Source organism: Carassius carassius, chromosome 6 (genome assembly GCF_963082965.1).
Source record: "Carassius carassius chromosome 6, fCarCar2.1, whole genome shotgun sequence".
Lineage (NCBI taxonomy): Eukaryota > Metazoa > Chordata > Actinopteri > Cypriniformes > Cyprinidae > Carassius > Carassius carassius.
This window is the reverse complement of record NC_081760.1, coordinates 38,893,407-39,016,756: the sequence shown is the minus strand read 5'-3', so window position 1 is coordinate 39,016,756 and position 123,350 is coordinate 38,893,407. Positions and strand designations below refer to the sequence as shown.

Genomic DNA, 123,350 nt, shown 5'->3' with positions numbered 1-123,350 from the left:
TTTTGTTGTGTGAATGAGAACTTAGTTTAGTACACACAAGATGTGACAGCCGCTTTCTGTCTGTGCTGTCAGACACCCTAAATCAGAAGCTTAAACTCATATGGTTTAAAACGCATGATTTCAGCACGATAAAGATGAGAATCAGAACCAAAACAGATGTTTTTAGCAGGTCCGAGCTGTAATGATGCAACTCTATTCTGGAAAAGGGGGCGGGGAGCAACAGCTCATTTGCATTTAAAGACACAGGCCCGAAAAACAGTGTGTTTTTGCTTCCACTCAAAATAGGCATTTTCAAAATGATATAATATATGATCTGTGGAGCAGGCCTGGGGTGTGTAATCAGGAGAACATTTGTCACATTAGTAAGTCTATCTTCTCTTAAATAACACTACACACCTTCCACATTCTGACACCGCAGTGTGCAGCATCTGCATGGGTTGTACCATGAGAATGAGTTCTCCCCTCCCATAGAGTTAGTTGGGTCCATAGCCCGTCTTTCCAAAACGTTTTCTCAGGTAGGCTAATGCTGGCGCCTGCCGATAGCTGGGCCGGCCCTACCATAACGGTCAGGGAGGATGGATGGGAGGAAGAGGACAGGAGGGGCTGAAAAGGCCAGGTTGAAGAAAAAAAAGGCATTGGAGGAGCTAGCTGCCAAATGTGCCAAGCTTACCGAATTATTTTCAAGAGGACAGACACAAGTGTCAACTGGTAAAGAGAGATAGGCCTAGTAATGATTAGCATTAGCAACATAATTATTCGGCTAATACCGTTGTCAACCTATTCACATGCAACATATACAATTTTATTAAAATATTATCCTTCTGTGTATCACCCAATACATGGCGATTTATAAACTTTGCAAATATTATGCAATTTAATATTGATAACAAAACTCAAGCTTGATCTATGAATGCAGTAAAAGTACTTTTTATTATTATTTTATTTTAATTACTAATTATTTTGTGTAGCTTCTGAACAGCAGATAAGCCAGTCCCTTGCTGAAAATGAGGACATGATGACTACAGGGACAGATAGAGAGGATACCAGAGTAAACTATATTAACTAAAGTTATTTAACCCTCAGGTTGTGTTCAAAACCATAAACCAACTTTTGTTTTCCCGGTCAAAAATGACCGGTCTACAAAAAGTGGCTTATAAATCACTTGTTATGCTATATAATCCCCCAATATTGGATTCAATCTTTTTGTCAACTTGTTTTCTTTCAATAAGGACTGGTTTTATATTTCTATATGCATCTGATTAATCATAGTCCTCATTTATCTGAGAGTAGGTATCACATGTTTTGAGTATAAAAGTATTATTTTTGAATATTTTTTAATAAATTGGAAAAAGTGGGCCGGCCTTGGGCCTGAAACTCCCGGGCTGAATAGTGGAGTATCTTGAGCTGAAACTTTACAGACACATTCAGGGACACCATTAATTGTATTACATGATGTAAAAGGGGGATAATATGTCACCTTTAAGGAACAAAATATTTCATTGTATTCTAAGCAGTGATAATGGCTATGTCGATTAGCATTTCATTATAGACATACTTTATTATTATGAAAATTATAAAAATAAAACTCATAATAAACCATATATTGTCATAGTCGTGTGTGATTAGTCATGTTGAATTAAAGTTAAATCTTCTGTTTATGCAGCATCAGATTTCCTAGGTTTCTTCTTCGGGGGATATTAGGATTATCAGCGTGAGAGCGCCCTCTGGCCCCTGGATGGAGATTTACTAGTGATCACAGAACTGTGCTTCACTGAACGATACACATGACAATCACAGACACAGCCTAATCACGGTTTATTACCTTTGGGATTTAATTTTGATTAATTGTGCAGCCCTATTACACACATTTAATGTAATTTAAAGTTATATTGAAACATCTCATTCAAATTCAAGACATAAGCATGCAGAGCGACAGACAGATGACCTGACCTTCTGAAGAGTTGTGCTGATCTGGGATTGTTTCTTTTCTTTCAGTGATTGTGATGCTGCTGGATTGTGGATATGGTTCTGTTGTGCTGAAATATGACGGTGTTGATGTAAAAGGGCTGGTGGATGAAACCTCAGTGGTCTTATCATCTATAAGGTGACAGGAAAGATAAAAATATCAGTTATCCCGACAGACAGACCATACAATTAATATAAAAATGCACAGTATCATCCATTTAATCTGTTTTTAGTACTGTTTTGTGTCGTGTGAATAGAATCCATTGACTGTGGTAACATCATTGTGATGCACAGACACACTAGTGGATTATCGCAGTATTTTATACTCAACACATTCATATGTAAGCAAACTTTAAGATTTAATGACCAATCGGTCACTCTATTTTTTTACAACAGATAATAACTTGAATCACTTACCATGTTTAACCAGCAACATAATCTCTGAATAGACATCTTTAATTACACTCCTCTCCACTCCACACCAGTATTGTCCTGCATCTGCTGATCTCAGGTCAGTGATGGTGACGGTGAAAACTCTGGCCGTCGTGTCGTCTCTCAGAGAGAATCTCTGGTCTTCAGCTGAAGATCCTGATTTAACTATGATGTTTCTGTCTCTACACTCGCCGTTACACAAATACTTTACATATGATTCATATCCAGATTCATAAGGGCATCTGATGTCAGCTCTCTCTCCTCTGTATCCTGTGACTGTAACTGGAGCACCAACAACAACTGAAAACAGAAATATCATTAGACAGATCTGTTATGTGTGAGCAAGAGATATTATCAGACCAGACAAATATAATAATATAAAATCTTCTTTCAATAGCAATACAATCAAGAGAACATGTCAACTTCTGTACAAAATCCCTCAGAGTCTCAAACTCACCTGTGCAGATGCTGGACAAGACGAGCAGAACGACACACATTCTGGACATCTTACATGCGTTTTGCTTAAATATAAGACAAAAACTCTGCGTCTGCGATTGTCTTTCTCTTCCGTACTGAGTGAAAAAGCATGCTGCGTCTGCAAATATATTTAACATTTCCTTCCCCTTTCCATATCTCTGACCACATCAGCTCTACAGGAAATCTTCAGAGAGCACATTACTGACTGACAAACAGCACATGCTCCGTTTATGTTACTAATCTAATCAGATTCATAACAAATGAGTGTTTGTTTGATGAAAATCAAGATCTTAAGTCATCATTTTAATATATTTTACAGATGATTTCAGTTAAACAGTCATTTTGTGTGGAGAGTTAACACCAGAGTGACAGGAGCGTGCTGAAGCTCAGTTCAGTGTTTGAGTCACTTGTGGAGAGTGCAGCACTGCACAGATCGCTCAACTGCAGTCAGAGCCGGGTTGCCAAGTCCCTGGTTTTTACACAGAACTCCTACTTTTATACTGTTGGAGTGGTTTTTTACATAATACATAAATTCTATCAGACAGAAATTATGCTATTGAAATATTTTACAAATGTAATATTTCACCTGTAATAAAACTATGCTAGATGATGAGAAAAAGTGAAGGGTATATTTGTGGGGAAGAGGAAAGTGGTAGGAAGCTCCTTTATGAAATCAGGCTGTGTTTATGTTTATTACTACCCTATAATTTAGTTTTTTAATTAGAAATTATGTACAATGCATAGCCGTGACTGAACAATGTCTATTTTAGGGATGAGAGTTACACGTTTTGTGTCAGATCTGGCAACCCTGACTCACATCACATCAGCTAGAGGAGAGGAACTAAGCTAAACAGGCTAAAGAGAACAGTAATATACCTTTTTATTGGCTTCATTTAACTGTAGATGAGGTGCAGTATTACAAAGATAACTGAAGTTCACGTAATTCTTTCTTATTTGCATTTATTTAACTTTTCATGTTATAAACATTAGTTTACCCTATTAACTTTATACATTATACAATTTAGTTACACTCTGTTATGCACAGAAATGTTTTTTTTTTATTTATGTTTGATGACTGAGTATATCGAGCCATCGTTTGTCTTGACATCTTGAGGATGTGGTGTGATGCTTTGTGGATGTGTCGCTGTTGTGTAGATCAGTTCTGTTCTGTTGTCTGTTGTTGGTTCAGGAAACGTAATATTGGCATAATAATCCCAGTCTGTATCCGTCACCTGATTGGTCGAGTGGGTGTGACGGACATTTGAACCAGGCTGCTGATTGGTTACTGTGGCATAAACAATAGAGACTTGTGATCGGGTTTTGAGATGTGATGCAGGCGTCTGATTGGACGAAGATGCTGCAGCGATGACATCAGAGGGTCCAGGGTCACTGTTTGCAATATTATACATGTGGACACTCTGAAAAACAACATATATGTCAAAAATGTACTCTTTTTCTGAACCTGTACAGGTAAGGATTTGATCACCCACCTCTGTGTTGTGTGGCACATTTTGCTGAAATAAAGCTGAATGGAGCGAGAAAAGAGAAAATCAAATCAAGTCAAATGCTAAATGATTACTCTCTAATCACACATAAACTGTTACCTGTCCCAGATTTCCTTTTCCTCTTTTTCAGGATGAGGAACGTTCCAGAACACAGAACCAGAACCAGCAGAACCGAACCCAGACCGCCAGCAACAGAAGCCAGATCTGTATTACATAATATTGTAAATGAAAGTGAAAGTGAAAGTGAAAGTGAAGTGACATTCGGCCAAGTATGGTGACCCATACTCAGAATTTGTGCTCTGCATTTAACCCATCCGAAGTGCACACACACAGAGCAGTGAACACACACACACACACTGTGAACACACACCCGGAGCAGTGGGCAGCCATTTATGCTGCGGCGCCCGGGGAGCAGTTGGGGGTTCGATGCCTTGCTCAAGGGCACCTAAGTCGTGGTATTGAAGGTGGAGAGAGAACTGTACATGCACTCCCCCCACCCACAATTCCTGCCAGCCCGGGACTCGAACCCACAACCCTTCGATTGGGAGTCCGATTCTCTAACCACCAGGCCACGACTTCCCGTGTCGTTATATTGTGTAACCGAAGTGAAACCTCAACGGTAAACCTCAGTCCTCAGAGGAAAGCGCTTCTGTGAAAGCAGCTTAACCGCAGGAAATCTGATGTGTGCTTCACTTTAATCATCTTCATCGAGAGCCACAAGAGTTCAGATGTGTCTCTACAAGTGTTCAAACCAATCACTTTTCTCCAGAATATCTTAATTCTATTTCATGGGTGTCGGAGGCAAACAAAAATAAATAAATAAATAAATAATAAAATAAAATAAAATATGTGGGTGGGTGGGTCCTCCACTTGAAAAAATAACAAATAAATGACTGGAGTAGATGCCATTCCTGTATTCTGGTGCCTTTTAATTAATCAATTCCTTTTAAAACCTAAAACAGATACCACATACCAGATACCAATTAACACAGCAACAAAAGTCTAATAAGTTGTTTTGAACAACGTCATCGTTATAACTACATAGTGTAACTGTAATTCACTACTGCAACAAAGACTACATGATGCGTTTAAAAGCCACAGGCGAACAGATGATGACCATTCAGCTAAACAGCAGCTTGTTAGTGACAGAATGTGAACCTTCAGAGATGAAGGATGAAGAGTTTAATTAATATAGACTCTTAATGAGCCAAGCGGAATGGATTCGAGAAAGCTGCAGTGTGGATGGATTTCAATTTATTAGGGCATTTATCAAGTGGAATGGGTTTGACTGAGGGAGTGGACAAACATACGCTGAATTAGAGATGATAAAAAGAAGATTTGTCCAATATTATTGGTCTTAAAGAGGAAGTGAATCAGTCAGTCAAGTTTACATTATTTAGTAAACTGATTGCCACTTTAAATAACAACAAAAACATAGAACAAACACTATTAATGCAGCCGTTTTAAAGAACAATGGTTGTTTTATTATCGCTTTTGGAGAAAGGGTGCCACCATCGTGCAATAATAAATAACTCAACAAATAACTCAAATTGATACTTGTATGTATATGCTGTCCGAGCTGCGACTTTTTGCGTTCGTTCATGCGCACATAACTGCGCAAGTACTGCACTGAAATCTCTTTAGTACTGTCTTGTGCTTGAATGCCTTAAAACACTTTAATATTTAAGCTGGCAAGGCTGGGACAATGATAAACTTGAGGAAGTAAACATATTGTATTCGCAGGTGAACATAAGCTATCTTTCATAACCATTACTGGTGAACGAGACCGTGTAATGCAAATATGTCAGAAAAGTCTGCCATATCAATAAAGAAGCCACATGATTGATATTATATGAAGATATTATATTAAACGAAACCAACTCCGTGACGTCACACGCTGTGGAATTGCACGATCGTGCAACAAATATCCTTTTTTCTTTAAAACGGTTACAATAATCATACTTGTTATAAGGTTTTTTATTTTTATTAAAGTGGAAGTGACTTTACTAAATAATGTAAATTTGTCTGGCTGCTTCACTTCTCCTTTAAGAAGTGGGAGGGTCTTGTTCCAAAAACAGTGGTTTTCTATGTAATCAGTCAATGCACCGGTGCATCATGGGTAGTGTAGTCTGTGTGCTTACTGATGTTTGGCTGATCTAGTTGAACTGAAGTATTTCCTGTTATTTTTGTTTCACTCTCTTTTTGATGATAGAGTGACAGACAGATGAACTGACCTGGTGATTTGTGCTGATCTGTGATTGAGATGCTGCTGGGTTGTGGATTTGTTTCTGTTGTGCTGAAATATGACGGTTTTGCTGAAGAAGGGCTGATAGTTGAAACCTCAGTCGTCTTATTACCTGATGGATGACAAGTAAGATCAACTTAAAGTCATTTATTCAGATGAATTCACAGCGATTTTCTTTTAAAACACATCTGATCTTTCACGTAATCTCTGACGTGAAGATGTATTTTATACTGCACACACTAAAGTCTAAACACACAATCAACTCAACAGTACAATATGAGTCAACTTACAAGATTCAATGATTCACTCACATTTGTATTACCATCTAATACAATTAATCACTTACCCTGTTTAACCAGCAACAGAATCTCTGAATAGACATCTTTAATTACACTCCTCTCCACTCCACACCAGTATTGTCCTGCATCTGCTGATCTCAGGTCAGTGATGGTGACGGTGAAAACTCTGGTCGTCCTGTTGTCTCTCAGAGAGAATCTCTGGTCTTTAGCTCGAGATCCTGATTTAACTATGACGTGTCTGTCTCTACACTCGCCTTTACACAAATACTTTGGATTTGATTCATATCCAGATTCATAAGGGCATCTGATGTCAGCTCTCTCTCCTCTGAGACCTCTGACTGTAACTAGAGCATCAACAACAACTGAAAACAGAAATATCATTAGACAGATCTGTTATGTGTGAGCAAGAGATATTATTAAAGATAAATAATTTACAAGTATTATCCATTTGAGGCTGAAGGTCATGTAAAAACAGAGTTAAAACAAGGGAACATGTCAAACTCTGCACAGAGTCTTATACTCACCTGTACAGATGCTGGAAAAGACGAGCAGAACGACACACATTCTGAACATTTTACTTAAATATGAGTCCAAGCTCTGTGTGAGAACCGTTACAGTCTTTCTCTTCCGCTCTGAGAGAATAATTTCCTTCCCCTTTCTTTCTCTCTAACCTCATCCAGCTCTAGATGACATGATCACAGCGTCAACGGTGTTGTATAATTTTCGGTTCCTCTGAAGAACTGTTCCAGTGGCTGGAGTTTTGACTCGAAAACGAGGCTGTGAAGCCGCCTTTGCACTGCACACGACATTCGGACACGATTCTGTCGCATTTCTCCCTCTAGTGTCAATCGCGCAGAACTCTCAAACTGGTCTGGGAGAGAAGGGTCTGTCTGCAGACCGTAAGACAGGAGCGTAACTTGAAGTTGTCCAAATCATACAGAACCACGCGAGATGACAAAACGAGATTTTTTTGATTGCGTTCGAAACAGCATACCCTTTAATTAGGCACTTAATTTCAATAAGTACTAAATTAACGAGCACTAAAAGAGTACATCCTCTACAGCCTAATGAGTGTGTATGTATGAAGCATGAATGTGATTTGGATATCATCTTCTGCTGTGTTGATCATGTGACCTACAAAGTTAAAACAAGGCAAAAACAACAACAACAAAAAATTAATAAAAAGATATGAGTGACAGATGGAATTTATGTATTTGTATCTTGATAATGATTAAACTTGTCCATGTTGTCTGCCTTTTTATTTTGTGATTGTAGGCTGTAGTCAATAGGCTACTGTTACACTGTAAAACCCAACAAGTTAACTTAACTCAAACCGTTTGAGTAAACAGATTGCCTTGATTTAAACCATGTAAGTTTTAAAACTTTGCAATTAAGTGATTAATTGAGTGATAATTGTGAATTAGTGATGAACAGCTGCTGTTAACAAACAGAATCACTGAAGAAAAGAGAAATACAAGAACTACTACAACTGACTTCAGACACAGTCTTAGATGAAATCAACTGAAATAAAATACATGAAATCTCTCAAGATCTGATTAAACAACCCCACAAACAGCATCACCAGCTCCACTTATTAATAACCAGACTGACTTTATTTCTGTCAGACGTCTACAGAAGATCTTATTGAGAATAAACTAAGGTTTAGATGTTGATTTATTGTTTCATTTGAAGTAACCATGTTAGAGATCAGTGTTTGCTTTAGTTGGGCTCTTGAACCTTGTCTTCAGTCTTTGTGTTTTCTCCAGCTCGTATAAAAAAGTGTTTCTAAAACATGTTTGTCATAACTCAAAAGCCCAGAGAAAATATTATCAGGTATGTGTTGTTATGCAGCTTACTGGTGACAATCATCAATTATGGAGCTGATCAGAGATCAAAATCTGATTAAATAGGCGCTGAACAATTAGTTCAGTTGATTATAACGGAAATCCCTCAAAGAGCCAGTGGTTCCGTCGTAATCAGTTTACTTAAAGTTAGGGATGGGCGGATCGATCCTTAAGTATCGATATTTTCGATACTGCCTTTGTATCAAAAGGATCGATTCTCAAAAACAAGTATCGATTCTATTTTTTTTTTTTTTTTTTCATTTTTAAAATTAGTAGTAGCCTACGCCATATTGAATATAAATACACTTTAATCATAACGTCAATGTGAACTATATCTTCTTCCGCTGTATCACCGCGTTCGCTCACTCAGTTACGTCTCCTTTCGCTGTATCACCGCACTCACACTCACTCACAGTCCAGCAGGACAGCAGGCAGCAGCACACTCTGATGAAGCCTTGTGTGACGTTTGTAAAAAAAAAAAATACGCCACTGTGGTAATACCACAAATTTGACAAAACATCTTAAAGCAAAACACCCTACAGAGCACGACGAAGTGCAGCTGAAGCGAGCAGAGGAGGTAACACAGCCACGACCCCCATCTTCTGGCTCGAGGCAGAGTTCATTAGCAGAATGCTTTCAGAGAGGTCAACATTACCCAGGTATTAAGTGGTGGTTAGATTATTTGAATTCAAAAAGTCAAGTCACATTATTTTTTAGCTATAAGCTACTTTGTACAATACAGACTGTATCAGATATGAAGATACAGTATTTTATGTAGAGCAGAATATTAAACTGGATATTTTGCTTTAAACATTTTTCATTAGCTATATCTATTTATGTTACCTGATAGGCTATTTGGTGGATATTCTTTAATTAAATCATTTATAATAATTAATTATCATTTAATTTTTTTTTTATTAAACAAATGACAGTTTAAGTGTCAAGTAATACGGGAGAGATTTACTATAATTATAAATTCTTAATGCCTGTAACACAGCTTCAAGAACATAATATATGTATTATATTTTATAGATGACTCGCAGAGAGCATCTGAAATTACAAGACGCATTGGAGAGATGATTGTAAGGGACCTCCAGCCAATCTCAGTTGTAGAAGACAAAGGTTTTATTGCTCTTGTCAAGATTCTTGATCCACGTTACCAAATCCCTTCCCGGAAAAAGCTGATGGACTGTACAATTAACAATATGTATGCTGAATGTAAAGCCAAAGTAATGACAACATTACAACATGCAAACCATGTCATTCTCACAACAGATATGTGGACCTCAAGGTCCACAGAGGCATATTTAACTGTGACCTGTCATTTTATTGACAACAGCTGGCAAATGCATGATTTTGTGCTAGAAACCTGCCATTTCAGTGTACAGCACACAGGTGACAATATTAGTGCAGAGCTGAAAAGAATAGCTGAAGAATGGGGCGTTACTCAAAAGGTGCTTGCAGTTGTCACAGACAACGGTGCAAACATGGTTGCTGCAGTGCATAAGGCTGGGTGGATGCATTACCCATGTTTTGCCCACACATTGAACTTGGTGGTCAAAGATGCAATAAAGGCATCTCCGGAGACCGTTCATCTGCTGGAAAAATGCAGAAGCATTGTATTCTTTTTCCACCATAGCACAAAAGCCACAGAGAAACTTAAACAGATACAAAATCAACTGAAAGTGGCAGAACATAAACTGATTATTTCAGTTGAAACCAGGTGGAATTCAGCTTTTTACATGTTGGAGAGGCTACATAAACAAATAGATCCAGTTACTGTGACGCTAACAATGGAGGACAGGAGGCAGATGCAAGTAAAGGTTGTTTATTGACAGGAGTTGTGATGGATGAATGCTGGTGAGTGACGCAGGAACCACGATGGCAGCACAGACAGGTGGGTAGGTGATTTGAGTGCGTTGGTAGAGATGACGGTGGTGGTAGATCGGTGATCCGTGGTGATGATCCGTGAGTGACTGTGATAATCCAAAGTAGACCGAACAGGAAACAGGGCAAGGACAGGAACACAGGAGCACGAACAGACATCAATACATGGACCTCAAACAACGATCTGACAAACAGGAGACGAAAGACAGGGCGTTATATAGGCGGTTGGAATGAGATGCACCTGCCGCTGATCAGGCGATCAGTGGCCACACCCACATGAACCAATCAACATGACATAACATGACTACAGCTGGAGACGGTGCGTTCACGAACCGTGACAGTACCCCTCCTCCTAAGGACGCCTCCTGGCGTCCCCAGAATCTCTTACCTGTCGATTGTAATCATCGATAAGGGAGTGATCCAGGATGTCCCTGGCAGGTACCCAACTTCTCTCCTCCGGACCGTAACCCTCCCAGTCCACCAAGTACTGAAATCCGCGTCCCCTCCTTCTAGAGTCCAGAATACGATTTACCAAATAGGTGGTCTCCCCATCTACGAGACGCGGCGGGGGAGGGACCGGGGTAGGCGGATTAATGGGAGAATGAAATACGGGCTTAATTTTGGACACATGAAGGGCGGGATGAATTCTCCTGTACGTAGGAGGGAGTTTGAGGCGGACTGCCACCGGACTAATGATTTTGGTGACAGTAAACGGGCCAATAAATTTGGGAGCCAATTTATTAGATACGGACCGGAGAGGAATATTCTTGGTTGAAAGCCACACCTTTTGACCCACGACGTATACGGGAGGCCTAGACCGGTGGCGATCGGCCTTGGCCTTGGTGCGCGCCCCCGCTTGGAGTAGAGTCTCACGGGCTCTGGTCCAAGTGCAGTGGCACCTCTGGACGAAGGCGTGAGCGGAGGGGACCGCAACTTCGGATTCCATACTGGGAAAAATAGGTGGCTGGTAACCTACACTACACTCAAAGGGTGATAGGCCCGTAGCTGATACTGGTAAGGTATTGTGGGCGTACTCCACCATAGACAATTGTTGGCTCCAGGAGGAAGGATTCTTGGAGACCAAACATCGCAACACCCTTTCCAAATCTTGGTTGGCTCTCTCGGTTTGACCATTGCTCTGGGGGTGAAACCCTGAGGACAGACTTACAGTCGCTCCCAGTAGTCTACAGAATTCTTGCCAAAATTTAGCCACAAATTGGGGTCCCCTGTCGGAAACCACGTCTATCGGGAGGCCATGTAAACGAAAGACGTGGTCTACGACGGTCAACGCTGTCTCCTTGGCTGAGGGTAATTTGGGCAAGGGAATAAAGTGGGCCGCCTTCGAGAACCGGTCCACCACGGTTAAAACTACCGTGTTTCCCTGGGAGGGTGGGAGGGCGGTAATAAAATCTAGAGCGATGTGGGACCAGGGTCTCGAAGGAACCGGCAGCGGTTGGAGTAACCCATCAGGGGGCCGATTGGAAGTCTTACCAGTGGCACAAACCGAGCAAGCCAAAACAAAACTGTGAATGTCGCGAGCCATAAGTGGCCACCAGAATCGTTGCTTGACTAAAAATCTAGTACGGTTAACCCCTGGATGGCAAGCTACATTCGAGCAATGTCCCCACTGGATAACGTTGGACCTTAATCCCTCCGGCACAAATAAAAGGTTCGGTGTGCACCCGGGCGGAGGCGTTACCCCTTCTAAGGCCGTTCTGACCTTCGATTCGATCTCCCATGTGAGAGTGGAGACCACTAATGTCTCAGGAAAAATACACTCGGGAGTGGACGGGCGTTCGGAATGGTCAAAAATACGCGACAAAGAATCGGGTTTGATATTTTTGGAACCCGGGCGGTACGAGATAGTAAAGTCAAAACGTCCGAAAAAAAGTGCCCACCGAGCCTGCCTGGAGTTCAACCTCTTGGCGGTGCTAATGTACTCTAAATTCTTGTGGTCAGTCCATACTATAAAAGGAACCCCCGATCCCTCTAACCAGTGTCGCCATTCCTCTAATGCCATCTTAACTGCCAACAATTCTCGGTTACCAATATCATAATTTCGTTCTGCCGGAGATAAACGATATGAAAAATACGCGCAAGGGTGGACCTTGTCGTCTAAGGGAGAACGTTGAGATAACACCGCTCCTACCCCCACCTCTGCCTCCCTCTCTGGAACAGAAAGTGAATAGAGTTTGCCCTTAGGCGGAGACTTACCTGATAGTAAATCTATGGCACAGTCGTAAGGACGATGCGGAGGAAGAGAAGCAGCCCGAGACTTACTGAACACTTCCTTCAGATGGAGGTACTCAGCGGGCACGTTAGACAAATCCACCGCCTCCTCCTGCAACACAGACACAGACACAGACGGACAGGCAGACACTAGACAAGACTCATGACATCTTTTACACCAAGACAAAACGGAGTTAGAGAGCCAGTCAATGCTAGGGTTGTGAAGGAGGAGCCAAGGGTGTCCGAGGACAATGGGTGCCAGGGGAGAGTCAAGGATGTGAAAAGAGATGGTTTCGGAGTGATTGCCAGAGGTGATGAGTGTAATGTCTTCAGTGATGTATGATATGGTGGGAAGTTGCTGACCAGTGAGGGCGTGAACCGTGATGTGGTGCGGAAGAGGTCTGAGGGGGATGTGGAGCTTGTGGGCTAATGTGCTGTCCATGAAGTTACCTTCTGCCCCGGAATCCAGTAGTGCCTGACAGTGATGTGTCTGTGCTGACCACCGCAGCCATACCGGGAGGAGCGTAGAAGATGATGGTGATGATAATGATGATGATGAGGTCTTCTCGGCGGAGATCCCACCCGATAGTAGCCTCATACGTACTACCGGGCCTGGCCTTTTACCGGACAGGCGTGGGCTTGATGTCCGGCTCCCCCGCAGTAAAGGCAAAGGCCCAGGGACCTCCGCCTCTCCTTCTCCTCCCGGGAAAGCCGAGCTCGCCCTACCTGCATGGGCTCGTGATCGTAGACGGGGCTGGCCACGTCCCCGCCGCTGAACCGCACGTCTGCCGGTCCCCTGGATGGGGTGTTGAGTAGCCCTCTGTTTACTTGGAAAGAGTGACCTGTGCTTTACAACTGAAGAGCGGTCTGTTATCCACCTGACCATTGAGGCCCTGAAACCTTTTGAGGAGGCAACACATGAAGTATCAGCAGAAAAATACACTTCTGTCTCAAAGGTCATTCCCCTAGTATCACTGCTGCTTAGAGCATCTGCTGCCACTGAGCGTCAAGGAAGCTCTTTTGCCACAGAACTAGCCAACCAATGTCAGCGGAGATTCCGTGGACTTGAAACCATACACAGTCTTGGTGCCAGCACCTTTCTTGACATAAGGTTTAAGCACCTGGCATTTCGTGACAAAGATCATGTAGAAGCTGTAAAAAAGCGACTCCTATCTGAAATGCGGGATGTCCACTTGGCTGCTGCACCAGAAGCTACCTCAACATCTGACCTAAGGTCTGTGTCAGTACCTACAGCAAGCTCTGCATCATCAGTGACTCCTTCAGTGACCCCATGTACTGCATCATCTACAGATAAAGGAGGCATATGGGGGGATTTTGACTCGCAGGTTCTATCAGCACAACAACAACAATCAGGAAGCAGCGATTCCATAATTGAAATGCGTCGCTATGCTGACCATTAGTTTGGTGGAGAAATCATGAACAGACCTTTCCAGCTCTCAGCAAACTGGCAAAGAAATATCTTGGGATCACTGCATCATCTGTCCCTTCTGAGAGATTTTTTTCCAAAACAGGGGAGTTGATCAGTCAAAGAAGGAACAGACTAAAGGGGAAAAATGTCAACATTCTCTTGTTCCTTAACAAAAACCTATAAATCCGACTCATGCTGGCTGCGTATATCAGTACACATATGAACATTCCAACTTAAAATTCAGCCTGAAGTTCAAGTTTGACATTTAAATAACATAATATGACACTGTTCTCAGCCTAACAGTCATCCCTGGTTTTATTTTAAGTGCATTCCAGTCTTTTATCAGGGATTTGTTTTATTTTATTATTAAGCTGGAGAGTTTATCAGTCATAGAAAAAACAGGCTCAAGAGGAAAATGTTAATTTCAACTTGTTTCATTTAAAAAATCTATAAAGGGAAGAAATGTGGTAAAAGTGTTCAGTGTTTAATAATAAACGTAAGCAAAACGTTTTCATGTCCATTTTATTTAATATTAATAATGTTGCTATCAAAAGACTCTATAAAATCACTTACATAAAAATTTTTCACAGAAGTATTGGTATCACCGATACTTGTCTTGCAAGTACTTTGTATCGGATCGAAAAGAAAATAACTGGTATTGCCCATCCCTACTTAAAGTTACCAAATAATATATGCACATACATATTTCTTCTATGGCAGCAATTAGTCACACACAGACATCAATAATCAGAATATGAACCTCAACAATGGTGACAAAAATAAAACATGCTGCAATGCATGCTGGGTATTGTTATAGTCCAACCTAATCCATGGCTCCCAGCATGCTCTGCAGCATTTTATTTTTATCATGGTAACCATTGTTGAGGTTCATATTCTGATTATTGATTTCTGTGTGTGACTGTTTAACACCAGAGAAGATCAAACCGTTTGGACAGTTCTTTATATTAACTGATTATCACTGAACTACTTGCTCTTAGAATCACTTTCACTATTTAATCTAACTAATTACACAACACTTATTTAATCAGAGGTTACACTCCGAACAGTTCATTAATTTTCAATAATTGACGATTGTCGTCAATGGGTTAAGTAAAAAATGCCAATGGCATTTCTTCTGGGCTTTTGAATTACAACAAATGTGTTTTAGAAACACACAGTTATAACAGCCAGAAAAAAGACTAAGACAGAAATCAAGGGACAAAAGCCCAACTAAAGCAAACGCTGATCTCTAACATGGTTAAATCAACATCTAAACCTTAGTTCATTCTCAATAAGATCTTCTGTAGACGTCTGACAGAAATAAAGTCAGTCTGGTTATTAATAAGTGGAGCTGGTGATGCTGTTTGTGGGGTTGTTTAATCAGATCTTGAGAGATTTCATATATTTTATTTCAGTTGATTTCATCTAAGGCTGTGTCTGAAGTCAGTTGTAGTAGTTCTTGTGTTTCTCTTTTCTTCAGTGATTCTGTTTGTTAACAGCAGCTGTTCATCACTAATTCACAATTATCACTCAATTAATCACTTCTTTATTTAATTGCAATGTAAATCTTCTTTCAGTGAACTCAACTGAATTAAGTTCAGAGTACTTAAATGGTTTAAGGCAATCTGTTTACTCAAACGGTTTGAGTTAAGTTACTTGTCGGGTTTTACAGTGTAATGTAAGTTTTTATATTTTTAACTCCACTAATGTGATCAAGTTTTATCCTTCAATCATTTTTTTATTAAGAAAACCCAAAATCGTTATCTCTTGAATATTCTTTCAATTACTTTATGTGCAAAATCCTCATTTTTTTTCTTGTATAGTATCTCACACTATGATGAACACATGACATTTTTATTTACCGTTTTATGGCATTATGATTGTTCATTGTTAGATACAACCGTCTTACCCTGATTTTTTTTAAGTAATAAGTTTGTAATAATAATAATAAAAAAGAGAGAGGTGCACTAACACCTCACAGCATCACTAACTCAACAGTCCAGTACAGTTTCTCTCAGCGACACTGCAGTGTCTGCACAAAGGAGATGTTGATCAGCTGCTCGAAGATCTCACCTTTGAAGAAGACTGGGGATTTTATACTCTAATAATCAGAGGTGGGTAATCCAGGGGCCAAAGAGTAAAAGTCCTGCCATATTTTTGTTCCACCCATGAACTCAGCAGCTGATTTCATCAGAGGAGGAATCAAGTCTTTCAGTCCAAGTCACAAACTAGTTTCGAGTCAAATCCCAAGTCCTCAAAGAGGTAAAGTTAATGAGATAATTAAGGGACTAATTAAATGAAGATGCATTAGTGATGAACACCTGCTGTAAACAATCAACATCACTGAAGGAAAGAGAAACACAAGCACTACAACTGACTTTAACCACAGCCTTGGATGAAATCAACTGGAAGAAAAAAAACTGTGCCACCATAATTGTGGTGAGTATTTGCTTCAATTGAGCTCTTGAGCCTTTAAGCAGTTTCTATAAATTTGCTCCTAAGCAATTACATTATTGCTTTACAGCAATCATTTGTGCAATGCTAATGCAAGCCTTGATATAGTAAATAACTTATGCTTTTAATGACTGTATGGTCTCAATTTAAGTTTCTTGATTATAATTTTGATTAAAAGTATTTGTTTCTTAGTGGTTAGAGAGGAGTGCTGTCTGTTCCTCCCTGTTGTTTGGGTCACCATGCATACAAAAAAAAAAAACGAGAGAAATGTCATTACGTAAATGCCACCATAATGCTTCAATATTAAGGAATTAAAAATAAATAAAAAAAACAGTTTGGGATTAGGCATTTAGCCATAACCATTTATTATATGATCCTCAACAGTGGTGAAAATAATTATTCACACTGCAGTGCATTATGGGAGTCTTTCATGTATTGCAACATGAAGCATTTTGTAAATATTATCAAGCTGCAGACTCGGAGCCTGCTGCATCTACAGTCCCGCACCCAGAGTCCCGCATTCTCAGACCCCTCGTTTTTCGAGACAGTGCCTCCTGCTGTTCGGAAGATCGTATAACACCCTTATCCAAATGCCATTGAAAACATCAGAATGCAATATTACGGTCTCTTTTTATTTAAAGTTATCCAAATAAATATTTGCATTTCCTGCTTAATGCATGTGAACAATAATGCAATAATGAACAATTCTGTACTTTATTTAACGATCACCTTAATCTCTGTCATCTTGCTGTAAACAGGACAAAGCAAAGAAAAAGGGAAGAAAGAATTGTGTTAGTGACTTTATTTTCTTCTTCAATTGCAATTAAAAAAAACTCCTCATTTATAAGTTGCTTTGGATAAAAGCGTCGGCTAAATGAATAAATGTAAAATGTAATGTAAATGCATAAGGTAAAATAATTACTTTCTGGGAGGCAAATGTTGCTTCTTTTCTCATTCTTTTTGCAATCACCCGGTCAAATTCCTCAACTTCACTAAAATAAAAGATGAATGCCATTGCCAAAATATTGTGTAATAATAATATTTTTTTTGCATATGCAAATTACAAGTGGTAGCACAATGTCTCCTCAGGAATTAGGTGCCGTGGAAATTCCTTATCCACTGAAGAAAGTCTCAAATGGTTGGGAATAGTAGAAGGTATCTTTTTGTTCATTAAAATGTATTGTACCATGCCTTGTATTGCTGGAGCATCCTTTGGTGGGTAGGTGTTTTTTTCACCCACATGAGTTCCATCACTTTCCTCCATTGCTGTCACCTGAAACTCCTCACCGCTCCTTTCAGTGCTCCGGACCTTCTGAAAGAGTTCTGCATTGGTTTGGAAAAAGTGCCATTTTGCGATGTATTTATGCGTGCATGATCTCTGTGTTTTTGCACAAGGACAGTGCCATGAATTTTTTTTTGTATCATAAGACACCATGACTCTGCCTAGTCTGCTGTAATATGAAATAGTTGGCTAATGAACCGATATAAATTTTTTAGATGGAGGGGCTCCAATCTTTGACAGAACTGAAAGTGGTACATTATTTTCTTTGGCTAGGGTTTGACGATCAACACACAGTTTAATTTTGTCCTTCCCAAACCACTTTTTCACCGCTTTTCACCATTTCTTTAAGACTATCTTCTCTGAGTGAGGGTGAGGTTAAAAAGGTTTTGCAGTATGAAACTGACCGGAGGTGTACACACTGGTATGACTGCAGTCCACTTCTCCATGCCAGCTCCATATTAGCTTGGTACTCACTAAATTCACAAGAAACATGATGTTGTTCCCCCCATATTTTAATTTGAACATGGAGTGGAGTAGAAGCCCCATGAATACTTTTGTGGACTGCATACAGTCCATTCTGGGGATCTATGCATTCACTTTTGAGATGGGATGAGGATGAAATGTCCATCATTTTTGCTGTGTGTCTTCGTTCAATGTGCCTTTTTAAATTTTTTTTGTAAAATGTCAAATTACATTTGGGGCATTTCTGCAATACTTTTGGACCCACACGGATGCCAGTTTTTGTGACTGGCCTGACAATGGCAGCGGTGGTTGGCACAGAGGTGGCAGCGATGGCTGTGGTGGATGGCGCAGCAGTAGGAGGCACAGAGATGGCAGCAGAGGGCGGCATAACAGTAGGTGGCACAATGATAGATGGCACAGAGGTGGCAGCGATGGCTGTGGTAGCTGGAACAGCAATGGCAGTAGCTTGTGCAACACCAGTTGCCACAGCAGTGGGTGTGCTGTTACAGGCATCAGTGGCACTTTCTCTCTTAACATGCTTGTGTTTGCAGGATCCTAAATGTGTGATAAAATCTGGCTTTCTTAAAATTGAGAGCCCACAGAGCCCATACAGTCAAATTTCAGTCAAAACAAATTAAAACAAGGAACCCCCAAAAAAGGCCAAATGACACATTCTAACTCACATGTTAATACCATATTAACCTGGTTAATACATAGTGAAGGCATAGCAAATTTGATTATTAGGCAACTGTAGCCTATGAGTTGTAAATGGCTGGCAACAACTTCATATCACATTAAAATTAATATTGATCCATTTTAATACTTACGTTTAAGAACTAAAGTTACTTAATTATCTCATTAACTTTAACTCTTTGATGACTTGGGATTTGACTCAAGACTAGTTTGTGACTTGGAATGAATGACTGTTCTTCCTCCTCTGGTGAAATCAGCTGCTGATTTTATGGGTGGAAAAAAAAATATGGCAGGACTTTTACTCTTTGGCCCCTGGATTACCCACCTCTGCTAATAATATAAGTATTACTACTCAAAAATTAACATTACCCCATAATAAATGTTTTGCCCACCCCAACACTTACATGTAATAATAACGATAAATGCCAAACAATAATTATATTAAAAAAAAAAATCTTAATATGACTTTATTGTAAAAGAAGCAAAATGTATTTTCTGTTCTGACATACATGGATATACACTAGCTGAGCAAATGCAGTCAATGTGAATACATCAATTTTCAATCAAGCAATTAATATATGGATACAATATTTATATTTTATTTACTGACAACAAGAAACATGTCTAAATGATTAAAAGAATGTTTAAAGTTAGCATCCCAATTAATGCATACATGTAAAAGTCAACAAAACATGAAATAAAGCTTAATTCAAACTCTCCATGAGCACCACTACCTGGAAAACATTTACACAGAGTTTACAAGTACATGTATTGATTTATTTATTTTGTAGTGTGCTAAACCACTAAAGTGGTTCAATAATAAGAGCACTGTCAATCACTTCAGATAAAAGCTCCATCACATTTTTACCTAAATCAAATTCTAAGCGTCTTTTGGTCTTTTTCTAGATGTCCTCGCTGCTCTGGGGTCACTGATGATGAAGAGACCACAGCAGCATCTGGTCCTGATGAGACATTAAAGGGCAGGTGGAGTGATGGAGCATCTCATCCGTGTCTCTGGACCATTTCCAGGATGATGCTGTGGTCTTCTCCATCCTCAGTGCACACACCAGTCTGCAGACATTTCATATCCTACACACATACACACACACAATACAAAAAGTAATTGCTTTATTCTTTTGTTTCAGGTCTTCCCTTTTTTCACCTTTCCTTGCAGGTCCTGCTCCACCACAAAAGATCGCAGCAAATGCACAGAAATCAAGAATATGAAAAGTGCTGTAATAGTTGTTTAAATTACATTAATTACAATAAACTACAACTTAAGATTTAAAATGTTTCATTTGTTTTTTTACTGTACTTACACAAACGCTGTGATGGCAGCATTCCTTCAGTGTCTCTCTTCAGCAGATAAACACACGTGTGTCTCATCTGTCCCTGTAACATCCAGACAAGAGTCAGTCTCCTCTGTCATTTATCTGTGACATACTACATTACATGTTGAGTTAGTAACTGATGTAACTTGGTTTTATCAATATTGCAAATGGACAAATAAAATAGATAACATATGTTTAGTTACTTTATGTAGGTTTGTTTGTTTACATGACTTACACTCATCTTAAAACTTCCTGGTATACGGCTGCGTTGACCTTGGACCTCAGAAAACACAGTGGACCAACACCAGCAGATGACATGGCACCACAAACCATCACTGGCTGTGGAAACTTTACACTGGACCTCAAGCAACGTACATTGTGTGTCTCTCCTCTCTTCATACAGACTCTGGTATCCTGATTTCCAAAGGAAATGAAAAATTTACTTTTATCAGAGAACATAACTGTGGACCACTCAGCAGCAGTCCAGTCCAGAAGCGAGACTCTTCTGACGCTGTCTGTTGTTCAAGAGTGGCTTGACACAAGGAATGCGACGGCTGAAACCCATGTCTTGCATACGTCTGTGTGTAGTGGTTCTTGAAGCACTGACTCCAGCTGCAGTCCACTCTTTGTGAATCTCCCCCACATTTATGAATGGGTTTTGTTTCACAATCCTCTCCAGGGTGTGGTTATACCTATTGCTTGTACACTTTTTTCTACCACATCTTTTCCTTTCCTTCGCCTCTCTATTAATGTGCTTGGACACAGAGCTCTGTGGACAGCCAGCCTCTTTTGCAATGACCTTTTGTGTCTTGCCCTCCTTTTGCAAGGTGTCAATGGTCATCTTTTGGACAACTGTCAAGTCAGCAGTCTTCCCCATGATTGTGTAGCCTACAGAACTAGGCTGCATCCGAAAACTGAAAAATGTTGCTTTCGGAGGTTGCATTCCAAGGTAGGAAGGCATCAAGGCGCGTCCGAAATCAATGTCAGCTTCACTTCCTGTCTCCTGAGTCTGTGTGTAATGAATGAATATAATATATATGTTTCACCTTTTGAATGGAATTAGTGAAATAAATCAACTTTTTGATGATATTCTAATTATATGACCAGCACTTGTATATATTCTAAGTTGTAAACCAAGTGGATTCACGTGAGAAGACTGTAAGAAGTGTTAAACGATTGATGTTGAAAATAAAGAAAACAAAATTCTCTTCTGTCTGCTGAAAATGAATCAACCAGAAGTCATTAATTTGGCATTCAGAACTGTATGGGTAATCCAAAACTCATTCAGTATTACACTGGGTTCCCTGAATATGACACTTTAAGAGCCATTTTCTTGGGTCTACAGCCCACAGCGCAGAGCATGGCTTCATGGGGTCAAGGGCAAATAATTAATAAAACCAACCAACACACACTGAGAGTTGGATTCCAGGCACAACATCTCTCCCTGTTTAATCAGTTTTTCTTGTTTCTTTGCCAGATTAGACTGGACCTTCTTGAATAAGACCTTGCTCTGTGTTTCTGTGTTTCACAAAGTACAGTCAGTCGAATTTGTGTAACCTGGGCAAATTATTTGTAATTCATGCTGGGAGTCTACCTATATGGTCAAGTAGATGCCAGAGTATTTTAAAGCTCTCTACCCCAAAACCACCGAGTCATCCTGGATTGTACTGAAGTTCGAGTCCAAACTGCCAGCTCTAAGGTACTGAAGGTGACTTACTCACACTACAAAGGCACAACTACACTTAAATCTCTGGTCGGAATTTCCCCGGATGGGAGCATGACGTTTGTGAGCAGTCTTTACACAGGTAGCATCTCTGATAGAGATCACCTAGTCATCTGGCATTTTGAATCTTCTTGAAGAGGGTGATGCTGTGATGGTAGACAAAGGCATTTAATCAAAGACCTACTTGATGAAATTCATCAAGTCACAGTAGTTATTCCACCTTTTCTCGGCCCAAGTGGACAGTTCAGCCATGAGGAGCTCGCGCACACACACATAACATTGCTTGTTTGAGGATTCGCATTGAAGGGGCCATTCGTCGAATCAAGGAATATCACATTTTTGATCGGGTGATTCCTTTGTCATAGGCTGGTTCTGTAAATCAGCTCTGGACTGTGTGTGGTATCCTCGCAAATTTACATGGTCCACTGTTTTGAGTGAACGTATAAATGTTCCAAAAAAAGTGCACATGGATTCACAAAAGTGAAATTTGTATATTTATTATATATAGTTTCTATATTGGATTACAATTTATATTTAAGAAAATGTAATACACACAAATGTATTGTTTTTTTTAAAAATAATGCTAACATTTTTATAATACTGAATTTTTACATATCTTATTGTAATTCTTACCACATTCTTGTAACAAAAATGCAACAGACATTTCAATATAAAAATTTACCTTTTAATTAGTTTCTCTTTGTAATAAAATTTGTAATATTAATATTTTTTAGACATGTCTGAAGTTTGAGAGAATTAAAAAAAAAAAAAATTGGAATCCAGTTTCATTTGTCATATTTACAGTTTATAAAGATGGTAAATTAAATCAATAGGTTTTTTTTACAGGTTGCTTTCCATAAATTTGTTCCAAACCTGTGTGGATTTCTTTCTCCTAATGAACATAGAAAATACTTTGAGGAATGCAAGTAACCAAACAGTTAATCGTTGACTTTTTTTCTTCCATACTATGGAAAGTCAGTGCCTATTGCCAAATGTTTTGTTACCTACATTCCTCAAACTATCTAATGTGTCCAGCATACAAAAATTTATTTATGCAGGTTTGGCACAACTCAATAAGCAAGTGATGACCAAATTTATTTTTGGATGAGCTATCCCTTTAAGAATTCTGCAAAAGGTAATTTGAGCTTTTGTTTCTGTTTACACTCTTGTTGCAAAGAACAGGTAAGAAACAGCTTGTAAAAGAAAAAAAATCAAGCTTACACTTCAGCTCCTCCCATTCATTTTTGTTGAAATGGATACATTCCAGGTGGTAATCACAGTTACATTTTAAATGTTAGTGGCCCTAACACTACAGCCTGCTTTGTTTCTCTTCACTGTAAACCACAGGTATCATGGACATCAACCACTACAGTTCAACACTTTGAATTGGCTAAAAGGCTAATGTTAGCAGCACATACAATCAGTATGTAATCCCAGCCGGCATTTCAACATTGATTGAAGGTTGAAACAACGTTGGCACCATGGTTGAATCAACGTTGAATTACCTTTCGATTTTGCAAATTGGATCAACGTTGATATTGTAACGTTGATTCACTGTTGTATCAACGTTGTTTCAGCGTTAAAACAACAACTGACCTTATTTCAAACATATTTCAACGTTGAAAGTTGGTCATGGGCAGACTGTTTTTCAACCGTTCAGCTTTAAACGTTGTATCAACGTTGTTTCAGCGTTAAAACAACAACTGACCTTATTTCAAACATATTTCAACGTTGAAGGTTGGTCATTTGCCGGCTGGGTTAGGTCATTCAGTAACATTAGCTCTATTGTGATCTTCTATGCAGTATGCTAAGCTAAAGCTAACCTCACAAGAAAGTCGAAAAAGTAACTGTTTACCTTCAACATCATGGATATAACCCTCAATCTAGTTGCTATAACCCTTCAGGAGGATAGACCTGGGAATTAGTTCCTCTGTTGTGGATGTGTCATTGAAACAACGCTCAAACAATTAGAACTGAAAGTTCACGCTCCTTAAATCACTACTTGTTTAATGGATTATTTTAAACAGGTAATGAAGTGACAACAGTGTCAAAACAATGCAGTTTGTGTTTTTTTCTCTATGACTTGAGACTGGTCTTGAGCTCCAGGCTCACATTTGGGTTTCATTGTACTGTGTGTAATAGTTGTATGGTCCAGAAACTGTCCAAACTGAATTTAAAATGATATTACAGTATTTTGTTCAAGTCTTGACTAATACAGTATTTGACATTAAATTCATATCAAGGTCCCCACTGGAGGTGTACTGATTATAAAGAATACTTCAGTTCACACAGTATTTTATTTTTAGTAACTTTTATTGTTAGTAATATGATACAGTTTACAAAATACTGCTAAAAATATTGATAATTAAAAATAAGATTGTACGGTTAAATTTCCTTCATGTCTTGTAACATCAGAGCAAGTGTCTGTGGAAGAAGTTTTGACAGTCTTTTTTAATTATGTTTGATCACTGAATATTTTTGTCTTGATGTTTTGCGGATGTGTTGCTGTTGTGTAGATCAGTTCTGTTCTTCTGTCTGTTGCTGGCACAGGAAACTTAATATTGGCATAATAATCCCAGTCTGTATTCGTCACCTGATTGGTCGAGTGGGTGTGACGGGGATTTGGCTGCTGATTGGTTACTGTGGCATAAACAGTACAGACTTGTGGGCGGGTGCTATGATGTGATGCAGGCGTCTGATTGGACGAAGATGCTGTGGTGATGTCATCACTGTTTGGAATCTCCTCATACATACGCGCAATCTAAAAACAACACATAAGAATATTTACTCGTCTGATGGTATTCACAACATATTTCTGAACCTGTACAGGTAAATATTTGATCACACACCTCTGTGTTGTGTGGCACATTTTGCTGAAATAAAGCTGAATGGAGCGAGAAAAGAGAGAAAAGAGAAAATAAAATCAAGACAAATACTAAATACTAAATAATTACTTTATAATCACACATAAACTGTTACCTGTCCCAGATTTCCTTTTCCTCTTTTTCAGGATGAGGAACGTTCCAGAACACAGAACCAGAACCAGCAGAACCGAACCCAGACCAACAGCAACAGAAGCCAGATCTGTATTACATAATATTAGAAATGTGTCGTTATATTGTGTAACCGAAGTGAAACCTCAACGGTAAACCTCAGTCCTCAGAGGAAAGCGCTTCTGTGAAAGCAGCTTAACCGCAGGAAATCTGATGTGTGCTTCACTTTAATCATCTTCATCGAGAGCCACAAGAATTCAGATGTGTCTCTACAAGTGTTCAAACCAATCACCTTTCTCCAGAATACATTACATAATCAAACAGGGGAAAGTTGCATTGTGGGTATTGTAGTTTGTGTGCTTACTAGTGTTTGGCTGATTGAGATTAACTGCTGTGTTTCCTGTCGTTGTTCTTGTCGTTTCACCTTCTGTTTGATGAGTCACTGACAGAGAGAGAGAGAGAGAGAGAGAGAGAAATGTGAATGTGCTGCTCACAAGCAAAAATAAACTGATGCTTTGGATAAAAGAGTCTGTCAGCTGCATGAATGCAAATGTTAAGACATCCTGGAAAACCCATGTAAAGGAATGCTGCATTCATGTTGAAATTAATTAGTTACAAATAATTTTACTGTGAGCCCTTCACACGCAGTCTCATCAACTGTAGAAACAAGAGATGGCTTCAGGAAAGCAATACAATTAAATGTTTAACTTTCAGTTATTTGAGATTTGAGGCCACCAGCCAGTTTGGTTTATTTTTTTTTACAGATGCTGAGGTGTTGATGAAACTAAAGTTTCCAGGTTTGTGCAAGTTTGAGACATGAACTGTTTAGTCAGAACTAGTTGAAAACTCTTAATTAGGTTAATTGCACCACTATCATGAATGTTGCATTGAAAATGTGTTCAGAAGCTGAGGAGAATCAGGCAAACTATCAATATAAACCCAGTGACTTCACATTAGCAGTAGTTTTACAGTAATGCATGTGTGTGAAGGTGTCTGAGGGTGGAGTCAGTGATGGTGTGTTCAGGAACCTGTGCTGCTGTGGTCAGTGCTGGTGTTTGTATACGGGCGAAGGGTGCTGGTTGAGATCTGGACCGGTATTGCTTTCTGTGGAGCTGAGAAACAAGCTCACATTGTTTAAATCAAGCAAATACATACATACAACAGCTATTACCTACAGTATGAAACATGAACACCATGGATGAAAGATTGTTGTTCAGTATTGAATATGAATCACCTCTGATCACATGCAGCTTGATTAGTTTATATTCTCCCCATCCAGCTCTACAGCCGTACAGTCCAGCATCTGCCAAACTCAGGTTTCTGATGATCACTGTAAATGTTCTCATCCGATGATCATCACGCAGCCAGAATCTGCCGTCAAACACTGACGACACTCCTCCATTAGACTGTATTAAAATGATGTTCTGTTTGTAAGTTCCTTTCTGGAAGTATTTGTAGGATTTTTCATATCCTTTAGCATAAGGACACTTAATAATTGCTTGTTCTCCTTCTGTTCCCGTCACTGTAATGTCCACACACTCTGAACTGCTCACTGTACACACACACACACACACACACACACACACACACACACACACACACACACACACACACACACACACACACACACTGATTTACTCACATACATTGATAAAATAAGCCATATTTATAGACAATAAACACTTGTATTATCTTTGAGCACGTACCCATCATCAGAAACACAGAAACTGTTCGTAGGAGCTTCATTTCTTCTCGGGTTGAGTTCAGAAAATCAGTGTGATACTCTGCAGTTCCTCAAAAGACTTTCTTAAACTCAAATCTCCAGTAATACTGCTAATGCTGCTCTCTTCTATTGGTGTAGAGTTAAACACTAAGTTCATTGCTCATCTCACGGTGAGAGTCAAAGACTAGCGCTGATGGACTGTGTGTCTGTTTTCATGTGATGTTGAGGCGTTACGTGTGAAAAAATGACGAGGAAATGAACCGTGATCTCACAAACCACAGCCTGTTTCCTCTCTGTTTCTGTTCTGCATCGAATACAGTCAAGTGCTTTTCTGTTGCCCTTCTGCTATTTTCCTGCTACAACCCCATATAGGAAACAATTAAGGAAATAAAGAAATACTTTTTTTTGCAAGTTTATTTTGTAATATTTTTCAAATATATATTACCTCATACTGTATATTTCAATCAAAGAAAATTTCACTTTTGAAGAAAAAATTGTGAACATAACACATTTTAATAAACTTCTGCAAGAGAACAATAAAAAGCAATAAAATAAAATAAAAAAAATATATTAAAACATTATTAAATATGAAACATTCAAATTTCACTTTAAATATTTTCTTATTCTCTAGTAGGCCATGCACATTTATATTTAGTCTGAATGTAGGTTACTAAAATTTATTGTCTTGCCCCTGAAATACATATATAAATATATTATGGTATATGAAGGTTGAAACTAAATATATATTTTCTATTTAAAAACATATAATTGAGCTTCGCTGTTTAAATTGTGGTATATTTACGTTATTAGTATTTCAAAACATGTTAATTACAAGTCAAATATTTCAAAGAAAATAATAATTTCCATAATCACAGGAAAAAATGGTAACTATCAAAATGATTTGTAACATCACAGAAATAATTTCAGCTCATTATTCTCATTAAAAAAAAAAAAAAACAAGCATTGAGGCGTATGAAACATGTTTGCTGGTTATTTTCTTTGGTAATTTGGCAGCATGTCAAAGACTGTAAATAACCAGAGTATTACTAAAACATTAAAGTAACACGTTCTGCATCACATCAGCCCTGGGAGCAGAGTTGCATTGTGGGAAGTGTCGTGTGTGTTTAGCTGAAGCCTCTTCCTGTGTTTCTGGTTGAACTTCTTGTTTGGTAAGTTGCTACTGAAGACATCTGATGCAAAATGGCCTTCTAGTTATATTTTCATGAAGCTAACCATAAGTATTAGCATCTCAATGACAGCTGCTTTTAGGAGCCTCCATTAAATGTTGCTTGCATGAGTTTATCAGAATATAAACTGTATTTTAAATAGTCATCAGTGGAGAAAGATGCTCTTTAGCAGCAGATCGGTGCAATTCCAGCATCTACCAGCAGTGAACAGATGAAACTAACCAGATCGACAAACCTTGAGCCTAACATCTGATGAGAAAATGATTGATACAACACACATTAACTCACATACAACAATAAAATAAAATAAATATACAAATGCACTAGCAATCCAGAATTGGACAAAGTGGACAAACATAAGCACTCAATTAGAGATGGTAAAAGTAAGGGTGTCTGAGATTATTGGTCTTAAAGAGGAAGTGAATCTGTCAGTCAACATTATTAAGTAAACTGATTATCACTTCAAAAAACAAAACAAACATGTTTGCCCCGCCCCGCCCCCCTTAGTTACTGTTGCTACTTCCGACAAACAAATGGTCAAACACGACCAGCGCGACATATTGCCATGACGGGACGAGGTATACCCGTGCGTGTCAGTGACCTTTTTTGGAGTAATACCTCCACGATATCCTCCAGATCGAGGCAAAAGGGGTTAAAGTATGCCGTGGAGGGAAAAAAAAGCGAAATCTGAGAAACACCATGACCTGTACCTCAAATGAGCTAAATGAGTCTATACCTAGGGCTATTTAGAGTTCTGAGATGTTACGATGTCACAGAGGACTTATTTTATTTCTTTGTTCAAACTTAAAAAAAAAAAAAAAAAAAGTGACGTGACATTCAGCCAAGTATGGTGACCCATACTCAGAATTTGTGCTCTGCATTTAACCCATCCGAAGTGCACACACACAGAGCAGTGAACACACACAAACACACTGTGAACAAAAAAGTTTGACACCATGGTATAAAAAAGTTTGACACCATGGTATAATGAGCATACTCGCACCCTAAAGAGAGCAGCCCGAAAAATGGAGCGCAGCTGGAGGAAAACAAAACTAGAGGTATTTTGTATTGCTTGGCGGGAAAGTAACATATCCTACAGAAAAGCATTAAAAACTGCTAGATCTGATTACTTTTCTTCTCAAACATAACCCCAGGTATTTATTCAATACAGTGGCTAAATTAATGAAAAATAAAGCCTCAACAAGTGTTGACATTTCCCAACATCACAGCAGTAATGACTTTATGAACTACTTTACTTCTAAAATCGATACTATTAGAGATACAATTGCAACCATTCAGATGTCAGATACAGTATCACATCAGACAGTGCACTTTAGACCCCCTGAGGAACAGTTCCACTCATTCTCTACTATAGGAGAGGAAGAATTGTATAAACTTGTTAAATCATCTAAACCAACAACATGTATGTTAGACCCTATACCATCTAAGCTCCTAAAAGAGGTGCTTCCAGAAGTCATAGATCCTCTTCTGACTATTATTAATTCCTTATTGTCATTGGGATATGTCCCCAAAACCTTCAAACTGGCTGTTATTAAGCCTCTCATCAAAAAACCACAGCTTGACCCCAAAGAACTAGTTAATTATAGACCAATCTCGAATCACCCTTTTCTGTCCAAGATACTAGAAAAGGTGGTATCCTCACACTTATATTCCTTCTTAGAGAAAAATGGTATATGTGAGGATTTCCAGTCAGGATTTAGACCGTATCATAGTACTGAGACTGCTCTCCTTAGAGTTACAAATGATCTGCTCTTATCATCTGATCGTGGGTGTATCTCTCTATTAGTTTTATTGGATCTTAGTGCTGCGTTTGACACAATTGACCACAACATTCTTTTGCATAGACTTGAACACTTTGTTGGCATCAGTGGAAGTGCATTAGCATGGTTTAAATCGTACTTATAAGACCGCCATCAGTTCGTAGCAGTGAATGAAGATGTATCCTATCGATCACAAGTGCAGTATGGAGTACCTCAAGGCTCAGTACTAGGGCCGCTACTCTTCACGCTTTATATGTTACCCTTGGGAGATATCATCAGGAAACATGGTGTTAGCTTTCACTGTTATGCTGATGATACTCAACTCTATATTTCTTTGCAGCCCGGTGAAACACACCAATTTGAAAAACTAATGGATTGCATAGTCAATATAAAAAACTGGATGACAAGTAATTTCTTACGGCTAAATTCTGAAAAAACAGAGGTGTTAATTATAGGACCTAAAAACTCTGCTTGTAATAACCTAGAACACTGTCTAAGACTTGATGGTTGCTCTGTCAATCCTTCGTCATCAGTTAGGAACCTAGGTGTGCTATTTGATCGCAATCTTTCCTTAGAAAGCCACGTTTCTAGCATTTGTAAAACTGCATTTTTCCATCTCAAAAATATATCTAAATTACGGCCTATGCTCTCAATGTCAAATGCAGAAATGTTAATCCATGCTTTTATGACCTCAAGGTTAGATTATTGTAATGCTTTATTGGGTGGTTGTTCTGCACGCTTAGTAAACAAACTACAGCTAGTCCAAAATGCAGCAGCAAAAGTTCTTACTAGAACCAGGAAGTATAACCATATTAGCCCGGTCCTGTCAACACTGCACTGGCTCCCTATCAAGCATCGTATATATTTTAAAATATTGCTTATTACTTATAAAGCCCTGAATGGTTTAGCACCTCAGTATTTGAATGAGCTCCTTTTACATTATAATCCTCTACGTCCGCTACGTTCTCAAAACTCAGGCAATTTGATAATACCTAGAATATCAAAATCAACTGCGGGCGGCAGATCCTTTTCCTATTTGGCGCCTAAACTCTGGAATAACCTACCTAACATTGTTCGGGAGGCAGACACACTCTTGCAGTTTAAATCTAGATTAAAGACCCATCTCTTTAACCTGGCATACACATAACATACTAATATGCTTTTATTATCCAAATCCGTTAAAGGATTTTTAGGCTGCATTAATTAGGTAAACCGGAACCGGAAACACTTCCCATAACACCCTATGTACTTGCTACATCATTAGAAGAATGGCATTTACGCTAATATTTGTCTGTTTCTCTCTTGTTCCGAGGTCACCAGATCCAGTCTGTGTCCAGATCAGAGGGTCACTGCAGTCACCCGGATCCAGTACGTATCCAGACCAGATGCTGGATCAGCACCTAGAATGGACCTCTACTGCCCTGAAAGACAGCGGAGACCAGAACAACTAGAGCCCCAGATACAGATCCCCTGTAAAGACCTTGTCTCAGAGGAGCACCAGGACAAGACCACAGGAAACAGATGATTCTTCTGCACAGTCTGACTTTGCTGCAGCCTGGAATTGAACTACTGGTTTCGTCTGGTCAGAGGAGAACTGGCCCCCCAACTGAGCCTGGTTTCTCCTAAAGTTTTTTTCTCCATTCTGTCACCGATGGAGTTTCGGTTCCTTGCCGCTGTGCTCAAGGGCACCTAAGTCGTGGTATTGAAGGTGGAGAGAGAACTGTACATGCACTCCCCCCCACCCACAATTCCTGCCGGCCCGGGACTCGAACTCACAACCTTTCAATTGGGAGTCCGACTCGATAACCATTAGGCCACGACTTCCCTCCTTCCAAGTGGACTATTACGTTAGTCATGTATAAATTATGTTAAAACATGTATAAATGACTCATTCTTGACAAAAGGCAAAAGAGCTGTGTGCGTGCGTACATTTGAATAATGTCGGGCTGTAAACGGGTTCGGGCTTTTAAAAAGCTGTCAATCAAAATGTACTTGTCTGGCTCGGGCCGAACTCTGTTGGGCTCAGGTCCTGTCGGGCCTAACTTTTAAGGCCCGATTACAGCTCTATTCTAGTGTCCGATTTACAAACGCCGTGGGCGCACCGCTTCACCATCTTGCTTGGAGTCAAAGTTTGTCGGAACTGCCTCACATAGTAACGGTTGCTATGATGTGTGATTGGACAATGGCCATTTTGGGGGAGGGGCCGGCGAAAGGCTAATTCCAGTGTGTGACGTCACAGGGTTCACTCCATTGGCCAGAGAATTAATAAAAGCATTTATTTACTTTTTGAACGCATGTTTGCTTTGAAATTGAGAAAGATAAACTTAAAAGGTCTGTTAAACCCATAATAAGTGCAATAAGCAGTGCTAACGTTACGGGTGGAAGAAGTTGTTTGGGATGAAGATGGGTCAGAAGCAATGCTTTCCATGGAGACTCGTCAAGATGGTCAATCTGACATAATTTTGCATGCATTTGCTCAAGAACACAAGAAAAAAAAACTCGAATTGCTACTCGCATATGCTGTCCGAGCTGCAGCTTTTAGCGTGCGTTCATACACACATAACCAGTCTGTCACAGCGCGCGAGTACTGCATTGAAATCTCTTTAGTACTCTCTTGTGCTTGAATGCCTTAAAACACTTTAATATTTAAGTTTTCAAGGCTGGGAAGAATGATAAACTTGAGGAAGTAAGCACATTGTATTCGCAGGTCAACATAAGCTATCTTTCCATATATCTTTCATACCATTACTGGTGAACGAGCCAGTGTTATGCAAATATGTCTGAAAAGTCTGCCATATCAGTGATTTTATATGAAGCACCTTTATATGTTGCACCTCACTTTAGAAAACAATGTTTGGCAAACCATGATCAAAACATCATGATTTAGACAGCTTAGTGTTCGATATTCATATGGTGAAAACCAATCACATTTTTTTTTTTTTTAAAGTAAAGAAATGCTTTTATTAATTCTGTGGCTAATGGAGTGAAACCAACCGCACATACTGATTTTGCTGAGTTAAATGTGTTCCTAGGTCAACAACATTTTACTCCAAAAATGTATTCTTGACCATATCCCTACACCTAAACCTAACCTTAACCATGAGTAATCCCTAAAGTCAGAGGAAATCATAGATGAATGACACTGATGTACAAGCACCTAACAGTGATGTTAAGCGTAAACTTCACAAAATCTATAAATTTGTTCTTCAAATCTGATTGGTTACTCACAATGTTGTTCCAGGGTCAACAAAGATGTTGTCCCAGGAACATGTCTCACTTGGTAAAATCAGGTTCTGTGAAACCAACCCTGTGACGTCACACACTGTTGAATTGCACAATGGTGGTGCCCTTTCACTAAAAGCGATAACAAAACATAAATTGTTATTTAAAACACTTACATTAATCATGTTTGTTATATGTTTTTTTATTAAAGTGGAAGTGACTTTAGTAAATAACGTAAACTTGTATTACTGCTTCACTTCTCCTTTAAGAAGTGGGAGGGTCTTGATCCACATACAGTGGTTTTCTATGTAATCAGTCAGGGCACCGGTGCATCATGGGTAGTGTAGTCTGTGTGCTTACTGATGTTGGGCTGATCAAGTTGAACTGTAGTATTTCCTGTTCTCCTTGATTCACTCTCTTTTATTTAGTCAAGGACAGAGAAAAGCACCATGAAATGTGAGCGTGCTGCTTATGTGGTAAGAACATGAACACATAAAAGGAGCACTACATGATGTTTTACAGTGCTAAATTCCCTACACCTTCTACCTTATTTTATTTATTTTCAGGTTAGGTAAAGAAAATCAAGTCGGTCCTATCCCATAAGCATATAAATTTTTATGCTCGCAAAATAGGTCACAGAAGACTTCCCTGTGGTCTGTTCTGCTCAAATCTATAAATCAGAGTCTTCAGACAGGCAAGCTTCTTAGTTATAATTTAGTATATTTTTATTATTGTATATGTAAAGCCCTCCATTTTCTCATTCTTCATCTTCAAGACTTTCTTCTTAGATGCCTCCTTCGCTGCGTCTGCAACACAGCATTCAACCTTCCTTTCTAATACATGTTTCATTCCTAGATATACATCTATCGATATATGCTATAACATTTTCTTAATAAATGCTTAATACAATACGTTGTGTCTTTCTTAATAAACTGTTTTCAATATAATCAATAAAATAGTTTGTGTGGTATCTTTCTAATAAACCAACACGTATAATAAGCTTCTAGGTACAATGAAAAGGTATTAAAGAAATAAAAATGGCAAACTTGCAAAAAGACAATTGCTTATTTTCCTTAATGTACAAACAGAAATAATTTTATGAACATGAACATTTTCAATTCGTATTTTCAATTGAAGACACTTTCTTATCCAAAGCACCTTAAAGCACATTATAACAAAGAAGCAAATATCTGGAGACTGAAGCTTCAGTCTTTAACACAGAGATGGATTTCAGACACTGCATCTGCAGAAAGACATTAACACATGAAGCAATCATCATGAAATAAGAGTTATATAGAGTGACAGACAGATGAACTGACCTGGTGATTTGTGCTGATCTGTGATTGAGATGCTGCTGGATTGTGGATGTGTTTCTGTTGTGCTGAAATATGATGATGTTACTGTAAAAGGGCTGATAGTTGAAACCTCAGTCGTCTTATTATCTGATGGATGACAAGAAAGATCAACTTAAAGTCATTTATTCAGATGAATTCACAGCGATTTTCTTTTAAAACACATATGATCTTTCACGTAATCTCTGACGTGAAGATGTATTTTATACTGCACACACTAAAGTCTAAACACACAATCAACTCAACAGTACAATATGAGTCAACTTACAAGATTCAATGATTCACTCACATTTGTATTACCATCTAATACAATTAATCACTTACCCTGTTTAACCAGCAACAGAATCTCTGAATAGACATCTTTAATTACACTCCTCTCCACTCCACACCAGTATTGTCCCTCATCCTCTGATCTCAGGTCAGTGATGGTGACGGTGAAAACTCTGGTCGTCCTGTTGTCTCTCAGAGAGAATCTCTGGTCTTTAGCTCGAGATCCTGATTTAACTATGATGTTTCTGTCTCTACACTCGCCGTTACACAAATACTTTGAATTTGATTCATATCCAGATTCATAAGGGCATCTGATGTTAAATCTCTCTCCTCTGAGTCCTCTGACTGTAACTGGAGCACCAACAACAACTGAAAACAGAAATATCATTAGACAGATCAGTTATGTGTGAGCAAGAGATATTATCAGACCAGAATAATAATTTACAAGTATCATCTACTTGAGGCTGAAAGTCATGTAAAACCACAGTAAAAACAACACTGTAAAACCCGACAAGTTAACTTAACTCAAACCGTTTGAGTAAACAGATTGCCTTGATTTAAACCATGTAAGTTTTAAAACTTTGCATTCAAGTAATTAAGTGATTAACTAAGTGCTGATTGAGAATTAGTGATGAACAGCTGCTGTTAACAAACAGAATCACTGAAGAAAAGAGAAACACAAGAACTACTACAACTGACTTCAGACACAGTCTTAGATGAAATCAACTGAAATAAAATACATGAAATCTCTCAAGATCTGATTAAACAAACCCACAAACAGCATCACCAGCTCCACTTATTAATAACCAGACTGACTTTATTTCTGTCAGACGTCTACAGAAGATCTTATTGAGAATGAACTAAGGTTTAGATGTTGATTTATTGTTTCATTTGAAGTAACCATGTTAGAGATCAGAGTTTGCTTTAGTTGGGCTCTTGACCTTTGATTTTTGTTTTAGTGTTTTCGCTGGCTGTTATAACTGTGTGTTTCTGAAGCATGTTTGATATAACTCAAAATCCCAGAGAAAATATTAAAAGGTATTGGGTGTTATGCAACTTACTAATGATGACAATCATCAATTATGTTGCTGTACAAAGTTCTGAATTTGACTAAACAGATACTGTATAATTACTTCAGTTGATTATAATGGAAGATATTCAAAGAGCCGGTTGTTTTGTTGTAATCAGTATACATAAAGTCACCAAACAATATAAGCTCATGCATATTTCTTCAATGGCAGCAATTAGTCACACACAGAGATCAATAATCAGAATATGAACCTCAACAATGGTGACAAAAAAAAACCTTCCTGCAATGCATGCTGGGTATTATTATAGTACAAAACTCATAGACATATAAATACCTAGACGCCTCATTGGCCGCTGGACCGCACGTCAACGTCGCCGCCATATTGGAGCGGGCAACTCTCATAACTCTCACATCAGGACAGAAGAAAACAGACCTGACTCATCGACAGATTGGACACCTACAAACCGTCACACGATAATAAAAACAGATCTCGGGGTGTTATCTTTAATAGGTAACGCTCAACCGTTATTTCTCGATGTTTTTGGTCATTTTTAACATTATGTTGACAGCTTAATTAGCCACTAGTGTCAGACTATTAATAATAGCTAGCGATATCGCTAACGTAGTTAGCAGTGAAAGCTGAGACTTTATAATAATTCAAAGTTTAAATGAATTCTTATTTACGTTTATTTCATAAACTAAATGGTTTTATGAGCACAATATTTACAGTGAGCACTTTGACTGTCTAGATTAGTGATGGAGCTAAAGCATCACTACCGTTAACGTTACTTATTTATAAAGATTAAGTGGTAACACTTTAGAATCATGGTCCATTAATGTTAGTTAATCCATTAATTAACATGAACAAACAATGAACAGTACATTTATTACTGTATTTATTCATCTTTGTTAATGTTAGTTAATGAAAATACAGTTATTCATTGTTAGTTCATGCTAATTCACACTGCATTAACTCATGTTAACAAGCACAACTTTTGATTTAAATAATGCATTAGTAAATGTGGAAATTAACATCAACTAAGATTAATAAATGCTGTAGAAGGATTGTTCTTGCTTAGAGACGAGACAGGACTCTACCTCCACAGACTAATGTTGTGTTTGTACTAAACCCAGAGCAGTCCTGAATGAATCGACAGAATGACCCTGCTCATATTCCAACCCCCCCCCCCCCCCATATATATATATGTGTGTGTGTGTATGTGTGTGTACATGTATATATTATACTTAAGGAGCTCATTAATTAAACACAATTTGTAATTCATGTCCACAATTTTTTGTGTTCTGTCATTAGTTGTGTCTTAATTTGTTTAATAGTTATTACACAAATAGTATTTTAAAATTACATTTCACAATTATTTATTTTACTCTATAATTAACTATTAATTTATTCTTCATTTTGTCTATTCTGTATTATTCCACCCTTGATATTACATATTCTTCTTGCTATTATTAATCTATTGTTGTTCTGTTATTTATTATGGTATTATTCATATTATATGAATTATTTCAAAGGGAATGAGCTGTGTTTTGACCTGAGACAAGAAAAAAAAATGTTGGGATTAAACAAAGAGAAAGCAATAAAAATACTACATTTAATTGAATGTACATTCAAATTACATTACATGCATATGTCACAGTTATACTAAACCTGAAATCGGTTGATAAATGTGAACGTTATCATGTTTTTATTCAGAAAAAACCGCAGCTCCCCGTTTACTTCCATGTATTTTTAAGGCAGTCTTGCCCTCACTGACATGGCGGACGCATTGACGTATCGCAGCAACGGCTGAGAGCTGCCAATGAGGCGTCTAGGTATTATATGTCTATGACAAAACTAATCTATGGCTCCCAGCATGCTCTGCTGCATTTTATTCTTATTTTGGTAACCATTGTTGAGGTTCATATTCTGATTATTGATGTCTGTGTGTGACTAATAGTGATGGGAAGTTCGGATCTTTTAACAGACTCTGACTTTAGAGTCTCGTTCAGCAATATGAACGAATCTTTTTTCGAGTCATTTCGTTCATTTTAGCAAAATGTTACGTGTTACTTGTCCAACACATCTAGTACTTACGCAAATGTTGATCACAGTAAAAACAATATAAAATTAAAATGCTATAAGATATAGAAATAAAAAAAATCATTCTTTACCTGGGTCTTTAGTCTGTGATTAGCTCACCTCACCTCTCATCTGACAAGAAGTCCTAGGGTTTAAGTCATTCTTTAATCACGTGACAGCCCCATACGCAAAACTAACGCAGTCTTGAGTCGGAAAGAGAATTGATTAGTTCATCTCATGAGTCTTTCGGGTCTCGGGTCGAGTTTGACTCGTTCCTTAATCACGTGACAGACCCATACGCTATTTCTGACATTTCTGTCACTGTGTTTTTGTTACTGTTTGTTGAGGATCTGTGGTTTGTTATTATTTTATAAATAAATAAAACCCTGTTATAAATAAAATATTGATTAATTTGTCTTTTTGACTGTTTATCGTTAAATAAACACTAGACTATATAATAATATAATAATTCAAGCTTACAATAAAAAGTATTTATACTAGTTTGTTCATTTTTACTCCAATTTTGAGTTTGCTGGTATAATAATTGCTTTTCCTAGGCAGACTTGACATATTGGTGTAAGATATGTATAAGAAGATTGCTCAAAAAAGGACATAATGACATATACATTAAAAGCAAATAAAATTTTGAATTTGAATTATTAATGTTAGTTTAAAACATTAAGGTTATGATAACTTCAGCTTTAACAGTTTTAACCCAGCTCAGAGTGAGGAGGATACTTCAGATCCAGTGCAGGGGCCATGTTTTGGGAAGACTTTGACGAGAGGGTAGCAAGCTTGAGGCCTTCTGCTACCTCTTCTAAGACCTCAGATGCTATAAAGGTGCAGGCCTACCTTGCAGAGCCACTCTTACCCCGCACATCAGACCCTCTGGCCTGGTGGAGGAGATGTTCACCAGTATACAAAAGCCTTTCTGAAGTCACAAAGACAAGACTTTGCATTGTGGCCACATCTGTGCCATCTGAAAGATTTTTTTCTAAAACTGGGCAGATTATCTCAGATAGAAGAAACAGACTCAGCCCATCCAAGGCCAGGGAGCTTATTTTTTTTTAATGCAAACATGCCTTAAAGCAAGTCCTAAAAATATAGCCACAGTGTGTTATTTATTTTAAAGCTTATTTATTTGTATTTATTTAGAAAAAGACTAGCTTGTTGTGCAATATTTTTGTTGTTCTTGTGATTTTAAAGGTAATTTGTTATTGTTATAAGGCTCCGTAGCTTTAGTATCTCTTCATTTTCATTTATTTTTATTTAAATGGTTTGAAATTATTTGGGGAATAGTTATCCTCTTTGATATAAAGTTTTTATTTTAGCACAAAAGTGTTATTTATTTTAAAACGTATTCATTTTAAATTATTATATATAGAAAAAGCAAAGCTTGTGCAATATTTCGTTTTTCTTTTTTTTTCTTTTTTTATATTGTACTTTTAAAGTTAATTTGTCCTCTTTGTTACAAAGCTTTAATGGCACAAAAATAAACAATAAACAACAATTCAAAAGTATGTACACGGTGTTTTTTTTAATGTTTATAAAGTGTCATATGTTACAAAAGTATGGTTTATACAGACAATCTGATTTAAGAATTACTCTAGCCAATGTTGTCACATCACGGGACAAAAGAACGAACAACTCGAAGAACCGAAAGATTAACTAATCAATTCTCTCTCAGACTCAATACGGGGGAGTTAGGGGGAGTCGTGGCCTAATGGTTAGAGAGTCGGACTCCCAATCGAAAGGTTGTGAGTTCGAGTCCCGGGCCGGCAGGAATTGTGGGTGGGGGGAGTGCATGTACAGTTCTCTCTCCACCTTCAATACCATGACTTAGGTGCCCTTGAGCAAGGCATCGAACCCCCAACTGCTCCCCGGGCGCCGCAGCATAAATGGCTGCCCACTGCTCCGGGTGTGTGCTCACAGTGTGTGTGTGTGTGTTCACTGCTCTGTGTGTGTGCACTTCGGATGGGTTAAATGCAGAGCACAAATTCTGAGTATGGGTCACCATACTTGGCTGAATGTCACTTCACTTCTTCACTTCTTCTACTGCATTCTTTTACTGTCTATGGTTTTAGCGTACGGGGCTGTCACGTGATTAAGGAATGACTCGACCCGACCCGAAGACTCATGAGATGAACTAATCAATTCTCTTTCCGGCTCAAGACTGCATTGACTGACAGGTGAATCACTACTACTAGAACAGAACCTATAGAATAATGCGCATGCGCGACTGAACGAATCACTCCCCGAGACGACTCGTTCTTCCCGAGTCACATTAAAGATTCGTTCAAAATGAACGAATCGTTCAAGAACGACACATCACTAGTGACTAATTGACACCATAGAAGACCAAACTGTTAGGAAAGTCCTTTATATTAACTGATAATCACAGAACCACTGGCTTCTAGAATTACTTTTACTATATTATCTAACTAATTACACAACACTTATTTCATCAGAGGTTACACTCCAAACAGTTCAATATAACAGTTACTTCAAATGAAACAATAAATCAACATCTAAACCTTAGTTCATTCTCAATAAGATCTTCTGTAGACGTCTGACAGAAATAAAGTCAGTCTGGTTATTAATAAGTGGAGCTGGTGATGCTGTTTGTGGGGTTGTTTAATCAGATCTTGAGAGATTTCATGTATTTTATTTCAGTTGATTTCATCTAAGACTGTGTCTGAAGTCAGTTGTAGTAGTTCTTGTGTTTCTCTTTTCTTCAGTGATTCTGTTTGTTAACAGCAGCTGTTCATCACTAATTCTCAATTATCACTCAGTTAATCACTTAATTACTTAAATGCAATGTACATCTTCTTTTTCTGAACTCAACTGAATTAAGTTCAGAGTAGCCTACTCATAACTGTTAGTTTTAAAACTTAAATGGTTTAAGGCAATCAGTTTCCTCAAACGGTTTGAGTTAAGTTACTTGTCGGGTTTTACAGTGAAAGGAACATGTCAAACTCTGCACAAAAGCCCTGAGTCCTAAACTCACCTGTACAGATGCTGGAAAAGACGAGCAGAATGACACACATTCTGGACATCTTACTTAAATATGAGTCCAAGCTCTGTGTGAGAACCGTTACAGTCTTTCTCTTCCGCTCTGAGAGAATAATTTCCTTCCCCTTTCTTTCTCTCTAACATCACCCAGCTCTACTACACACTGAAAAAAAAAATGTGTAGTAGGATTTTACGTACTTGAAAAAGCTTGGAACAATTCTCTCAGAGAATGCTAGGTAATTTACAAAAAATTGATAAGTAAAAGCCTAAACAGTAGCTTTCAGTAGAAATATTTAAGTTAAGTTTACTTGGGATCTCCCAGTAAATTTGATTAACCCTTTGTTTTTAAATTTTACTTAACCTTTTCAGTGGTGAGTTTAAAATATTCCAGCGGTCCCCCCAGAGTGAGTTTTTCTTAAGACGACCTTTAGAACGTTCCCCTTACTGTTTCCATGGCGACACGTCAGGTTTGTCACGTGACACACCGCGCCTGCTATAACATTGTATGACAGATGGATTGCTTTTATTTCGTTTTTCCTTTTTTATTTAAAACATTCTTAACTTGCGTACCATGTCATGAAGAATCTGATATTCCAATTCATAAATATGTGTAAACTATTGTGTCTTGTTGTTTAAAAACCTTTCTAAATGACCTTGATCTTGATTTGTAATGTGAGATGGGCGCCGCCATGTTTGTTTACACTGCAGTTCGGTGAGTCCCTTCACTCGGATTTACAGCACGTGAACTCATCAATCTGTCCCGAAATACAAGTAATAAGTGGCGGATGAACTGGGTGAAGAGTAGAGTGAACTTTATATTTACTTACACTATGTGTATCTGATATTAATAAAGCACATCTGCAGATTAAATTTTAATGGATTGTTATTGTTGCTTCCATAGACATATTTTTCAAACTCTAAATGTATTGTTTTACTAGTATTTATGTGTATTTAAACGTCTGAAACCTAAAATATGCATTATGTGGTTAAGAACACTGCATAGTTGTGACAATATGACAAGAGTAGTGCACGTCTCTCTCTGACGAATCGTTTGATTTAACCGGTTCTTCTTAGTGAACCGGTTAAACCAGTTCACCAAATCGAACTGAATCGTTTTAAACGGTTCGCGTCTCCAATATGCATGAATCCACAAATGACTTAAACTGTTAACTTTTTTAATGTGACTGTCACTCCCTCTGAGTTAAAATCAATATCCCGGAGTAATTCATTTACTCAAACAGTACACTGACTGAACTGCTGTGAAGAGAGAACTGAAGATGAACACCGAGCCGAGACAGATAACGAACGGACACGCCCACTGCTGAAACTCATCCTTATTTTCCAGACTTTCTTGCTTTGTCACCATTTTAATATCCCAACCAAAACACAGTAAACTTGAAGGTACAGTTTGTGGCCCCTTTTCTACATCTGACTTGCTTTTCCAAAAGCTTTTTGGGTTTTCCAAAACATAATCATTTTTATCTGGCACCACACACACACACACACACACACACAAACACACAACGATCATTGAAGAGCCTGTGTTCACCTCATGCTGCAGGAGTGTGGTGGGGTGCGAGGTCTGTATTTGACCAAGCGCCAACCTCCCGCTCTCTCTCGTGAGGCTGCGGTCCTGAATCTGCAGCCTCCGGTTGTGCAGGAACATACTATTGTAAGAAAGTGACTAAAACTGCAATTCATCGACTGGCCGCTTGAGGCTGGCTGCAAAAGGGAGTCAGTCCCATATACTCCCCATGTTAAAATGCCCAACTTTACAGCAGGAAAAAAACATGTTTACAGCCTGGTGCAAAAAATTATTTTGGTCTAAATAGCTAATTTTGCCCTTAATGACAACTGTGAGGGGGGTGATTTTTTTTTATAACTCATCCGTTTAAATTATATTAAGACTTAAAGTTCTGCATAGTTAAGGGCGTGGCCCCTTGAGTGACAGGTGGATTGCCGCTTCTGACACTGCCGTCATGCTAGGTTGGTGTGGCTTCAGCAACTAGCTCCAGCCTTTTTGCCCATTTTTGATTGTCCGGGAGAGAAATCAAGATGGCGACGGCCCACTCTACACACTTTAGGCTTCAAAAACACACTTCAGGAGTCTACGGGTGACGTCACGGACTCTACGTCCATGTTTTTATACAGTCTATGGTATTGACCAATGGATGGAGACCTCAAGGGACATTCTACCAGAAATGTATATCTCCACTTGCAAAAATCTTGGGTGAAAAAAAAATATTGTAACCCAGTGGTAATACAGGGTTAAAATTACTTTAAAATTGTATTAAAATAGTGTAATATCTCTTTAGAAAAAAATCTGCCAAAATAGCTTAATATCCCTTTAAGGAAAAAACAGCCAATGTAATATCCCTTAGGAAGAAATCAGCCAATCAGGAGTGATAGTTCCTTCCCTAGCTGAACCTGATTGACAGGACATGAGGCCAATTTTGCTTGATTCAACCATGTCCGCGAGTATGCGAGAGAAAGAGAGAAGACGAACACGATTGATGGCGACGGGAAACGAGAGGAAATTTACAGATATAAAGTTAACAGAGTGATAAAAGTGAGTGTATTAGTAAGCTAAAGAACCAACACAGAAGACAGAATAAGGAGGAGCAACCGAGAGTTTGGAAAACTCTGTTTTCCACCTGTATTTGTCTCGGTAAGCTAGTGAACAGCATGAGGTTAATATTGCTTGCTAACTGTGATACAAAGCTTACAAAGAGTACAGAAATAGTAAGCTGATATTTAAGTTACCTGAACACAGCTGTTTTTATGTCCATTTGTTTTGTTTTAAGGAATAGCTGGGTGAATTACACAGCATTTCTATTGAAGAGAATGTTATAAAAAATACTATATGGTTTCTATGATGATTTTATTTTAATGTTGTGAGTGGAAATTTTAAACTTTAATGTTTAAATTCTGCTTTGAGTAGATAAAACATTTTGTTTTAAAAAGGGTACTCAAATTAGAGTATTAATATTGCAACTACAGCTATGTGTTGCAACTTAATTTATGTAGAGCCTGTATTGTTTACAGTTTTTCTCTAATCCAGGGATATAACAGTATGCCATTTTTGTTGATTTATTATCAGCTGTTATTAATTAAGTATAAGGTTGTGTATGTAATATTCTAGAAATTGAGTTGAGATTTGAAGTTGAACTAAAGTATGATAAATAGGCCTGAACATGTGATAATTTAGTATTATGCAGCATGTGATTCTTAATGTTACATGGTTGTTATGCTTTAGTATGACTGTTGTACAACATATATAGAACATTATTTTAAATTTCCTGTTTGAACAGATTTCCTGTTTGAAAACAGGTCAGGTCTTGTGCACAGAGTGAAAACTACTTGGAAGATCCTTCTCTATCGATGGCGAGCCTCCCAGTGTGATCGTGAAGAGACGCAGACCAACTCATCGAACGTTTCCCCTGGTGGTAGGACAGTATCAGTCACCTGAGCTGGTACCCACTTTCATCCAAATGCAAACTTCCTTTTAAAAGGAGGAACTGTCACAGAACTGGTGACACACACTTTTGACACCCAACTATTGACAGGATTGATTAATACAGAAAGTGATCACAAAACAGACTTTAACGACTACAAAAGGACAAAATCAGAGACTCATGCCGCGTTTCCACCGAAATTACCCGGAACATTTGTACCAGGAACTTTTTTTCCCAGGAACTTTTTTCCCCCCAGACCTGTTGCTTTCTGCGTTTCCACCGCGGTGTAAAGTACCGGGAAGATGAGGCAAATAGACTGGTGACGTAGCTCTGGGCGCATTTCTTAATACAAAGTACGCTGATTTTGGATGTGCATCCTCCTCGGTAGTTCAGACTTTGTGCATTCGTCTCGGGAGTGTGATGTCCGCGACGAGCAAGTCCAGTAAATCTGCAAACAGCAGCGTACTTGATAACTTCAGTCAGCTGACCATGGCTACTGCAATTTTCCTCTCTGTTAGTGATGGGATTTATGGCTCTTTGAGGGGATCCGGATCTTCGCGATCCGTTCCTTTCAAAGAGCCGTTCAAAAGAACGGCTCTTTTGGCTCTTTTTAAATATTTAGTCAGTTTTAAGAAGCCAGCTTGGGGGCATCTCAGTTTATCCTGGAAATAATCACTGGGAAGAATGATGAGGTGAGATTTGTAGTCAAATAATTAAAACTCAGATATCACACACCAATATCTGAGTTTGAATTATTCTGAAATATTGATTATTACCTCATTTGTCATGTGTGGACTATATTCCATAGGGTTGCACAAATCCCTCTGCTTAGACAGTGACATCACTATTTTGGATTTACCTTTAGTACAAAGTGTGTGTGTGTGTAAAGCTACGTTGACTTATGTTATCCATACAATACCTACTCAAATAAACATCAAAAACAAAGCCAGCTGCAATGAATTTCTGTGCAAAACAGCTTTTACTACAAACACTTCCACACAAGAACATTGTTATCACACAAGAACATTTTGATAGAAAACAAAAAATATTTAAAGTTAGAATAAATAAAATGGAAATGTCTACATACTACATACAATTACTACTGTAAACTTTGCAAACATCAGCCCCTTCAAGTCAATGAACAATAACAAAGTGGGCTGCAATAAATGTCTGTGCAAAACAGCTTTTTTTCAACGCTCCTACCCAATGACAGAGGCACGCAGGATGTGAAGGACGTGAAGGATGCGTGCACAACTAATAACTAATATCATCACGCTATAAAGGGTTGGCCTGCGCTGGGTGCGCCCCTCCCCCTATAACTGTTCTGTCTCGCGGAGGAGCTCATTTGTGTGCATCTGTGTGAAACACGCATATGAAAAAAGAACGACAGAAAGAACGGCTCCCCTCCAGCCGCGACTCGGCTCCCATCGTTCATGTTTATGAGCCGTTCAAAAGAATCGGTTCGTTCGCGAACGTCACAACTCTACTCTCTGTATATTTACAATAAAAAGAAATAGGATATAAAATACCACTGCCTCCTTTCGTTTTCATTTTAACATAAGAACAGCTGCAGAAATGTACTTAGTTCAGGGATATGTGTATATATACAGCCATTACAATGAAACGAAATATTATATAAATTTGCCTTTTTTTATTTTCATTTTAACATATAGATAAATTGAATACAGACCAAAGAAAACCTGTTAGATTTTCATAATCACATTTCAAAACACATTTTTAAATAGGCGCTGTCTTCATAAATAAACCACAGATTTGAGTTTTAAACAACTACATTCTCGCCTGAAATACTTATAAAATTACATTTCATGACACAATAACAGTAATATTTTGAAAATGTTGATCCGAATAAATGGTGGTTGAACTCAACCAATCAGGATGTTTAGCGCCCTAGTCCCGCCCCCGAAAGTTCCGGAACTTTGAAAAAGTACTACCTCGCCAGCAGGGACTTTCTGAGGGGCATTTTTTTACCCGGAAATTCATTTAGTTCCTGGTTCCTGCGGTGGAAACACACCGAGTACCAGGCCAAAGTCCCTAGTTCCTGGGTTAAGTTCCTGCGGTGGAAACACGGCATCATTTATTTTAAAGGGCCCATTTTTTTTATTTTTATTTTTTCATATACACGTTATGCAATTGTGTTTCAACTGTTATTTGCAAGTTAATGTGAGTAAAAGTTACTGGTTACTACTTACCTGGTCTGATATTTCCTTTTATGGGTACTAGTGATGTGTCGTTCGTGAACGAATCGTTCTTTTTGAACGAATCGTTCTTTTTGAACGAATCTTTTAGGTGAACGAATCGTTCTCGTTCACGTAATCCACTGACTCGTACTTCTCGTTCAGTGAAGTTCCTCCCTCCACAGCAGCGCGGTGCTATAAGCAGCGCATGCGCAGCTCAGTGAACCGGGTAACAACCATTTCATCCTGTCAAAGAATTACTCAACCTCGAGCCAATAGCCTTCGATTATGAGATGTGACAGAGCATGTGACTTGTTGAATGTAGTGAACGAATACGCCCTTAATGAACGAGTTTCATATGAGTCTGAACTAGATCTGGAGATCTTATCGTTCGTGAACGAAATGAATGAACTGGTACCCATGTCGTTTGTGAATGAGTTGAATGAGCTGATACATGTCGTTTGTGAACGAAATGACTGAACTGATACACATGTCGTTTGTGAATGAGTTGAATGAGCCGATACATGTCGTTCGTGAACGAAATGACTAAACTGATACACATGTTGTTCGTGAATGAGTTGAATGAGCTGATACATGTCGTTCGTGAATGAAATGAACTGGCACATAGCTTATCTCGTTCGTGAACTAAATGAATGAGAGTAAACCGGGTTAGTCTGCCAGGCATTTAGCATGTCAATCTCGCAAAAATGCAAAACGCAGTTAAGTACTGTACTGTGCACATACGCTTGTTTTGATATTTAGCAGCTCCACGTTTAATCCCCGATTTATGAATGTGAATATATAATATACAAACTGTCTGACCAAACAATTAAAATGCTAATTAGGCAAGAAAACCTCGTGCTTTGTTCATCTGAAAAACTTAATTAGACTTTATATATATTGAATGTGATTATACACACATTTTAATAAAGCCAGATCAGTTTTTGTAACAAGTGAATACGTTCGTTGACTTAAGACATAACACATAATACACTCTTTTTTTGCCATCTGCTGGCTTATTTTGTGTAATACCAAGAAATGGTCACTGAACGAATCAGTGAACGATTCTGAACGATTCATTTTGGTGAACGAACTGAAAATGAACGAATCTCTAAAAAGAATCATAATTTCCACCACTAATGGGAACAGTTTATATCACTTAGCTCTTTTCGAACCTAGCACAGTGTAAGCTTACGTTTAGTGTGTATCACGGTTACAATATAAAAATATTAAATCTGAACATTGACTCATATGGAGGATGTTAATCTATATGAAACAGATATCGTGCCATCTCACCATGTTTTTATGATTGAAATAAATACATTTCTATGCACATTTCACCCCAAAATGTCAGGCCCTGTCACAGACACATTTGCATATGTTAGAATGGTTTCCTAACGAATTTCTTTGATACAAATAGCATTTCCTCATTGGTCACATGTCCCTGATTGTATCTAACAGGGTTTTGTAATTTCTATAAGGAATATAAGCAACTTTTCGGGTAACTGTATAGGCCCAAACTTAATTTCATCAATATAACCAACAGGTGGTCTTCTAAGTTTTTGAAGAATTCTTTCTAACCAGCCACTCAAAGAGCACGGAGGTCAGTCCTGTGAGAAAAAACAATTGTCCAATGTTGCACTTAACAGTGGTGTAGGGAAATGTAGATTTCTGCAGCTCCTCTTTCAGCTTTACATTTTCTGCTTGTAGTGTGTCAAACGTGTGACACAGGTGTACATAGTCCTCCTGAAGCTGACCGTGTCTCCGGTTCAGGTCATCACACTCCCTCTTTGTAACTGGGATGTCATCTTCAGCTTTAATAAAGAAAAGTAAAAAATTAGCATATGCTGCAACCAATGGAGACAATTTCACAACTGGGGGTTTTCACTTTTTTTAGCAATGATTTTTTTAATCTTTTACATGATAGAAGAGAAGATACTTTATTACTCACAGGGTTAGATTTTTGTCTGCATTTGACTCATCCTGGGGCATGTGTACTCATACACACAGATATGCAATTAGAGCAGTGTCCCTGGCAGGAGCACACACACATCTACGTCATCAAGCTCAGTTTGAGTCTGCGCAGTACGCTCGACCCCCAGGAAGTGTGTGCTTCTAATTGACTTCACTTGTCTCCGTTGAATATAATGGGGTCACTCCATTTCTTTTACTGTCTATGTGAAAAACGGATGCAGAGTTAGCCCGGTCTCCAGGTTTCCAGGTTGGTAGACTAGTAAATTAATCTAAGTACCTGAAGTGTAATATGTTGAAATGGCTGTTTTATGAATATGTGGATATATATGTACATATGGCAGTAGCCGCATTTTCACGCCTGTTAATGTCACCTGTTGCTGCCAAAGTCACGTCGGACAGAGCTTTATTTTTAGCTCCTTGAACATTTTTGTTAAATCTTAATACTCTTGAAATGTGTGATATTGTGTAAAATGTGAAAAGCTAAAGTTAAAAACTGAGTTTATGTCATGGTTAAAAGCTAATGTTAAAAACAAATGTGATTTATATTTTACAAGTGGTTAAAAATAAGTAAAAAATCTGTCAGGTCATGCATTTCGGGAAGAGTAAAAAATGACTTTTGCTGGACATGAAAAATGCATTTAACATAAGTTATGTTTTATTTTGAGTTAAAAAGATACAACTTACAGGGTAATAGTGGTTACTGTCATTTTGATTTATTTAATCACACACAAATTATTACTCAGTATTTGCTGAAAGATGGAAAAAAGACAAATTGTATTTTATTTTGAAGTCATGTTTATTTTATAGTGAACATTGAGTGTTTGTAACAGAGGAGGATTTAAAATGTGAATGTCTAATAAATCCTCTCTCCCGCTCTTTCTGCTGAGCGAGATGAAAAATGGACGCAGAGTTTGCCTTGTCTCATTTATTTCTCCTGTTTCCAGTAGAGCATATAAACTGTTTATGGTGCCAGCTGGTACCTGTAACACTTGGACATTAAAGTCACACTTTCTGCATCACATCAGCCCTGGGAGAAGAGTTGCATTGTGGGAAGTGTAGTGTGTGTTTAGCTGAAGCCTCTTCCTGTGGCTGTGGTTGAACTTCCTGTTTGGTAAGTTGCTGCTGAAGACATCTGATGTTTAACTGAAGCAAAATGGCCTTCTAGTAATATTTTCATGAAGCTAACCAAAAGTATTAGCATCTCAATGACAGCTGCTTTTAGGAGCCTCCATTAAATGTTGCTTGCATGAGTTTATCAGAATATAAGCTGTATTTTAAATAGTCATCAGTGGAGAAAGATGCTCTTTAGCAGCAGATTGGTGCAGTTCCAGCATCTACCAGCACACTGTAAAAAATGGCTGTGAAATCTACAGTTATTTACTTTAGATTTCACAGTAACATTACTGTATATGATTTTTACAGTAGAATGTTGTGAAGTTCACAGTAAAACCTTGTCCACATGACAAAATTACAGTAGTCTAAGCATTACAGTTGAAATCACAGTAGTCAAAGCATTACTGTAAAAAAAATCACAATATAGCCACTATAGTACTGTAAATAGCAAAGTAAACTACTGTATTTTTCCTTTTTTATCTTATCTTATCTTTCTTTTAACTCTGGCGTACCATGGGATTTGTATTTTACAACCTAAGTTTTATCTTTTTTTTCTTTCACTGGCGGAAATGGGCTTCATACATTTATCCAATGAGGATCATTGTTTAAATTTGGCTGTATGAATAATTCACAAAAAGATTACCGATTGTTTCCACCGCCACATGTTGCACATTAAAGTATAAAAATAGGTTTAATTTCGCTAGCTGATCACAAACGTTGGCCGGAGTGAGATCCAATCAAAGATTGTATTGTTACCTTTTAAATTGATTTGGCCAATCACGTTATTCGTTGAACTGGCATCATATTTAAGCCATGAGTCTACAATGCAACTATGCAACAATATACAACATTAATTTTATAAATAAATGTACATAAACTTCACTGAAACACATTAAACGTGATCTAAAATATACAGAAATGCCTAAAGTATAAAACTAATAAACGACGTAACAAAAAAAAAAAAAAAAAAACAGAGTATAGTACTACTCTTTTTTTCTGTTTACATGTACCATGGTCTTGCCATTACTTTTTTAAAAAAGGCACTACTAAATATTTTTTTGTATGTCTGACATTGTTAAAAAAAAATTACAGTTACATCCATGCTAAAAAATATTGTCTCTATCAAACCACATTTACTCTGGAATGGAGAACACTTTTGTAATGATTATATGCATTTTAACATAATATCAAGAGAAATGTTCAGACTATATAATAAGAGTATATAATGAACATTTTACAATGTTTAACTGATCACATGAAAACCATACCTAGAGAAAAAGGAATAAATAAATAAAAAATGAGTTTAATAAAATGAAAAGAGCAAAGGTGCCACTTCACTTCTCTATCGATATCATGTTTAATAATAATATTACGTTTGAATAGCTTTTTTGCTTTTACATTTATGTGTCATATGTTTAGTTACATTGTAGACTCATAGCTTCAGAATGACACCGGTTCAACGAATAACGTGATCGGCCAATCAATTCAACAAGGTAACAACACCAGTTTTAATTGGATCTCACTCTGGCCAATGTTTGTGTTGAGCTAGCGAAATTAAATCTATTTTTATACTTTAATGTGCAACAATTGGTGTTGGAGACAATCGGTAATCTTTTTGTGAATTATTCATACAGCCAAATTTAAAAAATTAGCCAGACAGCTGCTGGGTAACTATCAAAAACTAAACGAGATAGCCAGCAGAGTGGGCGGGGTTTACCCAGTCTAAAAAGCTCTAGAATCTTTGGGGAAAAGCGCGAACGCAGCACTTGCAATTCTGACTCGTTAGTGACAGAATAGCTCCGTGAATAATCAATAATAGTAGTCAAATTTCGGTTTCTTTACACAAGACTTTGTTTTCTGATTATATTCATTTTTTTCGTCTTTGTGTTGATTTATTTCACTTTTTCTTGAGAGGAATTCAGCGAAAACGTATCAGTGAGAGATCCTACGGAGACGTCTCCACAGCCGTTAACGTTAGTGCTACAGTGAGTGATTTTTTTCCCGCCCTTGGCCTCTGCGGGAGTTTCCATCCTGGAATCGCGGATCCTCCACCGAATGCTTGTCGGGACTCCAGAAAATCAGTAAGTAAATTAATGTTACCATCACTTTATCATTTTAGGAGCAAAATAAAAAAAAAAATTTCTGTGCCACCCTTGTCAGGCTGTGCTGAGCCACAGGTATCCAGCTAGCGCTAGGAGTATAACTAGTTAGCTTGCCATCAAAATGAATTACTCATGCAAGCACTGTAATTTCACCACAGCTTCAATTACTGCATTTGTTCGTCATTTGAGCATACACAGAAATCGAGCTAACTTTAGATTTCCATGTGGCATAGCAGAATGCTTGGCCACTTTTGTGACACGTGGCGCCGTTCAAAGCCACATGTACCGCTTTCACAAGAAGACAGCTAAACCAGGACTTGAAAGGCAAATTGATGGAGTGGATTTGGCTTGCACTGTTGAAGGTTGTAGCTATGTGTCAGCAAATTTTTCCAGCTTATGTGAACATCTTCAATGGCATATTAAAGATGGCACAAAAGTGTCATGCCCCTATATTAATTGTTTAAAACATTTTCGTGTCCGTTCATCCTTTGCCTCACACTTGAATCGGAAACACAAGAATATATCTAGTTCTCCATGTATTAGCCAAAGTTCTACCAGTGCTACTAACATCACCTGTGCCTGCCTGAATATGTCAGCAGACAGTGAACTAGATCACACTTTTGAGACAACCTTTGACGACGATAATAACACAAATGATGAAGTGGACACAGATGATTTTATGAACAATCTGGCCATGTTTTATCTCCGAATGCAGGCTAAAATGCTGTTACCAGCCAGTACAATTCAGACCTTAATAGAGGAAATACAAGAGGTGCACAACACTGGTCTGACTCATCTTTTGTCTAGGATGCATGAAGAGTTAACAAAGCTGAATGTCCCTTAAAGTGATATTAAGAGGCTCCTTGATGATCTCTCAAAAGATAACCTTCTGAAAATGTGCAACGAAGGGGTGTTTAGAACCGATCAAACCCGTAAAACCTTCTTTAAGAGCAGATTTAGCTATGTTGAGCCAGCTAAGACTTATTTGGGCATTGATGCTAAAGGCAAAGAGAGGTTCTATCAGTACGTGCCCATCAAGGATACAATAAAGTCACTCCTCACTCAGAACTCTGTTAAAGAGCAGTATGCCCAAGCTAAAGCTGACACTGAAACAACTCCTGATGTTCTGGAAGATGTGAGAGATGGTAGAAACATTAAAGAGAATATACTTTTACGAGCTGCACCATCTTCATTGTCTGTCATCTTGTATCAGGATTCTTTCGAAGTTGCGAACCCACTGGGCTCAGGCAGAAAAAAACACAAAATACTGGCTATGTACATGACACTTGCAGAGATTGCACCACACAACAGGTCTTCCATTGATCCAATGCAACTTGTTATGTTGTGCAGAGAGGAGGATTTCCAATTTTTTGGACAAGAAAAAGTGTTCTCCACTTTAGTCAGTGACTTAAAAGAAATGGAGGAAAATGGAATTGAATATGGTGATGAGAAAGTAAAAGGCTCTGTGATTGCCATTACTGGAGATAATCTGGGATCACACAGTATTGGCGGGTTTACTGAAAACTTCAGTAAAAGCACACATTTTTGCCGGTACTGTGTCATAGACAGAGTGTCTTTTCAAACAGATCCCACCAAATCTGGTCCTAAAAGAACCATAGAGAGTTACAAAAACAGTGTGGCACAGGTAGACCAGGAAATGAACAGTGGAATAAAGTTTGACTCCGTTTTCAATCAGTTGAAATATTATCATGTTTGCCAGCCAGGACTCCCTCCATGCCTGGGTCATGACCTATTTGAAGGGGTTGTTTCAGTTGATCTTGCTATGTACATTAAGCACTTAGTGACAGTGGGCAAACACTTCACCTATGGTCAACTGAATCGGACTATATCACAGTTCACATACCTAGGCAGTGATGCAAATAACAAGCCATGTGAGGTCAAAACTAATGGGGAGAAGCTGGGAGGGCATGCTGCTCAAAACTGGTGCCCCTTACGTCTCTTTCCTATTCTGGTTGGAGACCGAATCAAAAATCCACTTGATGACGAGGTGTGGCAGTTGTGTTTAAAGCTCAGAGAAATTGTGGATTTGATATGTGCACCCAAGATCCATACCAACCAAGTAGCATACCTGAAGATTCTCATTGAAGAATACATCCAGCTAAGAACTGACACATTCCCAGAAAAGACACTAAAACCCAAACACCACTATCTTGTCCATTACCCAGAACTCATTCTTCATTTTGGTCCCCTCATTAGGTTGTGGACATTGCGCTTTGAAAGCAAGCACTCATATTTTAAGCAGTGTGCAAGGAAACTGCATAACTTTAAAAACCTCTGCAGTACCTTAGCAGAAAGACACCAGTTGCTACAAGCATATTTACATGCTGGTAGCTTATTTCCACCAACTCTGCAAATGGGCCAACCAAGTAAATTTGATGACCAACTGTACCAGATTGGCATTCAGAGAGCTGTCAGTCTCAAGGGTCTCCGCCCAGAACACACTATTGAAACACCCTCTGTCACTTTCAAAGGCACTCTGTACAAAAGAGGCATGACTGTTGTAGTGGACCAAAATGACACAGGGTATCTACTTGGGAAAATACTGTTGATACTGATCAATGAGTCAGCAGTGCATTTTGTTGTACAGCAGTATCAGTCTGTGCCTGTTGTGGATCTTGGGGTTTATTGCTTACAAAGCAACTCAGAAGCACAGTATCAGTGTTTGACTGTAGACAAGCTTGCAGATTATTACCCTCTTTCTGTATATAATCAATTTGGTCTTAATCTTGTTGCTCTGCATCATTCTGTGTTTCAGAGAAAGAGTAATGGACTCTATTGAGAAGGCAATACAGACCGTGCTACCACAGCTAGATGAAGCGAAACTTGAAACTTTGGTCAATGAGCTGGTGAAAGTAGGTGTTGAAGGACCAGATGATCTGCAGTTCATTCAAGAAGATGACATCAAACATCTTCTCACACCCATTCAGTGCAGAAAGATTCTTCATTCCTTGAAAGGTGGTGAGATTACAGTTGTTTTAATTAACATATTAGTTGAGCTGCAATAATTAATAATTAAATTTAATCAGCAATAATTCAGTCATAATTTTTGTAAAGAAAAAAAGTCCAAATTCTCTGATTTCAGCTTATTAGATGGGAGGTTTTTCATCACAGATTTATGACTTCATAAGCAGCAGCAGGGAAAGATGGTCAGACTGACCCAGGTGGGGGAGTGGTGTGGCCTTGTAGGCCTCGGGGATGTTAGTGTACACACGGTTTCCGCAGGGTCTTAAAAAGTACAAAAAAAAAGTAAAATTTCAAAATCAAAATTTTAGGCCTTAAAAGTCTTAAATTCACTCAAGTATTGAGTTCTATGTCTTAAATAATTTTAAACCGGTCTTAATTTTCCTACATACAATTTTACGCTACCTCTAATGCAATTTGAATAAATTAATTTACTTTGCAAGTAATTTTGATGTTGTGATAAACATTAGAGTAGGACAGTAGGCCCATTGCAATTTTGAGAAAATGGCCTGATGATTAAGTGGTGTTAAAGCATATGACCTCTTGATGAGATATAAAACCATTTAAGATATTTCCCATATTCCCCCATCCATGCAGATCACATAGTCATGCATTGCATTTGCTCTTTATTAAAACGCATTGATTTTAATATACACCTGCAATGCGGCTGAAAAAAGCAGATCATCAAAAATATTTCTATAATAATTTCTTCAATAATATTCTTATTTGTTCTGACCATCAGTTGACCTCAAATCACCCATCTAGGCTGATTAGTAATTGAGATATAGCCATTTCAACCTCCTGGCAACCATTTTGGTGGCCATTTTGAAAATCACCCTTTTCCCAAGGTCAGATTTTAATAGATTTTTAGTATGTTATTTTGTACCAGAATCCATAAAAAAACCTTTTGTATCAATTTTGTTGAGGTTTAACCTTATATTGACCCACCTGAAAGAAAAAGATTTAGATTAAAAGATTTTGAAAATGGGGCCTTTCTTGGAGTCAAACTTTAGTAAACTTTTAGTATGTTTTTAAGTACATCTGATACTACTGTAAACCACTGAGAAACCTTTTTTTTTAGATTTTCACCTGACTATTCTGTGCTTTCACTCATACGTGTGTAATGCAGGTCCTGCCAATCCCCAGCTGAGCCCTTCATTGCCTGAGCCACTGTCAGTTGCCTCTTCCAGCACATGCCCCATATCACCCATCAGTCCCATCTCTGCATGGGTGAACAGTTTTGAGGTGCCATGGAACAAAGTGAGGCCCACTCTTAGAAGAGCAGTAGATGCTGGTGAGAGGCCAGCTCCGGATGACCGCAGACACTTGATGAGAGTCACCGTTGATGCAATGAGAGAGCATTCCTTGAACCCTACTCGCAGAGAGTGCGTGGTAGTGGCAAAAGCCATAACTCAAAAATATCCAAATAGCTTTTTAGACAAAAATGAAGAGGGGGAGCTAATTGGATGTGGGTATTTCAGCGTTATAAATCAGCTCAAGACCAGAGTAGAATATTTGAATCGAGGCAACACTCTTTCCCGTCTGAGGAAGCACAAACGCACCCAGAGAGATGATGAGGATGGTGATGATGACCAGCCAGCAGTAGCTACATGTGTAAGAGTCGACAGTTATGGGTGTGTTCGTTGGCAGCCAGAGGACTATCCAGATGGGGAAACATCAGCATCATTAGAGGAAAAGAAGCTTGAGATGTTGGATATATTCAGCCGAGAGGGTCTCAAGGGCGCTGAGAGAGGAAGGGTAGAAGACCTAATGGCAATCACTTATGCCAAACAGCGTGAATACATCAACGCAAAGCCTTCCCCAAGCATTCTGGATGTGGGTAAAGAGTGGCCATTTCTCTTTTCACAAAAGTTTTTATTGTCCCACTTCACCACTCTCACCAATGTTGAACTATACACAAGACTGAGCAAAGATTTGGACAAAAAGGGTAAAAGACTCCTGGATTTCTTCAGTAGTCAGATTACAAGGTGGAGGAAGGAAGTAAGAGCTGTTCTGAAGGAAGCCCTAAAGAAGGACCGAGAAGGAACTGATGGCCTAGCAGCGATGCTTGTGATGTTGGCACACTTCAAAGAGCAAGAGGAGTCACTTTTTCTCATTGCTGATGTAAGTTCCTTAATTACTTAAATCTTTTATTTAAAGTTTTCAGCAATTGTCACATTTATCGCAGAAGAATCATTTTCCCTGATTAGAGTGAATCATTTTACACCCCCCAAATTGTATTGCAGGTTGATGAGCCTCCAATGCCATCTTGTACTTGGGTTCAAGTAAATGCAGGTTTGCGTCTGGCAATCCTGTCTTCCTAGGTGTTTGTATTGTTAATAGTTTGACGTAATGGGTTTCAGGCCAGGTATATTGTTAGAGGGCACCTTTATGTTATTGGTGGTTTAGCACTTTTTCATTGATAGACCTCACCTCAAACTATAACCCACATGGTGCAAGCTTCTATCTCAATTGTTTTGTAGAGCATGCTGGGTAAAGTCACTCTTGTCCACTGTGTGCACAATATTTTAATTAAGAGAAAATTTATGTAGCCTGGCATAAGGTTAGTGTGGTACTTGGTTAATTTTCTTATTTCCAAGGGGTGTAAACATGCACAAACCATCGGAGCAACAAAAAATATGGCTTCCTTATCAACAAATTTCAATAAGCTTTTTCTATCCTAGAGATAATATACTGTCTAGCTTGTTTCAAGTAACTCTTATCTTTGCTGGTATTCGTAGGTGACTACCACTCCCACAGACGCAGAGGCCCAGCTGTCTCTCCCCATCACTCCAAGGATCATCATGCTCGGTAAATTTCACATTCGATGTTAACGAATCCTTTGAATATATAGGGCACAAGCAAAGAAAGTCTAGTCTGGAAAAAACTAGTGAATGCAGTTTGTGTCGTGTCATTCACTGCCTCTGCACCAGTCAGGAACAGCACAGTCACGTCAAAAACTTAAGTTATGCGGAGTACTCTCTCATCCTTAGTAGCCATCTCTGATGTCGTTATTGCTATTTCAGATTGCTTGCTATGTATGTGTCACTTTCTGTTTATCTATCACCAACCCAGTTACTGCTGCTTAATGCACTGCTTGGGAGATATGTATGCTCCCTGCCCTGTTTTTACAATCATTTATGTGAAGCAAGTCATTTATAGAATGTATTGCTATGAAATATAATTTTTGTAATGACTCTTTACTAAGGAGAGACAATCCTGACTGCAAAAAAATGGATGCTGTCGATCGAGGGGAGGGTCGTAATCCCACCTGGTGCTCACCTGGCTGACTTCACCACTGCCTTGGTCGCTCTCTTCGCCTGTTACTATGTATTCAACCTAGAGTATCAGGTGGAAGCCAGCACAACCCTGGAGTTTGTTCAGAGGTATTTATTATTTTATATAGTTTGATTGAAAGATAGATTGAAATGTAACAGCAAATTGACAATTGAAAAGCTGTTCAAAATCACCTTCCTTTAAAATGTTATCTAAAGTATCTGAGTATCTAAATAGTGTAGGTTGAAGCCTTCTTAAAACTTGAATGCTTTATTATAGAACAGAAGGGCTGTTGGGCTAAGGGCATGTACACACTATATTCCTTTTAACATAAAAACCTTTGGGAGAAATTGAGAGGATGTAGATGGCTGGGGAATATGATTTGCCCTGAAAAAACAAACAAGGAGAGTGGTTTATGTCCCATAAACAGTTGTGATTTGCTAACCAGTTAGTCATTACTTAATTACTTCCTTAGGCCTGTTACTCCGAGAAGGAGCATAGGCCACTGACAATATTTCTCCACTTTGCCCTGTTCTGTGCCAGCTAGTGTTGTGCCGATAGACGATAGTATCATGCATCGAAGATAGCCAAAAATATTGCTGATGGCGTATTACCAAGACAATAATTGGCTTTTTTCCCCATTAATGTAGGCTATTACACTACTACTACTACTATTATTATTATTATTATTATTATTATTATTATTATTATTATAAGGGTATTATTATTAAATTAATATTAGGACCTACAATTCATTTGCCTTTACTAATTTCATAACGACATCACCAAATAACCTGCACTCCTCAATGAAAATGTTTTTAAACCCGACTACAAAACTACATCCTTTCGTTAACAAGAATTATTTTCATTTTTTCACTTAATTTTGTCATTTTGTCGTTAATGTATGGCCTACAAGAGCAATATTAAGCCAGTAAATTAAGATAGTTGATAGACTACCATTATCAGCTTTTGTTGAGGTAGATTCCTCGTCTCTGAGAGAATGCGCCGTTAATGCAGCGACAGATGCCGAAATCTCGGTAAGTTTTGTTTTCACTTTTACTTATAAGTGCGCGAGTTTACATACACGTTCTTAACCCGATTATGTTTAATAAGCCGAGCACGTTTACATGCACACAATACGCTGATAACTCACAAAACTCATCTTATTTGTATGTAGTCTTGTAAATCCATTAACCTGTTTTCCTTTATCGGAGTCAAGTCATAAGCTTAAGCATAAACCAATCGACACAGCTAGATTTTTGCCCCTTACCCCGATTTCTCACGGAATGTAAACCCATTAACCTGCTTTCTTTGTAGCTACTTTTTGAAGCGTGCATATGATATATGAAAGCGTCCTTATACAATGCATTAAAACTCATCCAGACAGAGCGAGCTTTTCGCGGTAGCTATAGGGAGGAGAAAATGTATCAAACTCAGACTCTTTCTTGACTTAAGAAATTATAAAAATGTGTTATCTCGTGTAGAAGTACAGTGCTGGATCTGTGATCTGAGAGGATAATGTGTCCGTAGTTTTCCCGCTGACATGTTGAAATGCTCTTCTGTTTTTAATGTTTTATTTAACATCACAACAGACATAATAAATGGAATCAGATACACAAATGATTAGGCTATGTTTTTACCTCACTACCAGGAAATAACCTGATTTATTAATAAACACTCCACCTTTGCTAGCAAAATAGAAAAGGATTATGATATATAAAACAAAGTAATTAGGCATAATAAGCAAATGAATGAGTAAAGTAATAAGCCCTGCCCCCTCACGATAATATCGTGTATCGGCGATCTCACAGGCTGACGATTTGAAAATGGAGCATATCGCCCAACACTAGTGCCAGTTCATCCAGATCTTGCCATCTGTATCCAGCTCTTTCCATCTCAGCTGTAGAGGAATAGTAATGGAGAAAGTAAACAGCCTTGTCTTACTCCTGTTGTGATGTGAAATGCCTCTGTCAGCTGGCCTTCATGTATGATTCTACATTGCTCTTACAGTTACTCATTAACATGTACATATTGTCCCACCCCCTAACTCCTATACTCATGTTCATAGGTTTTTTGTCAGGATTAATCCTGACTCCAACAAGTGCACTGCAAAGGAGCAGATGAGCAAGACGACTGGGAGAGTGGTGAAGCGGAAGACTTCATACATGAACCCCCATGTAATCTCCTTCATCAGGGACTTCACTGAGTTCTATTTGCTAACTGACTAGATGCAGGTGAGGTTCTGATAAAAGGTATAATAATAATAATAATAATAATATAATTAATAATATAGGTACAGTACAGGCCAAAAGTTTGGACGCATTACTATTTTTAATGTTTTTGAAAGAAGTCTCTTATGCTCATAAAGCCTGCATTTGTTTGATTAAAAATACAGAAAAAACTGTAATATTGTGAAATAATATTACAATTTAAAATATCTGTTTTCTCTGTGAATATGTAGTAAAATGTAATTTATATCGTGTGATCAAAGCTGAATTTTCATCATCATTACTCCAGTCTTCAGTGTCACATGATCCTTCAGAAATCATTCTAATATGATGATTTATTATCAATGTTGGAAACAGTTGTGCTGCTTAATATTTTTTATAACCGTAGATACTTTTTTCAGGATTCATTGATGAATAAAAAGATAAAAACAGAACAGCATTTATTTAAAATAGAAGTCTTTTGTAACAATATTCACTAATGTTAAAAAGTTTGGGGTCAGTAAATTTAAAAAAAAAATTCTTTTATTTAAAGAAATTAATACTTTTATTCAGCAAGGATTTGTTAAATTGATTAAAAGTGATAGTAAAGACTTGTATTGTTAGAAAAGATTTATATTTTAAATAAATGCTGTTCTTTTAAACTTTTTATTCATCAATGAATCCTGAAAAAAAGTATCATAGGTTATAAAATAATATTAAGCAGCACAACTGTTTCCAACATTGATAATAAATCATCATATTAGACTGATTTCTGAAGGATCATGTGACACTGAAGAAGTAATGATGCTGAAAATTTAGCTTTGATCACAGAATATAAATTACATTTTACTACATATTCACATAGAAAACAGATATTTTAAATTGTAATATTTCACAATATTACATTTTTTTCTGTATTTTTAATCAAACAAATGCAGGCTTGATGAGCATAAGAGACTTCTTTCAAAAACATTAAAAATAGTAATGTGTCCAAACTTTTGGCCTGTACTGTATATATGGGTATATTATAAGTGATCATAATTTGATGATGATAATAATAATAATAATAATAATAGCATAAGTACCTTGACACAACTCCAACATCACCATCTTAGACCGACATCACATGTGGTGCAATACAAAGTAATTGTAATCAATATAATTGTTAATGTGTTTTCTTTAATTTCAGGGCTCCAACTGGGATTCTGGGTCTCCAGGGTCAGGGCATTCAAGAGGCCATAGACCTTTATTTCAAGTGTCAGGGGAATGAGATTTCTAAGAAGTTTCTTTTCATTTCTGTTTTAAATGTTCATGCAAATGTTCAATATTGAATAGCCTCGTTCTGTAAAATTTGCTTCAGTTTCAATTTGCCGCATTACAACCTTGTTAACTAGATATTATGTTAACTTTGTTGTGTGTCTAATGGCGTGTCGTCCATTACCCCTTACTTGTGTTGTCTTAAATAAATAACTGTTAACAATTTTCTTGTTGTCTGCAGTTAATTGAAATATTTTGCAATATGAGTGATACTATTAATGACTGCTAATATTAAATCACAGTGATACAGTATTTAAATTGTATAGTGAGAAACTGAATTTACCGTCATTAACTGTTACCTACTGTTAATAGTACTGTATTGCCATATACAATACATAAAAAAGCAGTGCTTAACTGTTTTTATTTGTACAGTAAATAAACCAGCACTGTAAATGCAATTGAAATCACAGTTTATAATAATATTTCTTCTACAGTAAAACAATCAATACTGTAAATACAACTAAAATCACAGTGTTTAATTGTTTTTGATTTTACAGTGAATACACAAAATACTGTAAATGGAAGTACGGTAACTTTACTGTAAAAAGTATTCACAGTAACTTACTGGCTAATTGTTGCCAGTAAGTTACTGTAAATTTCACGGTAAATTTTTTACAGTGCAGTGAACAGATGAAACTAACCAGATCGACAAACCTTGAGCCAAATATCTGATGAGAAAATGATACAGACAGCACACATTATCTCATCTATATTATATTATGCTATATTATATTATATTAGTTGAAATGAACTCATGAGTGGTGTTAATGGAGTACTTGGGTCTGTAGGGACACGTATATCACAAGTTTAGGAAGCACAGGTGTAAACTACAGTTGTTTCTGTGTCTCTGTCCTCTGGATTACAGTCACGTCCAGCGTCCTTGATCTACAGTCATAGAAAATCAGAAATAGTTAGTTAACGGACAAAACACTGAACAAAAGTGAATCTGTTTTATATTATAACACATTCATATAATATTCAGAAAGCACCTTTTTAATGCAGTTACTGCTGTTGGGCATCTTGAGTGAAACTGTGCATTAAATGATAAAAACATCAGTCTCTTTATACTCACTTGTTCATATAAGACTGGATTAAACTCTACGATGGAGGATGACAGCAGACCTGTGAAAGAGATCAGTGTTAGTCTTTCTGAGATTAATGCTGTAAAACTCTAAACTAGTTTATTCATACATGTCCTCCCAAACACAATCATCAAGGTTTTTATGACCTAATTGCTGAAACCTCAGAAAAAAAGGACTTATTTCATGTAGATTATTACCTTGGGTCTTATTTCTCTTCCACACAGCCACTATAATCAAAGGAAGAACGATCAGGAGTAAAACCAAAGCTTCTGCAGTGATGATAATCATGAATGAACCTGAAACGAACAGGAGGAAAACACTGTCTGAAATATGCATAAACAGAAACGATCATCAGAATCAGAACAGAAACTCTTTAGAGAATGAATAAATGATAGACGACTGAATGAAATGAGGAATGTTGTCACTTCCTGTTCAGTGTAATGCTGTAAGTTCACTCCATATGAGTGTGTGAGATGAGGAGACATTTACCTGTACAGGTGAAGAAATCAGCGCTACATGACCAACATCATGCATATTAAAGGAAAATAAAGAGAGAAAGAGGAAGATTAACTGACCTGTTGATTTGTGCTGATCTGGGATTGTTTCTGTTCTTTCAGTGATTGTGATGCTGCTGGATTCTGGATATGGTTCTGTTGTGCTGAAATATGACAGTGTGGTTGAAAAAGGGCTGATAGTTGAAACCTCAGTCGTCTTATCATCTATAGGGTGACAGGAAAGATCAACATAATCTCAGTGCACACTCAATATGACTTATATTGTGTATATAATTATGGATTATGCTGGGAATTGACTTCATAATAACATGAGCTACATCTGCTGACTCTTTCTATGTAGGTCTCTGTACTACAATAGGTCTATTTGCAGAAGGGTGTTGCGATATACGTTGATGATAACTGTGATATTCAAAGCAACAATTATTGATATCAGTACTGTGCTTTAACACTGACATTGTCACACAAGAAGAAGTAATATTACTATGAGGAGAGCCGTGTAACTAGCCATTATTTTACTAGTCATAGAAACGCTATATTAACCTGTTAACAGCAGTTTTCTGTGTTCATATACTTAAGCAAAAGGAGATTATTTTAATAAGTACTGCATTTTCTTTACTAGTCTTATTTTTTGTAATTGCAATCAATACGTCCTGTACATATTAACACTTTATTTCTTTGTGCAAATCTATTAACAGTTAGACGATTAAAACTGATCTTGAAAAACTGAGGGACCACATTTCTACCTTAAACTTTAACATTAAACATTAAAACTACATTAAAAGTAAAATGTAAAGTTGGTCGCAGTACCATGCACTTAATGCCTCATCTGATGTCATTCTTCAGTGAGGTTCTTTAGCTAACTTAGAAATGTCATAAATAATAATGAACAATATTTCCACAGCATTTATTCATCTTAGTTCATGTTAATTTTAGCATTGACGTATGCATTATTAAAGTCACAAGTTGTGTTTGTAAGCATTAATGCACTGAGAGCTAACATGAACATTGAGTGACTGGATTTTTATTAACATTAACAAAGTTTAATAAATTGTGTAATAAATATAATGTTCATTGATCATTCATGTTAGTTAATACATTAATGTTAACAAATGACATCTTATTGTAAAGTGTTACCATTAATATTTATTCATCACACGTTGAATTTGACAGTATTTTCTCTTGTTATTTCATGAGAGCTTCACAGAAGACGGAGAACGCCAGAGTCTTGTGCCCTGCGTTTATCAGTGTCCTTATGTTCATTGAGTAAAACAGAAAAACTCAATAAACAAAGTGAAAAATAATTTGACTGATACCCCCCCCCCCCACCAAGGTTTCTATAGATATCACAATATATCGATATTGTGGATTATTATGACAACAATAACCGTGATATGAAAAATCGAATATTGTGACATGAATCACTTACCCTGTTTAACCAGCAACATAATCTCTGAATAGACATCTTTAATTACACTCCTCTCCACTCCACACCAGTATCGTCCCTCATCTGCTGATCTCAGGTCAGTGATGGTGACGGTGAAAACTCTGGTCGTCCTGTTGTCTCTCAGAGAGAATCTCTGGTCTTTAGCTCGAGATCCTGATTTAACTATGACGTGTCTGTCTCTACACTCGCCTTTACACAAATACTTTGGATTTGATTCATATCCAGATTCATAAGGGCATCTGATGTCAGCTCTCTCTCCTCTGTATCCTGTGACTGGAGCACCAACAACAACTGAAAACAGAAATATCATTAGACAGATCTGTTATGTGTGAGCAAGAGATATTATCAGACCAGAATAATAACACATATGACACTATTGATCACAGTAACAGAGAAAAAACAATAAAACACAATAAATTTTGTACAAAATCCCTGAGAGTCCCACATGCTAAGATTTTACACACGTTTTGCTTAAATACAAGACAAAAGCTCAAGCGTTACAGTGTTTTTCTTCCGTACTGAGTGAAAAAGCTTGCATCTATTATTTCCTTCCCCTTTCTGTATCTCTGACCACATCAGCTCTTCAGGAAACCTTCAGAGAGCACATCTGTGACGTTTGATTGTAACTATGTAGTCACACATGAGCCGAGGAACAATATTTCATTTCCCTTGTGTGCAGCAGTAAACTCAATCATCTGTGCAGTCAAATATTCATAATATTAATACCGGCATTGATTCTTCACATATAGGAAAACTGCATGTACAAAGTGTAGTATATTTGATCTGTTCTGCTCAATGTTGGAGTGTTAATAGGCCTGCTGCTTTACACCAGTCAGAAAACGTGTTCCTCGCTGCCAAAATAAAAGTCTTGAGACTGTAACTCTTCTGTGTGGCCTTTAATGCTGAAAAAGACACGCTTCAATTTCTTCTGATTAAACACAACAGCGGCTAACTCCTCTCCACACTGACCTCTGATGGACAGACAACATATGTCAAATCAACAAATACACTTCCACACATCTCTATCACATCACTGAGGCTCCAGGAAACAATGAGATAATGACAAAGTGAGACTTCATTATGACTGGTAATAAAAGTGATTTAAGGGCATTTCAATTCTCAATGAAATCTCTTTTGTCAAATCAACACTGTTCTTTCTAAAACGGACAATTAAAGACACACTGACCTGTTTTTTATTTTTTTTATTATAATTGAAAGAATCTTAATCTTACTACAAAATTTTGAACCACACATAATGACAGTTTGATGCAGAAATGATCTTGAAAAACTGAGGGACCACATTTCTACCTTAAACTTTAACATTAAACATTAAAACTACATTAAAAGTAAAATGTAAAGTTGGTCGCAGTACCATGCACTTAATGCCTCATCTGATGTCATTCTTCAGTGAGGTTCTTTAGCTAACTTAGAAATGTCATAAATGATAATGAACAATATTTCCACAGCATTTATTAATCTTAGTTCATGTTAATTTTAGCATCGACGTATGCATTATTAAAGTCACAAGTTGTGTTTGTAAGCATTAATGCACTGAGAGCTAACATGAACAATGAGTGACTGGATTTTTATTAACATTAACAAAGTTTAATCAATTGTGTAATAAATATAATGTTCATTGATCATTCATGTTAGTTAATACATTAATGTTAACAAATGACATCTTATTGTAAAGTGTTACCATTAATATTTATTCATCACACGTTGAATTTGACAGTATTTTCTCTTGTTATTTCATGAGAGCTTCACAGAAGACGGAGAACGCCAGAGTCTTGTGCCCTGCGTTTATCAGTGTCCTTATGTTCATTGAGTAAAACAGAAAAACTCAATAAACAAAGTGAAAAATAATTTGACTGATACCCCCCCCCCCCCCACACCAAGGTTTCTATAGATATCACAATATATCGATATTGTGGATTATTATGACAACAATAACCGTGATATGAAAAATCGAATATTGTGACAGCCTAAGTCACATGAATCACTTACCCTGTTTAACCAGCAACATAATCTCTGAATAGACATCTTTAATTACACTCCTCTCCACTCCACACCAGTATCGTCCCTCATCTGCTGATCTCAGGTCAGTGATGGTGACGGTGAAAACTCTGGCCGTCGTGTCGTCTCTCAGAGAGAATCTCTGGTCTTCAGCTGGAGATCCTGATTTAACTATGATGTTTCTGTCTCTACACTCGCCTTTACACAAATACTTTGAATTTGATTCATATCCAGATTCATAAGGGCATCTGATGTCAGCTCTCTCTCCTCTGTATCCTGTGACTGTAACTGGAGCACCAACAACAACTGAAAACAGAAATATCATTAGACAGATCTGTTATGTGTGAGCAAGAGATATTATCAGACCAGAATAATAACACATATGACACTATTGATCACAGTAACAGAGAAAAAACAATAAAACACATCAAATTTTGTACAAAATCCCTGAGAGTCTTAAACTCACCTGTACAGATGCTGGAAAAGAGCAAGATAATGTCCCACATGCTAAGATTTTATGCACGTTTTGCTTAAATACAAGACAAAAGCTCAAGCGTTACAGTGTTTTTCTTCCGTACTGAGTGAAAAAGCTTGCATCTATTATTTCCTTCCCCTTTCTGTATCTCTGACCACATCAGCTCTTCAGGAAACCTTCAGAGAGCACATCTGTGACGTTTGATTGTAACTATGTAGTCACACATGAGCCGAGGAACAATATTTCATTTCCCTTGTGTGCAGCAGTAAACTCAATCATCTGTGCAGTCAAATATTCATAATATTAATACCGGCATTGATTCTTCACATATGGGAAAACTGCATGTACAAAGTGTAATATATTTGATCTGTTCTGCTCAATGTTGGAGTGTTAATAGGCCTGCTGCTTTACACCAGTCAGAAAACGTGTTCCTCGCTGCCAAAATAAAAGTCTTGAGACTGTAACTCTTCTGTGTGGCCTTTAATGCTGAAAAAGACACGCTTCAATTTCTTCTGATTAAACACAACAGCGGCTAACTCCTCTCCACACTGACCTCTGATGGACAGACAACATATGTCAAATCAACAAATACACTTCCACACATCTCTATCACATCACTGAGGCTCCAGGAAACAATGAGATAATGACAAAGTGAGACTTCATTATGACTGGTAATAAAAGTGATTTAAGGGCATTTCAATTCTCAATGAAATCTCTTTTGTCAAATCAACACTGTTCTTTCTAAAACGGACAATTAAAGACACACTGACCTGTTTTTTATTTATTTTATTATAATTGAAAGAATCTTAATCTTACTACAAAATTTTGAACCACACATAATGACAGTTTGATGCAGATCAAAACCAAGATTGGATTTTGTAATCAAATTCAGACAAACCATTTTCAAGATTTGATCCCATTCGAAAGCCCAAATCTGATCAGTTTACCTTTGTACAAATAGACCCTGCTGATAGATCTTGTTTCTACATGGCTGCAAAATCCATTTCCACTGATGACCATTCAACACGTTTCCAGACATAATATGTATAATTTCTCTAACTGCACTTTTTGCAAACATTTGATGATTTCATAATAGATGTGTGCTGTCCTTAATGTCACAGTGCAGGAAACCCAGCGAGTCAAGCTTTGAGAGATTTCATCAGTCAATCCGTGGCGTGATAATGTCATTGTCCTGATTAGCCACTTCCTAATTAGTGAACATCACTCTTTTACAGACAAAGTGATCATATTTACACCCGTTTTACATTTATTAGACTTAGAATATGATCTGAGGCTACTGTATCATTTTTAAAGTGCAGCATTCATATGCAACAAAAAATGGCTGATTATTTGAGGACGAGGCTTCGGTGTTCAGTCCAGTGTTTGATGGATGGTGTGATAGATGGACTCTTCTTGAGACCCAGCGGTGAGACTCTGATAAATGTGACTGTGTCTGCTGGGGTTGAGCTCTGTGTAGATCTGATCTGGATTCACACTGTTTCTCACTGCAGCAGCAGCAGTCATGTCGTCGAGGTCTGTGTCGAACGCTTCAGTGTTTGCAGCAGAACCCTCATCACTCTGAGCTGTGTGTGAGTTTGAGACGACAGCTGGGGTTTCTGTCTCATACGTATTCTGTAAATTGAGGGAAAGGAGAATTGAGCAAGAATGTGAACCTTGACATTGCCTTGAGAAGAACTAAAGTTCATGATGCAACTCATTTTGAAATCTGTAAGATGACCCTGACTCACGTCTTCTTCTTTTCTGAATGTCAGATGGAGTCCCTGAGCAGAGAAGGAAACCAGACCTGCGACAGATGAATGTTATCTTAGTTTTAAAACTTCCAGTAACTGAATTCAGTTCTTCAGGTTAGCAAGACAGCAAGTCACTGACTGTCTCAACAGTTCTGCTCAGACCAGAAAAAAAAACAATGACAATTTGAACAGAAAGGAAATCTGCACTGTTTTTTTTTTAAACCTCTGTAATTTTAGGTTGTTTATAAATCATTACAGACTATCTAGTTCTATGTGTCTATGTTATCTAAAATTGAATTATTATAATTAAATTAATCCATTTTAAAAAAGTGTTACTTGAAAGAATCATTAACTTAAAGGGTTAGTTCACCCAATAATCAAAATTATGTAATTAATCACTCCCTCTGAGTTCAAACAAACCAATATCCCGGAGTAATTCATTTACTCAAACAGTACACTGCCTGAACTGCTGTGAAGAGAGAACTGAAGATGAACAGCGAGCCGAGACAGATAATGACTGACTCGAGTCAAGAACCGTTTCTGTCGAACGCGTCCGATTCGAGAACCAAGAAGCTAATGATACATCACATACATGATTCAGCGTGAAGCAGACTGACACACAGAGCGTCTGAACTGAACTGATTCTTTTGGTGAGTGATTCTGAACTGATTCTGTGCTAGTGTTATGAGTGCGGGTGAACCGATGGCTTGAATGAAGGGCAATCATCGCCAATGACGCCATTACATCGAGCGCAAAAGAACCGTTGAACCATTTTGTTCAACCGGTTTATTGAATCGAACTGTCCGAAAGAACTACTGGTGATCCGAAAACCGATGCAACCGGTTCTTCACTAGTGAACGAGTCAATCGTTCGTTCGTTATCTGTCTCGGCTCGGTGTTCATCCTCAGTTCTCTCTTCACAGCAGTTCAGTCAGTGTACTGTTTGAGTAAATGAATTACTCCGGGATATTGGTTTGTTTGAACTCAGAGGGAGTGACAGTCACATTAAAAAAGTTAACAGCTTAAGTCATTTGTGGATTAATGCTTATTGGATATGTGAACCGTTTCAAACGATTCAGTTCGATTCGGTGAACTGGTTCAAGAAGATCCGGTCACATTGAATTATTTGTTTGCGAACCGAATATCATACACTGCAGTGAACACGCTCACAACAGACCGGAAGAGAAGACAATGCTGAATAAAGTTGTAGTTTTTTCTATTTTTGGACCAAAATGTATTTTCGATGCTTCAACAAATTCTAACTGACCCTCTGATGTCACATGGAGTACTTTGATGATGTTTTTCTTACCTTTCTGGACATGGACAGTAGACCGTACACACAACTTCAATGGAGGGACTGAGAGCTCTCGGACTAAATCTAAAATATCTTAAAAAGTGTTCAGGAAATAAACGGAGGTCTTACGGGTTTGGAACGACATGAGGGTGAGTCATTAATGACATAATTTTGATTAGTGGGTGAACTAACCCTTTAAATAAATAAATAAATATATTTTATTCCAGTTAGTTACAACCATCCCTCATTTTCATTTAGTTTAAATTTATGTAATAAAATAACTAAAAATGCAATGAAAAAAAAAAAAAATAATAAATAAAAATGGAAAGTAATTCAAAATATAAATAAAACCTATAATAGTATCTGATCTGAATAGTGATCTGAATGTAGACAAATTGAGATTTAATTCATTAATTCATTAATATAAACTGCATAAATATTACCACATGTCTTTTTCTTCCGTATGGCCACAATAAGCAACACAGCACAGATGAGGAGCAAAACCAAAGCTCCTGCTGTAATGATGATGATGATGATATCAAATGAACCTGAAAATGAAGCACTGAGCTGGTTCAGATGTTTCTGTGAGAGAGACATGAGCAGTGTGTGATGTGGAGAGCTGTTTACCTGAGTCAGGTGGAGACGTCTGTGCTTGCAGGGTTTGAGGAGTCAGAGGAGCTGATGAAACAAGAGTGCTTGTCATTAAACACAGGCGGATCGTTGGACCTTCAGTTGTCCCAATATCTAAAGGAACGAAAACAAAGATGGACTAGATTTCACTTCTACTAATACATTACAATCACATTTGTGTTACCCCATTGGTTTCCATGCAATATGATGCAATATTGCCAAGAATATGATGTATAAAAAATCTTTTAAAAACAAGAAATATTTACTGTAGCTTGTCAGAGTCTAAAATATCTAATAAATAAATAAAAGGATATGCTACAAAAGTAAGTTCTTCCCTTTGTGTTGGGATCAATCTGACCTGCATTATTTTGTTCAAAATTAGCTGCACAGACACAAAATAAATGATTATTTTTTATGAATACTTGTAATACCTGAGGTGCAAATAATTACAATTAGTTATAATTGATTTTCAACCCTTGCCAGGTTAAAATTAGTTATTCCCATTGCTTATTTTCAGTGTGGCAACAGACTAGGAACTGACACTTGTGGAAACCAATGGAGAATTGATTAATGTAACCAGCACTTGCACTTTCTAAAACACATCGAATCGTGTCGAATCTTTGCATGCACATCCATGACCTTAAATGAAAAAAGTCACATACATGCATGAACAGTTACAGGCTTGTTTTCATGGACATTTCTACTATAGCTCCATTAGTTTAAGTCACATTACCCTGTTTAACCAGCAACATAATCTCTGAATAGACATCTTTAATTACACTCCTCTCCACTCCACACCAGTATTGTCCTGCATCTGCTGGTCTCAGGTCAGTGATGGTGACGGTGAAAACTCTGGCCGTCGTGTCGTCTCTCAGAGAGAATCTCTGGTCTTCAGCTGGAGATCCTGATTTAACTATGATGTTTTTGTTTCCAAAGATACACTCGCCTTTACACAAATACTTTGAATTTGATTCATATCCAGATCCATATGTGCATCTGATGTTGATTCTCTCTCCTCTGAGTCCTTTGACTGTGACTGGAGCACCAACAACAACTGAAAACAGAAATATCATTAGACAGGATTAGCACATTTAACATATTAAAAAATGCTGACTGCTGATTGTAAAATTGTGGAAAGTTAGAGAAGTGCAAAACTGTCACAGGCAGAAGTCCTGAACTCACCGATACCCATGCAGAACCAGAGAAGAAGAAAGCTCCACATGGTGAGGATTTATATCACTTTTGTGTCTAAATAAAACTCGTAAACACTGACAAATGCTCCTTTCTTCCGTACTGACGTGTCTATGGTGCAATGCTTAACTTCTTCTTCCCCTTCCCTGTTTTTACCACTACACACACCTTGCATATCTTGACATTACTGTACATATCAAACCAATATCAGAACAGATCTAATGCAAACAATTTGTTAACATTATTATGTTTTTACTTGCCCTCAGAGAGAATTTGGATGCTTCACTCACTCTTAAAAATGTGAATATCATTGCACCAAATGACAATAATGACAATAAATCAGTCAAGCTATAACATTAATATTACAATAGTACCATAATAGTAGCAAAGGATAATAGTAAATCAAGAGTATGATCAATTATATTTCTATTTACTCTCCAGGTTTGTAACTCTCCAACTTGTGAAAGGCACATTTTGATCATTTATGAAACTAAAGTATGTGGCTTACTTCTGCATATTAACTGGATATGAAAGGATTTTAGTATCCAGAGGTTGCAAACCTCTCCTTTAAATACCTCATAACAGAGGATGGGAAAATGCCATATGTACCTGAATGACATTTAGATGACTTGCACTGTATAAAAATATTCATGTAGACACATAAAACAATCTAGCAAACACATTTATCTGTATGCAGTGCAGCACTGACAACAATAGAAAGACATTCAAACTCTAAATTAAAAGTGCACTGTCAAATCGACCTAATCTACAGTCCCTTACGAAGACTGGAATAGAGGACTGAGTTTGGATCAGTGATGTCTGACTGGTGTTGAGTTACAGCAGCTGAATAAAGTGTTTCTGCCCGTTCATTTGGGTTCATTTCAAACATCTCACAGGTTTTCACACTGCATCTGGGTTTTCTGATAAACTGCACGGAGGAATAGTCAAGCCCGTCTGATTGTGCACTGGCATCAGGTGAGGTATGAGTCAGAGAATCAGGTCGATGTGAAGACGATGTCAAACCAGAGGAGCGTCTCTTCTGCTTCAGTTTGATAAATATGAAGAGGACGATTGTAAAAATCAGCACCAGAGCAGCAAGACCGGCTCCTACATAAACCAGAGGATCTGAAGACAGAAACCAGCACACAGATGAAACATTTCTTTCCTTCCTAACTGATTCTCAAGTAGTACTATAAATATTCAAACACGCTAAAAAAGTCTTATTTACCGGAGAGTGCTGATCTGTGCATGGTTTCTGGTGAAGAGTCTGCAGTCGACCGCTTTGTCATTGATGTTCCCTTATTCTCTATATAAAAAAAATATGATTCAATATATGAATTTAAGTAATTTAAGAATTTAAGATGAACTTGGTGAAGCAGGCCTTGGTGTAGAGACTGGAAAATATGAATACATACAGTAAATATGCTACTATAAAATAAACGGGTGTTGTTTGTCACGTTTCCTGTTTTTGGCTATCATAAGTGAGAAATTCAAGTTTCCAGACATTTAAGAAACAGAAGTAAAACAATCAGCAAGTCTGAACAGAGTAAGATTACTTACATGGCTTTTTCAAACATGCATTCTTTCAATGCATCTATACTGAATAATAAAATATGTTTAATGTATGTGACTGTAAATGAAGTAAAGCAAACTTTAAACTACAACATACCTCTGAAAGGACAAGTTCAACTCTAAACAAAACTATTTTTACTAAATAAAGTGAGTTCACAATATTTTAATTTTAAATTTTTTTTTTATATAACTTACCCTGAAACACATGTAGCCGAGTCCCATACGTGTAAGTGTCTATTAAAAGTCTCTCGACTGCGCAGATGTAAGTGGCAGAGTCTGACAGCCGCAGGTCAGTGATGGTGACGGTGAAGTCTGATCCTTTGTCATGTATGGTGTATCTGCCTCTGCGAGTCGGGTTCGCTCCGGCATTAGTTTTAATGAGAATATTCTCGACCGCACAAGAGTCTCTGCAGAAATATTTGATGTTCCCACGGGCCATTAAATGTGAACAATGAAATGTGACGTTTCCTCCCACTGGAGCAGTAAGAGCATTCATAGACACCACTGGAAATCAGGAATCAGACAGGATGTGACATCACATGATCAACTGAATCAATAGCGCAAGTCAGTCCAAATATCACCGGACCTCAGGCTTTAGTTACTTGTTTCCTTACGAAAGATAAACGAATGTTCACTCACCTGTGAAGATGTGGGAATGAAAAACTAGAAAAATCCACATGCTGAAAAGACTCACTTCACAGCACTTATAAAATCTAAAAACTGTGTGAAATCCAGGGTACACTTCGCCTTCCTCCTGCTTGGTGCGATGAATACTTTACTTCTCTTTTTGTCTCTCCATCCTCTTGAGACATCTGCAGTGATGCACCTGTGGCATAACGTGACTTGTAGTCTCACTAAACTCACACACATTTCTATACGTCTACATTTGCTGTTTTCATTCAGACGCATTTATTTATTCAAGACAATTCAATTGTTTGTCTTTACACATGAAATCAACATAAACTGATGAGAATTTACTTAATGCATTAACTAACAATACGCAATACATGTGTGTTCTTTGTTACCATTAGTTGTGAATCCAGCAGATATAGAATTTAATTTTAGGAATTAATTAGTAAATGTTAATGTTAAAGGATTTTTTTAAACGAAAGTTTACGATAGAAACCATATTGTAACTGTTGCAGGAAAAAGAAACTGTGATTTTGTCAGGCTGTTGATTAGGTCAGTCAGTAGTCTGATCAATACTCTGATAAATTGACTCTTGAACAACATCCGGGTTCATTTCTGTGTAGATCTGGTCCAAATCTGGTTGCACAACATCCATGTAGCAGGCATCTGTGCTGGAAACCGGCTCTGTGTTTGCAGGCCTGTGAAGGTCTGGGATAACCAAACCTTTATCACTTCGAGCCGTGGGCGGGTTTGTGAAGACGACCGAGTTCATTTTCACATATTCATCCTGTAAAGAGGAAGCTTTCATATCAGTGAGGACATTAGTTACCATTATCAGCATCACTATAATGTGGTTGTGAACTCGATAACACTGATTACAGACTTACAACAACTTGAGCTGTTGTCTTCCGGTGATAAGACACGGACACTGGAGAAGGGTAATGCATGTATTAATTGACGCATGATAAAAGTTAAATCTATGATTGCGTAGAAAAGAGGAAGTCTCATGCAGTCGTCTCACCCGACAGCTTGGAGGCAGTGGCCCATTTTAAAACTTTAAACAGACCGAATGGACACACAACCAGAAGTGTGCAAACACACACCAAACTCAAGACTGTCACGAACCTGACATAAGATTCTGTGGAAAAGGAAAACAATCTGACACACCTGATAAAACATACTTTAGTTTATGTTAGCGGCAGAAACAAAGAGCAGAAGAGAAATTGTGAGACAAATAGCAAGATCTGAGAACAGCGACAGTCCAGTTGTGTAAGAAGTTAACAGGAACGATATAAGACAATATGAAACAACATAGCAATACGTTCAAACAATCGAAAGAAATTAAAGAATGACAGAACAAACAAAAGAATGAATGAATGAACAAGAGACACTCTCTCTTTTGATCACTCCATTTTCATTCATTCCATTGAATATGTGTACAATAAACAGTATGAACTAAATAATGAATGAATGAACCAACAGATGAATAGTGCAACGAGCAAATGAATGACAGAATGAACAAATGACACAAAGAATGAACCATATACAGTATGAATTAACTAATTATAGAATAAGATGGTATGCGATATATATATATATATATATATATATATATATATATATATATATATATATATATATATATATATATATATATATATATATATATACATACAGTACAGACTAAAAGTTTGGAGACACCTTCTCATTCAAAGAGTTTTCTTTATTTTCATGACTATGGAAATTGTAGAGTCACACTGAAGGCATCAAGGGCTATTTGACCAAGAAGGAGAGTGATGGGGTGCTGCGCCAGATGACCTGGCCTCCACAGTCACCGGACCTGAACTCAATTGAGATGGTTTAGGGGTGAGCTGGACCGCAGACAGAAGGCAAAAGGGCCAACAAGTGCTAAGCATCTCTCGGGGAACTCCTTCAAGACTGTTGGAAGACCATTTCAGATGACTACCTCTTGAAGCTCATCAAGAGAATGCCAAGAGTGTGCAAAGCAGTAATCAAAGCAAAAGGTGGCTACTCTGAAGAACCTATAATATGACATATTTTCAGTTGTTTCACACTTTTTTGTTATGTATATAATTCCATATATAATTCCACATGTGTTAATTCATAGTTTTGATGCCTTCAGTGTGAATCTACAATTTTCATTGTCATGAAAATAAAGAAAACTCTTTGAATGAGAAGGTGTGTCCAAACTTTTGGTCTGTACACACATATATATATATATATATATATATAGAGTAAAAGTCCAAAGAGTAAAAGTCAGCAGCTGATTTCACCAGAGGAGGAACCAACTCATTCCTTTCAAGTCACAAACTAGTCTCGAGTCAAATCCCAAGTCCGCAAAGAGTAAAAGTTAATGAGATAATTAAGTGACTAATTAAATGAAGATTGTGCATTGGTGATAAACACTTGCTGTTAACAATCAACATCACTGAAGAAAAGAGAAACACAAGAACTACAACTGACTTTAACCACAGCCTTGGATGAAATCAACTGGAAGAAAAAAAACTGTGCCACCATAATTGTGGTGAGTATTTGCTTCAGTTGAGCCCTTGAGCCTTTAATCAGTTTTTATAAATATGCTTTTATATGATTGCATTATTGTTTTGCAGCAAGCATTCGTACAATGCTGATAAAACTCTTGATCCAGCAGGTAACTTGTGTTTTTGAAGATTGTATGATCTTGATTAAATTTCTTGATTATACATTTAAAGAGAAGATTTTGTGGATTAGTTGTTAGAGAGGACTGCCGTGTATTCACTGCACTGTGCGTGCACTTTGTATGGGTTAAATGCAGAGTACGAATTCTGAGTACAGGTCACCATACTCAACTGTACGTCACTTTAACAAAAAAGAGAGAAATCTCATTATGCAAATGCCACCATATAATGCTTCAATATTAAGGAAAACAAAAAACATGTTTAGGAATTAGGCATTTAGCCATGAACATTTATCATGTGATCCTCAACAGTGGTGAAAATTATTATTCACACTGCTGTGTATTATGGGAGTAATTAATGTATTGTAACATGAAGCATTTTGTTGATTGTCACCATTGTAGAGATTCATATGCTGGTTCTTGATATATGTGTTTGTTTCTAAAAAGCTCTAGAGTTCAAGCTTCTATATGTGTTACACAAATGTAAAATTCATACCCTGTAAATATTAGAGCAATGCTTTCTTTTTGAGCATGCTGTAGTTTCACTGGAGTTATTCAAAACCTAAAAATGTGAAATGAAAAAAAGTAATTTAAGATATAGTTAAACCAGCTCATTGTGACTATATGTTCTTCCTATGTCACAGTTCTGTCTTCTCCACAACACCACATGCAGAGCTATAGAGAGAGATCTAACGCAACAAGTCAAGGGTCAAGAACACAACTGAACCAAACACTGATCTCCATGATGGTGGCATCATTTTAACCAATAAAACATCAACATCTGATCCTCTGTAATTCTCAATAACAGCAGGTGTTAATCACTAATGCACAATCATCATTTAGTTAGTCCCTTAATTAGCTCATTTACTTTAACTCTTTGAGGACTTGGGATTTAAGGAATGACTTGGTTCCTCTGGTGAAATCAGCTGCTGGACTTTTACTCTTTGGCCCCTGGACTTCCGACTTCTGTACAAAATTGGTCTCTTAAGGTACAAATCACAAGGGTACAAATTTGTTCCCTATGCCTTGAGGGTACAGCCCCAGTGACAAGCTATTGTACCCCTAAAGGTACAATTATGAACTTTATTTTCTGAGAGTGTAGATGGAATAAACAAATGGTGGATTGAACAAATAATAAGCAGGAGTAATGAATCAGTGAAAGACTGTACAGAGGACAGACAGTTCACCCTGATCTCTAGTTCCGGCCCAGTTCTGTGCTGTGATATTCACAGGACTGCTCGTGCTGGAGACGATCACTACAACACAACAGAAGAACAAAGATCATTATAATAGGCAGCAGCTTTATTTGCACTCGCATGTTCTTAGTGATAGATGCTATTTACACTTTGTAAAACTAGGAGTATTTTCTTTGCAATAATAGTAGTTAGATGCTATTTACACTACTTGGTGCAAATAGTGCCAGATATAAGCATGCATATAAACATTATGCAATAATAACATATTGAGTATATTGTATATGACTTTTGTATGATCGCTCCTGCATTTCTGCGGTACCTGTCGGTGTTGGTGCTGGTGTTGTGGGTCTCTGTGCTTCACCTGTGCAGAGAAGAAGGAACGTGAAACTATCCTTCAGCCACATTCACTTCTGCATTCAGTCATGTGTGCGTGTGGAAAAACATAGAGCCTATTAAATATAAAACTTCTAAATGAATCTCACCTCTAATGACAGTCAGTTGTATTTCTTCCCCTGTAGGATCAGGCATCAGTTTAATATCCACACCGAACGAGTAGTAGCCAGAATCGTCCAGGACCAGATTCAAGATGGCTGCAGTAAGGAGGCAAGCAGACGTGTTGTCGAATAGAGCGAATCGCCCCTGTTTCACCCACCTGTTGGGATGAGACGTCTCAACCAGTTTCTCAAAGAAGAAAGCATCATGTTTGCCAAAGTACTTGGTGTTTGTCTTGTAGTCCGGTGTGTAAATGGTGTAAAACATTACGTGGCTCCCCTCATATCTGATCTTAGCATAGTAAACATCCAGTAAACAGGCTGGAAAGGAAATTAAATTACATTTTAAAGTATTTTAAAGATTTTCAATCGTGATTTACGTAATACACGAATATAAAGCACATAAGCAGCAGTCAATGTTACTTATTTCCAACAACTAACAATTAACAACACAATTCGCCTAACTACATGTGACTAATGTGATTTTAAAGGCAATAATCCACTTCTTTCAATGAGTCGCTAGGCTAAATATAAAGTTTTTGTTCTTCCACTTTATACAGTTGTGAAAATAACTGGATTTTAAACTTGATGTTGTTTTTTTCGAGTCATCTGAAGCAGTTTGATTCTTTTTTAATGAATCTAATTAGATTATACTGTTCAACCAATCCAAACAAAAATATTTTATATATTTTTTGAAGCACTATACATATTTATTTATTTATTTATATTCTTATAATTTCAAGTTTACAGATGAAACAATAATAATTGAATGATAAAATAATATGATTAAGCTATTTTTAATGGTGGTATTCGGAGTAAATTGATCTGTTCAAATGGTGTTAAATGCTATCACCCTAAACAAGATCCTCATTTTATGTTCTATACGTTTCAATAAAAGTAATGAGGTTTATTAGTAGATGAGGTCTTTTGTAGCTTTGTATTTTTAGCCCGACTGTACTTGAACGAGAACTAGACTAAGTTTGGCAAGCTAGAGTTTTGAAGTAGTTTTCCCAACACTGATGCGGACAGTTATAAAATCCAGATGCTGTTGTTTTGATGTAAAGTGATCGATACCACTTACCTGTGAAGATGCAGAAACAAACGAATCCTGTTTTCCACATGCCGAATGGATTTTAATTGATTCTGATGAGTGCAGAGAATAAAACCTTGGCTTTCTGGCAGTCTCTCTCTCACTTCCTCATCTCTATTTTGGACGAATCCTCAACCCAAACTTAAGACTGTGGTTGTACACAGTGGGCAGTTCAGATGCAACTTTCTCCATATGACCAACTTCCCTGTCAATGTGAACTATTAAAATGACTCAAAATGCAGTAGTACTTGTAGTAGTTTTTTTTATATATATTATAGTTGTTTCTGTATTGTAAGTTTTGACTATTAAAGGGTTTATCTGTTTAAAATAAATGTGCAGAACGTTGATTCATTCAGCTGATTGTGACTAGTAGGGAACCCCAAATTAATAAAGCTAGGCATAATCAGCATTTATAGCTAATCAATATTGAATTTTCTTTTTATATTTCTTAAAGTGAAGTAAAGCTGCAAAAGCTAATAAAACTTGTTTCAGAGAAAGTTTAAGGACAATTCAATATTTTTACTGGAGAGCAAGAAAGAGATGCCAATGCAGATGCAAAACGCAGAGCAGACAAAGATGATAGTACAAATGATAACATTACAATAATTAATTGGACAGTTGCTTAATAAAACTATGTGAGAAAAAATGAGAACGATTTCTGTATTCATTTAATAATTAAATACCATCTTAAGCTGATTTTGTAAAAGCAACACAAAAGAGTTTGGATGTTGACTCAAGTTTTGATGATTAGAGAATCAAGATTGGCTGTTGGTGAGGATTCAGTGTTCAGTCAGTCGTGATCAATAATGTGATCGATCGACTCATGAAGGGAATCAGCTGTGAGACTCTAATACACATGACTCTGTCCACTGCGGTCCAGTTCTGTGTAGATCTGATCTTCTGTTTGTGTTGAAACTGTCAACTGATTCTGTGTTTGTGGGTCTGTAAAAGTTCCTCTTTTTCACTTTGGGGACTTTGGGGATGTCAGGAAGATCATGGTGCATTCTCTGGTGGTCATCCTATATGAAGGACATGCAAATAGTCAGATTCATCAGGAAATGATATGCTGATATGCTGTAGATGAACTCACCTCCACTGGGTTTGATATAATCCTGAGAACCTGACGAGGAAAGCATTTCAGATTTGAAAGATTTAAGTGACTCATTTTTCTAAAATGGGTCATTATGATGGGTGCAGTCAAGTCCTCTTGGGAAGTTCATATTGACAAGTAACTCTACATCTACAAAATGATGAATACAGAGTGTGCATCCTTGTGTTTTTTTATTTTTTTCTGTTTTTATTCAGTTTATGAAGGTGATGTAAACTGAATCATTATATTTTCTGTGGTAATTATACATAAATATATATTTTTTTATATGCAAATAATATAGGCTTATAATTTTAATTGTAGCTACATGAAAAAAACAACAACATTTTATTAATTAATTTTCCACAAATTTACCATCAAACTGCATAGCTTTAGTCTTTGGCTGCATTCATTCTTCCCACATGTTTTCTTACTGACTCGGAAACTCAGGGCTTAAAGACAATTTTGAGCTTCCCGCTCATAATAACACCTTCGTGCATTCAACTCACATCTATCCAAAATGACTTGAAAGTGCCATATGATCCATTATCTATTTTCCCATGAATAGATGTTTAGTCTTGTTTGTTTTTGTTTACATTTTAACATGATACTGAAATGTAGTGTTTTTAAAGTAAACTTTGCTTCCATAGAATTATATTATATTATATTTTGCCATTATATCAGCTTTTTTACTCCCACACTTTTTCCATTGAAGTATCATGGGCTTCATTAGGACGTGAGTGGTGAAATGTCTTTATAGGGCCAGACATTTAAACATGTTAGACTGTAGATCATGTGGTTTCACATGAATCAGATGGTGTTGGTGTGTTTGAGATGATCCACAGAGATCTGCTCGCCTGAATTACTGCGGTCTTTGTGTTTGAGGAAAGGGACAAACAGACACGAAACACAGGGCTAAGACACCATCATCATGAACCTCGGGTAAGACTCTGTCCATGCAAAGCCAACAGTGACAAAGCAAAACCACATGCTTTGTGTGTGTGTGTGTGTGTGTGTGTGTGTGTTTCACCGCCAGGCTCTTCTGGTCTGTGGTTTGCTCTGGTGGATGTTCTGCACAGAAAACAAAAGTGAAAGGTCTGTAGTTCATCCTCATATACGAAACCTCGGCTGACATTCATTTACACCGTGTATGTGTGTGTGTGTGTGTGTGCGAGTGAATTCACCTCTCACACTGACTCATGAGAGGCGTAAGATGAAGACCATGCTGTATCACATCCCCTCTGAAACACATCTGAGACTCAGTGGCACTTCAGAAATCCCCAGCACTGTTATACGCCAGTGTTCATGATCACAAACAGACTGTGATCTCGATTATAATCATAGCACGGGTGGAGGAGAAACAGACACGGATGTGCTTTTCTTGTCATCATTAAGGTTTCCAATAGTCCTGCTGTTTATAAAGTAAATTTTTTTCATTGTATCATTAAGTCTTATAAACCGCAAGCACAATGAAAAAGGAGCGGCTTAAATAGCTCTAGATGGACACTCACATAAACTGCTAAAGCTTCATGTTTATTAATGCTTAAAATATCTTTATTATGCATAGGCATCACACTGGAGGACTGAGTAAACTAATTCATTCTAATTAATTAATTTTTTACTTTGATTTATTTCACTAGCATTATTTATTTTTGATTACTATTTTTAGTTTATTTGTTTGTTTAAATGTATTTACTATTCATTTACGATATGTATGGCTATTTTTAAAGTATCATTTCATGATCAAATGTTTGATCCATGTGATAGTGCTGCTCTATTTAAATAATGTTTTTATTTTCATTGTTCAATTTCCAAATAAATTGAACAGACAATTGTGTGTTTATGGACCAAATCAGTGTTCTTTAGTGTAAATCAATGAACAAAAACAAAGCCTTAATCTCTGAGGACAGTAAAATTACAAGTCACATCAACTTCTATGTATGTGTGTATGTATATGTGTATGTATATATATACTGAGTAGTGCACAGTGCATCTTCAGCTGCTGAGTATCTGCCCATCTGTGACTGTTATCCAGATCTCTGAGGTGAAATCCAGCAGAAGAGTGAGATCTACACCACACCAGTACCTCCAGAGTCTTCTGAAGTCAGTCTAGAGATGTTTGCCGTGAGAACATGAGTGCTGGGGTCGCCCAGACTCTGGTTGTGTGGTGTGAACACACTGAAGATCTCCTGGAGCAAACGAGTCGCTCATCTGGCAGAAGTAGCTGCTGTTGTTCTGCTAGGTTTCAGGATAGCTGCAGAAGACTTGCTCCTCACAGATCCAGAGATGTTAACAGCCAGCGAGTTCTCCATCAGTCACAGCACTGAAACACCATTTACTGCTGACAGATGTCAACTCGCTGTTAGTCTGCTGAATTGTGGTGTTTATCGATGACATCAAGCACAGTGAAGATTACAAAGTGCCATTCTCACACTGAATATATTGTGACGGATGTCGTACCTGAGAAACTGATGGATGTGGAGGTTCTCATGACTGCCTGCTTCAACCTCCACTTACACTACGTTCTCACACTAAATACTAGGTAGATATTCTGTGTGTGTGTGTGTGTGTGTGTGTGTGTGTGTGTGTTACACTTCCCTGGTGAACACAACCACATTCTCAGTCTGAACTGAAAAACAGCTCCCTCTTCAGGGCAGCAGAGGAAAAGTCTGGCCATCCTCAAAGTTAGAAGACTGATTTATAATTTACTGTTTTTAATTAATCTGTATTTGATTTATTTATTGTTTTTAATCTGATTTTTAATATATATATATATATTATTAAGTAATATATTTGTGACTTCATTTATTTATTGATTTATTTTTATTTTTGACTTTACTTATTTAGTTTTGATTCACAGTTTTTAGTTTAATTAATTAATTAATTTAGTTGTCATTTTCTTGTATTTATTTATTTGTTTAATTTATTTATATATTGTAATCTGATTACTTTATAAGGCAAATCAATTATATATTATATGCCTCAAAGAAATGTATAACTGAATATGCGTCTAAACATGCATTTTGATGTTATTGTGCAAACACTTACTGTCTATTCAAATGAAGAAGTATACTGTTCTGTGGAAGAGTGTTCAGGAAACTGAGTAACAACATCTGACCATGTGACAGCAAATTTCCCTTTTACACTGAAAGCTTCGTAGTGTCATTTGATTATTGTCTGTAAGCTGCAGTCATGTATTCAGACATTTTTAATCAGTCTTCCCGAATGAGTTATTTTTAATTGTGTATTTAGAAAGTGGTTTAATTCGTGTAAATCTTTTGTAAGTGGTTTAGTTTGGGTTGTTCCTGTCTTGTTACGGGGCAGACAGTTAAAAATAGACTTCAGAAGGTTAAAAAGGGGAAGGAAAAAGTTGTGTAAAACAGCAGAAGAACGTTTTCAGCTTGCATTTGTAGTTTCACTCTCCTGAAATATTGTGGCTGAAACTACAACACGGTAAGAGTTACGCTCATTCAGTAATAAATACTTGTTTTACTAATGCATCTCTAGTCACACAAGAAACTTAATACAAGCGACTTCTCTTTCATGATCTCTGAACATCTAGTGATCGTGTGAACTTAGGTTTCAACAATGTAACAATGAAGATTTTACGAGTTAATATCATTTAAATGATTTTGATCATTTTTACGGTGTTTATAATACAATATTCTAATGTGTCTGTTATGTTAATGAAGCTAAAGATGATGTGCTGCACTGTTGAATATTATATTGTTTCCTGCAGAGATGTCACTGATGTCAGCTCCTCCTCTTCCTCTGCTGATTCTGTTTATGATCCCAGGTCAGTCTCTCTGTAAATGTCATTGGACTTAAAACTCAATATTAGAAGTAAAGGTACAAAAGTTTGGTCCAGTTAGTCCTGCTAGCTACAGGAAAAGTTCTGAAACCCCTTTGAACTGATCAAATAATCTTATGTTTAATTAGCATTTAGTCCAGAATGTTGTTCATGGTTAGTGGTCAGTGTTATGCTTCCTGCATTTCATCATCATCTGCAAATTTTACATAGCTTCATGTTTACATGAACACCGGTATTGTATTACAATTTTAATGAACCTTTATGGTCCTGGTTTTGTTTTCATTAATGTGTTTCAGGGGTTTCTAGTGCTGGTTGGGGTGTGAGTTACATTCCTTCACACATCTGTGCACTAAAGAACTCATCAGTGATAATGAGCTGCACTTATACATACCCTACTGGATATAAGATTGAGAAAGTGTTCTGGACCAAAACAAATGTAAAAAATGCTGATAATGAGTTTCCAGATCTGTCTAAGGATCCTGAATACAGTCAGAGGCTTCAGTATCTGGGAGACAAACAGCAGAACTGCACCATCAGACTGAGTCATGTGTCACAGAAGGACCAACACATGTACTATTTCAGATTCACAACCAATGAAGATCAATGGCTTGGTGATCCAGGAGTGACTCTTACTGTCACAGGTGACTTTTATGAGGCTGAGCTCTTCTTCTGTGCATTATGTTGAATAATAATCAGCGTATGACAGCAGCACTAGATATAATGTGTGTGTTGTGTTCAGATCTTCAGGTGGAGGCTCCTGAGAGAGTGACGGAGGGTCATAATGTCAGTCTGACATGTAAAAGCAGCTGCACTCTGACTGACAGAGCAACATTCATCTGGTACAGAAACTCACAGCCATTAACTGAGAGAAGAGACAGAAACAATCAACTCCTGCTGCAGTCAGTCAGAAGAGAGGATGCAGGCAGATACAGCTGTGCTCTAGATGGACACACTTACATCTCTCCTGATGCTCAGCTCAATGTCATGTGTAAGTATTTTCTTTAAAGGTTTCCTTCAAAGTCACTAATCCCTCCTTTTCTTTAAAACTGCATATATCAGGTTTATAAGTGAGAAACACAGCACAACTGAAGTAAACAGGGCCAATATGTAAACGTTAAAAATACTCATTATTTCAATAGTATATGCACAAGATGGGAAAAAAAGGGGGAAAAAAGGTTAACATGATTTTAGTGTGAAAGATTGCTTTAAAATATGTACCCCATAACAATGCAAAGGAGCTGTCAGATTTACCGTTGGTCTGTTAAATTTCATCACAACAAAAAAGCACAGTGTTTAATTAACTCTGCTCAGTGTTTATCACACTCTACTCAGAGTGTTGAAGTAAGATTGAAGCAGTGTTGAAAATAATGACGTAATTAAGTGATTTACTAAGATCTGATTGAGCATTAATGATGAACACCTACTGTTAACAAACAGAATCACTGAAGAAAAGAGAAACACAAGAACTACAAATAACTTCAGATACAGCTTTAGATGAAATCAACTGAAATAAAAGAAGACATTAAATCTCTCAAGGTCTCAGCAGAGCAGCTTTACAGACTTAATTTCTGTAAATTATACTTGCTTTGTGTTGCAAGGCTCGTGATTGGCTGTTCGCCAGTGATGTCACAAATTCATGTGCACATGCTCCACAAACTCAGGATCAAAGCCTGAGTTGTCAAAGAAAGTTGATGATCAGCATCATGGTACCAGCAAAGCCGGATTGGAGAGGTTTGGTTTTGTCAACTCAAAACTAATCCTGTAACTGAATTTGTTCAACTACCATCATGGTACAGGCCCCTGGGTTTTGAAAAAATCTTACCTCCGGTTAGTGTTAGCAGTTAGCAGACCATTAAACTGGGTAATATAGGACTCTGGGAACATGGGTAAACTCCCAGTTATATATATAAAAGATGCTCTATTGGGTTGAGATCTGGTGACTGTGGGGGCCATTTTAGTACAGTGAACTCATTGTCATGTTCAAGCAACCAATCTGAAATGATTCGAGCTTTGTGACATGGTGCCTTATCCTGCTGGAAGTAGCCATCAGAGGATGGGTACATGGTGGTGATAAAGGGATGGACAAGGTCAGAAACAATGCTCAGGTAGGCCGTGGCATTTAAACGATGCCCAATTGGCACTAAGGGGCCTAAAGTGTGCCAAGAAAACATCCCCCACACCATTACACCACCAGCAGCAGCCTGCACAGTGGTAACAAGGCATGATGGATCCATGTTCTCATTCTGTTTACGCCAAATTCTGACTCTACCATCTGAATGTTTCAACAGACATCGAGCCTCATCAGACCATCAACTGTCCAATTTTGGTGAGCTTGTGCAAATTGTAGGCTCTTTTTCCTATTTGTAGTGGAGATGAGTGGTCCCCGGTGGGGTCTTCTGCTGTTGTAGCCCATCCGCCTCAAGGTTGTGCGTGTTGTGGCTTCACAAATGCTTTGCTGCATACCTCGGTTGTAACGAGTGGTTATTTCAGTCAAAGTTGCTCTTCTATCAGCTTGAATCAGTCGGGCCATTCTCCTCTGACCTCTAGCATCAACAAGGCATTTTCACCCACAGGACTGCCGCATACTGGATGTTTTTCCCTTTTCACACCATTCTTTGTAAACCCTAGAAATGGTTGTGCATGAAAATCCCAGTAACAGAGCAGATTGTGAAATACTCAGACCGGCCCGTCTGGCACCAACAACCATGCCACGCTCAAAATAGATTAAATCACCTTTCTTTCCCATTTTGACATTCAGTTTGGAGTTTAGGAGATTTTCTTGACAAGGACCACACCCCTAAATGCATTGAAGCAACTTTCATGTGATTGGTTTATTAGATAATTTTATTAATGAGAAATTGAACAGGTGTTCTTAATAATCCTTTAGGTGAGTGTATATATATATATATATATATATATATATATATATATATATATATATATATATATATATATATATATATATATATATATTGTCACGGGGTGGAATGAACACACGACAAGGGGAGCTCAAAATAAATACCCCGGAGGGTGGATTTATTAATAAGAGTGCCGTCAAGGTGAGTAGTGGGCGTGCTGAGTGTTCTTGTGCTCTCCGTGCGAGTCTCCCGCTGCTGGGTGCTCGTCTGTGCAGTTTCTCGTGGGCGCTGATCGGTCACACACTGGTGTCTGCAGAGAGAGGAGTAAACACAGGTTAGATCTCAGCCACATTGGAGATATCAGGCTCCCCGTTGTGGTGTCGAGCACAGCTTATCTAGCCGACGGCGAACGAGCTTCAGGTGTGGCCGATCAGCGCGTTATGAGGCACTGTAGGTGCAAGGTGTCCGTTTCCAGGGCAACGCTGATCTGTTCTCGGGACGCTCGTCACAATATATATATATATATATATATATATATATATATATATATATATATATATATAATTTATTTATTTTTACTTTGTGTGTGTAGCAATCAGTTTTATGCAACAATTTTGAACTGGTATATTAAAAAAAAAAAATACATGTCACCTTTGTCAATGTCACCTTTATTTATATAGCGCTTTATAAAAATACATTGCGTCAAAGCAACTGAACAACATTCATTAGGAAAACAGTGTCAATAATGCAAAAATGATAGTTAAAGGCAGTTAATCTTTTGATTCAGTTATGTCATCTCTGTTCAGTTAAATAGTGTCTGTGTATTTATTTGCAATCAAGTCAACGATATCGCTGTAGATGAAGTGTCCCCAACTAAGCAAGCCAGAGGCGACAGCGGCAAGGAACCGAAACTCCATCGGTGACAGAATGGAGAAAAAAACCTTGGGAGAAACCAGGCTCAGTTGGGGGGCCAGTTCTCCTCTGACCAGACGAAACCAGTAGTTCAATTCCAGACTGCAGCAAAGTCAGATTGTGCAGAAGAATCATCTGTTTCCTGTGGTCTTGTCCTGGTGCTCCTCTGAGACAAGGTCTTTACAGGGGATCTGTATCTGGGGCTCTAGTTGTCCTGGTCTCCGCTGTCTTTCAGGGATGTAGAGGTCCTTTCTAGGTGCTGATCCACCATCTGGTCTGGATACGTACTGGATCCGGGTGACTGCAGTGACCCTCTGATCTGGACACAGACTGGATCTGGTGGCTACGGTGACCTTGGAACAAGAGAGAAACAGACAAATATTAGCGTAGATGCCATTCTTCTAATGATGTAGCAAGTATATAGGGTGTTATGGGAAGTGTTTCTGGTTCCGGTTTACCTAATTAATGCAGCCTAAAAATCCTTTAACGGATTTGGATAATAAAAGCATATTAGTATGTTATGTGTATGCCAGGTTAAAGAGATGGGTCTTTAATCTAGATTTACACTGCAAGAGTGTGTCTGCCTCCCGAACAATGTTAGGTAGGTTATTCCAGAGTTTGGGCGCCAAATAGGAAAAGGATTTGCCGCCTGCAGTTGATTTTGATATTCTAGGTATTATCAAATTGCCTGAGTTTTGAGAACGTAGCGGACGTAGAGGATTATAATGTAAAAGGAGCTCACATATATATATAAACAGCATATGCTGGTTAAGTATGTTTTGAAGCATGGCTGCTGGTTTGAGCTGGTCATGTGCTGGTCCTGAAGGAGTTAGTTGCTTAGGACCAGCACATGACCAGCTCAAACAAGAAGTCATGCTGTTTTATTTATTTATTTTTTTCATCAGATAGTACTAATTTCATTTAGAGTTTAAAATTCAAATATTTCTCCTGTAGATCCTCCAGAGAAACCTGTGATCTCCATCAGTCCATCTGAAATAGTGGAGGGAGATTCAGTGACTCTGAAATGCAGAAGTGATTCAAACCCTCCTGCAGAAATCAACTGGTTTAAAGGAGGAATGTTTGTAGGATCTGAGAGAATCTACAGCATCTCAAAGATCAGCTCTGATCACAGTGAAGAATACAAGTGCAAGTCCAAATATGAAAATACAGAGAAATACTCTGATGCTGTGACTTTAAACATAATGTGTGAGTTAATGATCATCTGCACATTGTTTACAATTTTTTATTTATTTATTTATTGTGAATTTTCATGTTTGTTCATTTGTTTGTTTTTAGACCCACCCAGGAGCGTCTCAGTGTCCATCAGTCCATCTCTTGTAATAGTGGAGGGAGATTCAGTGACTCTGATCTGCAGCAGTGATTCAAACCCTCCTGCAGAAATCAACTGGTTTAAAGGAGGAATGTTTGTAGGATCTGGAAGAATCTACAGCATCTCAAACATCAGCTCTGATCACAGTGAAGAATACAAGTGCAAGTCCAGAAATAAACATGGAGAGAAATACTCTGCTGGTGTGACTCTAAACGTCACGCGTGAGTCAATCATCATCTGCACATTGTTCCCATACAAATTCAAAGTTTTTTGTTTTTTTGTTGTGATGTTAATATTTTATGTATTTTAGATCCTCCCAGGAATGTGTCAGTGTCTATAAATGGATCAGGTGTAATAGTGGAGGGAGATTCAGTGACTCTGATCTGCAGCAGTGATTCAAACCCTCCTGCTCTGAACTTCAGCTGGTTTAAGGAGACTCAAAGCTCAGCTGTTGGATCTGGACAGAGTTTCAGTGCACTACAGAGTGGACGCTTCTACTGTGAGGCTCACAATCAACATGGATCTCAGAGATCAGACGCTGTTACTGTCACTGGTGAAGCTTTATTTTATAAATGATCAAGACAGTTGTAGCTTTGAGAGACAATCTTAACTCACATTCTTAATCTTTCAGTGTCTCATGGTCTGGGTTGGCATGTCTGGTTGGGAATCACAGTGGCATGTGTAGGATTATTCATTATTAGCATAATCATCGTGTTCATGATGTAAGTTTTATTAAGAGTCATTTTCGGTTATGGTGCAGGTTGAATTGCCTCATATAATTATTAGTAATAAATCTTTAAAACTCAACTTGTAACTTTAATGTCTATAAAAGCAGGAGAAAACGAAGAGGTGCAAAAGCTGAAGATGTCACAGTAAAACAGGTGAATCATCCAGACAGGACTGGAAATATGTTGCGTACATTTTAGTTAGGTTCCATATGTGTAATAATTCATTTTCATTTATTTCAGGATGATCTGTACTCTAATGTAACTGAGAGGGACGCTCACGTGTCTCCGTATGCCAGCGTTTCATTCAGCAAACCCAGAAGAGATGGAGACAGAGATGCTGAGGAGATCCAGTATGCAACTGTCCAGCATCACAAGAACAAACCGATGAAGAGAGCAGAGGAGAGCGAAGACCAGTACGACAACCTCAGGATCCACCAGCCTGCTGCTGCCCTGAGGTGCAAAAATACATCTTCTGTCATCATCTGCTCACTGTCATGATTATGATTAAAGGAAAATGTATAGTTCTTATAGTTTGAACTTTTTGCTTAATGCCAAATCAGAAACCTGACATAGAAGGAGGATGAATGACTTTATCATCATGTAATTTCCTTTTGTTTCAGGCAATTGGATGTGGAGACTGTGGAAGAGGTCTCTGTGATCTACAGCCCTGTCAGATGAATGACAGACTGTCATGAAGACATGTCATGTTCATCTCGGCTGCTGGGAAAAGCAAAAGCCAAAGATATTTGCTGAATATGAACAAATATTAATTGATGTCCTTGAAAGTTTGGCAGTTTAATTTAGCATGCAGTTTAACAACATTCATGGCATATTAATTAAATCTGGTGAACAGATGAGATAAAAAGAAAGAAAAAAACATGATGCTGTGACATGATGTTCGAATGTGTTTAACGATGAAATTATTCAAACTTTGAATTCAAATGTTTATGTGACCAAATAAATAGAATGTATCAGTTTCACTGAACTCAAGCTTCATATATTCATGATTTCAGTTCTTTAAATCTTTATTTACTTCTGTTAAAGTCTAGGTACTCAATTCCAGGTCATTGAGGAGCTAAACTCAGAACTATATACCTGCTAGGAGTCATTGTTTTGTGAGGGGCTCTAGGCTGGCGTTAAATACAAAATAATGTAGCATATGTGATTGATGGGTTACTATTAATATTCAATTAATATGCGGTATTTCAAAACAAAATAATTTATGTTTGCATAATTGTTTATATATAGACAGGAAAATGCTCACAACAGTGGATACAGATAGTTTGATCACTGGTCCGTCAAAGTGGCCGATGATGATTATTTGTAGTGAAACTGTGTGCATCTGTAATCATTCAAGTTTAAGTTATGGAGTCCCCTAAAGGGACATAAGTATTAAAAATTATATTTTAGTGATTTTTGCATTCACTGAAAAAAACAACAACAACAACAACAACAACAGCAACAACAAAAATTGAATTCCATTAGCACCATTTGTAAGCAAATGCAATGAAATATAAACTTCCCCTTTGATCTCATACTTTCTCCATCACATCTCCATCTAGTGGTAACTTCAGCTGAGAAATACTGTGTTGCAACAACAAAACCTCTCAAGTAAGTTGAGAGTAAAACAACTTCTCTGTCTGTGGTCAAAGTGATGGCATCCAGTGTTATGCAACATATGTCTACTTGAGAGAATTTTTCCAGGAAGAAACGGCAGCCAATATTATAACCTAGTTTTATTATTATTATTTTTTTTTTATTTAAACCTCTCTCCAATATTAATATGTGCAAAAGCAAGTGAAACTATAAAGTCCTACTACATAAGGAGAAATATGTCATTTACTGATTGGTCAGATTGATGTACAACAACAATAAAAGTTTTTATACTGACCAATCTTTCTTCCTGGAAAAAAACAAAAAAAAAAACACTAAACCTAAAGAATGTAAACCTTTCTGATGAAATGCGTCTTAAATAAGATTATGTCATCAATTTGATATATATATATATATATATATATATATATATATATATATATATATATATATAAGTTTATTGACAAATAAAGAATAGACAGTAAGTGGTGGGTAGGAGAGGGGGATGGGACAGGAAAAAACCCACCCAGAATCCCAACCCCACAATGAATCAGAGACCACTGATAGAGTCTCAACGCACACTACTGATCAAAATGATGACTGTGTTCTCCCCAAAATAGAAAATACAAAATGCAGATGACTACATACTGTAGATATCTATTAAAACAAATCTCAATGTGAACACGTGTTTATTAATTACACTCTGACTGTTTATTTTTAACACGCTTGAACACAATTGATTACTTTCTACCGGACCTTTGAGAAACATTAGGTGCGTCCGAAATCGGGTACTATGTGAGTAGGTACTACATTTAAATTAGAACGTACTTCACGACCGTTAAAAAAGTACGTTCTATATAGTATGAATACGGGTAGTATGAATGGAGTTCGGACGTACTACATGCGCCATATTGGAAATGTCACGTGACATACGCTGTCACCAGAGCATGTCACGTGACATCATAACAGCGAAAATTTAAAGAGCCCATTCCACTGACTGCACCAACTGCGAGCGAAGTTGTATTCTAAAATTCTAAAAACTGCGAGCGATGTTTTTAGTTCTGCTTTCTGCCTTCATCGGCGTTTTAACATCGTTCGAGCTCTCAATCCAGAGGAGGCGTCGGTCAGCTACTCGCAGATCACGCCTTCGTCTAGGGTTTTTACGGAATTTCTCAAATAACGTAAGTATCATCATTTATTTAGCTAATACATTTTACCTCAGAAAAACACACAAACCTGTGAACGATGACATGTTGATTTTTGGCAAGGAAAAAGTAATTTATTTGCTTGTGCTATTACCATCGATGAATAAACATGAATGAATCAAAAGAGATAAAGTTACATATGTAACTTATGTGTGTATCTCTATTGATTCATTCATTGATGGAAATAGCACACGCAGTGTGACTGTATGCGTGTATACATGTATGTATGCATGTATATATATACACACATATATATATATATATATATATATATATATATATACATATATATATATATATATATATATATATATATATATATATATATATATATATATATATAAAACGTACAGCTTGTGAAATTACCATCAATGAATGAATCAATAAAGATACATTTTTATTTAATTTTAATGGCAATTGCTCTTTTTCATTACCATTAGTGAAATAACTGAACATAAATATACAAGCTTGATCAACTTAATTATACATTTTTGCCAAAACTTGATTTAAAACTTGATTTTTAATATTTTAATAATTTCTCCTATAATTCCAGGAGAAAATTTCAATTGACACTTAGAGGCTTTTACATCTGATGTCTTCATTATATTTATAATATATATAATATATAAACACAAACATATTTTCAAATACACCATGCATAAGAAATGGATCGTATACATATAAATACGGACATACTATATTTATAAATAAGCCAACACAAGAAACAAGTATCTTGTTAATTAAACAACAGCTCATCGCTTTCCCCAGTGCGGATGACCTGGAGGCGGTGGGAGCTGGTTTTGCCCAGCTGGCAGGGTCTCCAGCTTTCAGAATAGTAGCTGGTTCTATAGATGGCTGTCACATCCGCATCAAACCACCAGCAAGTGACGTGCAGTGCTACTTTAATCGAAAGCTCTTTAGTTCTGTACAGCTGCAGGCCATCACTGACCACCAGGGGAAGTTCCTCGACATTTTTGTGGGGTATCCTGGGTCTGTGCACGATGCCAGGGTGCTGAAGAACAGCCCTGTGTACACTGGCCACCTGTTTCCACCTGCAGGAAAATGCATCCTTGGAGATGGTGGGTATCCTTGCCTGAGTGCGCCCATCTGCCTCATGACCTCATACAGAGAGCCTGTACAGAATGCTGTACAGGCTCGCTACAACAGGAAGCATTCTCGTGCACGGAACATCGTGGAGAAGGCCTTCGGGATGCTGAAAACGCGCTGGCGTTCCATTCCAGGGCACTGGAAGTCAGTCCTGCTTTTGTGCCAGATGTCATTGCATGCTGCACGGTGCTCCACAACCTCTGTCTTATTAATGGGGACATAGTTGATCCAGAAGTTGCGGAGGATGACGATGGCCCACCTGAACCCTGCAACACAGAAGCCAGCGCAGGAGAGCACGTGCGGGACAATTTAGCTGCAGCGGTGTCTGCACCTGGCAACTGTGTGCCTGCTCTTCATGAGCACGATTACCTGTAGGACACTTAACACAGGTTAAAATCAGTTCTTGTTCTTAGATTGACAGTGTTCCAGCTTGTCTATGTTAGTTATTATGTAAATAGTTAGGTGTGTGTGTGTGGGCACAGCCCACAGGGTGCTGTGATGCGTACAGTGCAGTAGTAGTAGTTAGAGAGGTGCATGGCTATCTGTGTGCATCCCTCTGTCTTACAGCTCACTGCCGCTGGACAAAGCCTCTCCATCACCAAGACTCCTGTCGGGCCTCCTCGCGGCTGCACATGGTAACTGGGGATATTGCAGACCCAGGCTAATCGACAGGGGATCTCGGAGCTACAGTGGTCCCTAGAGGTGACACCCACCAACCACTGGCACACTGCCTTAGGCTGTGTGTAAATTTGTATACCAAATCTTTGACATTCTAACTACATATCACATACTTGAGCTTAATTACAAATTATTTACTTCAAAATTCAAATCCAAAATTTCCCAAGGTGTAAAGTCCTCATCTTGTACACATGCTTTGAAAGGAACATACATTGGAATTATTTTAAAGCGATGCCCTACAAAGGAAATTGCTAATATCAAAGTTCCTTTAGATCTTTAAGAAACCTGTGAAAATTACCTTACTGAAGCTGCTGAAGTTAATTTTCTTTCCTCATCATGACACTATAATAAAAATGTTTTTAATACTTTTCCTTTTGGTGGTGCTTTAAGCTCTATTATACTACTTTGCCAAAATTATGTGATTTTGTTTTTAAGCTTTGTATTGTGTATCCATTTAAAAGTTAAATACACAAAAATAAAACAAATACAGTTTACCGGTGTCTGGAGTGTGTGGGCATTTCTCTACAGTGCGGCACTTGTTTCAAAAACCATCTGGAATCTGCTACAAAATACACATACAAAACACTTAAAAAATATGAATTACTCAATGCCACATATTAAGCCCTTTACAACTGACAATCTAGCTATTGCAAATCCCTGGGAATTAAGTGTTTTGTAATAAAACTTGCAAAACCAGCCTGACACAGTGAACTTACTAACAAATAAATTAAAGAGAGTGTATCATTTGATTCCTTTATTTTTTTGCAATTATTTCTAACAGCTGAAGAAATCTTTCCTCCCTCTCTTTTGTCTCCCTTTCTCTCTCTCTCATTTCTCGGTCTCTTCTTTCTTCTCTTTCTCTGGCCTCCTGTTCTAGTCTGTTCTCATGCTCTCTTCGCTCTCTTTCTTTTCTTTCCTCCTTTTCCTCCATTTCTCTCCATCGCCTCTCCTCCCTTTCAATGGCATCTCTTTCTCTTTCAGCTTCCCTCTCCTCCATCTCTCGGATCAGCTCCTCAAAATCTTTCCTTTTCCTCCCTACTCTTTCCCGTTCTAACCTCACTGAGGATGGAGAGGTAACAGCAACATCCGGGCCAGATGAGGCAATAAGGGTGGGTGGTGTGATGGAGGGTCTGCCCCCTATTGCCTCATCCATGGCAGAATACCATTTCCAGGATGCTGCTGTAACCCCTCCATCCTCAGTGCTCACCCCAGTCTGTGGACATTTCAGATCCTACAAATATTTGAAAACAGAATATCAAGACAGTCAATTACATTGTAAAACATATGATTTGTTAAATGATCGCATTACAGGGCCAAACATGAGCATGATTCAATCATGACAATTCTCATTTTAGGGTACACTAACAATAAAAAAAATATCTTACTTTATATTTTTGTATATATATTGTTATATTGTTTCTCTTTCCAGTGAAGAGGGCTTCATTAGCCACTCTCCACTGTATAAGAGCACGGGTGTGTTCATCAGTCCCTGCAAAATCAAACAGAATTTAACGTGATGAACCATGGTAAATCTATTAATGTTTCATGGAAAAGCTGAGGTAACTTGTTAACAGTTGTTAACAGCAGCTTGCTATGTAACCAACAAATATTTCATAATATCAACACAATATCAACAGAAATAAAAACGTTTTAGTTTACTGTAGTTTTGTAACCATCTCATTAAACTGCTAAACAACGAACGTCTTTGTTTAAAGAAATCAGTGTTAGCTAGCTGATTTACATTTGCTCGGACTATTCCGTGATAATAATGATAAAACTATATTTTTTCTGAATTGGCTGGAAAATAACACCCTCAATTTATATTTTTTTAACTTTTAACAAGGCAATCGTTTACTTTTATGATGTTAAACAAATACAATTTAACCACAAAGAAACAAAAAATGTTTTATAAAGTACTTACACTTGAATAGAGCCGTGTCTCCGCTTTCCGCCATTTCCGCCATTTTCAAATATAACGACGAAAACTCCTCCCCCGTGGCATCATGGGATAGTAAAGTGTCCATCGTATGCGCACTTCGGAATCTCGCCGGAAGTAGTAGGTCATCCGGGTACTTTTCGCCTACTGTTTTTCGAATTCTATGATTTCGGACATACTACTCTGCTCGCGTACTGTTTTTCGCATACTATATAGTAGGGAAGTATTCGATTTCGGACGCAGTGATTATGTCACTAGCGAATGAAGGCATTATTCATCAAAATGTCTCAATGTGTGCTTGTCGAACATCCACAAGTGGAGAGAACTTTAACTTGTGCTTGCCATTGTGTCTTGCAAAGACAAGAGTCGCGATGTGGCTGGATTAAACTTCAAAGGGTAATGATGTCATTAAATAAACATGAGCGAAGCACGTTTCTAGTCAAAACGCGGCGCAGATGTCTTTATTTGAATGTATCTGAAGCAGGGGGCCGGGTTTCATATTTTATTGAAGCTTCCCCGTGCGCCGCGATTGATTAGCGGACCCCCACCTGCTGTTAGCATTTAATTGACTCCCATTCATTTTGACACCGAATAACTTTACATCTGAGGCTTTTAAAGACTCAATTTGTCCAATAATGGAAAATGTATAAAAGGCCCCATTACCTTGTAATTTACGTTAGGGCCCCTAGATGAAGTTTTTGTAAAAATAGGCTAACGATTGCATCATAACCTGCAACTCTGTCGCACAGTAGAGAAATTACCATATGGACAGAAGGAGAAGTTTGCAGGCAATCTTTTACTGTCTATGAGGCTATCGGGGGGACATGGAGGCATAAATATAGAGAGTCATAGAGAGTCCATAAAAGCCAGAGGACAAAATTGTTCAACAAAGTCTGCAAGATTCGGTGGGTGATTCAGATTTCTCTTGGCACAGCGATTAGAAGACCTACACAGCAAAATCCCCAGTGTTAATTTAACACTCTGAGTGTGGACACATATAAACTCTGAAGCAGTGTTAAAAGTAACACTGTAGCAGAGTTGAAGTTAATGAGATAATTAAGAAGTTAATTGAGTTATGATTGACCATTACTGAAGACATCTGATGTTAACAAGCAGAATCACCAAACGAGAAAATCACAATTTGTGTGTCACCATTATAGTGGTCAGTGTTTGCTTTAGTTCATTTAAAGGAAATATTACATGAAAATTACTATATTGTGTATTTTAACATCAAACTAATCCACTGGGCAAAGTTTCGTCTTTTTATGTCTTTGCAGATGTTGAAAAGATGTCCACTGAGAAGACAGAATGTTTTTATGATGTCTTTTTTTTATATGTTTTTTATTTCTTCTGTACGTTCGATATAGACGTTCACAGATCCTCCTTACAAAGTTCTGTGACTTTATTCTGTCAGACATCTATAGAAGCTCTTATTGATAATTAACAGAGGTTTAAATGTTGATATTTGATTCATTTGAAGTCACAATTGTGGTTGGAAAAGTGGAAATTCTTTGTTGGTGATGAGAAAGTCATCACATAATACGTATTTGAGATCACAAAAAAGTTTTGTTTGATATTTTTAACAGGCAACAGGAGCAAAATACTTATTTTGAAGATGGCCTAAATGAATGCGTTTGAGATAATTTGAGTAAAAGGCTCAAGTACTCAGACTCACAGACTTCTAGATTTAGCATATGCATCACAACACAACAATGGTGACAAACAAAAGAGCTTCATAGCACAAACTCCTTATTTATAGCCTTTTTTGTTCTGATTGTCACCATTGATGTGATGCAAATCCAAAAACTTTAAAGCCGTGATCGGTTTTCTAAAAATAATTTTTTCTACAAGGTTTCTATCCATGTAAACAAATCCACAGTCGCAACAATACATTAACATCTTGTTTTGCTATAATTAGTCACCATTACAAGCAAGATGTGTACTGTACGCTTGATCTCAACTCTCTCTTCCACAATAAGAGTGTTTTATAACACACAGTTTCAACAGCAAGAAACAAGCCAAAACCAACTATGTCAATGTCAATGTCACCTTTATTTATATAGCGCTTTAAACAAAATACATTGCGTCAAAGCAACTGAACAACATTCATTAGGAAAACAGTGTCAATAATGCAAAAATGATAGTTAAAGGCAGTTCATCATTGGATTCAGTTATGTCATCTCTGTTCAGTTAAATAGTGTCTGTGCATTTATTTGCAATCAAGTCAACGATATCGCTGTAGATGAAGTGTCCCCAACTAAGCAAGCCAGAGGCGACAGCGGCAAGGAACCGAAACTCCATCGGTGACAGAATGGAGAAAAAAACCTTGGGAGAAACCAGGCTCAGTTGGGGGGCCAGTTCTCCTCTGACCAGACGAAACCAGTAGTTCAATTCCAGACTGCAGCAAAGTCAGATTGTGCAGAAGAATCATTTGTTTCCTGTGGTCTTGTCCTGGTGCTCCTCTGAGACAAGGTCTTTATAGGGGATCTGTATCTGGGGCTCTAGTTGTCCTGGTCTCCGCTGTCTTTCAGGGATGTAGAGGTCCTTTCTAGGTGCTGATCCACCATCTGGTCTGGATACGTACGTGGATCCGGGTGACTGCAGTGACCCTCTGATCTGGACACAGACTGGATCTGGTGGCCACGGTGAGCTCGGAACAAGAGAGAAACAGACAAATATTAGTGTAGATGCCATTCTTCTAATGATGTAGCAAGTACTTAGGTTGTTATGGGAAGTGTTTCCGGTTCCGGTTTACCTAATTAATGCAGCCTAAAAATCCTTTAACGGATTTGGATAATAAAAGCATATTAGTATGTTATGTGTATGCCAGGTTAAAGAGATGGGTCTTTAATCTAGATTTAAACTGCAAGAGTGTGTCTGCCTCCCGAACAATGTTAGGTAGGCTATTCCAGAGTTTGGGCGCCAAATAGGAAAAGGATCTGCCGCCTGCAGTTGATTTTAATATTCTAGGTATTATCAAATTGCCTGAGTTTTGAGAACGTAGCGGACGTAGAGGATTATAATGTAAAAGGAGCTCATTCAAATACTGAGGTGCTAAACCATTCAAGGCTTTATAAGTAATAAGCAATATTTTAAAATCTATGCGATGCTTGATAGGGAGCCAGTGCAGTGTTGACAGGACCGGGCTAATATGGTCTTACTTCCTGGTTCTAGTAAGAACTCTTGCTGCTGCATTTTGGACTAGCTGTAGTTTGTTTACTAAGCGTGCAGAACAACCACCCAATAAAGCATTACAATAATCTAACCTTGAGGTCATAAATGCATTGATTAACATTTCTGCATTTGACATTGAGAGCATAGGCCGTAATTTAGATATATTTTTGAGATGGAAAAATGCAGTTTTACAAATGCTAGAAACGTGGCTTTCTAAGGAAAGATTGCGATCAAGTAGCACACCTAGGTTCCTAACTGATGATGAAGAATTGACAGAGCAACCATCAAGTCTTAGACAGTGTTCTAGGTTATTACAAGCAGAGTTTTTAGGTCCTATAATTAACACCTCTGTTTTTTCAGAATTTGGCAGTAAGAAGTTACTCGTCATCCAGTTTTTTATATCGACTATGCAATCCATTAGTTTTTCAAATTGGTGTGTTTCACCGGGCTGCAAAGAAATATAGAGCTGAGTATCATCAGCATAACAGTGAAAGCTAACACCATGTTTCCTGATGATATCTCCCAAGGGTAACATATAAAGCGTGAAGAGTAGCGGCCCTAGTACTGAGCCTTGAGGTACTCCATACTGCACTTGTGATCGATAGGATACATCTTCATTCACTGCTACGAACTGATGGCGGTCATATAAGTACGATTTAAACCATGCTAATGCACTTCCACTGATGCCAATAAAGTATTCAAGTCTATGCAAAAGAATGTTGTGGTCAATTGTGTCAAACGCAGCACTAAGATCCAATAAAACTAAAAGAGAGATACACCCACGATCAGATGATAAGAGCAGATCATTTGTAACTCTAAGAAGAGCAGTCTCAGTACTATGATACGGTCTAAATCCTGACTTGAAATCCTCACATATACCATTTTTCTCTAAGAAGGAATATAATTGTGTGGATACCACCTTTTCTAGTATCTTGGACAGAAAAGGGAGATTCGAGATTGGTCTATAATTAACTAGTTCTTTGGGGTCAAGCTGTGGTTTTTTGATGAGAGGCTTAATAACAGCCAGTTTGAAGGTTTTGGGGACATGTCCTAATGACAATGATGAATTAATAATAGTCAGAAGAGGATCTATGACTTCTGGTAGCACCTCTTTCAGGAGCTTAGATGGTATAGGGTCTAACATACATGTTGTTGGTTTAGATGATTTAACAAGTTTATACAATTCTTCCTCTCCTATGGTAGAGAATGAGTGGAACTGTTCCTCAGGGGGTCTAAAGTGCACTGTCTGATGTGATACTGTAGCTGACGGCTGAATGGTTGCAATTTTATCTCTAATAGTATCGATTTTAGAAGTAAAGTAGTTCATAAAGTCATTACTGCTGTGGTGTTGGGAAATGTCAACACTTGTTGAGGCTTTATTTTTCGTTATTTTAGCCACTGTATTGAATAAATACCTGGGGTTATGTTTGTTTTCTTCTAAAAGAGAAGAAAAGTAATCGGATCTAGCAGTTTTTAATGCTTTTCTGTAGGATATGTTACTTTCCCGCCAAGCAATACGAAATACCTCTAGTTTTGTTTTCCTCCAGCTGCGCTCCATTTTTCGGGCTGCTCTCTTTAGGGTGCGAGTATGCTCATTATACCATGGTGTCAAACTGTTTTCCTTAACCTTCCTTAAGCGTAAAGGAGCAACTTTATTTAAAGTGCTAGAAAAGAGAGAGTCCATAGTTTCTGTTACATCATCAAGTTGTTCTGAGGTTTTGGATATGCTAAGGAATTTGGATACATCAGGAAGATAACTTAAAAAGCAGTCTTTTGTGTTAGAAGTGATGGTTCTTCCATACTTGTAACAAGAAGTAGAATTTACAATTTTGGCTATATGAATTTTGCAAAGAACTAAATAATGATCTGAGATATCATCACTTGGCTGAATAATTTCAACACCATCAACATCAATTCCATGTGACAGTATTAAATCTAGAGTATGATTTCGACAATGAGTAGGTCCTGAAACGTGTTGTCTAACACCAATAGAGTTCAGAATGTCTATAAATGCTGATCCCAATGCATCGTTTTCATTATCAACATGGATATTAAAATCACCAACTATTAAAACTTTATCTGCAGCCAGAACTAACTCGGATGTAAAATCACCAAACTCTTTAATAAAGTCTGTATGGTGCCCTGGTGGCCTGTATACAGTAGCCAGTACAAACATAACAGGGGATTTATCATTAACATTTGTTTCTTTGGATAATGTTATATGAAGTACCATTACTTCAAATGAGTTATACTTGTAGCCTGCCCTCTGAGAAATCCTGAAAACGTTGTTATAAATTGAAGCAAAACCTCCACCTTTGCCTTTTAGACGTGGCTCATGTTTATAACAGTAGAAAGAGATGGTACAAAGAGATGATAACACCTCAGCGCTCTTAAATTTTGTCTTTCTTTGCCACAAAAACAGCGTTTTAAAATACACTGTTACAGCAGCAAGAGACAAGATCCTAACTAAACCAAACACTTTCCACCACAATTGTGACTTCAAATGAATCAAATATCAACATTTAAACCTATGTTAATTCTCAATAAGAGCTTCTCTAGATGTCTGACAGAAATAAAGTCACAGAACCTTGTAAGGAGGATCTGTGAATGTCTATATCAGACGTACAGAAGACATAAAAAACATGATAAAAAAAGACATCATAAAAACATTCTGTCTCCTCAGTGGACGTCTTTTCAACGTCTGCAAAGACATAAAAAGACGTCAACTGGACGTAACTTTGCCCAGTGGATTAGGTTGATGTTAAAATATGCAATATAGTAATTTTCACATAATAGTTCCTTTAAAAACAAACAAAAATGTTAAATACATGTGACTTCATGCCACAAGACTGCTAACGTTTGAAGGTATAATTAACACTGGATGTATTTAACATGCATTATGTACCATGTGTTGAGTTCAGTCTAAAATGCATTGAGTAAAGAAGTTAATATACAAGACTTGGTATGTCCTTGTGCTTTGGACACAAACTTTCAATAATAAAAAAAAGTTATTTGACCCGTGTTATGGTCTTTTAAAGAAATTAAGAGAAGAGACCCACTTCATGTGGCTAGATAGTTCTTTAACTCTTGTCGTGTAGAGAGTACTGTAAAAAGCATTTGAGTGGCTGTCTCTTTTCATCTCTCTGTTTGTCTCCTCTCAACTATCTGATTTAGTTTTTCTCTTATAGACTGTTTTGCGCTGAACTGTAACATTTTCAGACTGAAACACTTCAATCTTTCAGGCTATGCATTCTCAAACCAAGCCAACCTTAATTTTCACTTGACAAACTTTATTAACTTAGCTGATGTTAATGCTGGTTATAAATTAAATCTCTTAGGTACTTTACAGACAAAGCAAATAACACTTTTTCTAACACCATCCTATAATTTATTTAAAAATACATTAAAATCTTTTCATTGTATGGCTCTTCCTGCCTTTCTTCAAAATGATTTATTATTGCTTTAATATTGTTTGTTCTTTTATGTAAATTAGGTGTCATGAACTGGGGTGTATTTTCTGCAGAGTTCTGAATACTAACAGTGTTCTGGGCATCATGTTCTCTGACCCAGTGCATACGTTGCAGTGAGATATTTAGAGCCTGTCCACCTGGCTGTGTGAGGAACCGCAGGAGGAGAGTCCTGTGTGGGTTTTATTCATTCAAAGAATTTGAGGGCCACTGCTCGGCTGATTGTTTTATCAGTGACGGAGGTGCATTTCAGAATGGGTAGATTATTATTTGTGTGTGTCATGTCTATAGTCTTCATCTATATTTGAATATACAATTATATTTTCTGTTTTGTTTCTTTGAAATAAAAAAAGATCACTGTCATCAGTTTTTTTTTTTTTTTGGAGGCAGCATGCATAAAATGGGATGCAAACACTGAAAATATACTGTATGTAGTCAACTGAACTTAAAACTACTTTATTGTCTTAAATGTTTCAAAAACAGAATTGCTGAAGCAAAAGCAAAATGTCCACAATTATAGTTAATAAATATATTAACAAGAACCTCGGCAGATGAAAGATTAAAATAAGAAAGCCAGTGGCACTAAGTGCAAATAGCTATAGATTATATTTACACTGTTAAAAATAGCAGGATTTTCTGCTATTTATATTACAGTTGCAATTATCTGCACCTCAGTACATTATAAACAGAAAGCAATAATAACTTATTGAATGTAATTTACAATTTTAATTCAAATTATTCAATGGATGCCACCTTATTGTGGGACAATAAATCCCTCACAACTTTTTTTTTATTTCCTTCATTTTTATTGAAAATAAATATTTTTCTGATGTGATTTGAAATGTGAAAAGGGATAAAAAAAATACTTAGTCAAAAGACAGATTCAAACCCAGGTCAATCGTATCAAATTGTGAACAACACACGTTTTACCATCTGCACCACTAGATCTGATGACTGTGTTTTATCTGTTGTAATCTTGAAAAGCTCAATAAGAAATATATAAGGTGCCATTAAAGTTTAATATTACAGTATACACAGTGAAGTAAAGTGCAACAGAATGTTAATATATTGTAAATAAAATACTACACAGCTATTACAGAATAAACTCTGTAATACCGTATAATTTTACATCTGATGAACCTTAAAATGTGCTGTATCATATTTTACTGCTGTTCTTCCCGTCTTTTTTTTTTTTTTTTTACAGCTTAACGTTCTTTAATACGTTAACATTTTATTAGAGTATTCTCTTAAGTATTCTGTTTTGTCCCGTTGCTTTTATGGACACTCTTTGGGCTTTTCCCTTGACTTTATGCCTCCGCGTCCCACCGATTGCCTCATAGACAGTAAAAGATTCCCTGCGAACTTCTCCTCCCCACTGGGCAAAGTTATGTCCAGTTGACGTCTTGTGGACGTCTTTTTATGTCTTTGCAGACGTCCATTGAGGAGCCAGAATGAAAGTTTTATGATGTCTTCTGTATGTCCGATTTAGACGTTCAGAGAACCTCCTTACAAGGTTAAAAACTAGTTCAAAAGTGGTCAGTGGACATATTATCAACATCATTTAAAGGTTCATTTAGACATCATTTGTACTGTTTCGGGACCAAATCAACACTCTCAGGATGCATTAGATTTAGATGTTATTTCAATGTAATTTCCAGACACTGTGTTTGTCCTAAAATCAAGAAAATAAAATAATCTTCATGAAATAATGAAATAACTGACGATTGAGCATGTGGTAAAATCAACTGCAAAACAAAGACATTAAATCTCTGAAGATCTCAGCAGAGGAGGATCAAACATCTCCACAAACATGAGAATCATTAGATTGATTTATTTCTGTCAGACATCTAGAGAAGCTCTTATTGAGAATTAGCAGAGGTTTAAATGTTGATATTTGATTCATTTGAAGTCACCATTGTGGTGGACAGTGTTTGGTTTAGTTAAGATCTTGGTCCTCATTCTTCTTGTGTTAGCTTGTCTCTGGCTGTTATAACTGTGTGTTTGTGAAACACTGTTGTTGTAGCAAAGAAAGACAAATTTAAGAGAGCTCAGGTGTTATCAGCTTTTTGTTGTTGATGATAAAGTCATCACATTACAAGTATCTGAGGTCATGAAATAAGTGTTGTTTTGTCTGCATATATCTCCTGAACCTTTTGCCTCTACAGTACAGACACCAAGAGCAAAATACCTATTTTGAAGTTGGACAAAATGCCCTGCCCCCCTGATTTTACAGCAACAACAATACACTGTATTCATGGTTTTTATTGTAAATGCAAATGCATGATGGGAAAATGATGGACAGTCCTGTAATATTATTGTAACTACACTGTAGAAGCATTGTTTTACAGACACCACAAATCATTGTGGGATAGCATTAAAACTGGTACTTTCATATTCTTTCTAACATAAAAAAGTCCAGTTTCCATATTAGTATAATGTTATTTTAAGGTTAGTAAAATGTTCCTGCAACATTCTCTCAGCCATTTTTGCTGCTTTATCATGGTATTGAAGGTGGAAGAGAGAAGTGATTATTTACTATATACACTGTAAAAAATTGCTGTAGTTTCTAGATTTCTGTAGACAATCTTTGTGATTGTCACACTGTTGTCATGTGGTTTCTACGTCAGTAAAGTAACAATAGGCGGTAACAAAGGCTAACTAACTTCATTGACAGGCGACTGCACTGCCCCGTGTCACTGTTTGGAATGATGATTTACAAGTAGTTGAAAACGTTAGAGATATTGTTAGTAATCAGCTGGACAAAATATATAACACTAGCCTATTGGTTTTTGGATATTTAACTGCAAATATCTTACAAATTGTACCTTTAAAGTAGTTTTTCATTTTTTTATTGTTGTTAAAATTCAAAATAGTTTTTAGATATTATTGCATGTCACTGTTTCTAACAGTTGTTGCACAAGTTAAGGTTACGCGAGATGACGAAAGCATGTTAGGGCTAGCCCTCCCGGAACTCATGGAGACTGCATTCCAGTGCCTGCAGTTAGAAAAAAAGAGATCTTTGAATGGAAGTCTGTAGCTGTGTCTGAAATCGCTCACTCGTTCACTAATCCCTATATAGTGTATGGCAGTTGAGTTCACTATATCAGGAAGGAGTGAACAAATGAATAAGTGAACGGATTCGGACGGTGACGTAGCCTATACACTGCGCGTGAGACTTGGAGCTGTTGCAAAAACATTGCCATGTGCACTTTTATATTACATGTAGATACTTTTAGAAAATAATATTAATAGCAATAATACTCAAAATTACTTTATATTGCAATTATACATACCTCCGCATCAGCTTTGTGGTTTTAATCAATGGAATATAATTATTTATTTTTTTCTGTAATGGTTTTATGTTCATAATCATTAAATGCTATTAAAATACTGAGAACAAAAATAAACACACATAAACACATTTATAATTATATTATGTATTTATTATTTTTAGTATCTTGACACTCCTCAAGCAGCGTTTTGAGCTCAGATAAGATGGTTGTATAGTGTCCTCAGGTGACCGTTAATTTCACATCAGAATGAATACGCTACTATGACTAACGAACATTTTTTAGATTATCCACCAAATTATCATAATGTTTGTAAGTTAACAACGATAAAACCTCAGTAAATTAGTAAAATTTTAAACTGAGTTATTGCCTACATAACATATTTTAATATAAATAATGTATGAAACAACGTTAAAACAGAAATAATTAAGATGTAAACGTCATCTCTCATTCAAACTTGCTCACCTCGGCTCTTGCTTCCAGTTTGACGCTACTCTGTGTTGGATTGTGGGAAATAATGCTTCAGCAAGTTTACATCGGTATTACACTCGAAATCAGAATGAATTGTGGGTAAAAAGTAGTGGATGAATGTAGGAAATGAAGTCGTTCACTCAGAATTCGGACAGCACTACAAAATTAACGATCTCATCAAGGCACTATAAAACTTTCACCTCAACTCCAGTTCACCGTCAAGCCTCCAACTGGAACAGATCATATGTTGTTGTCTCCTGAGCTCTGATGCATCACGACCAACCAGACGTAAAGTATACATTCCCTTTTGAAACACTACCCTGTGTCCTTGTTCTACTGCCACCAGGACCCCGGAGCATTATATTTCTACCAGTGATCCAACGACCTCTTTAGTCTCCTGTGTTTATCCCGAGCTGGAAATAACTTCGGAATCTGTAAGGGAAGAGTATGAGCAATCTGTGACTGTGGCTGTGACATTCCTGAAACGAAAGTACTCACCTGTCTACGATCCAGTACCCTGTGATCATCACATTGCCCGCACTTGAAACACAAAGTATTCACCAAAATCAACACTGTGCTCTGAATTCACCTACCTTTTGTCTCCTGTGCATATCCTGACAGTTGTTACTGACACTGTTACACACTGTTACCCTTTCTGAAGTGAATCTGTTCAGATGTTTTACTATTTTGTCTCTGTTGTAGGACATCTGGTAAAACTGTACATATCTGTTGGAGTGATTTGTGGAGCTGCAGTTATCATAACAATGCTTATTTAGAGATGTTTAATTTACAAATTTTACCTTCAGTGAATAATAATAAAATAGTTGTAAGGGTATATTTTTGGACATATTAATTTGTAAGGTGAGAAAAATAAAATGAGTTTTGTAATCTATAGTCTAAATAATAACTAAGAGTTATGACTTTATTGTGAGTTAATAATTATCTGTTATTTATTTTGTCTCTTTTTTTTTCTCTGTTTATTTAATTTTGAAGATTAATCATTCCAGACCTGATTATCAAATATCTACAGGATCTGATGTTGAGTCGACTGAACCTTTATATGAGAATATTACAGTAAGTTGTTGTTATAATCTGTTGATGTGAACGTGTAATGTGTGTTTTGGTTTTTGTTTCTTGTTCATTGTTTTCATGTCTTTTATTTTGTAGTTTGATTTATGCTGCTTGTGTCATGCTTCCCTTGCCCTCATGTCTCTCTGTCTTGTGTATGTGTCATGTTCTCATTGGTTATTATCTGGTCATGTGATAATCAGTTGTATTTGTTCTCATTGCTTTAGTTATGTGTCTTGTTCCCATTGGTTGGTTCATGTCATGTCAAGTCAAGTCAAGTCACCTTTATTTATATAGCGTTTAAAAAAATACATTGCGTCAAAGCAACTGAACAACATTTATTAGGAAAACAGTGTGTCAATAATGCAAAATGACAGTTAACCCCTTACCTAGTGATGGCAAGATGAAGCCTCATGAAGCATTAAGATTTTCAGCCAATTGGTTCGCAAAAGGGTTAATTTCTGAAACGTAATTTCCTCACAATTAAATGATATATTATATATTACAGACAGAGGTGTAAAGCCCAGGGGTCAGAAAGTAAAAGTCCTGCCATATTTTTGTTCCACCCATCAACTCAGCAGATTTCACCAGAAGAGGAACCAAGTCATTCCTTTCAAGTCACAAACTAGTCTCAAGTCAAATCCCAAGTCCTCAAAGAGTTACAGTCAATGAGATAATTAAGAGACTAATTAAATGATGATTATGCATTAGTGATGAACACCTGCCATTATTGTGCGTTACAGAGGATCAGATGCTGATGTTTTATTGGTTAAAATGATGCCACCATCAATGAGATCAGTGTTTGCTTCAGTTGGTTTCTTTTGTTAGATATCTCTTTGTAAAAGTACATGTACTGTTATAAAACAGTGCAATCAGTGCTGTGCAGAAAACTGTAGTTAGCTGGTTTTACATGATGAGGTGATTATTAAGCATCAGCCTGTATGTTTCCAAAACAGTTTTATTTAATTTAACATATGTTCTGTTTTTAAATAGCATACCTTGTGGAAGTGCCACATGCAAATAAACCGTTGGATTAATAGTTATAATGAACTAATTTAAAACAATATCCTAATAAGACGCACAGACATTATGACCCAGCGTATGAATCTCAACTATGGTGACAATCAACAAAATGCTTCATGCTGAAGTGCATGCTGGGTAACACCATAGTAAAAACTCCCATCATGCACTGTAGCATGAATAATTATTGTCACCACTGTTGCGGATCATATGATAAGTGCTCATGTCTAAAATCCTGAGCCTGTATATTTTTCTACCCAATATTTAAGCATTACAATAAAATTTGCTTAATAGGACTTTTTTGTAGTTCAGTATTAGTTGAACATTATTTAACAATCCAAAGAGAGACACCTTCATGAAGTTCATTTAGATGTTTTAGAAGAAAAAAGGGCAATTTAATTTGCTATTTCAAGCTTTTAATTCAGCAATGTGTTAATGTTTACTATGTAACACAACCGCAAGTCTTTAAAAGCAAATTACTTTTTTATTAATTATTAAAAGGGTCAAGAACCCAACTAAAGCAAACACTGATCTCCATGATGGTGGCATCATTTTAACCAATGAATCATCCGATCCTCTGTAATTTTCAATAACAGCAGGTGTTAACAGCATCACTACTGCACAATCATCATTTAATTAGTCACTTAATTATCTCACTAACTTTAACTCTTTTAGGACTTGGGATTTAACTTGAGACTGGTTTGTTACTTGGAAGGAAAGACTTGGTTCCTCTTCTGGTGAAATCAGCTGCTGAGTTCATGAGTGGAGCATAAATATGGCAGTACTTTTACTTTCTGACCCCTGGACTTTACACCTCTGTCGAGAAGCACCCGGCTGCAGCCTGCAGATCAAGGCGGGGCTGCACCTGGGACGGGGCTGCACATGTCGCCCCGCCCCTTAAATACTCTGATTGGTTCAATCGTCTTTCATAGACATACATGATAGGAAATATGTGCATAGTTGGTGTAGGATGGAGCATGTTGTTTAAAAAGCTAAAAACGCTGTGCAGTTTTACAAAGCCTTCATTATAATGCCCAGAAGAAAAAAAATAACATAATTTTTTAATTGCCATGTCCCTGAAATGAATGTTTTGCTAAATTAAGATGATCTGTCGGCTAACAGACGAACAACCAACTACATTTAATAAATGAACTGGGTTGATTATCCACAGTTGGAGGATCAGGGCTTCAGATAGAAGAATGAATTATGAATTAAATAATTTTAGAAAATTTGATTATTTCATATCATCAGAGTATGAGAAAGGAAATTAAAAGGATGTATCAGTATTGTTTTAATTTACATAGCATGACCCTGTTTTTATACAGTTTATGAGCATGACAAGACAATTATTGTTACATATAATTATCTGTCATGCAATTGATAAATGACACTGCAATAGACTAATGTGTCTGCTGTGAGTCTTTTACATTTTTATGAAACTTAAATTTTCTTTACTACATTGCAAAGCATTGACTTTTTGCTCCCCTTTATTTCAGGAAAATATGCTGCTCCTCATTATTTTAAAGTAAAGAAATGGAGAAACTTTTATTTCTACTGGCCAGTGGAGGAAAATGCTTAACGCCTATTTATATGTATTCTGGCTCATATCTGCTTCTCGGTGAATAGAATGTTTTATTAATAATTTGTTTACTGAGTTTGGTCTTTTTAAAACACAGTTTTAATGCATTAATGTCCCAATTATTCATTTAAGAATTCAACTGGTCCAGAAGATTAAACTTGCAGCAGCTAAAATCTCATGATTCAATAAAACAAACATAGTGAGTCAAGTAAACCATAAACAATTGTGCATTATAATGAAGGCTTTGTAAAACTGCACAATGATTTTAGATTTTTAAACAACTTGCTCCATCAAAAAAAAAAACTACTCACACATTTCCTATCATGTATGTCTATGAAAGACGATTGAACCAATCAGAGTAGATAAGGGGCGGGGCGACACGTGCAGCCCCGCCCCAGATGCAGCCCCGCCTCGATCTGCAGGCTGCAGCTGGGTGTACTTGCCTCTGTCTGTAATATATCTGCTTGTTTTACACTTGTTGGCCACCAGGTGATATTGTGAGCAAATTAAGTTTCCAGAAATTAACCCTTTTGTGAATCACTTGGCTGAAGAGCTTAACGCTACATGAAGCTTCATCTTGCCATCACTACCCTTACCAGTCACCCCCCTTTTTTGGCATGGAGACAGAAATGACATATCCAAAATAAAAAGGTTTCTGCTCATGATTCTTTCTGACTAGATACATAATCAACATTTTTACACAAAGCTGACACTTCAAAGTTTACTGTTCAGGAATCAGAATCACTCAGACTGTTATGATAATAGAGATATATAAGCTCAAACATAAAAACAAAATTAAAAATATTAAAAACATTTTTTAAATGTATTAAATAAATGTTGATGTAAGATATGAGTTTAGAGATACAGTGTAGCTAAAGCCTCAAGTCTTTTAAAACTTCATTAGAAATTTCATAATCTAATCTGTAAAACTGTGAATTTTATGAAATATTTTCTAAGGCCATGTCATGTGTGTTTTTAGAGAAGGCTAATCAGATTGATTTATGCCACTTTTCATCTCTGTAAGATCTCATATGTAAACACTCCTGTGTGCTCTGTATGTGTTGGCTTTGAAAACTCCCAGTTTCATGGTTCTATTGTTCTCACCAAACAAGTATTTCACACCTCCACCAGGTATGACACAATATCTGCATTATTCTTTTGTCATTATTCTTTTGTTTTTATTCCACCTTTATCAGCCTTTTTTGTGGAATTTCAATGTTTACAAAGCAACAAAGCAGCGATCTCACTTCAGTCTCTGTATGCATTTAGCCCTTATTTATCAAAAGTCTTACTATAAAAATACAACAAAACATTTTCTTACGACCTTACGTGAATTATTGTGACAGAAATGCTAACGACTTCGTTAACGTTAAGTCGTTAACGACTTGCTAACGACCTGAATGAGTTTTATAGTAGATTTGAAACCCCCAACACCCACTCTGACCATCTCCCTGCACAACCATTAACACCTCCTGCAATCCCCCTCTCCATACCTCCTGCTCTTCAAATCTGTGAAGATGATGTGCGCCAGGTCTTCAAGAAAAACAAAAGAAGAAAAGCACCAGGCCCAGATGGCGTTACACCAGCCTGTCTGAAAACCTGTGCTGACCAGCTGGCCCCCATCTTTTCACAGATCTTCAACAGATCTCTGGAGTTGTGTGAAGTGCCTTCCTGCTTCAAACGCTCAATTATAATCCCCATTCCAAAGAAACCCAAGATAACAGGACTTAACGACTACAGACCTGTGGCTCTAACGTCTGTCGTCATGAAGTCGTTTGAAAAACTGGTTCTGGCTTATCTGAAGGAAATCACTGGACCCTTACTAGACCCCCTGCAGTTTGCGTACCGAGCAAACAGGTCCGTGGATGATGCAATCAACATGGCATTGCACTTCATCCTGCAACATCTGGACAAAACAGGGACTTATGTGAGGATCCTGTTTGTGGACTTTAGTTCGGCTTTCAACACCATCATCCCAACAACCCTCCAGACCAAACTGACCCAGCTCTCTGTTCCTAGCTCTATCTGTCAGTGGATCACCAGCTTTCTGACAGATAGGCAACAGTTAGTGAGACTGGGGAAATTCATGTCAAACAGCTGCTCCACCAACACTGGTGCCCCTCAGGGATGTGTTCTCTCCCCTCTGCTCTTCTTCCTGTACACCAACGACTGCACCTCTAAAGACCCCTCGGTCAAGCTACTGAAGTTTGCAGACGACACTACAGTCATCGGCCTCATCCAGGACGGTGACGAGTCTGCTTACAGACAGGGGGTTGAGCAGCTGGCTGTCTGGTGCAGTCTTAACAACCTGGAGCTGAACACGCTCAAAACAGTGGAGATGACTGTGGACTTTAGGAGAAACCCCCCTGCACTTTCCCCACTCACCATCATGAACAGCACTGTGACTGCAGTGGAGTCATTCAGATTCCTGGGAACCACCATCTCTCAGGACCTGAAGTGGGACAATCACATTGGCTCCATTGTGAAAAAAGCCCAACAAAGGTTGTACTTCCTTCGCCAGCTGAGGAAGTTTAACCTGCCACAGGAGCTGCTGAAATAGTTCTACTCAGCCGTCATTGAGTCAGTCCTGTGTACTTCAATTACTGTCTGGTTTGGTTCAGCTACAAAATCAGATATCAGAAGACTACAGAGAACTGTTCGGACTGCTGAAAGGATTATTGGTGCTCCCCTGCCCACCCTCCAAGAACTGTACACATCCAGAGTGAGGAAAAGAACTCAGAAAATCACTCTGGATCCCTCACATCCAAGTCACCCCATCTTTGAACTTTTGCCATCTGGCCGGCGCCTCAGAGCCGCAAATACAAGAACAGCAAGGCACAAAAATAGTTTCTTCCCCCAGGCAATCTACCTCATGAACAGTTAAATGTTTCCCACTTAAACTTATGCAAAAATGTGCAATATCCTTATATTTATTTGTTACCCCTCCACCCTAGAACATTCCTGCATCTCACTCAATCCGATTCCATTATCATTTATAGCACAATTGTTTATACACTTATTTATTTGCCAATTTGTAAATCTCCTGTAATTTTTTTTTTTTTTTTTTTTTTTTGTCTGTGTGTTGTTGTCTCTGTTTACTGGAAGCTTATGTCACTAAAACAAATTCCTTGTATGCGCAAGCATACTTGGCAATAAAGCTCTTTCTGATTCTGATTCTGATTCTGATTCTGAAATGCATTATGAAGAAGAAATGCACCTGCTATTATTAGCATTAGAGCTAACATTAGCATCAAGCTACATCAGACAATTTATTAAATTATTAGTACACTTTTACTCAAAACTTACTTTGAACCCCGATCGAGTGTTTGGAATAACATCCTTTTGCGATCACGGGTGGAATTTGGTCATTTACTATTGTAAAAATATGCTATTTGTAGCCTTTTTCATCGCTGCACAAGTTAGCATTTCCGATGTACATTTTTTATATTTTTTATAAAATGCCCCAGATCTCAAGAAAATCTCATACCAAGCTTTTCTTTCATAATCGTGGGTTTATTATTCGGATATTTTGTGTGTACAGAGGTGTTTCAGTTTTGTTGTGAGCAGATATGAACCAGGAAGTGTTCTCGAACCATGTGGCACGATCTGACGCTGTCCGGTTTTGGGACTGTCAGATTGACAAGCCGAACGTCCCATCAGAGTCTGACTGGGTCACAGCTCGAGTACACGGAAGCAAACACACAGAGACAGCACTGGGAGGGGCTATTTATCATCAGATCACGTAAATCAGTGGAAAATGAATAGAAGTGATGATTCTGTCTGAAGAAATATGAAGTAAACATTACTAAATATATCCATATATCTCCGTGGATATTCATCTTTGGTCTATAAATCCTTATTGACGCTGTTCAGTGAGTCTATGTGAACACAAATAAGCCACTGCAGACGTGACTGAATATGAATGAGTGGCGAATTTCTATTCAAAATGTGGCATAATACGGATTTATTATTTTGCACTCCTGACATAAATTACTAAATAACTGTCACTGCAGCAATGTTTTATCAAAATATTGGTCAAATATCTTTCAGTTGATGCACAGTTTGTCCAGATCAAGTAAGAGAGAGATGTTTAACGTGCTGTGAAAGTGAAACGTCGGAGATGCTTGCACATAAAGGCAGTTCATCATTGAATTCAGTGATGTCATCTCTGTTCAGTTTAAATAGTGTCTGTGCATTTATTTGCAATCAAGTCAATGATATCGCTGTAGATGAAGTGACCCCAACTAAACAAGCCAGAGGCGACAGCGGCAAGGAACCGAAACTCAATCGGTGACAGAATGGAAAAAAAAAAACCTTGGGAGAAACCAGGCTCAGTTGGGGGGCCAGTTCTCCTCTGACCAGACGAAACCAGTATTTCAATTCCAGGCTGCAGCAAAGTCAGATTGTGCATAAGAATCATCTGTTTCCTGTGGTCTTGTCCTGGTGGTCATCTGAGACAAGGTCTTTACAGGGGATCTGTATCTGGGGCTCTAGTTGTCCTGGTCTCGGCTGTCTTTCAGGGATGTTGAGGTCCTTTCTAGGTGCCGATCCAACATCTGGTCTGGATACGTACTCGATCCGGGTGACTGCTGTGACCCTCTGATCTGGATACAGACTGGATCTGGTGGCTACGGTGACCTCTGAATATGAGAGAAACAGACTAATATTAGCGTAGATGCCATTCTTCTAATGGTGTAGCAAGTACATCGGGTGTTATGGGAAGTGTTCCCGGTTCCGGTTTACCTAAATAATGCAGCCTAAAAATCCTTTAATGGATTTGGATATTAAAAGCATATTAGTATGTGTCCATCGTTGTATGTTATAAGTAGTCATGTTTTTGCCATTTGTTCCTTGTCGTGAATTGACACATGTATCTGCTGTCGGTGAGTCCTGTCTGTTCATGCCATGTCAAGTCGGTTCAAGTCAATTCTGTTCAAGTCAAGTCTGTTCATGCCACGTCAAGTCTGTTTCTGTAAAGTCTGTTCAAGTCAAGTCAAATCAAGTCTCTGTTTGGAGGTTTGGATTTCGAATTGCACTTTTGTAAATAAACTGCACTTGGGTTCATCTTCGCTCACCTTCAGTGGACTAACCATTACAGAATACACGACCGCTACCATGAACACAGCAGTTTCATGCATCCTCAGCCTTCGTCAAAATGACAGGCCTGTTGAGGATTATGTTCAGGACTTTTGTGGACTCTGCAACCAAATGGACTTTAATGATGTGGCCCTTAAGGACATTTTTCGAGTGGGTTTAAATGAACCCATTGATTCTCAGTTACCTGGTGGAATGATTTGTCGGTCGCTCCAGATGAGGAACACTGCTATCCTGCAGGAGCCATTATGCCTGCCAAGCCACAGCCTATTCACGTCATGTTTGCTCACGTCATGCCTGCTGTCAAGTCCTCGCATTATGTCTGCCAAGCCAGTGCTGCTCACATCATGTCAGTCACGCAAGAGATTCTTTACAACATGGCCGTCATTCAAGAGCTCCATCACAAAATGTCTGCCACTCAAGAGTCTCTTCAGAAAATGGCTGCCCTTCTAGAGCCTCGTCACGTCTCAACTGAACTTCCAGAGCCTTGTCACGTCTCAGGTCAACTTCCAGAGCCTCATCACATCGCAGATGAACTTCCAGAGCCTCGTCACAATGCAGCTGAACTTCCAGAGCCTTGTCTCGTCTCAGCTGAACTTCGAGAGCCTCGTCACAAAATGGCCGCCACTCCAAGGTCTCCTCGCAACATGGTAAGTGTTTTCACTCATTACACAACAAAATCCCCAGTGTTAATTTAACACTCTGAGTGTGGACACATATAAACACTGAAGCAGTGTTAAACGTAACACTGAAGCAGAGTTGAAGTTAATGAGATAATTAAGAAGTTAATTGAGTTATGATTGACCATTATTGAAGACACCTGATGTTAACAAGCAGAATCACCAAACGAGAAAATCACAATTTGTGTGTCACCATTATAGTGGTCAGTGTTTGCTTTAGTTGGGATCTTGGCTTGTAACTTTTTAATTTTCAAATTTTGTGTGTCAAGCCAAGAGTAAAAACATTGGGTGGTGATAATTATGTTTTAATATAATTGTTGCTTGACCTTAATCACATAACTCATTTACAGTCACTTCTCTTCTTTTTTTAAATATTTTTTTGTAGGCATCTCTTGTGATTCTGATTATTTTTTATTTTTTATTAAGGAGGTTTAATTTTAGGCACACACAGATAACAAAATCAGTGTATGAATCTCAACAATGGTGACAAACAGCATATTCAGAAAAACAGATCTACTCTGAACATCACAAAACTAGATACTAAAAAAGCTCATAATTTATTCATGCCGCAATGCATGATGGGAGCCATGGATGAGTTTGTATTGGCTACAACATGCTTTTTTGATGCTCACACTGATTCTTGATGTCTGTGTGTCTAAACTAAAGAACTCTTTCCTTATATAGAACTAACTTTTAAAAATATGTCATATTATGCCAAAAATGCGGTCACTTTTTTATCCACCTAATTTCTGTACACAGTAAAGAAACCTGAACTCAGTCATTCAGGTGACTCCATGACAATTAGTCCAAACCACAATCAATGCCATAAGATTGCATTTGCTCTGGTCTGTCCGTATGTTATAACTCAGTTATCACAGCCACACAAAATCTAAAGTAAATAACTGAAGTGTCAAGATCCCAACTAAAGCAAATGGTCAACCATAACTCAATTAACTTATAAATTATGTCATTAACTTCAACTCTGCTTCAGTGTTACTTTTAACACTGCTTTAGTGTTTATATGTGTCCACACTCAGAGTGTTAAATTAACACTGGGAATTTTGCTGTGTACCTAGAATATCAAATGTCTATTCACTAAGTATATGGTGCAGACGATATAATTTACTACTCAAGATCAAGTAATTAAATTCATTTTTATACTGACCAGGAATTTGAACTTTTATAAATTATTAAGTTATTCATTTATTTTCAGCATGACAAGCTGTAGTGTTTAGGACGCTGCCTTTTTCATCTTTCTGTGGGAGGAGCCCTGAATGATTGACAGTATTGTCTTGATTTACAGAAACGTATTTACCAATTGTTTTTCTCCAGAGATACTTGCAGACGATGAGCCTTAAATGTGCTGTTATTTTATTTAACATAAAGGATAACATTTTTCATTCACAAGAAACAAAAAGTGCATCTAAAAACCAATATAATCATGTAAAACCTAATTGTATGTAAAGTTTTACATATTCTGCTTATTCAGTGTATTTAAAGATTGTATATTGCCCTTTTGATAAACTGTATTGTAGTACTGCAGCTTGTGAATAAGACATTATACTCACATACAGTTTTTCGGCTACTATATAGTAGGTAAGTATACGATTCCGGAAGCAGCCAGTATATCATTTTTCAGAGCAATTAGTTCAGCTGATTCAATTCAGAAAACTTCCTTTCTCACATCACTAGTCTGATTATAATGAATCAATGAAACAATCCAGTGGTCAGTGCCCTCTACAGAAGAAACGTTAGCTACACTCTTGGGTCACACAAATGTTTCATCATCAATTACATCTTTGGTGCGTGTGAGCATCAAAGCCTCGTACTTCCTGGATTGAGAGCTTCAGTCATAGAAATATTTTTTTGTTTTTCCAGGTGCAATAATATCATCAAAATTTGGCTTACTACAGATGACAGAGCAACATGTCTGTGACGTCAGGCACTCGTCTGTCCATCATGAGGGTGATATGATCACACAGTCAACGTGAGAGAGATGCTAGCGTGAGTTTGCTCACGGCTTGTTTTCTCACCTCTCTCGCTAGAGAGGAAACTGAGTTTATGGCCAAATCTTATATATTGTTTCACAAGATAACCAGCAGCAATAGAAGGGACAAAAGTCCAGAGTCAGCCAAAATAAATAAAAGATGAAAGCTTGATGAAGATCAAACGATGAAAACCTTTCATTGGGTGCAAATGTTATATTATTTTAGTTCACTTCTTTAGCCTGTTTAAAGCATTTTTACTAAATTATCCAAAGCTTATCAAATGAAAAATCAAGCAATTATTTTCAGGAACAGATCAATATACATATAAGATTGATCATCTTTAAAAACTGATTTAAAGTTTCTCTCAGTGGAAATTTGACTTCTTGTTGTTATTCTGATGTTGTCTGTGTGATGACACTCAGTTTTCTTGTTAAAACTCGTCTTCTGCTTTATGCTGTGAAGTGTTACATCCTCCTGCTAAAATATAAGGCGTTGCCTACATAAAAACCCCATTACTGGTTTCATCCTGATCATTTGTAGTGCTGTTACTGGTCATGAGTGTTGGTGAAATGGGTAAGAACAGGATTTTATAATCATTCTGTAGACTGATTACCATCTAATATCTTTTGTGTGTTAGAGCTTGACAGGGGCTAGTTGTCACAAGAGCATTTCTCAGTAACTATAGGTTCAGAAGTGGTTTTATATGTTGGTAGCAATCACACTGTCTCACACTAAAGTTTTTTTGTCTTCTTTCCAGCCAAAAAACATTTACAAAAATGTTCTTAAATCATAAACTATTTTCTAGATGAGTAAAAAATATTGTCTTGCTTTCAGAAAATTAAGTGAGTTGTTGTTTGAAACGAGCAAAATAATCTGCCAATGGAGGAAACTAAATAATGTCATTTCAAACAGAAAACGAGATTATTTAGCTTACCCCATTGGCAGATTATTCTGCTTGTTTCATGCGAAAACTCACTTAATTTTGACTTCTTTTCTTTTCTGAAAGCAAGACAATATTTTTTACTCGTCTAGAAAATCCTTCTTAATTTACAAATTCTTTATTTTTTTCAGTCTGCACACCTATTTCCCTAGTTTAACCATCATATTTTGTGTACGCTGTACTGTTTTTACCTAGATAAAATGAGGTTGATGTTTTAAATATTTTTTTTATGTGGTGATTCAATGTGGTTTTTAATATGTAAGCCTGTTGAAAGTCCAGTATATGTTGTGTTTTAGATGTTGATGTCACCACCGGGTTTATTCTGAAGTTTTAAGCAACTAGATGATCTCTACACAGCAAAATCCCCAGTGTTAATTTAACACTCTGAGGCCTAGTCCACACGGACATGGGTATTTTTATAACCGGAGTTTTTCCTCCTGCGTTTAAAAAAAAAATCCCGTCCACATGAAAACGCAAAAAACATGCTATCAAGCGCTGTCAAGAACATGCCACACCAGCATGCGGCGATATAACCCAAATCGTAAAGTCACCTTGGCCAATCAGAAGCAGTCAGCAGCGCACAATCTGACGTCAAACACAGCGGATAACGGCGCACACTCTGACGTCGCAAGGCAAAAAAAAACCCCGGTTATACTGTCCACACGACAACACTGCAACCGGCGTTTCTAAAAATGCTTACCCTGGCCGTAGTTTTCAAAAATGTTCGGTTTCGGTGCCCTGAAACTGCGTTTTCATGTGGACGAAAGGCCGAACCGCGTAAAAAAAGTCACGGTTATAAAAATACCCGTGTCCGTGTGGACAGGGCCTGAGTGTGGACACATATAAACACTGAAGCAGAGTTGAAGCTAATGAGATAATTAAGAAGGTAATTGTGTTATGATTGACCATTATTGAAGACACCTGATATTAACAAGCAGAATCACCAAACGAGAAAATCACAATTTGTGTGTCACCATTATAGTGGTCAGTGTTTGCTTTAGTTGGGATCTTGGCTTGTAACTTTTTAGTTTTCAAATTTGTGTGTCAAGCCAAGAGTGAAAATCTTCGGGTGGTGATAATTATTTTTTAATATAATCGTTGCTTTACCTTTAGGGGCGGCAGTGGCTCAGTGGTTCATGTAGGTTGTCTACAAACCGGAAGGTTGGTGGTTCGATCCCCGGCTCCACCTGACCAAGTGTCGAGGTGTCCTTGAGCAAGACACCTAACCCCACCTGCTCCCGACGAGCTGGATGGCGCCTTGAATGGCAGACACCGCAGTCGGTGTGTGAATGTGTGTGTGAATGGGTGAATGTGAGGCAAATTGTAAAGCGCTTTGGATGGCCATGTGGTCTGTTGAAAGCGCTATATAAATGCAGTCCATTTACCATTTACCATTTTACCTTAATAACTGAACTCATTTACAGTCTCTTCTTATCAATCATTATTGATTGTAACAGCTTTGATTCCACAACCAAAGAGTCTGTATTTTCTGTACATTTTGTAGGCATCTCTGGTGATTCTGATATTTTTTAATAAGGAGCATTAATTTTAGGCACACACAGATAACAAGAATCAGCGTATGAATCTCAACAATGGTGACAAACAGCATATTCAGATAAACAGATCTACTCTGAACATCACAAAACTAGATACTAAAAAAGCTCATAATTTATTCATGCCGCAATGCATGATGGGAGCCATGGATGAGTTTGTATTGGCTACAACATGCTTTTTTGATGCTCACACTATTTCTTGATGTATGTGTGTCTAAACAAAAGAACTCTTTCCTTATATAGAACTAACTTTTAAAAACATGTCATATTATGCCAAATATGCTTTCACTTTTTTATCCACCTAATTTCTGTACACAGTAAAGAAACCTGAACTCAGTCATTCAGGTGACTCCATGACAATTAGACCAAACCACAATCAATGCCATAAGATTGCATTGGCTCTGGTCTGTCCGTATGTTACAACTCAGTTATCACAGCTACACAAAATCTAAAGTAAATAACTGAAGTGTCAAGATCCCAACTTAATAAAATGGCCAACCATAACTCAATTAACTTATAAATTATGTCGTTAACTTCAACTCTGCTTCAGTGTTACTTTTAACACTGCTTTAGTGTTTATATTTGTCCACACTCAGAGTGTTAAATTAACACTGGGGATTTTGTTGTGTACCTAGAATATCAAATGTCTATTCACTAAGTATATGGTGCAGACGATATAATTTACTTCTCAAGATCAAGTAATTAAATCCCCTTTTATACTGACCAGGAATTTGAACTTTTATAAATTATTAAGTTATTCATTTATTTTCAGCGTGTCAAGCTGTAGTATTTGGGACGCTGCCTTTTTCTTCTCTCTGTGGGAGGAGCCCTGAATGATTGACAGTATTGTCTTGATTTACAGAAATGTATTTACCAATTGTTTTTCTCCAGAGAGACTTGCAGACGATGAGCCTTAAATGTGCTGTTATTTTATTTAATATAAAAGATACAATTTTTCATTCACAAGAAACAAAAAATGCATCTAAAAACTAACATAATCATGTAAAACCTAATTTTATGTAAAGTTTTACATATTCTGCTTATTCAGTGTATTTAAAGATTGTATATTGCCCTTTTGATAAACTGTATTGTAGTACTGCAGCTTGTGAATAAGACATTATACTTTATAATCTCGCCTGAAGTAGTCAGTCATCCCTGTGTTTTTTGTACTGTGAATTCGGACATACTACATTTGTCACATACAGTTTTTCGGCTACTATATAGTAGGTAAGTATACGATTCCGGAAGCAGCCAGTATATCATTTTTCAGAGAAATTAGTTCAGCTGATTCAATTCAGAAAACTTCCTTTCTTACATCACTAGTCTGATTATAATGAATCAATGAAACAATCCAGTGCTCAGTGCCCTCTACAGAAGAAACGTTAGCTACACTCTTGGGTCACACAAATGTTTCATCATCAACTACATCTTTGGTGCGTGTGAGCATCAAAGCCTCGTACTTCCTGGATTGCGAGCTTCAGTCATAGAATTTTTTTTTTAGTTTTTCCAGGTGCAATAATATCATCAAAATTTGGCTTACTACAGATGACAGAGCAACATGTCTGTAACGTCAGGCACTCGTCTGTCCATCATGAGGGTGATATGATCACACAGTCAACGTGAGAGAGATGCTAGCGTGAGTTTGCTCACGGCTTGTTTTCTCACCTCTCTCACTAGAGAGGAAACTGAGTTTATGGCCATATCTTATATATTGTTTTACAAGATAACCAGCAGCAATAGAAGGGACAAAAGTCCAGAGTCAGCCAAAATAAATAAAAGATGAAAGCTTGATGAAGATCAAACAATGAAAACCTTTCATTGGCAGCAAATGTTATATTATTTTAGTTCACTTCTTTAGCCTGTTTAAAGCATTTTTACTAAATTATCCAAAGCTTATCAAATGAAAAATCAAGCAATAATTTTCAGGAACAGATCAATATACATATAAGATTGATCATCTTTAAAAACTGATTTAAAGTTTTTCTCAGTGGAAATTTGACTTCTTGATGTTATTCTGATGTCGTCTGTGTGATGACACTCAGTTTTCTTGTTAAAACTCTTTTTCTGCTTTATGCTGTGAAGTGTTACATCCTCCTGCTAAAATATAAGGCGTTGCCTACATAAAAACCCCATTACTGGTTTCATCCTGATCATTTGTAGTGCTGTTACTGGTCATGAGTGTTGGTAAAACGGGTAAGAA

General features: G+C 37.5%; 8 protein-coding genes across 9 annotated transcripts; 2 read left to right on the top strand and 6 right to left on the bottom strand.

Annotated features, from left to right (window-relative positions):
* Nucleotides 1–1,854: 1,854 nt before the first annotated feature.
* Nucleotides 1,855–3,253, bottom strand: LOC132142862 (CMRF35-like molecule 5). Its single transcript, XM_059553049.1, has 3 exons — nucleotides 2,855–3,253; nucleotides 2,383–2,697; nucleotides 1,855–2,097 (listed from the first exon to the last, which is right to left on the bottom strand). The coding sequence occupies exons 1-3, from the start codon at nucleotides 3,009–3,011 to the stop codon at nucleotides 1,910–1,912; spliced, it is 660 nt and encodes a 219-aa protein (XP_059409032.1). The 5' UTR covers nucleotides 3,012–3,253; the 3' UTR covers nucleotides 1,855–1,909.
* Nucleotides 3,254–3,573: 320 nt separating this feature from the next.
* LOC132142858 (CMRF35-like molecule 5) lies at nucleotides 3,574–7,826 on the bottom strand. Its single transcript, XM_059553043.1, has 7 exons — nucleotides 7,448–7,826; nucleotides 6,971–7,285; nucleotides 6,614–6,736; nucleotides 4,479–4,583; nucleotides 4,365–4,399; nucleotides 3,717–4,292; nucleotides 3,574–3,686 (listed from the first exon to the last, which is right to left on the bottom strand). Exons 1-6 carry the CDS (start codon nucleotides 7,494–7,496, stop codon nucleotides 3,933–3,935), a joined length of 987 nt encoding a protein of 328 aa, XP_059409026.1. The 5' UTR covers nucleotides 7,497–7,826; the 3' UTR covers nucleotides 3,574–3,686; nucleotides 3,717–3,932.
* Nucleotides 7,827–24,572: 16,746 nt separating this feature from the next.
* Nucleotides 24,573–41,066, bottom strand: LOC132142859 (CMRF35-like molecule 5). Of its 2 annotated transcripts, XM_059553044.1 has the most exons (7): nucleotides 26,957–27,211; nucleotides 26,485–26,802; nucleotides 26,279–26,362; nucleotides 25,615–25,692; nucleotides 25,237–25,341; nucleotides 25,107–25,141; nucleotides 24,573–25,018 (listed from the first exon to the last, which is right to left on the bottom strand). In XM_059553044.1, exons 1-7 carry the CDS (start codon nucleotides 26,994–26,996, stop codon nucleotides 24,713–24,715), a joined length of 966 nt encoding a protein of 321 aa, XP_059409027.1. In that variant the 5' UTR covers nucleotides 26,997–27,211; the 3' UTR covers nucleotides 24,573–24,712. The 2 variants fall into 2 exon arrangements, with proteins under 2 accessions (XP_059409027.1, XP_059409029.1); XM_059553046.1 differs by lacking the exons at nucleotides 25,615–25,692; nucleotides 26,279–26,362; nucleotides 26,485–26,802; nucleotides 26,957–27,211 and adding exons at nucleotides 34,483–34,605; nucleotides 34,840–35,154; nucleotides 40,903–41,066.
* A 14,758-nt stretch (nucleotides 41,067–55,824) lies between these two features.
* Nucleotides 55,825–60,257, top strand: LOC132142065 (uncharacterized). Its single transcript, XM_059551698.1, has 4 exons — nucleotides 55,825–56,852; nucleotides 57,470–57,539; nucleotides 57,937–58,114; nucleotides 60,073–60,257. Exons 1-4 carry the CDS (start codon nucleotides 56,058–56,060, stop codon nucleotides 60,230–60,232), a joined length of 1,203 nt encoding a protein of 400 aa, XP_059407681.1. The 5' UTR covers nucleotides 55,825–56,057; the 3' UTR covers nucleotides 60,233–60,257.
* Nucleotides 60,258–62,267: 2,010 nt separating this feature from the next.
* On the bottom strand, nucleotides 62,268–67,173 carry LOC132142861 (CMRF35-like molecule 1). Its single transcript, XM_059553048.1, has 6 exons — nucleotides 67,052–67,173; nucleotides 64,552–64,860; nucleotides 63,187–63,329; nucleotides 62,808–62,913; nucleotides 62,601–62,650; nucleotides 62,268–62,413 (listed from the first exon to the last, which is right to left on the bottom strand). Exons 1-6 carry the CDS (start codon nucleotides 67,089–67,091, stop codon nucleotides 62,336–62,338), a joined length of 726 nt encoding a protein of 241 aa, XP_059409031.1. The 5' UTR covers nucleotides 67,092–67,173; the 3' UTR covers nucleotides 62,268–62,335.
* Nucleotides 66,465–74,453, bottom strand: LOC132142860 (uncharacterized). The gene is made up of 4 exons (XM_059553047.1): nucleotides 74,137–74,453; nucleotides 73,693–74,001; nucleotides 73,154–73,231; nucleotides 66,465–66,891 (listed from the first exon to the last, which is right to left on the bottom strand). The coding sequence occupies exons 1-4, from the start codon at nucleotides 74,174–74,176 to the stop codon at nucleotides 66,569–66,571; spliced, it is 750 nt and encodes a 249-aa protein (XP_059409030.1). The 5' UTR covers nucleotides 74,177–74,453; the 3' UTR covers nucleotides 66,465–66,568.
* Nucleotides 74,454–74,527: 74 nt separating this feature from the next.
* LOC132142064 (uncharacterized) lies at nucleotides 74,528–79,699 on the bottom strand. The gene is made up of 7 exons (XM_059551697.1): nucleotides 79,573–79,699; nucleotides 78,483–78,812; nucleotides 78,320–78,361; nucleotides 77,992–78,060; nucleotides 75,149–75,265; nucleotides 75,015–75,055; nucleotides 74,528–74,914 (listed from the first exon to the last, which is right to left on the bottom strand). Exons 1-7 carry the CDS (start codon nucleotides 79,610–79,612, stop codon nucleotides 74,681–74,683), a joined length of 873 nt encoding a protein of 290 aa, XP_059407680.1. The 5' UTR covers nucleotides 79,613–79,699; the 3' UTR covers nucleotides 74,528–74,680.
* A 3,918-nt stretch (nucleotides 79,700–83,617) lies between these two features.
* On the top strand, nucleotides 83,618–90,595 carry LOC132141747 (B-cell receptor CD22-like; the record flags this gene model as incomplete). The annotated part of the gene is made up of 10 exons (XM_059551410.1): nucleotides 83,618–84,121; nucleotides 84,408–84,464; nucleotides 84,776–85,120; nucleotides 85,219–85,467; nucleotides 89,204–89,455; nucleotides 89,546–89,800; nucleotides 89,890–90,132; nucleotides 90,211–90,301; nucleotides 90,412–90,460; nucleotides 90,548–90,595. Coding segments are annotated over exons 2-10 (1,587 nt in total), but the record flags the coding sequence as incomplete, so codon positions are not given.
* Between the last annotated feature and the right edge of the window lie 32,755 nt (nucleotides 90,596–123,350).

Excerpts from the sequence above, each read along its gene's own strand:
- LOC132142858 (XM_059553043.1), bottom strand. The coding sequence starts at position 7,496 with ATGTTCAGAATGTGTGTCGTTCTGCTCGTCTTTTCCAGCATCTGTACA. Across the intron at positions 7,286-7,447 it reads CTTTTCCAGCATCTGTACAG|TTGTTGTTGATGCTCTAGTT; the intron begins GTGAGTATAAGA and ends TTCTGTTTTCAG. Across the intron at positions 6,737-6,970 it reads TCTGTTGCTGGTTAAACAGG|GTAATAAGACGACTGAGGTT; the intron begins GTAAGTGATTAA and ends GTCATCCATCAG.
- LOC132142862 (XM_059553049.1), bottom strand. The coding sequence starts at position 3,011 with ATGTTAAATATATTTGCAGACGCAGCATGCTTTTTCACTCAGTACGGA. Across the intron at positions 2,698-2,854 it reads CTTGTCCAGCATCTGCACAG|TTGTTGTTGGTGCTCCAGTT; the intron begins GTGAGTTTGAGA and ends TTCTGTTTTCAG. Across the intron at positions 2,098-2,382 it reads TATGTTGCTGGTTAAACATG|ATGATAAGACCACTGAGGTT; the intron begins GTAAGTGATTCA and ends GTCACCTTATAG.
- LOC132142860 (XM_059553047.1), bottom strand. The coding sequence starts at position 74,176 with ATGTGGATTTTTCTAGTTTTTCATTCCCACATCTTCACAG. Across the intron at positions 74,002-74,136 it reads TCATTCCCACATCTTCACAG|TGGTGTCTATGAATGCTCTT; the intron begins GTGAGTGAACAT and ends CCTGATTTCCAG. Across the intron at positions 66,892-73,153 it reads GCACAGATCAGCACTCTCCG|TTGTTGTTGGTGCTCCAGTT; the intron begins GTAAATAAGACT and ends TTCTGTTTTCAG.
- LOC132142064 (XM_059551697.1), bottom strand. The coding sequence starts at position 79,612 with ATGTGGAAAACAGGATTCGTTTGTTTCTGCATCTTCACAG. Across the intron at positions 78,362-78,482 it reads ACAACTGACTGTCATTAGAG|GTGAAGCACAGAGACCCACA; the intron begins GTGAGATTCATT and ends TTCTCTGCACAG. Across the intron at positions 74,915-75,014 it reads AGACAACAGCTCAAGTTGTT|GATGAATATGTGAAAATGAA; the intron begins GTAAGTCTGTAA and ends TCCTCTTTACAG.
- LOC132142861 (XM_059553048.1), bottom strand. The coding sequence starts at position 67,091 with ATGTGGGACATTATCTTGCTCTTTTCCAGCATCTGTACAG. Across the intron at positions 64,861-67,051 it reads CTTTTCCAGCATCTGTACAG|TTGTTGTTGGTGCTCCAGTC; the intron begins GTGAGTTTAAGA and ends TTCTGTTTTCAG. Across the intron at positions 63,330-64,551 it reads TATGTTGCTGGTTAAACAGG|ATGATAAGACGACTGAGGTT; the intron begins GTAAGTGATTCA and ends GTCACCCTATAG.
- LOC132142859 (XM_059553044.1), bottom strand. The coding sequence starts at position 26,996 with ATGAAGCTCCTACGAACAGTTTCTGTGTTTCTGATGATGG. Across the intron at positions 25,693-26,278 it reads CACTGACCACAGCAGCACAG|TGACTCATCAAACAGAAGGT; the intron begins GTTCCTGAACAC and ends TCTCTCTGTCAG. Across the intron at positions 25,142-25,236 it reads GAAAAGGAAATCTGGGACAG|CTTTATTTCAGCAAAATGTG; the intron begins GTAACAGTTTAT and ends CGCTCCATTCAG.
- LOC132142065 (XM_059551698.1), top strand. The coding sequence starts at position 56,058 with ATGAGAGTCACCGTTGATGCAATGAGAGAGCATTCCTTGAACCCTACT. Across the intron at positions 56,853-57,469 it reads CACTTTTTCTCATTGCTGAT|GTGACTACCACTCCCACAGA; the intron begins GTAAGTTCCTTA and ends TGGTATTCGTAG. Across the intron at positions 57,540-57,936 it reads TCCAAGGATCATCATGCTCG|GAGAGACAATCCTGACTGCA; the intron begins GTAAATTTCACA and ends CTCTTTACTAAG.